This window comes from Talpa occidentalis, unplaced genomic scaffold, assembly GCF_014898055.3.
Source record: "Talpa occidentalis isolate TD23 unplaced genomic scaffold, MPIMG_talOcc4v2.1 talOcc4.5, whole genome shotgun sequence".
Taxonomy (NCBI): domain Eukaryota; kingdom Metazoa; phylum Chordata; class Mammalia; order Eulipotyphla; family Talpidae; genus Talpa; species Talpa occidentalis.
In genome coordinates this window covers 68,119,755-68,263,933 of record NW_023604861.1, presented here as the reverse complement: position 1 = coordinate 68,263,933, position 144,179 = coordinate 68,119,755, and the positions used below count along the sequence as shown (strand labels likewise).

Here is a 144,179-nt window from a genome sequence, read left to right as displayed (position 1 = left end):
AGTCAGGTTGAGTGATGTCTCCTGTTTCTCTTTGTACTGCTTTGGGTATTTGGGGTCTTTTGTGGCTTCATATAAATTTTAATATTGTTCTATTTCCTTAAAAAATTTCATTAGGATTTTGATGGGTATTGCATTGAACCTGTCAATTGCTTTAGGTAACAGGGCCATTTTATTCTTCCCATCAACAAACATTTCCATGAAAAATCCTTGGAATACCTTTCTACTTCTTTGTTTCTTATTATAGATTTCACTATATACATTCTTCTTCTTTGTTAAATTTATTCCAAGGTATTTCATCCTTTTTGGTGTGGCTATAAATGTGACTGTTTCCTTAATTTCTCTTTCTTCCAATTTATTGTTTGCATGTAGAAATGCAACTGATTTTTGTGTATTGATTTTGTATTCTGTGAGCTTATTGTGTTCATTTATTTTTTTTAGCAGTTTTTTTGGTAACATCTTTTGGATTTTCTATGCACATTATCCTGTAATCTATGATTAATCATAGTTTTACTTCTCCAGTTTGAATTATTTTATGTCTCTCTCTTGTTTAATTGCTTTGGCTAGAACTTCTAATACCATTTGGTGGACAAGCATCACCTATGTGGAGTATGATGATTCTGAATTGAATAGCACACTTTTTTCTAACGCCCCCTCAATTTGTCACATCTACTCATAAAAAAGCAAACTCTTCATAACATATAACTCACTGCCATCATATACCGTAATTAAGCATCTCTACCTGGAATTCTGTGATTAAATAACTCTCTGAACTAAAAATAGTGCACATATTTTAATATATTCCCTCAGGAATGGGCAGTGAGAGACTCTTGTATTCTTTCCTGTCATTTTTTTGAGGGGTGCCTCCTGTAATGCCTTAACACTTTGTACCAAGTAAACACAAGAAGAATAAAATTTTATGCTGATAACTGCATAGGTTGTCAGAATAGATGTTTACTCATGGTTCTGAGAATCCTAGAAATGTAATAACTTGTTTTTTAGAAAAAAATGGAGGAAAATTTAAAACAAAATAAAGAAGGCAAAACCAAGCTCACAGATATAAAGAACAGATTGGTGGCTGCCAGAGGCAGAGGAGTAGGGCCTATCTAAAATGGGTGAAAAGGACCAAACTTCCAGTTATAACATAAATAAGTCGTGGGGTTGTAATGGTTAGCGTTATTATAGTTATAGTTAGTGATAGCATATTGTTTATTTGAACATGTGAAGAGAGTAGATTTTTTTCATAGAATAGAAAGAGAAAAATAATTTTTTCCAAAGTATGGCAGAAATAAGGAATTCATCATGAAAACATACTTGGATGTAATTCTGTTGGCACAGATGTTACCTATGAACACACTCTCCTTAAACACTTTGCTGATTCCCATATTGTGAGCAGGCAGGAGTCATCTTCAAATCCATAGGCTCCCAGAAGAGAGTAAGGTATTTCTCAGAAGAACAGCACCTTCTTTCTCAGAAGGGTGCATGAACATTTATTAAACTGATAAGAACAGATACTACACTTGATCTTAGCCAAAAGACTGAGAAGCGATACATGAACATTTATGAAGTAGTTTAGGTTCAGGAGGCAAATAATTCATAAGAGTGTAAAAAAGGTGACTGGAAAAAATACTGCATTGTTATAAGATATTCAAATCTGGTATGAATGTTTGAGATAGCTGATGGTCAAAACAGGCAAGTCAAAGAAGTTGATCTAATTTAAGGTGATTTTGCAGCTAGAGGAATATTTTTTTCCATGACCTCAGTGATTAAGCAGTGGAGGGTGGGATTTTTTCCCTAAGATCAATGATGCTTCATATACTAGATGGTTTCATTTTACAACTATGGTCCTAAGAGACGATTGAGTTTGGCCAGAATTGCAATCAAGGAGATAGCAGCAAAATGAATAGGTCACCCATAGGAGGATGATACCCGAGTTGGGGCCCTTTGGAATGAGCCAGGGCACAAGAATTGGATGAAGTCCCAGAACATGATCATCATGATGAAAGGGACTGTGAGGCCATGGTTGCTACTGGATGCTAAAGGCATCACTAAAGCTTATATCCTGAAATGTTTTGCCTATGTTTAGTGCTATGTATTTTATGGTTTCAGGATTTATACCCAAGTCTGATCCATTTTGAGTTGACTTCAGCATATGGTGTGAGAACGTGGTCTAATTTCATTCTTTTGCATGCAGCTGTCCAGTTTTCTCAACACCATTTATTGAAGAGGTTATCCTTGCTCCAGTGCATGTTTCTGGCTCCTTTGTCATATATTAACTATCCATATGGTCGTGGGCTTATTTCTGATCTCTCAATTCTGTTCCATTGATCTATGTGTCTGTTTTTATTCCAGTTCCAGGCTGTTTTAATTATTATGGATTTATAATATAGCTTGAGGTCTGGAAGTGTGATACCTCCAATTTTTTTCTTCTTTGTCAAGATTGCTATTGCTATTGCTACTAGGGTCTTTTTGATTCCATATGTGTTTCAGTAGAATTTGCTCCAGTTCTTTGAAACATGATATTGATGTTTTCATTGGGATTGTGTTGAATCTCTTTATTTCTTTGAATATAATGGCCATTTTGAGAGCTTCTCTGTAGGTTTTAGCAGGGAACACAGCTACTCATATGCCGTTGAACCAAGAATGGTCTGTCTCTATTTGGGGAAGGCCATCATCTTTGAGCCCAAAGCTTAGGATGGGATGTACATCAAGTGGTGAAGGAAGAAGGGGATACCCACACAACCTGCCAGGCAGATCAGCTGAACAAACCCTGCAATCAATGGGGAGACAGATGTCACAGCCAGATTGCTTTCACATTCAGAATGGCCATTTTGATAATGTTGATTCTTCCAGTCCATGTTCAGTGTATATTTTTCCATTTCTTTGTGTATTTTGTTTCTTTCAGCAATTTGTTCGTATTGATCTTTTTCTTCTTTTGTTGGTTTACTTCTAGGTATTTAAATTTTTTGGATGTAATTATAAATGGGATTACTTAATTTCTTCCCATTCTATCTCATTGTTTGTATATAGAAAGGCAACTGACCAATGTGTGTTGATTTTATACCCTGCCACTTTGCTAAAGTGATTGTTTCAATTAATTTTTCCATGGAATATGAGCATTCCCTTTGTATATTATCATATCATCTGCAAATGATAGCTTTACTTCTTCCCCAGTTTGGATTCCTTTTATATCTTTGTCTTATCTAATTGCTTTAGCTAGCTAATAACTATTTTGAATATCAGTGGTGATAGTGGACATCCTTATTGTATACCAGATCTTGGAAATACTTTGTTTTTCACCATTGAGAATGATATTGACTATCGGTTTGTCATAAATGGCTTTCATTATGTTAAGGTATGTTCTGTTTATCTGAGGGTTTTCAACATAAATTGATGTTTTTACTTATCAAATGCTTTCTCTGCATCTGTTGATATGATCATATGATTTTTACTTTTCTTTTTGTTGATGTGAATTATGTTGATTGATTTTCAGATGTTGAACCATCTTTGTGTTCATGATATGATTTCCACTTGGTCATGGTGTATGATCTTTGGAGTCAGTTTGCTAGGATTTTATTAGGAGTTTTGTATCTGTGTTCATTTTGGAGGTTGGTTGTAATTTTCTTTTTGTGTGTGTGTGTTTTTTTTTTTTTTTTGGAGGGTTTTGGTGTTAGAGTAATGTTGTAATTATTCCTTTTTTTCATTTTTTGTAAGAGCTTGAATAGACACACATTAGTTCATCTTTGAAGGCTTAGTGGAATTCATTTGTGAACTCGTCTGGTCCTGTATTTTTGTTTTGGGGAGAGTTTTGATTACTGTTTCAATTTCCTTGCTTGTTACTGGTTTGTTCAGGGTTTCTATTTCTTCCTTAATCAGTCTTAGATGATTGTATAATTCTTGCTAATTGAATTTGTTAGCATATATAATAGATATTCATAATAGTCTCTAATTACCCTCTGAATTTTTGCAGCATCTGTTGTGACCTGCCTATTTCATTTTTTAATTCAATTTATTTGAGATTTCTCCATTATTTTCCTGGTGAGCCTTGCTAAATGTTTATCTATCTACTTATTTTTTTCAGAGAACCAGCTTTTGGTCTCATTGGTCTTTTGAACTGTCTTTTAAATTTCTAATTCATTTCTTTCTGCTTTGATTTTTATTATTTTGGTTCCTCTAATGACTTTTGGATTAGTTCATCTTTTCTAATTCCACAGGTTGAGAGAAAAGGTTGCTTACTTGAGCTCTTTCTTGTTTCTTGCCGTGGGTCTGTACTGCTATATATTTCCCTTCTAGTTGTGCTTTTGCTACATTCCATAAGTTTTGGATGTTGTGTGTTTGTTATCATAATTTTTTTAAAATTTATTCTTTGATTTCTTCATTAACCCAGTAGTCTTTCTGTATTGTGTTGTTCAGTCTCAATATATTAAAATATTTCCCTGATTTCTTTTGATAGTTAATTTCATGTTTGATGCCTTCATGGTCTGAGAAGATGCTGAGGTCTTAGAAGATGCTGGGTATGATTCCAATCTTTGTAAAATTATTGATCTTTGTTAAATGTCCTGGAATGTTGTCTATTTTGGAAACTGTCCTATGTGTGCTTGAGAAAAATGTGTATTCTTCCTTTTGGAGGTGCAAGGTCTTGTATACGTCTATGAAGTCCAAGAGGTCTAACTCTCTATTTAAGGCTATTGTATCCCGGTCTAGTTGATCTATCCATTGGGAGAGTGGGGTGTTGAATTCTCCTACTACAAACTTGTTTTTCCCAATGTTTGTTTTCAGAGTTCATAGAAGTTGCCTAATATATTTTGTTGTTCCCGCATTGGTACATGTATCTTGATGAGTATTTTATCATTTTGATGTATTAGTTCATTCCCTTTATTGTTATATAGTGTTCCTCTCTGTCTCTTATTAACTGTTTTTCCAAAGATTTATTTGTTTATGTGTACAAGAGCTGGGGTGTAGGCCAGAGGTGCGGGGGTGAGAAGAGTCACCAAAGACAGAGTGGGGAACAGAACAGGCAGACCTACTAAAATATACTGCTGAGGAGAGCAGCGGGCAAGACAGGAGAGGTCTGCTGTGCCATGGGTCACCTCCCTGGTCAGGGATCTAACTCGTGCTGCAGTAGCTGCAGATTGCTTCATAGTGCTGAAACTTAACACCTTGTGCCACCAGGGAGGCCCCTCTCATTAACTTTTTTAACTGGAAATCTATTTTGGTACATATATATGTATATATATATGTATACACACACAAACACACACACACACACACACACACACACACGACTGTCCTTGACTTCTTTAGAGTCCCATTTGCTTGTATTATTGTTTTCCAGCTCTATAGTTTGAGCCTATGTTTGTCTTTGTGATTTAGGTATGTCTCCTGGAGACAGCCGAAGGGAGGATTGTCTTTGTATCTAACTGGATACTATGTCTTTTAATTGGTAAGTCCATTTAAATTTAAAATGGATCATTGCTACCATTTTATTCTTAATTTTTGTGGGTCAGTCTATTTCCTTATTTAGTTCTTTGTGTATGTTCCTCTTTTCAGTTTCAATGTGTAAGTTCCTTTCAATACGTGTTGGAGTGGTGGCTTAGTGTTTGCAAATTCCTTGAGTTTCTCTATGTCTGAACATGCCTTTCTTCCTCCTTCATATCTTCAGGAAAGTTTGCAGGATAGAGTTGGTTGGTAGTTTTTCTCTTTAAGTATGGGAACATGGCATTCCATTTTCTTCTTACTCGTAGCATTTCTTCAGAGAAGTGGTAGTAGTGTGATTGGGTTGCCTTTATATGTTATCTGCTTTCTCTCCCCGGTCAACTTCAGTATTCTTTCTTTGTCCTGAATTTTTGGAAATTTCACTACTGTTGGTCTTGCTGTCAATCTCCTATTATCTAGGTGTGCTGGGGTTCTTTTAGCTTCCTTGATTTGTACATTTATTACATACATTATCAGTTCCATTCTCTCTCACTTCCCTCTCTGGTATTCCTGTTATTCTCATTGCCTTTTCTCATGGAGTTGGGTATTTCTCAGAGTGTTTCTTCATTTTTCAAATTTCATTTCTCTCTTTCCTTTTCTACTTGGTTTCTGTGTACATTTGCATCTCAATTTTACTGACACATTGTTCCACTTGATCTAGTCATCTTATACGACTTTCTCCTGAGTGTTTTCATCTCCTGTATTCCTCTTTTGAAATCCTGAAACTCCATTTTTATCTTATTTAGAGATTCATTTTCTGTCTTTAGTTCAGTGATTTTATTCTAAGTACATTAATTTGTTTTTGAATTTTCCTCATTTTCCTTGAATTTCTTTGTCACTGCCATTCTAAACTCTCTATTTGAATGGGAGAACAACTCCTATGTCTGTGACTTAGGGTTCTGGAGATTCGTTTTTTGTGTTGTACTCTGCTTGGGAACTTATGTTACCATTTGTTGGATTTTTCTTTCTGCCCACTAATAGCTTGGGAAACTTCCTGTTGTATGTGGGTCCTCTTCTGGGCATGAATCCTCCCCCCTCACTGGTCAGGGTTCTCACCTATCTGGGTATAGCACTGACAGTGTCTCACAGGAGATCGTGAGACCTCTAGTCACTCTAGCTCACTCCCTGATGCAGGTCCAGGATCTCACCAGTCTGTGCAGGCCCTGATGAGGATCTCATGGGAAGTCACAGGGTCTTTGCAAGGCCACCAGGTGCTGGTAATTTCCTGTATAAGGTCACAAGTCTTTTCATGGTCTGGGCTGGTGCTGGCTGAGTCTTGTGGGAACTCACAAGACCTCTGCTGCTGGGAGTGGGCTGTCGGGGTCTCTTGAAGCCTCTGACTGCTCTGGCATCCTTTGCAACATTGGTCCAGAGCCTCATCAGACTGAGTGGGTACTGGAGGGGTCTGGCAGAAAGTTGGGAAACCTCTGCTGGTCTGGGCCAGAGCTGGCAGGGTCCCATAGAAAGTCATGAAGTCTCTAGCTGCTCTCTCTTTTGATATTTTATAGGAACATCTACATAAGGTCCAACAGTGATTGAATATAAAAGATGTGCGCCTAAACTTATGTGCCCATGAATCTCTTAGGAATCTTGCAAAACTGAATATTCCAAGTCAGCAAGCCTGGTGTGGACTCTGGGAGTCCATCCAGCCAATTTGTGAAGTACCTTTGGTGTACCAAAGCTTCCAATTACAAATGCAAGAACAGATACTATAATTATTCATAGATTTCTGTGTTTAGTGGAGTCACAGTGTCTACTGAGTAGATAATCATTTACAATAAACTGTGAACATCATCCCATTTCGTCCACATAACAGATCTTGGGGTAGTTTATATTGCTATCTCCTTTTTTGAATTTAAGAAAATTTAAAAAACTAGCAACAACAAATGTTGGCGAGGATGTGGAGAAAAAGGAACTCTCCTGCACTGTTGGTGGGAGTGCAAACTGGTTCAACCACTATGGAGAGCTGTGTGGAGATTTCTGGACCTACTAAACATAGAGCTTCCATATGATCCAGCAATTCCATTCCTAGGTATTTACCCAAAGGACATAGAAACATCAATTCCAAAGAGCACCTGCACCCCTATGTTTATAGCAGCACTGTTTACAATAGCTAAACTTTGGAAACAACCCAAATGCCCAAAAATAGATGACTGGATCAAGAAGATGTGGTACATATACACCATGGAATATTACTCAGCATTCAAAAAAGATAAACACATGCAATTTGCAGCAACATGGATGGCGCTGGAAAGGATCATGCTCAGCAAAATAAGCCAGAAAGAAAAAGAAAAATACTGGATGATCTCACTCATAGCAGGAATCTAGAAAACTTAAATAAAGGACCAGGAAAATGAATAACTATAAGAAAGTGAAAATCAAAAAAAAAACAAAAAAAACTATGAACCAGAGACACTCTATGGTGGGTGGGGGGCAGGGAGGGGAGGGACTGGGGCCAAAATAAGGGGGTTGCAGTTGTATGGGGAATATAAAAATAAATTTTTTTTTAAGAATTTTTTTTTAATAGAGGCATGTTTTATTTATTTATTTGTTTGTTTGTTCAGACATGCACTGGGTACAGTCAGAAGCGCAGGAGGGTGAGAGAATTCACCAGAGCCAGAGCAGGGAGCAGAGCAGGCAGAAGGACCCAAGTACACTGCTGAGGGGAGCAGCCGGCGGCAGGAGAGGTCTGCGCGCCATGTGGGACCCTCCTCTGGTGGCCGGGGAGCAGTCGGGGATCGAACCGGTGCCGCAGAGGCCGTGGGCAGCCTCACAACCCAGGGAGGCCCAAAATAAAATTTATTTAAAAAAAATTTTAATACAGGTATTGAAAAGCAAAAAGAAAAAAAAATTAGTTAAGTCTTTAAGATGTTGATTGCCTTCCAATCATTATAATTGCCATTAGGCAGTAAAACCAGAACAAGAATTTAAGAATTTTGACTCTTAATTTATTAGTATTTTCATTATACTAGAGTTTTATAAACTGTTTTTATAAACTTTGCTGTTCTTCAAGTACTAATAAAAAAGCCAAAATATGCTAAATTCCCTTTCTTCCTTCTAAACAGAATTTAAAAATAGACATGTAAGGGAAAAATAGCTATTTATATTTTGCCATTATCTTTCTATAAGCAAAAGAGTACTATATTCCAGTGCACCAGGAAGGTATAAGTAAGCTGATGTGACACATACCTAAAGAAATCCCCTTTGCACTTTGATGTATGCACAGCTGTAACCAATAAATACAGCAATTTCTGTTTCCCATTTCAATCTGTGTATCCCCACTGGAGTCCATACATTATGACTTAAATGTTTTATGGACAAATGGGAATATATTAGATAGCACAGCTCCTTACCTTCTTCATGTCTTCATAGAAGAGGTAGAGAATGTTGTGTTGGTCTTTGGCTTTCCACCATCCCTTTACATGGTCATACCAAGAACCCCAGCACACTGCAAGATAGGATGAAAAACAAGGCAAAGAGTCATCACGGCTTCACCAAAAAAATATTCTACTGGAAGCAGAATTCCTAAAGAAAGGGAGATTGTCACATTGATGGTTATTTCTTATTAAAGAGGGCAGAACCCTTGCTTTTCTAAGGAAACTATCCTTTCTTTTTAGAGTTTTTGAGGATCTTGAGAAAGGAAGGAAACAAAGCTGAATTCTCTCACCTTTTCCAGTCAGAAAGCTCTCAAAATATTCCTCCCAGGTTCCTGGAGCAGGAAGTGCCTTATTCATTCTATGGAAGTGGTAGTAAGATACCATATTGTCCTTGGGATTTCTTGCTACATAGATTATCTATGGATGGTGGGATGAGGGGAAGAAATAAAATTAGAATTAGACCTATATGTATAGTTATTGCGCAGATAAGTAATGTTAGGGTGGATACATTACATTAACATGACTTTTTCTGATGTAACTTGTGATGTTGGCTTTTGTAGGAGATACAAATGACTCATCAACTTACACATTGACTATTGTAAAGAGATAGACTTTTTTTTTCCTTTAACAACAAAGAAGTGTTTCAGAGGAAATTGACAAAAGACAATTTCTTTCTAAGAACACTTTTAATTCCTTTTGTTCTTTACCTTACAATTTTTCTCTAGGAAGGATGGCGGCAGCAAGTGAAAGGGAAGATGTGTTTTCAGGGTCCGTGGTGAGGGCATGTCATTAGCTTGTTCCAAACCTGTAAAATTGATTTTTGATCACTTCCCACTTTTTTTTTTATTTATATCAAAATCTTGTTGCTTCCATTATTAATACTGAGGAACAATTCAAGACAGCTGTAAGAGCACTGTTACTTCCATAGATCTGATCTGAAGAATGTGTCTAGCTTATGAATGAAGGTTTTGGCTAAAATAGTTTTAATCTATAACAAAAACCAAACTAAATAAATTTAATTTACTTTTGCTTACATAGTAATTCCATTAGAAAATTTCTGGAGTAGAGCAATGCCACAGACAGTTAAGAAAAAAGATAAAGCTACAAAATTCATCAATAATTGTTTGAATGTCTAGAATTCTTTTTTGTTTTTGAAAGTTGTTATATTCTTGTGTACTTTTTCAGTTTGGATGCATAGAAACTTGAAAGGAAATTTGATAGTAAAAATTCTAAGTATGTGTTTAGGATGGTAGTTAAGTGTGATTATTTCATACTCACCAGATCCTATAGATGGCATTATCCATTCAATGAAAGGAAATCGTATATGAGTAGGTGCTCGTTGACTTTTGCCAATATCACCTTCATTTTGTATTAAGTCCACAATCTCCTGAGTCCATGTTGTTCCTTATTTCACATGTAAGGTAAAGGCACATAGACATTTAGTATCCCACATTCCTTGAAGTATGATCAAATACTTTTATAACATCTATGTGAAATTCACAGTTAGTATTCAGAAAAAAAATCATTATTTATAACTTATGTTATCATGTGAATTTTTATTACAAAGACTCCAATTTACAGTCAACACTGAATTGGTAAATAAATGTATTCAATTTTCTCCCTGTCACAACATTTAATTTGGATTACTATTTCATTGATTTAGCTACATTATTCTTTCAATGGAAAAATGAAAGATTATGATCTGGAAAATAATTACTATGTGGTTTTAAAACTGTTTCCCAAGGATGTAGCAGTAAGTTGCCATGTAGGAGCCACTTAATGCATGTTGGTGGAATGAACTAATGCCTGGGCTCCATAGCGATTTTTAGTACTTAGTATCCATTTTATGCTTTTCACTATTTTGCCTTTATCTCAGGGGCCAAGGCTGAAAAATGCATTCCCTAAACTCCTTTGTCACTAAGATTCTGAGTACTATTTTGATCCTGCTAATAAAATACATTAGCTTGTGATTTGGAAGGAGATAGTGGCAAATACTAGTGGCTCCAACAGTTAGAAATTTTGCAGAGGCCATTCCACATTCTGCTGTCTAGTATCTTAAACCCAAGAAATTGCATCTTCATGGCCATCACTGTCACTAGAAGCAGCACCTCAGTCTCCTGACTTCAGTGAACTTTTTCTCCTGTTTGCTTCTGACTGATATAGTGCCTACCAAATGAATTTTCATCCTATGAGGAAGATATGTTGTACAAAATATCTGACAAAATCCATGTTGGGATGATGCTGGATAATTTTAGGATGGCTTTCTGAATCCCGAATCTGGGCTGATTTTTCTTACATCCTCTAACATCAATTCTCATACTCTCAACGCAGAGCTTTTGGGTCTACAAGAAGGGCATAGGTTAGAAAACACTGAAGAAATTACATTTTACATCCTAAGTGAGCTGTTCTTTAATATTTTCTGGCACTAACTATTTCATTACAGGATAAAGAAACAAAATTTTTTTTTTTTTTTTTATTTATTTATTTTTTTTTAAATATTAAATTTTATTTTTATATTCCCCCATACAATTGCAAACGCCCCATTCTGACCCCAATCCTTCCCCTCCCGCCCCCCACCCCCCAAAAAGTGTCTCTGGTTCATAGTTTTTTGTTGATTTTGATTTTCACTTTCTTATATTCATTTTCCTGGTCCCTTATTTAAGTTTTCTAGATTCCTGCTATGAGTGAGACCATCCGGTATTTTTCTTTTTCTTTTTGGCTTATTTCGCTGAGCATGATCCCTTCCAGTGCCATCCATGTTGCTGCAAATTGCATGTGTTTATCTTTTTTGAATGCTGAGTAATATTCCATGGTATATATGTACCACATCTTCTTGATCCAGTCATCTATTTTTGGGCATTTGGGTTGTTTCCAAAGCTTAGCTATTGTAAACAGTGCTGCTATAAACATAGGAGTGCAGGTGCTCTTTGGAATTGATGTTTCTGTGTCCTTTGGGTAAATACCTAGGAGTGGAATTGCTGGATCATATGGAAGCTCTATGTTTAGTAGGTCCAGAAATCTCCACACAGCTCTCCATAGTGGTTGGACCAGTTTGCACTCCCACCAACAGTGCACAAGAGTTCCTTTTTCTCCACATCCTCGCCAACATTTGTTGTTGCTAGTTTTTTTAATATGTGCCATTCTCACTGGTGTGAGATGGTATCTCATGGTAGTTTTGATTTGCATTTCCCTGATTACAAGTGATGTTGAACATTTTTTCATATGTCTGTTGGCCATTTGCATTTCCTCTTCAGAGAAGTTTCTTTTTAGCTCTTCTGCCCATTTTTTGACTGGATTATATTCTTTGTTGTTGCTGAGTCTCATCAGCTCTTTGCAGATTTTTGTGATCAGTCCTTTATCATTAGTGTTGGGTGCAAAAATGTTCTCCCAGTTGGTGGGGTTTCTCTTTGTTTTTGTTATTGTCTCTTTTGCTGTGCAGAAGCTCTTTAATTTGATGTAGTCCCAGCTGTTGATCTTTCTCTTCACTATCACTGCTTTGGGTGATGTGTCTGTAAAGATGTCTTTGATGTGCAAATCCCGTAGTGTTTCGCCTATATTTCCTTCTATGTATTTTATGGTTTCAGGTCTTATGTCTAGTTCTTTAATCCATTTTGAGTTGATTTTTGTGTATGGTGTGAGGTAGTGGTCAAGCTTCATTCTTTTGCATGTAGCGACCCAGTTTTCCCAGCACCATTTATTGAACAAACTTTCTTTGCTCCAATGCATAGTCTTTGCTCCTTTGTCAAAGATTAGTTGACCATAAATCTGTGGGTTTATTTCTGGATTTTCTATTCGATTCCATTGGTCTGTATGTCTGTTCTTGTTCCAATACCATGCAGTTTTGATGATTATGGCTTTGTAGTATAGTTTGAAGTCTGGGAGTGTGATGCCTCCATTTCCTTCTTTTTTTTTCAGTAGAGCTTTGGCTATTCGGGGTTTTTGGTGATTCCATATGAATTTCATCAATAATTGTTCTATTTCTTTGAAGAATGCCATTGAGATTTTGATTGGAATAGCATTGAATCTGTATATTGCTTTTGGTAGGATGGCCATTTTAATAATGTTTATTCTTCCAATCCATGAGCAGGGGATGTCTTTCCATTTCTTTGTGTCTTCTTCTATTTCTTTTAACAGTGTTTTATAGTTTTCTTTGTATAGGTCCTTTACCTCTTTTGTTAGATTTATTCCCAAATATTTGATTTTTTTTGAAGAAACAAAATTTTTAACTATCTACTCAAAGAATGTTAGAGCTATTTGTACTAGTTTTATGTTTTTACTCTGAATTTATAGCTATCGGTTAACATTGGGTCACTAGAGGTTCAGTGATAATTAGAATGGCTTTTCAATTTAACCTCTAAAGTCAATCTTTTCATGATATGTTTTTTCTTGGGTCATTTATTATTTATCTATTCTTTTAAAATTTATTATTTTTTATTATTATTATAAGTACTAAATAAAAAGTTATTAATGATAATGATTTGTTATTCTTTTAAAAATCCAGGATAAAACAACTTTTATCTGTTTACTTCTTCCTTCTAATAAGTATAGCTATTATTAACATAAAGGTTATAGATATATTAATATTACATTAACTGGCAAGCATTTCATTTTTTTTGTATTATTTTATTTTATTTTATTTATTTTTTTTTTTCTATACTTTTTTTTTTTTTTTTTTTTTTAAAGATTTATTTATTTATTTATACCATTACTGGGTACAGTCAGAAGTGCAGGAGGGTGAGAGAATTCACCAGAGCCAGAGCAGGGAGCAGAGCAGGCAGAAGGACCGAAGTACACTGCTGAGGGGAGCAGCGGGCGGCAGGAGAGGTCTGCGCGCCATGCGGGACCCTCCTCTGGTGGCCGGGGAGCAGCCGGGGATCGAACCGGCACTGCAGAGGCTGCGGGCAGCTTCGCAACCCAGCGCTCAACCGCTGCGCCACTGGGGAGGCCTACATTTTTTTGTATTATTTTAATTATTCAAGTCCCACTAACTCTAAGCCATGAAAACCCTAAATGAACCAAATCTTAATGCTCACATTTGGCAGTTAGAGATAAAGATTTATTATTAAACATTATATTGAGATAATGATAATAAAGTAGAGTTGTAGATGAAATTAAGGAAGTGAAATTACTGCTACTGCTAGAAATTCACATTTAGAGAAATTTAGTCCTGAATAGACTCCTCATGAGTAAGATTGCAAAGTCAGTACCCATATGAAACTAATGTAGAAATAAGAATCTAAGGCCCCCATTGGCTACATATTCTTTTGCTAAGATCTTTGAGGCAGAGACACAAAAATACACAATCTCAGAAAATACTTCGGTTTAGATTTTTTGGAGGGGTATGCGTGTATGTCTGTGTAGCAGGAGTTAAGAACAGGGAGTTTGATTTTGCAGAATACATGTATATGCAATTTAGGTGTGAATTGAGTATTGTGTATTTTGTATATACAAATATCTGTAGAGAACTATTTCTTCCTGCCTTCACCCAAAATTTTAAGATGTAGTGTCTGCATTCAAGTTTATTTCTGAACACAATTTATTAAACCAATTTTTTGTTAAGCCAATTTGAGGCAAGGAATCAGTTTACAAGACACCACGAAGGAGGGGGACATGAACAGAGTAGTTCTCAAACACTGAACTGGGAGAATTTTGAGGGATTCTGAGGACCACTGAGGTAGAATCAGCATTTTGGAACCAAAGCTCCTCTTATTCTTCCCCAAATCAGTCTCAGGATCCCCTTCGAGCTCACACACACAAAGCAGTTTTTTGCAAGATCTACAATGAGGGCCTGTACTAGAAAGAAATAAATGAATCAGTCTAGCTTTTTTGTTCTTAATGAATTCACTGTCCCCTAAGGAAGTGAAAAAAAAATCACGCAAAGAACTAAACTCTTAAAATGTATAGGTCGTTCTAATATGTTTCATGTGGTTTTAGTCTCCACAAGCGATTTTTCTTAGCCCTACCACTTTGCCCTAGAAAGTTTTCCACTCAAACACAGATAACTTTACTTAATTATTAACATGTCTTTCCCGTTTACTTTCCTGTCTGCAATTTCTCCTCTCACTTTCCACATACCTGCTTTAGGATAGGTAGAAATAAGCAGATCATCAGTTTTGGCTTGGAAGTTCCAAATCTGATCCCAGCTGTCACATGTAGGTGTGGGTTGAAGAATTCCCTTCACGTAGCCAACAGTGACGCGCTCTGTGTCATCAGATGTTGAATCCTTCATTTTGTTTAAAGCCATTAGTGCCAGAAATCAGAGTACTGTTCGAGAAAGAATGTTATCACTCAGCACAAAGCTGTATTCTTGATATTGTACAGACAGTGCAAAACTCAGATTATAAGATTTAGCCCTTTCTGGCACACCTTGTTGAAGGCTTGCAATCAAGGAGAAAACTAGCTGCAGGCCTGCTGGCGCAAGTTCCAAGGAACTAGAAACTGTTTAGGACTTTGTACAAGGCGTTTTCCTGATGAATTGCAGGCTTCCTCCCCCCAGCCAGGCTGTTACATAAACATGCACTCACAAATTCGGATTGCTGTGTCATGTTCACATCCAGTCTGTAGTTTCAGAGCAGCATATTCTATGCTAGCTTAACAGCATTTAGCGTTCTTAACATTTCTCATCTTTATATTCACAAAATAAGTCACACTTTCAGCAATTTTTTCTTATTGGGAATTTTAAGCTAATTAAAAAGTTGCAAGGAATTTGTCCATGGAATTATAGATTGCATAGAATAACATTCCTGAAAGGCTGAAGGTACATGCTACGGTTAACAATGAAGTCCCAGCACAAATAACCAAAAGGGCAAGCTCTTTCTTGATCTCCTTCCTTCCTTCTTGCAGTCTTCTCTAGCTTTCTTTCCTGCCCAGCCCCAACCTTCCTTAGGCTGTGCAGGGAACCTGAAACCTCTCCTTTCCCTGGGAATTACCCTGCTACATTGTGAAAAGTATGTGTACTGTTTCTTAAATTTATTTCTATGATCTTCACAATCATGTGTGTCAATAGAGTAGAGGAGGTCTGTCAATATCTTAATGGTTTCGTTTAGTACGTTGTATACAGGAGATGGAGGACTGGGTGATGGGGGAAATGCTCACCATTTTTTTTTTTTTTCTTGTGATGAGAATTAATTTTTTATTTTTTAAATATTTTATTTTATATAATTCTTACATCATTTTTCATTTTTGCACAATGTATGCATTTTCATTTTGGTTATGTTCCCCATACAATTGCACCCCCCCTTATTTTGACCCTAGTCCTTTCTCTCTCTCCACGCCGACACCCCCCCCCCCCCATCGTAGTGTGTCTCTGGTTTATAGTTGCTTGTTGATTTTGATTTCTACTTAGGTTTTCTAAATTCCTGCTATGAGTGAGACCATCTGGTATTTTTCTTTTTCTTTCTAATTTATTTCGCTGAGCATGATCCCTTCTACCTCCTTCCATGTTGCTGCAAACTGCATGTGTTTATCTATTTTGATTGCTGAGTAATATTCCATGGTGTATATGTACCACATCTTCTTGATCAGTCATCTATTTCTGGGCATTTGGGTTGTTTTCATAGCTTAGCTATTGTAAACAGTGCTGCTATAAACATAGGGGTGCAGGTGTTCCTTGGAATTGATGTTTCTGTGTCCTTTGGGTAAATACCTAGGAGTGGAATTGCTGGATCCTATGGAAGCTCTATGTTTAGTAGGTCCAGAAATCTCCACACAGCTCTCCATAGTGGTTGGACCACTTTGCACTCCCACCAGCAATGCAGGCTGGTTGGGGTTGAATACAGACCCAGGGAAAGTTGCAAGTTTAAAATAGTTTGAAGAATTATCATGACGACATATTCTTTCTTTATTCCCATTTAGGATTTTTAGTCAATTCTTTCTTACAATAAAATGTTCTACTTGGTTATTATAAAAATAAAGTGATGCTAAATCTACACTTGAAAGCATTACTTTGGAATCCTAAATATCTGAGTTTGAAAATGCCCCTTAAGAGATGTTTTATCTTTCTAGTTATTTGATCTTTTCTGAGTTCTTTTTTACCTCACAGGGTTAATGTAAGAATGCATGTGGACAAGTTGTTCTGCAGACTTGGCACACATTGGACTTTAAAGATAATGTCCTGGCTCTCTCATCCTTCCCTGAACCTGTTTTCTGTCTTTTTAATCTCACTGTGCCCCCTTGCCCCCCAAGAAGAGGAAATTCCAACCCTCTGTGCCCTCTTTTTAAAAAAAAAATTTTTTTTTTTTTTGAGATAACAGTGGTTTACAACACTGTATGTGATTTAGAGCTAGTGGTTCTCAAGTGCACTCTGGATATCCCAGCTGAAATCTCTAGCAGCATGTTCAGGCTTCAAAATGATTCATTTGAAAAAATTATGACTGCAAATTCTAATCTGCTCTTATTAGGGAAAGTCAGAATGCTGGTTACTGTCCTTAATACAGGTTCTTATGCATTGTTACAAAAGCCATATATCTAAAATGTATTTTGTTTCAACAAACTTTTAAAGACAACCATTAGGGGGAAGAAAAGACAGTGATGATTAGAAAGTGAGCTAAGCTTATATTGAATAAAACAGAATTGAAATTGTCTTCATTCCTTGAATTAATATTTGGTTATGCTTATAAATACTCCACTATTATCTAATCCTTGAAACCAAATCACAAGAAAGAACAATAAAACCGTGATCAGTATAGCTGGAACCACATCCATATTTTTAAAGGATTGAATAAAATCTAAAGGTTTATCTATAACTTGTTCCATCATACCTTCTTATTTTCAGTTGACCATTATATTTGTAGAAATCTTTTCCAGAAGTTGAATAGGGAAAAAAGTGAATTTCAAATGAATTTTACTGATACTTACAATTATAATCAACCTCAGAGATTGCAGGTGAATTGTGTACTCTTAATGAAGTAAGGATGTAGGAAATCTTAATCTCAGCAATTCCTTAAAACATAAACCCAAGAAGGGCCTCCCCTGGTGGCGCAGTGGTTGAGCACTGGGCTGCGAAGCTGCCTGCAGCCTTTGCAGTGCCGGTTCAATCCCTGGCTCCTGGGCGAGGGTCCCACATGGCGTGCAGACCTCTCCTGCCATGCCCGCTGCTCCCCTCAGCAGTGTATTTCATCAGTCTGCCTGTTCTGTTCCCTGCTCTGGCTCTGGTGAATTCTCTCACCCTCTCGCGCTTCTGACTGTACCCAGTGCTTGTATAAATAAATAAATAAATCTTAAAAAAAACCCAAAAAGCATAAACCCAAGAATCCTTTACATTCTTGTGGGGGAAATCTAGGTCAAAATGCAGAACACACAGGTAAATTTGAATTTCTGACAAATAATGAATGAATTTTTAATATAAGCATATTCCATGAGATGTTTGGGACATGCATAAAAAACACATTTGTTGTTTATTTGAAAGGCAAATGTAATCGGGTGTTATGTATTCTATCTGGACACTTTCACGTTCACAAGAAGTTGCTAGCTAAGTCTAAGTTCAAGACAGAAAAGCTTTGGAAGCTTAAGAGTGGAACCTGAAACATAATTGAATCAGGAAGTCCTTCAGAATCTCACACGAGCTAACAGATCTCCAGTCTCTTTTCCTGTTGCTTGTTGGGATATGTGTACTGTTTGTACTTTGCAGTTATTACCATCTTTGCATGTTCTTCTTCTGAGCCTCGAGATGATAAAACCAGGTCATGTAAAGCAGGAAGAGTGTGTCAGAATCTAAGTCCTCTCCGGAATTCACTCTTCCTTTGGGTCCCCTAAGTTTGAAATTGTAGACTATTAGCAAGAAGTCTCTGGTTGGTAGTAATTGGTTCAAGTCTCAAACCACAGAGAGCTTTATTGAATGAAAATGATATATTGAGTGCAAAACGTATGGACAGCATTTACACCTGTGGACTGATCTAGGCAAACCTCTGTTCTCTTACAAGGAAAGGAATGTCAAAAATGTTGCTAATATGACTATTCTACCTCATGAAGATATTCTCATCCCCAAAATAGCAATTCCTCCCCTCTTACCAAACAAAGGAGAAGGATAAAGATCTGCTCTACTATTTTTCTTCTTCCCACCAGTTGCAAGTACTTGTTGTCATGACATAATTTCATCAATAAGCTTTAAATACAACCATTTTGAAATGCATGAATACTTACTCAAATGCCAAAGCAAGGACTTTCCTCTTCCTCTTTCCTCTTTTCTTCTTCTCTGTCGTCTTTCAACATTTATTATCTCCCTGAAATGGGTGAATTGCGAGATGTGCCCTCTTACTGAATTGACTATGTTGGGATGTTTACCAGTCTGAATGTCTCCTGTTGCTGGTCTCACAGCAACCAGGTGAGGTTAAAAATTAATAGGGTGTTTTGGGTGACTATTCAATTCCCAAACCTATCTCATCATTTCCTCAGTTATATCGTATGAATTGAGAGAATATGTAGGGATTTGAGGGAGCTATAAATGATGTCCAGATCAAGTGGTAATGTGGTAGAGACCTGGTAATAATGCCTAACAATTGCATATGCTTTGCATTACCCATATGTTTCTACAGAAGCACATTATCTACCAGTATGGGCCTTGATAACAGAGCACATGATTCTAAGAGGAATGGGCACCCAAACTCAGAGCAGTGTTCATGGCAGATGTTGTTGATGGTGGATCCAGGCCAAGGCAACTTCTTTTAATGTTTTATAAAGGTATATTTGATATATAACATTATATTAGTTTCATGTCAACATAATGATTCAATATTTGTAAGTATTACAACATTATTGAAACAGTGCTAAGAGGGTTATAGGACTACAGTGCTCAAAAACGCAGTGCCCAGGTAGAAGACAGGTCACTGTCTACGGGTTCTTACCCACACGCCCAATTGCAAGACCACTCAGGCTCAGGGAGCAACAATTGGGTTTACTTAATAAACAGGGGCGGCCTCCCCTGGTGGCACAGGCAGTTGAGTGCGGTGCTGTGAAGCTGTCTGCAGCCTCTGCAGTGCCGGTTCAATCCTGGCTGGCGGGTAAGGGTCCCACATGGCACCACAGACCTCTCCTGCCTCACCCGCTGCTGCCCTCAGCAGTGTATTTCATCAGTCTGCCTGTTCTGTTCCCCACTCTGTCTCTGGTGAATCCTCTTACCCTCCCATGCATCTGGCCTCTACCCTGGTTCTTGTATATATATAAATACATAAATCTTTTTAAAAAAATAAACAGGGGAAACAATGAGTTTCTAAGGCTACAAGTGGCCAGCTGTCTCACCTCAGAAAGTGTCCACAGTGTCCAGGCGTCCCAAACAAAAGGCCACTTGTTCAAGATGGTGCTTCTGTCAAGGAGGGCCTGTGGCTCATGGCACCCTGGCAAGCAGTGGGCCAGGCTCCAACTCATGGTGGCTCTCTGAGATGATATCACAGCAGCCCACAGTAACTGTCCGAAGTTTGGGCAGACAGCACTGGATACCAGACCAGACAGCAAGGGAGGCAACAGCAACAGCAGGCAGTGCTGGATGATCAGAAGTGGTGGACAGCTCTCAGTGGTGACCTGGATACAGACTGCTGATCGCCTGTCACCAGTGTTGACAGCACTGCCTGTTAGTGCTGGTCACCACAAATTATTAGGAGGCAAAGTCAGATATACAGAGTTAACAGCTCTTTTTGAGTTGCTGGCATATACCAACAACAAACAGTTTTTTAAGGCACCAGGCCTGGAGCCTTTGGTGCTCCTTTTGGGTGATGTCAGCGGCAAGGCCTGGTGCAAGTGTGGCAACTTGGTCTCTGCAAAACTCTTTGGCTTTTCTTCTTTCTTCAGAGGTCGGCTGCTGGATGCTTCTTCGCCTTTCTTCTGAGGTTGGCTGCTGATTCTTTTTCTTTCTTTCTTTTTGGAGGCCAGGAACAGTGACTAAACTGGATATTTATAGCCTGCCTTATATCCTTTTTCATGGTTGCCCACCCTACCTGATTGGACCCATTTCCACCCTAAGTGATCAATTGGACCATTTACTACCAGTCAGCCCATTCTTGATTTTCAATCTGAATAATTAACTAGTGAGATGATTAAAAAGGATTGGTTAATTTAGCTTGCACCCAATTGGTCCATTCTGTGATCCAGGTGTCAAATATAAAAAGGAAAACCTGGTGCTTGAACAGAGCCTGCCCTGAGGTCAGGTCTGGTGGGTTCTGAGGAGCCACAACTAGACTGGCCTCTTTGGGCACTATGCATCTGGTACCCCTTCAGTAGGGTGGGTATAACAATGTAAAGAGGGGGTAGGATTGTACAGCAGCACTGCAGGGTGGTCTATGCTGGGAGCTTGCCAAGTTGACCTTGGACTCCATGAACCTCTCCACAGCCTGCAGTTGGCCCAGTAGGGCCCCATGCTCCTCTCTACAGCCCTGAACCAGAGACTTCAGGACTAGCTGTTGCATCCTATGCTGGATATTTCTCAGGCATAGGGCAACCTTGACTCTGCAGTGCCAGTTGGGCTGCATGCCCTGGAGTGGCTTGGTAGGAGTATCATTCTACCCGCCATCACCGCTGGCCTCTGCCTGCAGCCTGAGCCCCAGTGGGGCTACCGGTGTTAAGTGGTAAAATGCCCACTATCTGCTGCTGCTTGCACTGTGTGCAAGTAGCTTCTGGGGTTGGGCACTGGAGCCTGAGGGGTGGGGTGCTCTAGTGTTCAAACCCAGCCAGTGCTGGCCAGCTATCAAGCCCATCCCACTGACCTGGGCTTCTGTGTAGACATTATGGAGGCTGCAGGATGGCCTGGGTGCTGCCCAGAGGCAGCAGTCTGGGTGGCCAGTGGGGAAACTCCCACTCTGTTGGAGAGCCTTAGGGCTCTACCCTCAAACCCTGAAGGCAGGCTGTTTGCAGGGCTGAAACTCCTGTAGTGGGCAGAAAACTGCCACCACTGCTCCAATGGCTCCTGCGGCTTAGGTGGAGCTAGTCTTACCCCAATGTTTGTGCTGCAGGGCTTGTTTCAATGATCACCACCATAAGTCTAGTTGACATCCATCACCACACATAGTTAAAAAATATTTTTTCTTGTGATCAGAACTTTTAACTTGCTACTTTTTTAGCAACTTTCAGTTATGCAGTACAGTATTATTAATTGTAGTCACCATGCTATACATTAATTCCATCCCCATTACTTATTTTATAACTGAAGTTTGTACTATTTGGTCACCTACACCCATTCCTCCCCCCAAGACTCCCTCTTCCTGGCCTCTGGCAACCATCAATTAGAAGGGAATCTTCTTGTTCCTCCTCATCACCATTTCCTACTGGTTATGATACAGGCAGCAAGGGGCACTAAACTGGCTAAGGGCACTGTCCAAATAGCTTCCCAGTCACTGTCTGAGTTCTTTACCTGAGTGCACAATTGTGAGGCTACTCAGGCACAGGGAAAAACAACAATGGGATTTATTTAACAAACCAGGGAAAAACAGAGTTATTATGGCCAAAAATAGCTGTTTACCTCACCTAAAGCAGTGTCCAGTTTTTAAGTCCTAAAGAAAAGCAGCTAAGATGGCATCTTCCTGCCACTGAGGATATAGGAGCTCCTCTCCTGAACAATAGGCCATGCCCAAGATGACGCCTTCCTCCCTCTGCTGACCTGGAGCATGCAACAGCCAGACTCTAGGTCAGGTTCCAGCTCATGAAGACAACAGGAGATGCCTCAGTGCAGGACCAGATAAGCAACACTCAAAATAGCAGCTACAGTGGCTGAATGACCAGACAAATAGCCCCACTCATGCAGTTCAGCAAGGTGCCCAGCTCCAGGTTTTTGCCTTCTCTGCTAGGCTGTAATCACTGCAAAACCAGAGAACAGTTTCAGTTGTTCAGCTAATTGCAAATCCTCTGAACTTTTCCTCTCTGAGGTTGGCTGCTGGAGGCCTGCACCTTCAGAGGCCCATAATAGCTTTCTGGAAGACTGGTGCAGTGGGGGCCAAAATATGCTGACCCCAAATACTGAAGATCCAAAAACCCTGGGAATCCCAAAGATCGACTGAATCTGTACCCCCTTCTACAGTCCCTTATATTTCTTTCTTTTTTTTTTTTTTAAAGATTTATTTATTTATACAAGCACTGGGTACACTCAGAAGCATGGGAGGGTGAGAGAATTCACCAGAGCCAGAGCGGGGAGCAGAGCAGGCAGAAGGACCAAAGTACACTGCTGAGGGGAGCAGCAGGTGGCAGGAGAGGTCTGTGCACCATGTGGGACCCTCCTCTGGTGGCCGGGGAGCAGCCGGGGATCGAACCGGCGCTGCAGAGGCTGCGGGCAGCTGTTGCTTCACCCCAAAAATGAGATACTTTTTAGCATTTTCCTTAGAGCCATCTATCCTTACCAGCAACCCCCTCCAGGGGCACCACCTGTAACAGTCTATTGCTTCAGCCACTGGTTATATTATCAACATCCTTGGAAGGAACAGAAATATTTCATTAAGCATTAAGCAACCCATCATCATGAGTCTGAGGAATTAGTGCAGTGATTTCTAATGCAGGGGTCACATGTCATTATTTTTGGTGCAGACCTGACTATCATTTTCTGACTACCAGCATTTTGGAAGGTCTCACAGCTCTTTATGACATCCTATCCCTCTGGGACCTCTGATTAGGTACATATGAGACTGTTACAGGGCAACCCTGCTCTAAAATGGACTGCCTGACTGTGGGTCCTCACCCACGTGCTTAAAAGGGACTTACACTGCAGGCACACACAAAAGGTTAACAAAGGTTTATTTACAAGGGAAAGGGAAATGAGGAAATGTACAACTCAGGGGGAAAAGAGGGATTTAAAGTCATAAATGTGTCCTACTGTTCCGCCAACCTGGAATCCCGAAAGACTCGCAGAGACCAAACCTGCCTGGCTGCGAGCATGAGCCACGTGAGCCCCGACCCCACTAAGATGGCTGGTTTTATTTATAAACAGAGAAAATGGCTGCTTAACTCTGCCCTTAAGTCCTCGCAATTTCCCTGTGGGGATCATGGGATTTGTAGTTCCCAGAGTCTTGATGGAGTGGGGGTGGCACCCACAAAGCCTGTATGGAATTAGCTCAGGACAACTTTCCCCCTAACAAGACTAGGACGATATTCTCTTTGGTCATTACCAACACTCCAGTTTTTCTTCATGGGTCTGGTGACCAGGGCTGTGGTTACTTGCACTCCTAATTAATGTCATAGCATAGCTTAAATGCCAAAGCATAGCTATCAGGATAATAAGCTTTTCCTAGAGGTAAGATGCCCTTAGAGCTGGTCTTAGGTAATTTCACCACAGACAGTTTAGCTGCAAGCATTTTTGTTTCATAACTAATTGAAGTAAGGCACTTACTTACAGAAAAGAAAAGAAATGATTGACAATTACTTTACTTACAGAAAGTAAGTACTTACAATTACTTTACTTACAGAAAAGAAATGATTGACAATTTGATTTCATTTGTCCATTGACAAATCAACCAACCACCTTCTTTTATTGTATTTAAGCTAGTTGTCAATTTGATTTCATTCTCCATTGATGAAATAAGAAACCAACTCTTTGCAAACTGACATGTCATAATTTTTTAAATTATGTCTGATCATTTTTTAGTAATTTTTTTTGTCAAATACAATCTGGCCCTCCACTCTGAGTTCATACTTGAAGTTTATGTTCGATCACAGAAAAATACCAAAAATATATAATACTATGAAATGAATGAAAAACTTGGAAGACAAGTGCATAGATATAATTCACAAAAGAAAAATCAGTTCTTTGTACAGTATTGCTACAAATCTATAGACATTTAAAACATATTTGAGTATTTTATATATTGTGTAATATATTCACTTGCAAATATTTTGTCTTTTAAAATTTTTCATGTTTGTAATGTCCTTTAGAATGTCCCCCATAGAGAAATTGCCTTAAAATCATTAGTTTTGCTGCAGAAATGTTGTCATTATGTTCTTTTGTGTGGGAGCTTGTATTGTTGTGCTCCTCAACTATTCTGTGTCTTTGCCTTGGTTATTCTTTTCTTTGACTATTCTGTGCCTCTCAGTGTACAGAAACAGGGAAAGTTGATAAGGCACCTCTAAGGGCCAAAGTTCTGGTATGAGGATCTATACATGCTGAAAACAGCACATGCAGAAATAGGGAAAGTTTGAGATAAGAACCCTCTCAGGGCAAAAGTCCTGGTATGAGGATCCATACACGCTGAAAACAGCATGTGCAGAAACAGGGAAAGTTTGAGATAAGAGCCCTCCCAGGGCAAAAGTCCTGGTATGAGAATCCATACATTCTGAAAACAGCACATGCAGAAACAGGGAAAGTTTAAGATAGGAAACCTATACATGCTGCAAACAGCATGTGCAGAAACAGCAATAGGTGTTATGGCTAGTGTAGCATAAACACTGAGACTTTCCTTGACTTTCTCCTTATTTTTCAAACTTGGCTGGGGGCAGCTGGTTACACATCCCCCATACACTTGTGCATTCCCCATTTGCCTGCCTGCTTCTTTGATCTTTTTATTTTCTGTCTGATTCTAAAGTGGAGCTGGGCTGCACTTTCTTGGTGTAGTCCCTCTAGGTTTCTCATTGTTCTGGACATGGACTCTGAGTAATCCATTTCATCCTGCTGCCACACATCATAACAAGAGAATTTTGAATATCTTTTTGAATGTCATTTCATTTTTTGCTATTTTCTCTCCTTACAAAATTGCTTTGTAGACAGTTATGCAACAAAATGTGTAAGTTGTCAGAGTTCAAGTTCTTTCTACCAGATCTCTGGCTTTATCTAAGGGAACTTGTTAAAAATCCACATATCTTTTGTAGTTCTCCCACAGAATTAAATCCTGATAACTTCTCTTCAGTGTTTTCTCTAGCAGAGTGATAGCAGTTTATTTTTTAAAATTTTCCTTACATCACTGTTAATTTTAATTTTTTTTTTTAAAGATTTTATTTATTTATTTATACAAGCACTCGGTACAGTCAGAAGTGCAAAAGGGTGTAGGAATTCACCAGAAATAGAGCAGGGAACAGAAAAGGCAGACTGACGAAATACACTGCTGAGGGGAGCAGTGGGCCCGGCAGGAGGGGTCTGTCGCGCCACGTGGGACCCTCGCCGGGCGGCCGGGGATTGAACTGGCGCTGCAGAGGCTGTGGGCAGCTTCACAGCCCAGCCCTCAAACTGCTGTGCACTGGGGAGGCCCTCAATACAATGCTGTTTTAATTATTATAACTTTGTAATATATTTTGAAGTCTGGTAGTGTAATACCGCTGTTCTTCTTTTTAATAGGAGAACTTTAGCTATTCAGGGTCTTTTGTGATTCCATTTGAATTTCAGCAATATTTTTCCATTTTTATGAAGAATTCCATTGATATTTTTATTGGAATTACATTAGCTGTAAATTACTTTGGGTAGGATTGCCATTTTGATAATGTTGATTCTTCTGATCCATGAGCAGGAAATGTGTTTCCACTACTTTGTGTCTTTTTCTATTGATCTTTTACCAATGTTTTATCATTTTCCTTGTATAGGTCTCTCACCTCTTTGCTAGGTTTATTCTTGGATATTTCTTATTTTTTTGGGTGCAATTGTAAATGGGGTGGTTTTCTTAATTTTTTCCTCTTAAGACTGTTTGCATATAAAAAAGCAACTGATTTTGTGTGTATTGATTTTGTAACCTCCCGCTTTACTGAACTGGTTTAAATTTTATTTTTCAATGGATTTTTTTAGGATTCTCTCTATATGTTATCATATCATTTGCGAATAATGATAGCTTTACTTCTTTCCCAGTTTGCCTCCCATTTATATCTTTCTCTTCCCTAATTGATCTAAAAACAACTTCTAGTATTATATTGAATATCATTGATGATAGTGGACATCCCCATCTTATACCAGATCCTAAAGAAGAGGCTTTCAGTTTTTCAACATTAAGAATCATAATAGCTGTAGTTTTGTCATATTTGGGTTTTATTGTGTTAGGGTGTGTTCCTTGTACCCTAACTTTTTCAAGGATCTTCATCATAAAAGGATGTTGGACTTCATCAAATGATTTTTCAGAGCCTATTGATATGATTTTATGGTTTCTCTTTTTGTTGATGTGGTGAATTATGTTAATTGATTTTCAGATGATGAACCACCCTTGTGTTCCTGGAATAAGCCCCACTTTGTCATGGTGTGTAATCCTTTTGATCTATTATTGGATTCAGTTTTTTAAGGTTTTATTAAGAGATTTAACATCTGTGGTCTTTAGGTAGACTGGTCTGTAGTTATCTTTCTCTGTGTTGTATTTGTTTGGTTTTGGTATTAGAGTGGTGTTGGCCTCATAAGATGTATTTGGAAGTATTCCTTCTTTCTCAGGTTTTTGAAAAAGTTTGAGCAGGATGGGTATTAGTTCATCTTTGAATGTTTGGTAGAGATCACTTGTGAAAACTTTTGGTCCATTTGTTTTTTGGAAGAGTTTTTGATTATGGTTTCAATTTCCTTGTTTGTAATTGGTTTGTTCAAGTTTTCTATTTCTTCTTTTTTCAGCCGTGGATGACTGTATGATACTAAGAACTTGTCCATGTCATGTAGATTGTTGAATTTGTTTGCATATAGATGTTCATAGTAACCTCTAATTATGCTCTGGATTTCTTCTGTGTCTGTTGTAATATTTCTGCTTTCATTTATGATCCTATTTATTTGAGTTTTTTCCTTTTTTTTTCTTTTTGAGTGTAGCTAAATGCTTAACTGTTTATTTTTTCAAAGAACCACTTTTTGGGTTCATTGATCTTTTTGACTGTCTTTTATATTTCAATTTCATTTGTTTGTGCTTTATTTTTTATTATTTCCATTCACCTGTTGAATTTTGGGGTTTTATTTTGTTGTTGTTCTTTTCCTATTTCCTTAAGATGGGAAATTAGGTTGTTCATTCTTGTTTCTCAATGGGGGCCTGTATTGATATGTGTTCCCCTCCTAACACTTCTTTTGCTGTATCTCATACATTCTGGAAGTGTTATCATTTTCTTAAGGGATTTTAAAAATTTCTTCTTTCTTTCCTCATTAACCCAGTGGTCTTTCAGTATCATGTTGTTCAGTATCCACATAATGGGGGATATCCTTGCTTTCTTTTTGTAGTTGATTTTTAGTTTGATATCTTTATGGTCAAAGAAGATACTTGGTATGATTTCAATCTTTATGTACTTGCTGATGTCTGTCTTATGACCCAGTAGGTGCTCAGTTCTGGAGAGTGAACCATGAGCACTAGAGAAAAATGTATATTTAGTTTTTGGGGTTTTAGTGTCCTTTAATATCTTTTAGGCCCATTGAGGTCTAGATTTTTGTTTAGGGCTACTGTATCCTTGTTTATTTTTTGCTGTTGATCTGGATTGGTGAGAGTGGGGTGCTGAAGTCTGTCCCGACCCGCGGGATTTGTAGGCATGAAAACAGAAGGGCTGAGGATGAAATGAGGGGCTTGAGACAACTTGATGCTAGCGCATGCTTCTTTATTTTTCCTTTACCTTCTCTTACTTCTCCATGTCTTTCTTTTCCCTGTCTTTCTTACTTCCCTGGCCTTCTCTCTGCTCCTCTCGCAGCACTCTCCTCTCTCGTGGTTCTCCTCTTAAATCTCTTTTCTTCTCCCTCTCTCTCCCGCGTTCTCCTCTTATATCCTGGTAGCTCTGTACCTCCCAGTCTCATGTGATTTACAGAAAAAACCTGTGGTTCTCCAAAAGCGAAATGGTAAAGCGAAACTTAACTCATGGCACGCATACGCAACACGGCGCATGCTCTGGACGGCTCCAGACAGAAGTCTTCTACCATAAATGTATTTTCTCTGATGTCTGTTTTCAGAGATGATAGTAATTGTCTAATATATTTTGGTGTGCCCTCATTTGGTGAGTATATATTGATGAGCATTAAGTTCTTCTGATGTATTTTCCCCCATTCATGGTATACTGTCCATCTGTGCCTCTTGTCACCTTTTTTTGATGTATGTATGGCTACCCTTCTTTCCTTTGGGTGCCATTTGCCTATAGAATTGTTTTCTAATCCTTTACTTTCACACCCGTGTTAACTTTGGAACTTTGGTGTGTTTCCAGAGGAAGCAGAAGGTTGGATTCTGTTTCCTAATCCAACATGATACTCTGTTTTTTTATTGGTAGTTTAGTCCATTAATGTTTAGGGTGATATGGTAAAGCTTGTTACCACCATTGTGTTCATCATTTTGTGGTTCTATTTAATTCCTTGTTCATGTCTTTGTGTTCATGTCTCCCAACAGAAGCCACATCTATAACAGAGGAAACCCAAAAGCAAACATTAGGGAGAAATGAAAATACATATGATCAAGTAAGCACCCAGGGGAACAATACATCAAGAAAGCAAATCAATTTTCAGAACCCAACAACACTGACACAGATTTTTTTCTTCCTGTCAGATGAAGAATTCAAAATTGCCATAATTAAGAAAATCAAAGAATTAGAACAGCATAAGGAAAACTCAGAAAGACAGATCAGAGATATATAAGACAATACAGAAAGGTAAAAGAATGCTTGATTCTTGATAATGAGTGAATAGAAGATCAAGATTGAAACTTTATATTTTTAAAAATAATTTTTTTAAAGAGTTATTTATGCATACAAGAACTGTGGTACAGGCCAGAGGTACAGAGGGCGAGAGGATTCACCAGAGACAGAGCAGGAAACAGAACAGGTGTACTGACCTAAACACACTGCTGAGGGGAGCAGCAGGTGAGACAGGAGAGGTCTGATGTGCCATGTGGGTATTTCCCTGGCCAGGGATCGAACTCATGCCACAGTGGCTGCGAACAGCTTTATAGGTTTCATCCCAACCCCTTGTGCCACCAGGGATGCCCAAGATTGAAACTTTAAATAAGAAAATAAAGGAACTGCAGGATGTAAAAAGATCAATGAAGGAGGTAAAAAATTCTGGAAAAATCCATGGAAACAGATGATATGGAAGAATGAATCAGTAATGTTGAAGATGTGATATGACAATAACCAAAATAGAAAAAGAAAGGGAGGTACAATGGAAAAAGAATGAAGAAACACTTCAAGAATTTCTAAAACCATGAGGAAAAGAAATAGAAGAGTCATAGGAATTCCAAAGGAGAAGAGAAAGACAAGGGAGCTGAAAAGGTATTTAACGAAATAATTGAAAAAAATTTCCAAACTTGAAGGAAGTGAAAATAGACATACAAGAATCTAAAAGGATGCCAAACTACCTTAATGAAAGGAAATCTACAAGCAAGACACATAGAAGTAAAGCTTCTGAGGGTAAAACAAAGAAAAAATAATGAAGCTAATGAGGAGGAGAAACAGGTAATCTATAAAGGAAAACCAATTAAGTTGACATTGGGTTTCTCTGAAGAAACATTACCAGCAAGAAAAGAATGGAGTAACATATTGAAAAATCCAAGGCAAAAAGTGACAGCCAAGAATACTTTATCCTGCAAAGCATCCCTTCCTATATGAGTGAAAAATAAGAACCTTATCAGACAAACATATTCTTTGGGAATTTGCTACTACTAAATCCCCACTCTGAAAAATATTAGGCCTACTCTATTTCCTTCATTTTAACTACAAAAAGCCCCATCTTTAAATATAGTCACATTCTGAGATACTGAGGGTTAGGACTCCAACTTGTGAAAGTGGGCACAATTCAGCCCATAACAAAGTCTTAGTTGGAAACTAACTTTAGGGGAAGTCCAGGCAAAGAAATAGTGCTTTGCTAAATATGGCAAAGGAAGCACTATTTTCTCTTGATTCTTAGTAGATGTGTCTGGGTGTATTTCTTTACTCTGGGTTGACTAGTTTCCCACTGCATATGCCAAGAGTGGTTGAGGGATAAATGCAAACACTTCTAAGCCATCCCAGAAGAGACTTGTGTTGATTTTCCTACTTGATTACAAGAAAAATCCCTAATTGCTCCTGAGCCCTAATTGTAGTGTCCCTGGGGAAAGCTTGTATGTTACTGCTGCAGAAAACTGGCTTGTCCCAGCAGGGGTAAAAAACAGGTTTTATTATATGCTAGCGAGCCCAGAAAGGAGTGCTCTCCTGGAAAGATCTGGGCCCTGAGCATACACAAAGGTTTTTGTTTATACTCAGTGTAGGGTAAGGTAAAAAGTATCAGGCTTTTCTACCCTCCCGCCATTAGGATTGATGATGGAACCCTATGGTCCCGAATGCATGCCTGATGGTGGGCACCTGGAGTAGGGTGTGGGCATGCGTAAGTGGGTACACCTGGGCTAAGACTGGGCTTATAAGGGCATCACGGGTACGCCAGTAGAACAAAGAAGCAGAGAGAACGAGAGTGAGAGAGAGCGAAAGAGAAGCAGAGAACGCTAGAGAGCCCAGAAAGAGTAAAGATTTGCTGGGGGCTGGGAGGCCTGCCAGCCTCCCGGCCCTCCGGCACCCCTGCCTGCTGTGTACCCAGTAAAATCCCAATAAAAGCCTGAAAATCCAATAAGGGCTCCAGGACTCTTCCTTTACTCCATCTGCTTGAGTCATAGAGATCCTGCTCTGTGTCCTTCAGCCATTACACTCAGTCATCTCAACATCTGTTATATAGTTATATTTGACAGATTTATACCTGTTTGTAGTGGGCAGACAAGATCATTCAGGGGAACATGAGCAAAAGGGGCATTAGGCAAGGGTCTGTGAAATATATATATATATGTATGTATGTTAATATATATGTTACATAATTCTTCATATTTGTACAACATATGATTTCCCCATGAAATTCCCACAACCATTTCACCTGTGCACCATCACCATAGTTCCTTGTGCTCTTCCTACCCCCTCCTGATCCTTCTCCCTCCTCTTCCCATATAGAATGTCTCTGACCTATAGTTGCCTGTTGATTTTTATTTTTTACTTTATTATAGTTACTTTTCTTTCTGATCCCTTATTTGGTTCCTATACATTCCTCATATAAGTGAAACCATCTGTAGAGAGCAGGAAGGGACACTGAGCAGGTTTTTTTAATATCCAGCAGACCGGATAAAGGAGGAGTCAGAGTCCTCAGTGGTTTTGCAGGTTTTTATTGGGATTACCAGGTACACGGCAGGCAGAGTACTGGGGGGTTGGGGGGCTGGGAGGCCTGCCAGCCCTCCCAAACCCCAGCAGGTCTTCACTCTATGGGCTCTCCAGCCTTCTCTTGGCTCCTGCTGCTTTTTTCTCGGCTTCTCTTTCGGTTTCTCCTTGCATCCCCGTGATGCTGCCCTTAAAAGCACCATCTCAGCCCAGGTGAATCCCATCTACCTCTGCCCACACCCTACTCCTGGCGCCCGCCATCAGGCATGCATTCAGGACCGCAAGGATCCATCATCTATCCTGATGACGGGAGGGCAGAAAAGCCTGACATTTTTCCTTACCCTACACCATCCTATACTTTATTTTTCTTTCTGGCTTATTTCACTGAGCATAATCCCTTCCAGCTGCATCTATGTTGCTGTGAACGGCATGAGTTTATCTTTTTTGATTGTGTACATATATATCACACCTTCTTGATTCACTCATTTTGGGCATTTGGGTTGTTTTAAAAGCTTACCTATTGTAAATAGTTCTATAATAAACATAAGTGTGCAGGTATCCTTTTGAATTAATGTTTTTGTGTCCTTTGGGTAGATACCTAGGAGTGGAATTCCTGGATCAGATGGACGCTCCATTTTTAGTAGCTTGAGGAACCTCCACACAGCTTTAAAATATAGGCAAAATACTACATGACATATGTAGAGGACAGGACAGGACCACAGTGCAGATTTTCTGATCCCATGCAGACCGGGTAAAGGAGGAATCAGAGTACTCAGTGGTTTTTTGCAGGTCTTTTATTGGGGTTCACCAGGCATATGGCAGGCAGGGGTGCTGGGGGGCTGGGAGGTGAGGCTTGGCAGGCCTCCCAGCCCCCAGAAATTCTTCACTCTATCTGGGCTCTCCGGCGTTCTCTGCTTCTTTCTCGGCTTCTCTTTTGGCTTCTGCTGGCGTCCCAGTGACACTGCCCTTAAAAGCCCAGTCTTAGCCCAGGTGAATCCCATCTACCTAGGCCCACACCCTATTCCAGGTGCCCACCATCAGGCATGCATTCAGGACAGCAAGGATCCATCATCTATCATGATGGCGGGTGGGCAGAAAAGCCTGACATTTTTCCTTACCCTACAACATACATCTCAGCAACATCTTTAAAGACACATGACCTAAAGCAAAGAAAGTGAAAGAAAAGATAAACTCTGGGACTACATCAAATTTAAGAGCTTCTGTATAGCAAAAGAAACATTAAAAAAATGAGACACCCCACCGATTGGGAGAAAATTTTTGCACACAATACTAATGATAAGGGACTGATCACAAACATCTACAGAGAGCTAACGAGATTCAGCAAAAACAAAGTAAACAACCCAGTCAAAAAATGGGCAGAGGAACTAAAAAGGCACTTTTCCAAAGAAATGCAAATGGCCAAAAGGCATATGAAAAAATGTTCAACATCACTCATAATCAGGAAAATGCAAATCAAAACCACAATGAGGTGCCACCTTACACCAGTGAGAATGGCACATATTAAACTAGCAACAAACAAATGTTGGCGAGGCTGTGGGCATGCAAACTGGTCAAATCATTTGACTCCTTTCTTTTGGAACGCGGCCCTCCTAACATAGAGACCAGTAATCGCGCCAGGTGGGAATGCTTGTGTGATGGTGCCCTTTTACCACATCCATTTATTTTTATTGCTTTTACCCTTCATCACCATCATGAGTTTCTATCCCACCAAGGTTAACACGGTTCTGTTTCAACTCTGGAGTCAGAGCCAGTTTATTTTATGAAACCCAGCTCCCCTAGTTTGACAACTATGAATCTCCCCTTGAAGGAATGTGAAGATTTTCTGTAATTCCAAATCCCTTTACAATCCTCAAGGAACTACCCCAATGAGCTCTTCTCCTACATTGTCCTATGACCTCCCTCTCCAAACTAGGGCAAATTACAGACATGGGAGAGTATAGGGTAAGGTAAAAGTATCAGGCTTTTCTGCCCTCCCGCCATTAGGATAGATGACAGAACCCTGTGGTCCCGAATGCATGCCTGATCGCGGGCACCTGGAATAGGGTGTGGGCATATGTAGATGGGATTCACCTGGGCTGAGACTGGGCTTTTAAGGGCGGCATCATGGGGACGCCAGCAGAAGCCAAGAGAAGAGAAGCAGAAGCAGAAGCACCACTTGAACAAGGCCACCAGAGAACGCCAGAGAGCCCAGGAAGAGTAAAGACTTGCTGGGGGCTGGGAGGCCTGCCAGTCTCCCGGCCCCCCAGCACCCCTTCCTGCCATGTACCCAGTAAATCCCAATTATAGAGTCAGGAATGACCTGACTTTCTGATCCCATTCAGACCGGGTAAAGGAGAAGTCAGAATCCTCAGTGGCTTTTTGCAGGTCTTTTTATTGGGATTTACCCGGTACGTGGCAGGCAGGGGTGCTGGGGGTCCGGAAGGTTGGCAGTCCTCCCAGCCCCCAGCAAGTCTTCACTCTGTCTGGGCTCTCCGGTGATCTCTCAGCTTCTACTTCTGCTTCTCTTGGCTTCCGCTGCTGCTTTCTCGACTTCTACTGGCGTCCCCGTGACGCCGCCCTTATAAGCCCAGTCTTAGCCCAGGTGAATCCCATCTACCTATGCCCACACCCTATTCCAGGTGCCCGCCATCAGGCATGCATTCAGGACCACAAGGATCCATCATCTATCCTGATGGCGGGAGGGCAGAAAAGTCTGACATTTTTCCTTACCCTACACCAATAAAAGCCTGCAAAACCCACTGAGGGCTCCAGGACTCTCTCCCTCCTTTACCCGGTCTGCTGGATCAGAAAACCTGCACTATGTCATTCCTGTCCCTACAGAGAGGCAGGTGGGACACAGCCCTAAATCTCAGGAACTTTAGTATTTATTAAAGAACTTATTAAGGAAATAAATGTTAGGGTAGAAAATTTCTTTGGAGTGGGACTCTGTCTCTTAGAAAAATTTACGTTTTCCCCCTAGAAAGTTTTTTGTTTTGTTTTATATTGTTTTCAAATACAGAGTTACTTAAATTATAGTCCTGCTGTTTTCCAAGAGGTGAATTCCACTCAATTGCATTTTTTCTCTTCATATGGCAAGGAAGGAGGAAGTTTGTGGGTGGTACAAGCCTATTTTCACATGTGGTCCACGTTCTCATGAGCAGGTAAACAATTATTTAATCCTGTCGTGTTTGTACCTAATTGAGCTATTTCTGTCAATGATGAAATTGTGTTAAGTCCCCAGGTAAATGAACAGTGAGGCTGGTTTTCCCTGAAAACATTTCTATTATGTTGAGAAAAAATTAATCCCTGCATGTGTGCAAATAGTAAACCAATACAGTTGCAGGGTAAGTAAAGTGTCAGGCTATTCTGCCCTCCCACCATTAGCATTAATGATGGATCCCGGTGGTCCTGAATGCATGCCTGATGGTGGGCACCTGGAGTGGGGTGTGGGCTAAGCCTGGGCTTATAAGGGTGGCATCATGGGGATGCCAGCAGAGCTGGCATCTTGAGAGCGAAAGGAACAGAGAAGCAAAGGCCATGAGAGAACTCCAGAGAGCCCAGAAAGAGTGAAGATTCACCGGGGGCTAGAAGACCTGCCAGCCTCCTGGCCCCCCTACACCCATGCCTGCCGTGAACCTGGAAAACTCAATAAAAGCCTGAAAAAGCCACCAAGGGCTCTGCTACACTGTCCAACAAGTGTATCCACTGAAAAGAGACCAACAGGTCTGTAATCTTAGCCAGAGTCCATGTTTGTCCCCATGACCATTACTGACATTTGCAATCCAGAACATACTCATAAAGTGCATAACCCCAAGGCTAAGTAAGATCTAGTGAGCAATTATTTGGCCACAGAAGAGTTTCTGAGCTGTTCTTTTTATTGACATACCTGTCCCTTATAAATGATTTTCCAAAAGCATCCAGCATGCTCTCTGGCCAGTGTAAATTAGATCTCTTTTTTTAAGCAGTGGATATAGGCTCTTTAAAAGGTTCTTCTTGATTAAGAATTGTAAGGGCAGGAATGGGCACAGTGCAGGTTTTCTGATCCAGCAGACTGGGTAAAGGAGGAGTCAGAGTTCTCAGTTGTTTTGCAGGTTTTTATTGGGATTACCAGGTACACGGCAGGCAGGGGTGCTGGGGAGCCGGGAGGCTGGCAGGCCTCCCAGCCCCCAGCAAGTCTTCACTCTATCTGGGCTCTCCGGCCTTCTCTCAGCTTCTGCTTCTCTCTTAGCTTCTCTTTCAGCTTCTGCTGCTGCTGCTGGCGTCCCCGTAATGCCGCCCTTAAAAGCCCAATCTTAGCCCAGGTGAATCCCATCTACCTATGCCCACACCCTATTCCAGGTGCCCGCCATCAGGCATGCATTCAGGACCTCAAGGATCCATCATCTATCCTGATGGCAGGAGGGCAGAAAAGCCTGACATTTTCTTTACCCTACAGGGGAGCAGTGGGCATTGCAGGAGAGGTCTGTGTACCATAAGGGACCCTTGCTGGCAGCCGGGGATCCAACAGGTTCTGCAGAGGCTGCGGGCAGCTTCACAGCCCAGTGCTCAACTGCTGCGCCATCGGGAGGCCCTCTCCTCATTTTCTTAAGAGCATAGAATCTGCTGCAATTTTATTATTCTTTCAAAATTTGTCTCCCTGCATAGATTGGAACCTCCACCTCACAATATCAACATTAAAACTGTGCTTTGCACAAGGAAGGTGCTCAGTATCTGTTGTATAATGAAGTGGACATACGGATGGATGAACAGATAATGACCATTTATCTACTTAGAGAATTCAGACCAAAAATCCTAAAAATATCTAGTTATTAATTACCCGAATAAGTGCCTATACTCTGTATTGCACTCTGCAGTACCCACAGATCGTATAATTTTCAATTGTAGTCCAGATGTAAACAGCAGTCCTGTCTTCCTTGGTCATTTTTCTTTTAGGATTCTGCTATCCTTCCCATTGACTAATCCATTTAGAAGTTCCAAGGCATTTTGTGTGTGTAGCACAAACAAAACAATTATTAAATATTTTATTTGTTATTCATAATTAAACACATATCATTCAGACAACCATGATGTATGTTCTGGTTGTGGTCCTCAAGAGTTGGTGAATACAATAGTGCCACTGAATGTTCAGAACTTAAAATTTCCAGAAATTGTCCTTCCTTGTAAATAGAAATACGCTGTTTTCCACCATTTGCATCTCTCCCTGCCCTCCACCCCCGAGTAAGCAGACCTTATAATTGAGATCAAACATATGGTGTTTTAGGATTTAAAGTTTCATAACTTTAGAAACTTAAAGCAAGTATCTTCATTTGTTTATTATTTTTTTAAGCAAATAGCATTAGAAGGCCATAGTTTAACAACATTTATAAAATGGAGAAATAGGCATATAAATTTCTTGGTAATGTTATAAGATGATCAGTTTAACATATAAGATGTTAGACAATTTATAAGTTTTCTGATCTAATTTTATACTCTAATTCATAATCTTACTTCATAATCTAATGTCATTTCTTTGAAGTCTGGAGAAACTAATGGAGCTAAAACTCTGATTCTGTGTATTCAAAGATAGCATGCTGGCATTGAACTGTACTAGTGACCTTTGCATTTGTATGGTGGCTAAGAGGCTTTGAGCCTCAACTGATTGTTCAAATCCCTTGCCAATAGTGTGATTCTGTAGGGTTATTTAAGCTCTCTAAAACTTAAACTCCATATCTGTAAAATGGAAAAATTGATAACATCTACCTGACAAGACTATCTCAAGGCTTTTAAAATTACAGTAATATAAATAAAGCACTTAGAAATTGGGTTCAATAAATGTTAGACTTTAATATATGTTAGCTGTTTATTGATTGACTTAATTTGTTTGGGATCCCATGGTAATTACCAAACTGGGCACAAATGTAAACCTCACAAATACAAAAAAAAAAAAAAAATGCAGAAAAGAATTGCAAATAAAAAAATGCAAAATCATTAAGATGAAGGTAGCTGTCATTTTGTGAGATAAATAAAAAGAAACAAATTTTAGCAAATATGAAAAATAACCATGCAGTTATGTCCACAAGTGCTTCTTATAATAGAAATCACCCAAGTAATTGAATAAAAAAAACCAAAATAAAAACGATAGCAATGATCAAGAAATGCAATCTTAAGCAACAACAACAAAAAGATTTCCATTGCATTTTTAACCCTAGGCTTTAATTCACTCAGAACATTATGAACCTCATATATCAGCAATGGCAAACAGGTTGGCATCTTTTAGCTAACTCATCAATTTTAAGTGACTCTCTGGAAAATGTTAAGAAGAATTCTGAGTACCCATCTGGGTTCACTGGGAAAGACTTCCCTGACCAATTATTGATGTATACACAGTGACAGGAGGGAACGTGGGGCATGTGCCACGTAATCACTACTGCTTGTGACTCCAAACTTGCAATTCCAAAATGGTCTGCCAGGGTAAGGGAATAGGCATCCTCAGGGCAGAGCAGGTTGGAACTGAGAGCCAGGCTAGCTGTCAAGATTATGAGCAGAAATTTCATTGGCTACTTCCTTCCCCTCCTCTCTTGATTGTTAGGCATGTGGGTGTAGCCAGTCCTCAAGCAGGTCCTATATCAAGGGAACAAAGGGATATGATTCTTGGAAGAGCTCATCTACGGGACCTCCTCGTAAGTGACACACGGCCAGGCCTTCAAAGCTCATGACTCCTCCAGGAGGAAGAGTCTAAAAAAGCAAAGTCACCCAGTGTCAGCAAAGATCAAGGTCTTGGAAAACCACTTGCCTGGGGAATCTTGTGAGTATTGCCTGCAAGCTCTGATGCAGAAGCAGCAGATTAGTTTCCTGAAAGGAGAACAGAGAGCAAGGTGGGGAAGAAGGGGAGTCCTTCACTTCCTCTAGCTGATCAGAGGAAAACATCTTTTTCAAAGGCAAGAAGGAGGAAAAAAAAAAATACTTTTCTGGTTTTAGTCCCAAATTTCCCAAGGGTTCTGTTGATTAGTTTCACAGTGGCCTTCCTGGATGAAGGGGAACTTCTTACCTCAGAGTTTACTTGGACCCTCTTCTTTGCAGCCAAAAAATTGTTGCCAGTTTTTGCTTTGCTGCCGGTGGAAGATGTGCCAGTCCACACCCATGAAGGAATATTCCCCAAAGTGTTTCTGTCAGATGGCTGAGATTGTCCTAAAACAGGGCCCAGGTCTCCCAGGAGAGTCCAGCCTTGGTTCTCTGCTGAGGGTGTTATTACTGAGCCCGGTCCTAGAAGTTTTGAAAAGAACTGAAGGGGAAATTAACAGCAGATCCAGGGGTCCAGGGTAGTGGACTGCAGAAGTGGGGGTTGAAGGGTCAGAACTACAAAGGTATTCTTTGTCTTTCTTTTGCCTACAGTAAGGGTTTCCTCTTCCTCAATTATTATCCTTAGAAAGGGCTTGGGCCAGACAACTACTCACACTCAGATCTGACATCTGGGTCCACAGATGGTCTAGCATATTCGGCATTAACAGAATGGGAGGGCAATGGGCAGCAGGTGGGTCCGAAGCCCCCTGGACTTCGGCCAAGGTGCAGGAGAGACAGGAGGGTGAGATGATTCAGCTCTATGATTAACCAGCATCAGAGGCTGCCTGAAACTTAACCTCTAAGCCCAGTAACAGATGGACCTCTCACTAAACCTGCTCAGATGCTATGGATACTGAGACATGAACATGGGTCGTGAGCCCAGCATGATCAAGTCAGTGAACTGTCCTGTGACCTTCCAGAACCCTCTAGACTCTACTGGAATAAAGAGCTTTAGAACTGAACCTCATCCTCAGCTAGGCACTAGTGTTGCTTGGCCAGGAGCCCCTGCATTGGTGTTGGCTCCTGGGCTCCTACCCTGCCTTGAGTCTGAACAAACCACACGAGGATGCAATTAAATACATTAGGAAGCAAGATACGTCCCTGGTGCAGTGGGCTACATTTCATATTCTGCCCGGACTTGCAGTGGGGGGTACGTGAGCAGGGGGCATTCACTTGCTAGTTTTTGGTCATGCCCTGCCTTACACACGCCTCCACCTGCGGGACCCCAGGAGCCTGAAACTCCCATGAGAGCCCAGGGTGAAAGTCCCACCCTCACCGGGCACAGGAGAGGCAGCCATGTGCAATTCTGTTTTTCCCCACAAGGAAATCTATAGGTCAGGGCTGGGTCTGCAAGCAACAGTAGCACTTATGTGTGTAATTTGGGACAAGGTTAGGCAGGAAGCAATATCATTCCCTTCCCTCCTGAGCAGTTAGGTGGGAATTGGGGTAATTTTTCTTTCCACACCTAGAAACTTTAGCTTTGTCTACATTGGTAAGAAGGAGGGGAGTCACCTGGTCTGTTTTTGGTCATTCTGGTACCAGAATCTAGATTCCTCTGGTTAGGTGGGAGGCCCTTAGGCCCAGGGACTCTCATCTGCAGAGGATGTTTGTACTCAGTGTTTAATGAACTCCATTAAATAGTCTTGTTGTGGTCCCTCTGGTAGCGCAAAGGGTTAAGCACAGCACTATGAAGCGCTCAGCAGCCACTGTAGCAGGAGATCAATCCCCGGCCAGGGAGCTACCCTTATGGCACAGCAGACCTCTCCTGACTCACCCACTGTTTCCCTCAGCAGTGTATTTCAGTAGATCCACCTGTTGTGTTCCACACGCATTCTGGTGAATCTCTCGCCCCATCCCACAGCTCTGACCTGTTTCCCAGTCCTTGTATTCATAAATAAATAAATCCTTAAAAAAAAAAGAGGCTAGTTGAGAACAGATGAATCTGCTCTGTATTTCCAGTCACTCACCATAATGACGGGGGTTGCTATTTCTTCTACAAAAGGATTTGAACGAGTCTGCTCTTGTCCTCAGACATCATTTTTTTTTTTTTTTAATTTTGGGAACTCTTCAAGTGTTCAGGGCTGACATTTCTGGTTCTTGTATAGAGGTGCTTTTTTTTTTTTTTTGTAGTCATTAACTTCTCTCCACAATACCTCATCTGTACCTTCTGGTTTATGTCTTTTCATGGAACAATAGCTCATTTCTCTTTTAGTGCTGAAGAATATTCTATTGTACTTTTTTTTTACTCTTTCAAGACAAAAGAAAGTTGACCAAAGATTTCTCTTTTGCTTCAGACTACTTTAAGGGTAGATCTCCAATTACCTCTCCTTCTCCATCACCTATGTCCTTCCTCACTTCTGATTTTTTGGGACATTATTTCCTGGAAAAGTTAAATATTTTAGCATGGACTGACTGCCACATTAGAATCAGAGAGCAGTGACCTAAAAAGGTGGTTGTCACACTTGTTTTGTTAATCCCAGAGCTCTTTCTTCAAAACAAAATATACACTGAAGCCCAAAACAGAAGACAGGTGAACGTGAACTTGCCTAGGTGACAAGCTGGAGGGAGGGGCGCAGAACTCACCACTGGGGGCCACATGTACCCAAACCTCCCTAGAAGTCACAAAGGCATCCCTTGGGATGCTCCAGCACCTACAGATGATTGAAAATGATAGATCTTTAAGAATGTAACACTTGAGCAGTAATTTTGGGTCAGGAGAAGGAGGGAGGAGGGACAGACTGACTAGTAGGACAGGCCTGTGTGTGGTGAGCAATAGGTGCACAAGGAACCCCAAGGTAGGGGAGGATAGGTGCTGGCAAAGTCCCAAAGTCAAGCTCTGTGAAGAACGTAATTGTGTGTACTGGATGATCACTTTAAATGTTAGGATTGAGGAAGGAGTAATGCATTAACTTCCTATAAATGTCACACAGTTATCTGACTTTTAGCTAAGGAAGACATTAAATCAGGCATGCTATTATTAATTCAGAGGAAACTTAAAGGTATAATCTGACCATCTCCAACCCCTATTCTGCAGGTAAGGGAAGCAAAGATCAGAAATAAGGCTAGAACCAGAGTCTTGTACCCCAAAAGAGGCTGCAGAGTGTTGGTGAAAATGGGTAAACGTTTTCCACTTACGAAGGCTTTTCAACCTAGTGAATAAAATGATTCTAAATATTTTAAATTGCTTTTAATCTGCTATGCTTCATTCTCTTTTTTTTAGTACTTCAGTTGCTTAACAATAACAAAACAAAAATTTCTAGTAATTTCACTAAATCTCACAAATTACTAATTAACCTTATGAACATGGTAAGTCTACATTCTCTTAAATATTTATGAAATAATTAAAATTGTCTACATTTTCAACCTAAAATCCCAAATCTAAATATTTAATTAATCTGTCAAATGTTAACTTTTACTTGCAAGGCTCATCTATTAGACATTCTAACATTGCAAGGATGCTTTTGTGTAACAAGTACTTACTAAAATGTGCCAACATTGTTCTTAAACTTAGAAATTATAATGCTATGGTTCAGTTTACTTTATTACATTTCTACAATAAATTTAAGATGTCAAGAAAATGAAAGTTTCTACTAAAGAAAATATCACTGCATCCAGTTGGAGTTACTACCCCAGGCGAGTTGACCTTACCTCCTCTGGCAGCAAGCGTTTCTCCTCAGCCAGAGATCTGGGGCAGGATGGGGATTCTGGAGCTGTGGGCCCAGGAGGCGGGTATGATCTAGATGGCAACAATGAAGCCTTTTGATGGTATTGTGTTGATCAGGAACCCACCTCCAGGGAGTGAAGCCTCACCTGCTTCTGGAACTTCTCTCAGCTCAATAGCTGTCCTGCTGAGTCAGCTTCATCAATGCGCTGCCCCAACCTGCTTCCACACCAGGTTGTATCCAGCTAACCTGAACACTGACTCTGATCTGGTCTTCTTTTGTCGCTCACACTTGATAGGGGTTAGTGAACTTCCTGCTTTGGTCCCCCTCATGGCCACCTCCTCTCGCTCACCTTAACCAGATCATTGCTGATGAGTGAGTCAAATCCATCATCTTCCACTTCTGTTTTTCTCTGCTGCATCTATCTTCTTTTGCTTTATCAAATTTATACTCTGAAACAAATCTATTTAAAATCCCTAGGCTCCCACAGTTTTGACTTCGCTCACTTAAGATAAAACATACTTCTTGCACTTAAATTAACATGAAACACATTTCTCCTGACTTTCTCTGAGAATGTATTTTTTTTTAAGATTTATTTATTTATTTATTTATTTATTTATTTATTTATTTATTTATTTATTTATTTATTTATTTATACAAGCACTGGGTACAGTCAGAAGCGCGGGAGGGTGAGAGGAATTCACCAGAGCCAGAGCGGGGAGCAGAGCAGGCAGAAAGACGGAAGTACACTGCTGAGGGGAGCAGCGGGCGGCAGGAGAGGTCTGTGAGCCATGTGGGACCCTCCTCCGGTGGCCGGGGAGCAGCCGGGGATCGAACTGGCACTGCAGAGGCTGCGGGCAGCTTCGCAACCCAGTGCTCAACCAGTGCGCCAGTGGGGAGGCCTTCTGAGAATGTATTTTTAATGAAATGACTGTTGTAAAGTATAGAAATGATATAGTACACGTTTCTTTGAAGTACCTTTGACAGGTCCAAATAGAAAGATGTCCTTGGAGGAAATGAAGGATCTCCACCTGAAGGGAAAATACCTACTACCAGAAACTCAAGAGGTGGACGGAGTCCTCATGACCAAGTTTATAAGTGATAACTGGGACAAAATCTGGAATTTCCAAGCAAAACCTGATGATCTCCTCATAGCGACCTATGCAAAATCAGGTAGGTTTGAGATTTGGTGGTGGGAAAGCCAGATTTGGAGGGACTGTAATACCTGATTTCAAAATGCAAGTTTTATGGTTTCAAGTCTTATGTTCAGATCTCTATCCATTTTGAGTTGATTTTTGTGCATGGTGTAAGGTAGTGGTCTAGTTTCATTCTTTTGTTTACGGTGGTCCAGTTTTCCCAGCACCATTTATTGAACAAACCAAAATTTTTTAAGTAGCTAGAGTTGAAAAAAATAAAGTGCAAGTTTTTACAAAGCTGGACTGTGGAAAAGTATAAACTATACTGAGCTCTAACCTTGAGGGACCAAAATCTTATTTTGGTTTAGGTCCCTGCTAGATAATGCGACATTCAGAATCCCAAATCATCAGAGGACTGAACAGATTATATGATTATTTTAAATTATAAAATCATTTACATAGCACAGAGATTCTCATTGTAAATCTTGCTAACCCAGTCTTATCTACTGAGATATATAAGATTGTTTATATCTTCTGAGAAGTCCTGAAAGTGAATGATTCCCTTACCTAGAAGAAGCTTCTTTTTTTTAATTTATTTAAATTTTATTTTTATATTCCCCATACAATTACAACCCCCTTATTTTGACCCCAACTCCTCCTTTCTCCAACCCCCACCCCCCAAAGAGTGTCTCTGGTTCATAGATGTTTGTTGATTTTGATATTTTCTTTCTTATAGTTATTCTTTTTCCTGGTCCCTTATTTAAGTTTTCTAGATTCCTGCTATGAGTGAGACCATCCAGTATTTTTCTTTTTCTTTCTGGCTTATTTTGCTGAGCATGATCCCTTCTAGCTCCATCCATGTTGCTGCAAATTGCATGTGTTTATCTTTTTTGAATGCTGAGTAATATTCCGTTGTGTATATGTACCACATCTTCTTGATCCAGTCATCTGTTTCTGGGCATTTGGGTTGTTTCCAAAGCTTAGCTATTGTAAACAGTGCTGCTATAAACATAGGGGTGCAGGTGTTCTTTGGAATTGATGTTTCTGTGTCCTTTGGGTAATACCTAGGAGTGCAATTGCTGGATCATATGGAAGCTCTATGTTTAGTAGGTCCAGAAATCTCCACACAGCTCTCCATAGTGGTTGGACCAGTTTGCACTCCCACCAACAGTACAGGAGAGTTCCTTTTTCTCCACATCCTCACCAACATTTGCTGTTGCTAGTTTTTTTAATATGTGCCACTCTCACTGGTGTAAGATGGTATCTCATGGTAGTTTTGATTTTCATTTCCCTGATTACAAGTGATGTTGAACATTTTTTCATATGCCTGTTGGCCATTTGCATTTCCTCTTCAGAAAAGTTTCTTTTTAGCTCTTCTGCCCATTTTTTGACTAGATTATTTTCTTTGTTTTTGTTGAGTCTCATCAGCTCTTTGTAGATTTTTGTGATCAGTCCTTTATCATTAGTGTTGTGTGCAAAAATGTTCTCCCAGTCGGCGGGGTTTCTCTTTGTTTTTGTAATTGTCTCTTTTGCTGTGCAGAAGCTCTAGAAGAAGCTTCTTTTAGAGGAAGAGACTGATGTAGAACTAAGCACTTTCATCCCTCTTTAAAAAGCACTAATGGTGTTGGGACCAAATTTATACAAGTGCACCAGGATCTGGGAGAGGGGAGGTGATATTTATCCATATTGTACAAAATGAAAAGGGGGTCCTGGGAGTAGTAAGGGTTGCAAAGGCGAAGAGCTTGGAAGGCTGGTGCAGGGGTGGAGGAGCAGAGAACGTCATAACTAGTGAAGATGGGGTCTAATGACTGATAAGCTACCTGAGTTATCTGTGTGTGTAATTTCATGCAGTGTGACTGAGTGAGTGAAGAGCTTTAAGCTATAACCTGTTTGGGAGACTCTTGGTGACCATTTGGCCCAACAGGAGAACTCTAGATATTCATAACCATAAATATTTCAGGATTACCATCTGCATCCACCACAGTTCTTTGACCATGCCCTGGCATGTACTTTGTCCTCCTGGGCCAGAGTTCCTCAGTTCGGGCTTAGTCAGTAAATCAGGGGAGGGATTTTCTGTCAGCAGATTTCATTTCTCGAGAATCTCCTCTTCTGTATGTTTGTACTGGACACTTCTTTTACCCGGATCTGAACTTAAATCTGTACCACAAAATTTGTTTTCCACTCTCCTTGGAAATTAAGCAATCAACTCTAAGGTCCTCCATAGGATGGTCCCAAACTCCCCAGATTTTTGTCCCAACCCCACCATAATTGAATCGCCTGTGAGCCCTGCTTACACTACCCAAGGTGGAAGTGGGCCTGCCTTTGTCCTGGCTCCTGAGGTTTCTCTTCCTGTGGTGGCTTCCTGTGCTTGTTGACATTTCAATACAACTTTAACTCTTCACTCCAGAGCTACCATCTCAGGGGCTTCCCTGGTGGCATAAGGATTTAAGTCGCAGCACTATGAAGCAATCTGCAGCCGCTGCAGCATGAATATGATTCCAGCCAGGGAGCTAACCCACACGGTGCAGTAGACCTCTCTTGTCTTGCCTGCTGCTCCCCTCAGCAGTGTATTTCAGTCAATCCGCCTGTTCTGTTCCCCACTCTGTCTCAGGTGAATCCTCTCACCCCCCACGCCCCCCACCTCTGGCTTATACCCCAGCTCTTATATGCATAATAAATAAATATTTTAAAAAAACAAGGCTACCGTTTCAGTTGAGCCTCACTCACCACTTCTGCATTAAGTTGCCCTCCTTTGTATACCTGTGGTCCATTGCACACCCTTTATGGCTCTTACTGTATAATGTTCATCTCTTAATTATATGTGTATATATCTCATGTGTCCATGAGCATCAAGTTTGCAAGCCAGAGAGACACCAAAATTAGTAAAGAGAAAAATGGGTATTTGGTGGATATTTTGCATAGTCTTGCTCTTTGCCTACCCACATTTCTATATATGCCTCTCTTCTGTGTCATTTAGGATTCAATTTGGCTATAAATATCAGACCTCTCCCCCATTTCCTGCCCAACACACACACACACACACGAAAAAACAGTCTGGAGGTTAATTATTAATTGTCCAGACCTGAAATGGTGACTGCATTGCTCATAAGAGACCCTGGCTCCTTTTAATTATCTGTGCCATCACCTTCAGGTTGTGGTATTTGTTTTTATAAACTAATATGACTGCTAAGGCTCCAGATGTCACACTCACACACCAAAGAGCAGCAAGGAGATAGGAAGGGAAGAAATAGGTCATATTCCTGCCTTTTTGAAAAAATTTCCCAAACTTTAGTGTAATATTCAATAGCTGCAAGAAAGACTGAAAAACCTCAACTTTGGGCCAGTTAGCTACATACCCAGCTGAAAATTGAGGATCTATTGAGAGAGAAGGGAACAATGGGCAAGAAGCAGTCTCTTTTATATTATCTTAAAAAAACATTACAAGCATTGGGGCAGGGAATGTGGCAGGGACTGTGGCTACTTTACCACTGTATCTCCCTATGTTAATTTGATTCAATTTTCATTCACTAAAGTTACATTAATAAGGTGCAAAGTCCTATGCCAGGTACTAGGGATAAAGAGAATAAAAGGACACATTCTTACCTCTGTTGACTCTGTCTTACAAGATGGCAGATATACAAATAGTCCTTGAAAATAAGAACCAGGGGCATCATTGCTCACAGGAGAGGACTTTCCATTTGGGGTGTCATAGAGTTGCTGTTCACTATGGGTGTTGCACAGAGGAATTTTCTACTGTGGGTGTCAAGGAGGGGAGTTGACAAGTGAGCTAATTCTGCTCAACACTTAGCAAATATGAATTTCATGGAATGTACAAATAATGAAGGAAATAGATTGTACAGCAAGTAGATAGAACTGAGAATAACTGATACTTCCAGGCACCACCTGGACACAGGAGATTGTGGACATGATCCAAAATGATGGAGACGTGCAGAAGTGTCAAAGGGCCAACACTTTCGACCGGCATCCTTTCATTGAGTGGACTCTGCCACCACCCCTCAACTCAGGTGAGTTTGTAACCACAGTCTTGTGTCAATCTTTCATCCATTTGAGTTGATTTTTTGTATATGATATGAGATACTGGTCTACTTTCATTCTTTTGCATATGAAAGTCCAGTTTTCTCAGCACCATTTATTGAAGAGACTTTCCTTGCTCCAATGTCTATTCTTTGCTCCGTTGTCATAGATTAGCTGTCCACACATATATGGTTTCATTTCTGGGCTCTCAATTGTATTCCATTGGTCTGTGTGTCTGTTTTTGTTCTAGTACCATATATGTTAGTTATTATGACTTTATAATGTAGTTTAAAGTCAAGAAGTCTGATACCTACATTTCCTCCATTTTTAGTCAGGAGAGCTTTGGCCATCAGGGTTTTTTTTTTGTGGTTCCATATGAATTTCAGTAATCTTTGTTCTATTTCTTTGAAGAAGGACATTGGGATTTTTATTGGGATTGAATTGAATCTGTAAATTGCTTTGAGTAGGATGGTCATTTTGCTGACACTTTCATTCAATGAACAGGTGATATCTTTCCATTTCTTTGTGTCTTCTGTTTTTTTTTTTTTAACAATGTTTTATAATTTTCTTTGTATAGGTCCTTCCCTTCCTTTGTTAACTTTCATGCCAGGTATTTAATTTTTTGTGTGTGAGATTGTAAATGGGATGGCTTTCTTATTTTCTTCTTCTTCTAGTTCATTATTTGTAAATAGGAAGGCAACTCATTTTTGTGTGTTGGTTTTGCATCTTCCACTTCTCTGAACTGGTTTATTGTTTTAATTAGTTTCTCCATGGTGCCTTTGGGGTTCTCTATGTATGTTATCATAGCATCTGTAAATATTGTTAACTTTACTTCTTCTCTCCCAATTTGGATGTGTTTTAAAGCTTTCTCTTGCCTGCTTGCTCTAACTGGACTTTTGATGCTATGTTGAACAGTAAAGTTGAGAATGGACATCCTTGTCATGTTCCATATCTTGGTGGAAAGGCTTTTTCATCATTGAGACTGATACTAGCAGTGCTTTTGTCTTATTTGGCTTTTATTGTTTTAAGATACATTCCATTTATCCCCAGTTTTTCAAGTGCTTTCATCATAGATGAATGTTGAATCTTACCTAATGCTTTATCAGCATCTACTGATATAATCATGTGGTTTTTTTCTCTTTTTTTTGATATGTATTACATTGATTTATTTTTAGATGTTGAAACATTTTTGTGTTCCTGGAATAAATCCCACATGGTCATGGTGTACAATCTTTTTAATGCATTGCTGGATTTGGTTCGCTAAGATTTTATTGCGGATTTTTTTTTTTATTGTTATATTCCCCATACAATTGCAGCCCCCCCATTCTGACCCCAATCCCTCCCCTCCTGCCCCCGCCCCCCTAAAAGTGTCTCTGGTTCATAGTTTTTTGTTGATTTTGATTTTCACTTTCTTATAGTTATTCATTTTCCTGGTCCCTTATTTAAGTTTTCTAGATTCCTGCTATGAGTGAGACCATCCGGTATTTTTCTTTTTCTTTCTGGCTTATTTCGCTGAGCATGATCCCTTCCAGCGCCATCCATGTTGCTGCAAATTGCATGTGTTTATCTTTTTTGAATGCTGAGTAATATTCCATGGTATATATGTGCCACATCTTCTTGATCCAGTCATCTATTTTTGGGCATTTGGGTTGTTTCCAAAGCTTAGCTATTGTAAACAGTGCTGCTATAAACATAGGGGTGCAGGTGTTCTTTGGAATTGATGTTTCTGTGTCCTTTGGGTAAATACCTAGGAGTGGAATTGCTGGATCATATGGAAGCTCTATGTTTAGTAGGTCCAGAAATCTCCACACAGCTTTCCACAGTGGTTGGACCAGTTTGCACTCCCACCAACAGTGCAGAAGAGTTCCTTTTTCTCCACACCCTTGCCAACATTTGTTGTTGCTAGTTTTTTTAATATGTGCCATTCTCACTGGTGTAAGATGGTATCTCATGGTAGTTTTGATTTGCATTTCCCTGATGACAAGTGATGTTGAACATTTTTTCATATGCCTGTTGGCCATTTTATTGCAGATTTTTGAATTTGTGTTCATTAGAGAATTTAGTCTGTGGCTTTATTTCTCTGTGACATCTTTGTTTGGTTTTGGTATTAGTGTGATATTGTCCTCACAAAATACATTTGGAAGAATGCCTTTTTTCATGACTTTTTGAAAGAGTCTGAGCAGGATAGGTATTAGTTCGTCTTTAAAGGTTTGGTAGAACTTGCTTGTCAAGCCATGTGGTCCTGGACTTTTGTTTGTTGGGAGAGTTTTGATTATTCTTTCAATTTCCTTATTTGTTATTGGTTTATTCATATTTTCTGTTTCTTCTCTATTCAATCTTGGATGATTGTATGATTCTATGAATCTGTCCATTTCACCTAGGTTGTGAATTTGTTTACATATACTTGTTCATAGTAATAACTTCTTATCCTCTGAATTTCTGCAGTGTCTGCTGGAAATTCTTTTTCATTTTGATCATATTTATCCGAGTTTTCCCCTATTTTTCTTCATGAGTGAAGCTAAAGATTTGACTATATTGTTTATTTTTTCCAAAGAACCAGCTTTGATTTCGTTGCTCTTTTGGACTGTTTGTTTGACTTCTATTTCACTTACGTGTGCTCTGATTTTTATTATTTCCTTCCTTTTGCTGGCTTTTGGATTTTTTAAATTCTTTTTTATGTAGTTTATTTGTGCTCTTTCTAGTTTCTAGATGTGGGCAGGTATTGTTATACACTTCCCTCGTAGTTCTGCTTTTGCCGTATCCCATACATTCTGAAAGGTTGTGTCCTTTTTGCCATTTGTCTCAAAGTAATTTTTGAGTTCTTTGATTTCTTTATTAAGCCAGTGATCACTCAGTAGTGTATTGTGCAGTCTCCATGTATTAGAGTATTCCCCTTTATTCTATTTGTACTTGATTTCTAGGTCATTACATTTATGGTCAGAGAGGACACCCAGTATGATGTCAATCTTCATGAAATTGTTGATTCTTGTGACACAGTAAATCCTGGAGAATGAATCGTGCACACTTAAGAAAAATTGTATAGTCCACTTTTTTGGTGTGTAGTACCCTATAAGTGTATTTTAAACCCATACAGTCTAATTATTTTTTCAGGGTCATTATGACTATATATTTTCTGTCTTGTTGATCTGTTTATTGATAAGAGTGGGGTATTAAAGTCTCCAACCACATAAGTATTTCTCCAGTGTCTGTTTTCAGATTTGATTTAGTTGCTGGATGTATTTAGGTTCTCCTCATTTGGTGGGTATATATTGATAAATGTTATGTCTTCCTGTTCGAGTGTTCCCTTGATCATTTTAAAGTGTCCATCCTTGTCTCCTTTTACCTTTATAACTTAGAAGTCTATTTTGCCTGATATAGGTATGGCTGGTTCTGCCTTCCTTTGAGTGTTGTTTGCTTGTGTAATTGTTTTCCATCCCTTTACTTTCATTCTATGTTTATCCTTGGAACTTAGGTGCATTCCTTGGAGCAAAGGAAGGTTGGGTTCTGTTTCCTAATCCAACTAGATATTCTGTGTCTTTTTATTGGTGAGTTTAATACTTTGACACAATGATTATTGATCTGTAAAATTCTGTTACTAATATTTTGTTCTAGTTTGTGGTTCTAGTTAATTTCTTGTTCATTCCTATCTTTGTTTTAAATCCTAAAGCTCCTTTTAATATTTTAATATTTTTTGGGGGGGTGTGGTTTCTTTGTCTATTGGTCCTTATTTCTTTCTCATACAGGAAGGTGAGCTTTGCAGGATAAAGCATTTGACTAGCATTTTTTATCTTAGAATATTTTGAATATGTCACTGCATTTTTTTCTTGCCTGGTAGTATTTCTTTAGAGAAATTTGATGTTATCCTAATTGATGTTCCTTTATAGGTTATCTGTTTTTTTTACCCTTATCAGCTTTATTATTTTTTATTTATATTGGCCTTTTGGAAGTTTTACCATTACGTGTCTTGCTGTAGGTCTCATTTTATTTAGATAGCTTGGAGTTGTTTTTGCTTCTTGTATTTACATGTATAGTACCTTCTTCAAGTTTTGCTAGTTTTCTTCCATTATCTCCTCAAATAGCTTTTTCAGTTCCCTCATCTTTCTCTTCTCCTTCTGGGATTCCTGTGATTTTTATATTTCCTTTCCTCTAGTTTCAGATAATTCTCCAAGTGTGTCTTCATCCTTTTTCATTTGTATATCTCTTACTTTTTCTATCTTGATTCTTTCCTTATTTGTGCCTTCAAGATTACTGCTTCATTCTTCCACTTGGTTTAATCTACTTTATGGCTTTCTCCAGAACTTTTTATCTCCTCAATTGAACAACAACAAAGAAAATAATCCTTTCAAAAAATGGGCAGAAGAGCTAAAAAGAAACTTCTCTGAAGAGGAAATGCAAATGGCCAACTGGCATATGAAAAAATGTTCAACATCACTTGTAATCAGGGAAATAAAAATCAAAACTACCATGAGATACCATCTTACACCAGTGAGAATGGCACATATTAAAAAAACTAGCAACAACAAGTGTTGGCGAGGGTGTGGAGAAAAAGGAACTCTCCTGCACTGTTGGTGGGAGTGCAAACTGGCCCAACCACTATGGAGAGCTGTGTGGAGATTTCTGGACCTACTAAACATAGAGCTTCCATATGATCCAGCAATTCCACTCCTAGGTATTTACCCAAAGGACACAGAAACATCAATTCCAAAGAACACCTGCACCCCTATGTTTATAGCAGCACTGTTTACAATAGCTAAGCTTTGGAAACAGCCCAAATGCCCAAAAATAGATGACTGGATTAAGAAGATGTGGTACATATATACCATGGAATATTACTCAGCATTCAAAAAAGATAAACACATGCAATTTGCAGCAACATGGATGGCACTGGAAGGGATCATGCTCAGCGAAATAAGCCAGAAAGAAAAAGAAAAATACCAGATGGTCTCACTCATAGCAGGAATCTAGAAAACTTAAATAAGGGACCAGAAAAATGAATAACTATAAGAAAGCGAAAATCAAAATCAACAAAAAACTATGAACCAGAGACACTTTTTGGGGGGTGAGGGGCGGGAGGGGAGGGAGTGGGGTCAGAATGGGGAGGTTGCAATTGTATGGGGAATATAAAAATAAAATTTATTATTAAAAAAAAAAGAAAAAAAAGAAAAGTAAAGTTTGAAAGAATGACGCTTCTTAGATAGAACCAGTCCAATAACCGCACTCCTTTAAGAGGTATGTCAGCTCTTCTCCAGTTGCCTTTATCTATTCCATATTGCAGTAATAGAAAACCCCAAAGGACAAAATAACAAGGGGCTGTTGGGATCACAGTTATCACCAACCTCAGACAACTCACAGCTTCTTACTCTGTCCACACACTCACCAGCACCCTCCAAATAAAGAGAATATTGTTGTCTTGGTGGTTTTCAATATCTTTTTAGTGGTTTCCTTTATCAGAATGAATGATAATGTGTTATTTGGAGGGCAACAATGGAATGTAAAGCCACAATTTTAGACAAAGAGTCAATGACTTGGTCAATTGTGATTTCAGATATTTAACCATTCGATAATGTTGAATCCATGGAACTGATGAGAAATGTTCAGCCAAATTATGTGACTTTTTTTCCCAGGTTTGGATTTGGCCAGCAAAATGCCTTCTCCTAGAACTCTGAAGACTCATCTGCCTGTTCAGATGTTACCACCCTCCTTCTGGAAAGAAAATTCGAAGGTAAGAAAAGTCAACACTTTAAATCAAGTTGTGATATGTATGTGTAGTGAACCTTCCTATATAAGTGATAAATGATCAAGGATATAAGAAAAGAAAGAACCAGTGCAGGATTGGGAAAATGGTGGCTTTACCCCAACATTCACACACACCTCATTCTGGATACACCTTTCCTTCAACGTATTATTTCTGGGTTTACACTAGGAAGTTTTCAGGTGAAGACATTCAGAGTAACTGCCTATTAAACTATATCCAAAGAGAGTGAGCAGTGAAACAAAGTACATATTTCCTGACGAATGCTTATCTTATTTTGAATCATTGAAGAAGAGCCAAGGTTGAGTAAGATAAGAAAGGGACTTACTTAGAGGAAACCTGAGAGGGGGAGAGTGGTGCAGGCAAAGGATATGATGAGCCATTGCACCATGATGTAGTGCCTAGAAATTGGCAGGGTCCCACCTACTATTATACCTCTATTTCCTCCATTTTAAAGTTTAGTTTATTTTGACACTTCCAAATTCAGATCTTATAAATGCAGTGTACATTATGTTTCTCATTGACATCTACTTCATTAGTGAATCTTGAAATCAATGAAATATGTAATATAAATGAAACATCAACTTAAAATTTGCAGTGAAAAGAGAATACCAGCCATAACTATATCATCCTCTTTGTTGGAAACCTGCTTTGGAAACCTCATCATGTGAAGGTTGCTAGGAGTGTGAGTTGATCTTAAAAAGCATCTCTTACCCAAGACAGCTGCAGATTCTTTTAATTTCTGGTCTCAAGCCTTATGAAAGGAACCAGATGGTCAAGTCTGTTTAACAAAAATATTCTCTTGTCAGTGCAGTGCTCAGATACATAATTTAAGTGACTGCTTTTGACTCTCCCTTTTTTTTTTCTGGGTTTCCATGACTCACCAATTCTTCACCCTGCCCATCTCTTATCTCCAAATAGGAACAATGCAATTATATAGGTTTTCACATGTCAAAATGTTTTCCCATTCCTGGTTTTCTTCACCTTTATACCCAGGTCACTCTGACATGTGCAATCTTGGTTTATTCCCACAAATAGATAACTTCACTCATTTGTAACTTTTGCAGCTCAAGAATCAATATTATTTCTAAACAATGTTGTAGGTTCGTTGCTTGAAGACACACTAATACTTGGTTAGTCACATACTAATTAATTCCTTTTTGCTAAATTAGGCCTTCTAAAAATGTAAAAATCTCTGTGTGAACCCCCCCGCCATTGCTTAGAATTGTTCGTTCTTTGAATAGGAATCTAAGCTTTTCATTATATGATGGAGTGATTGGTAAGTTAAATAATCATCTCCCAAAGATATCTATATTCCAATTTCTACCTTATGTGATAAAATGGACTTTGCTTATGTGATGAAGTTGAGGATTTTGAGATGGAAAGGTTATTCTGGCTTATCTGAGTGGATCCTAAATATCAGTATAATAAGAAGAGGCAACAAATACAATCAAAAAAGGAAGCAGGTGATGTGACAACTGCAACCGTTGATTGGAATGATTCAAGGACAGGGTCAAGAACCAAGGTATGTTGGTGGCCTGCAGAGAAATAGTAATGAAATGGATTCTCCCCTAGAGTCACTTGAAAGAACCAGCTCTGTTGACATCTTGACTTTAACCCAGTGAAATCTGGCCCTAAAGAAATGTAAGAGAGTAAACCTCTTATTTTAAGCCATACATTTGTGGTAATATGAACAGCAGCAATAGGAATCTTACACAAATGCATCAACAGACTCTCAGAAAATATAATATTTGAGATTATGTCATACTCAGCTATCTGACTCTATACCACAAATAAATTTGAATATATTCCCTGTCAGGTCCATAATACCTGTGTCTAGTTATTCCTGCTTTGATTACAAAAAGGCGATAACCAACAAAAGCATTAAGAGATATACTTACATACTAGGAATTTGGCAGTTGTATCATACTCTCTGTTTTCCTAAGTGCTTTCATGAACATTGGAGAGAAAATTAGCAGTAGGAAAAGGTATGGAATTAAATGAGAATCAGAGTCAGGCCAAGTCTATGTTCATCTGAAGGAGCCAGGGGGTATGCAGTGGGAAATGTAAGGACTGGAGTAATGGGCTAAGAGAAAAATATGATTGGGTGATTGGTTATGTTGTGCCAGAAATTCTTTTCATCCCATGAGACCCTGGGAAAAATGCTTGGGAAAACAATCATATGCTCCTTCTCCCAAACCTGCTGAGGATGCACATAGTAAAGGCTGAGATTAAATGCTGAGTAATGAGGGGGAAAAAGGGGAGGAAAAGGCAAGAAGTCAAGAGGACAGATCTCCTTGACCTTGTGAAAGTCAAGCCTTCTTCAGCACATCTCTGAACATTCTCATGATGCAGTGATAAGATGGCACCACAATCAGCTCCAAAATTAGAGGTAGCACTGCCCTCCAGGGTTTTGTCATATTAGCACTGAAAAATGCTACAGTAGTCTCCTTAACCTGCAACAATATCAATTAAGGTGATTATAGTAAATCAGGACACTTCATAATTAAACCTAGAACACAGATGGAAGTTGGAATTCTGCCTGAGAAAGATGGAAGATATGGTCCACCTTGACCATAGAAAGTGCATCAATTCCTTGCTGGGATAGTCCAAGATTCTTCTCAAAGTCTTTCCAAAAGCATGGTACTCTGCAGTAAGCAATAATATTTTCTATCTTGTTTTCTCTGTATCTCACTCTCCTTGCTGTATTATTTAAGATTATCTATGTGGCTAGAAATGCAAAGGACTGTCTGGTGTCCTACTATCATTTCTCAAGAATGACTAAATTGGTGCCTGAGCCTGGTACATGGGAGGAATTTGTTGAGACGTTCAAGGCTGGAAAAGGTAAGTGAAAGGAAATTGTGTTTTCATGTTTCCTTGTTTATTTGCCTACTGACAAGGAAGGGTTTCATTGAACAATTGTACTTATTGAAGGCACGTTCAAACTGAATCATTTAAGGAGAGTTTAGTGGACTGTTTAAAAAGCTACTGGCACAGTCCAAAGAAACCAATAGGTATAAAACACAATTCTAGGGAGAGCACCAATAGAGAGCTATTGCTTCCTGAGGGCATGAGAGGCCCCTTTACAGGATCTGAGACCTTTGTTATGGGAAATAATCAACAATAGTGAGCCAACAGGGAGGGTATCATAAAACATTGCTCACTTTCTTCTCAACTCCAAAAGCCTTCTAGAGCCTCTTGTTGCCAAGTCCCAGACAGAAATGAGGAAAAGTGAGCCTGTTGATATAATTCATAGAAATCTACCTCCCAGGATGGAGAAGGATGAAGAGTGGCTCTGGCAGAGTCCATGAGACACCAGTGCACCTCTCTGCCTGCCAGTTATCACTATAGAGAGTGATCAAAATATCTGGTAATTATAGATTTTTCAGAGTAAAAATCTTCTTTTCAAAACAAGCCTAGTAAGAAATAATATTTATTGTACAATGCTGATCTAGGCACCATGCCATGGTACAAGGGAAATGAAGATCATGAATCACTGGTCACAAGTCGGTGTCACTCTTGGTAATTTGTTCAAAAGTAGAAACAGAAGTCCAGGAATCCAGAATACTTTTTATCATCTCCCTCAATATTGAAAAAAAAAAAACAAACAAACCCAAACCTGTCTTTTGCAAATAAAAATCCTGCCTTATGTCTTGGTCATCTGACTGCACTTATTAAATGACCTCTTTTTGGGACATTTTATGCCTATTATATAAGTTTAAGTTGATTGGTGTCCCATCTGTCTCCTTTCTCTCAGTGCTGTGGGGCTCCTGGCATGACCATGTAAAGGGATGGTGGGAAGCCAAGGACCAGCACCACATCCTTTACCTCTTCTATGAAGACATGAAGGAGGTGAGGGCAGTGCTGTCTCTGTCAGACCCTCCCACGTTCTCCAGTCCATAAACTCCTGTTGAAATCTAGCATGTGAGCTTGTTCACAGAAGAGGCTGCAGTGCCAGTCCTCTTTCTCCATGACATTCTTTCCAACTCAATTTCTCCTCAAAAGTTCTATTTCTTTGGTTTTTTAAGTTTTCTTTCATCTAGTTCAGAATTTCCAGAAGACCCTTCCATGAAAGGAGATATCACATGCCTATATGGTTGAATCAATCCTGATATATCTGAGTCATACTTCTTCCCCTACAAAATTGGTAGCATCTCACTCATGGACAAAAGATTTTTATAAGGATTTATGAGATTTAGTGAAGTGCCTGGTTATATTCAATACAATTAGTTTCCTTCTCTCTTTTCCAAACCCACGTCACATTCAGAGGTTTAACCCATATAAACATTGGCAGGATTGGTTCCACATATGGGAACAGAGGACTGATTTCTCCATTTCGAGTCATTATGTATGAGTGGCATCACAAATTCATTCCCATTACCCCATGTCCTGCAATTACAAAACTATCTCCTATACCAGGGCACAAAGATTCACATTTCTGGGTGCTGAGATGCCTTTTATTCATCCTCTTGTGGAACTTCCATTAGACTCATAGACCATTTCCCATCTTATGGAGTAAATCCTAGAGTTAATTATACAGTACTTCATAGCCTCATTTCCCACAATATATACAGCATTCCCTGATCTAGGCCAGGAGCTATACTAGCACATTCCCATCACATTCCTTGTCATTCTCTCTATATGTGGGCAGAACGTGCTTCTGGGCCATGGACAGCTGTTGTGATTACTTTTCTTTCCTCTATTGCAAAGTAAACCTTTTGAGGTCAGTGGCAACACCTGGGACAGTACAGTGCCTTGGATATAGTCCTCACTTGAATAATATTTGTTGAATATAGTTGAACTAGTCCCTTAGTTCATCCCTTCCCCCAAACTACATGCCCAACAGAATGTCATCCCTAATGAAAACCCAGAATTGTTTGTTTTGTGTAACTGTTCTCCATCCAGGACCCAAAGAGGGAAATTCAGAAGATATTAAAGTTCCTGGAGAAAGAAGTATCAGAGGAAATTCTGAATAAAATAATCTATCACACCTCCTTTGATGTAATGAAGGAAAACCCAATGGCCAACTACACCACTTTCCCAACCAGCTTCATGGACCACTCCATCTCCCCTTTTATGAGGAAAGGTATATAAGACTTATATTCTAAGGTGTCAAACTGGACTCTGTCTGCTAGGATATACTCAGATTTTCAAGTAATGCTTCCTGTTCCACTGGTTACTGTTTTCAGTAACACTGCTCAATACTTACTGAGAGGCAAGCTTCCTTTCCACTCCTGTTCTGGTGCCAGCTCTAAAAGCACGTGTTCACTTTTTCTCTGTATGCCCGTAGCAGTCACTGAGGCTTTGCTTTGTTTCAGGGATGCCGGGTGACTGGAAGCATTATTTTACTGTGGCCCAGAATGAAGAATTTGATAAGGACTACGAGAAGAAAATGGCAGGCAGCACCCTCACCTTCCGCACAGAGATCTAAGGCAAACTGGGAGTCGGTCAGGATGACTTTGCTAGATTTTTGACATCTGAGCCCTATTGCTCAAAGGATACTTAAAACAATGACACCTGTTTTCCAATCCTGAGCTTCTGCACACTATCTGTAGGTCTTATGCCACTTGATATACTTCATCAAAATTTAATCAAATCCTGGGTCCTCCCTGGTGGCGAAAGGGGTTAAGACGCAACCTATCAAGCTGTCCGCAGACACAGCAGCATGAGTTCCATCCTCCAGCCAGCCAGGGAGGAACCCACATGGCGTAGCAGATCTCTCCTGACTTGCACGCTGCTCAGCAGTGTACTTCGGCCATTTTGCCTATTCTTTTCCCCACTCTGTCTCTGGTGAATCCTCTCACCCCCCACACCTCTGACCTGTACCCCAGTTCTTGTATGCATAAATAAATAAAAATCTTAAAAAAAATTAACAAATCCTGGCCAGAATTTTAAAATGAAATGACTTGATCTCTCATGTAGATGCCAATTACACGATGATGTATTTATGTATAGTTTGGAAAAATAAATGCATACTAGTTTATAATAGCCTGATCTTCTGGAGGCAAAATTCATGGAAAAAGAGAAACTAAGAAGAGAAGAACTTAAAATAAGAGAAAGTGAATGAGATGCAAAGAGGATGAAGAGTGTGAAAGCAGAGAGAGTATGAAAAGGGAACTGGTTTTGATTCCTGTCAAAAAATGAGATGGAGATTGCCCCAACTCATAGATATGAGGGGCTGTAGAGGGTTGGGTGAGAACTTGCAGAAGGTAAGACAGTGAACTTGGTCTGCTCAGGGGGTATCAAGTTGAAGACAGCCTCACAACCACAGAGAAAGACTTAGGCTGCAATGAGTGATGGGGAGTATAGGATAAGTAAGAAATAGCCCTCTTCAGTGGTCTGCGCAGAAGTCAGATGTACTTCAGAGAGAGAAAGAGAGAATCAAATTAGCCTAAGTAAAAATAAAACAAAATACCCAGAAATGCATGCATTTTAAGAAAAAATTGGATATCACATCTCAGGGGGAAAATCATATTTAACACTTCCGAAAAAGAGGGCTCCTAGAAAAATGGTCAGAATTGCCAAGTTGTTCAGCTCATTGTAACCATGTTCTTCTGCTTTTTATTAAAGTGTCTGATCATTTACACAAGAGAGTGTGTATCATCATTTAAACGGATGTGCAGGTCTGTACATTATTTTATTTATTTATTTTTAAAGATTTATTTATTTATTTATACAAGCAGTGGGTATAGTCAGAAGCGCGGGAGGGTGAGAGAATTCACCAGAGTCCGAGCGGGAGCAGACAAGAGGCAAATTGACGAAGTACACTGCTGGGGAGCAGCGGGCGGCAGGAGAAGTCTGTGCGCCATGTGGGACCCTCGCCCAGCAGCCGGGGATCGAACTGGCGCTGCAGAGGCTGCGGGCAGCCTCACAACCCAGCGCTCAATGGCTGCGCAACCAGGGAGGCCCTGTACAGTATTTTAGAAGAATGTCATAAGGTATATTTCGTGGGTAAGCTGCGCTCTCTTTTTTTAAGGTAACTTTTATTTATTTATTTTTTTAAGATTTATTTATTCATGCATACAGGGGTACAGACCAGATTTGTGGGAGGGTGAGAGGATTCACCAGAGACCAAATGGGGATCAGAACAGGCAGACTGATACACCTGTTACAGGCAGGTGATTGTGTTTTTGAAAACAAGAAAAACACAAGCAGCAGGTCCTGTGGTCATCAGGTGAGGAATGCCAGAATAATTGGCCTTCTTTGGACTAGAGCTCGCTGACAGTTTGAGCAAAAAACTCTTCTGGATTCTGTTACCATTCTCACTAATGTAGCTGTGGGAGCTGTCCTGTGCTAAGCTTTCATGTTATGAAATAAAAATCAAGGGATTTGGTTGGGTTGATTCCTTCCCCCTACATGTCCTCCCTCACTTTATTTACTTTTAAATTACTTCAACTTGTTTCACCAGGAAATAGGTAAATGGTTCGTCTTCAAGCTCCAATCACTTGTTCTTTTTCACCCCCTTGCTCTAAAACATGTGGTTCATGAGAGGCTGTTTTCAGGACCAATTTGATTGCATCTGAATTACAACACACACACACACACAATGTTGCAGCATAAAAATAAACCTTGTGTTGCGGGGGAAAATAAATAAAAATTTTCCATGTGAAATTCTCTGACTTATTGTAACTTGATTATAATACTAAGATGAACAGAGAGACTCCAGAAACTATTATTTAAAAAGGGCAAACAACTTGAATGGACATTCCTCAAAAAAAAAAAAATATACAGATGGCTAACAAACCCTTGAAAAGATTCTCAACATTATGAGCCATTAGGGGAACAAAAATCAAATCCATGAGATACCATATCATAGCTTCTAATATGCTTATGATGGAAACAACTGATAATAGTTGATGAGGATGGAGAGAAATCAGAATCTTTAAAAAGTTAAACACAGTTACCATTTGACTAAATAATTCCACTCCTCGGTATATATATCCAAAAGAAATGAAAATGATTGGTCAACACAAAAAATTCTCTATAAATGCTAATTCATAACAGCATTATTCACTACTATTCCAAATTGGAAGCAGCCCAAATGTATACCCACTGATGAGTAGATAAAGAAAATGTCACATATACATAAATGAAATGTTATTCAATGATAAAAAGGAATAAAGTTCCATACATACTACAACGTGGTTGGACCTTGAATATATAAAACTGAAATGGTAAGGTTCAGAATATTATGAGAGAAGTTAGTCATGAAAGGTCACATATATGATTCCATATGTATTAAATACACAGAATAAACAAATCTTCAGAGACATAAATTAGATTACAGTTTGCCCAAGGAGGGCGGTTGTGCAGAGGATGGTATCTAGATGACACAGGGTTTCTTATGGGGTTGATGAAGATTTTTTAAAAAATGTTTTGAAATTGTGGCACAAAAATGTGGATATGAAGGCCACTAAATTATACATTTTATTTGATTTTATTTTTTAATATTTTCTTTTATATAATTCTTATATCATTTTTCATCTTTGTACAATGTATGCATTTTCATTTTGGTTATATTCCCCATACAATTGCACCTCCCCTTATTTTGACTCTAGTTCTTCCTCTCCCCACCCCATTGTAACCTCCCCCACCCCATAGTGTGTCTGGTTTATAATTGCTTGTTGATTTTGATTATTACTTTGCATTGATTAGTCTTTTTCCTGGTCTCTTATTTAGGTTTTCTAAATTCCTGCTATGAGTGAGACCATCTGGTATTTTTCTTTCTGGCTTATTTCACTGAGCATGATCCCTTCTAGCTCCATCCACATTGCTGCAAAATGCATTTGTTTATCTTTTTTGATAGCTGAGTAATATTCCATTGTGTATATGTGCCACATCTTTTTGACCAGTCATTTATTTTTGGGCATTTGGGTTGTTTCCATATCTTAGCTATTGTAAATAGTGCTGCTATAAACATAGGCGTGCCGGTGCCCTTTGGAATTAATGTTTCTATGTCATTTGGGTAAATACCTAGGAGTGGAAATGCTGGATTATATGGAAGCTCTATGTTTAGTAGGTCCAGAAATCTCCACACAGCTCTCCATAGTGGTTGGACCAGTTTGCCTCCCACCAACATTGCAGGAGAGTTCCTTTTTCTCCACATCCTTGCCAACATTTGTAGTTGCTAGTTTTTTTAGTATGTGTCATTCTCACTGGTGTAAGATGATATCTCATTGTAGTTTTGATTTGCATTTCCCTGATTACAAGTGATGTTGAACATTTTTTCATATGCCTGTTGGCCATTTGCATTTCCTCTTCAGAGAAGTTTCTTTTTAGCTCTTCTGCCCATTTTTTGACTGGATTATTTTCTTTGTTGTTGTTGAGTCTCGTCAGCTCTTTGCAGATTTTTGTGATCAGTCCTTTTTCATTAGTGCTGTGTGCAAAAATGTTCTCCCAGTCGGTGGGATTTCTCTTTGTTTTTGTTATTGTCTCTTTTGCTGTGCAGAGCTCTTTAATTTGATGTAGTCCCAGCTGTTGCTCTTTGCCTTCACTATCACTGCCTTGGGTCATGCGTCTGTAAAGATGTCTTTGAGGTGCATGTCATGTAGTGTTTCGCCTATATTTCATTCTATCTATTTTATTGTTTCAGATCTTATGTCTAATTCTTTAATCCATTTTGATTTGGTTTTTGTGTGTAGTGTGAGGTAGTAGTCAAGCTTCATTCTTTTGCATGTAGTGACCCAGTTTTCCCAGCACCATTTATTGAACAAACTTTCTTTGCTCCAGTGCATAGTCTTTGCTCCTTTGTCAAAGATTAGTTGACCATAGATCTGTGGGTTTATTTCTGGGTTTTCTATTCAGTTCCATTGGTCCATATGTCTGTTCTGGTTCCAATTCCATGCAGTTTTGATTATTATGGCTTTGTAGTACAGTTTGACATGTGGGAGAGAGATGCCTCCATTCCCTTCTTTTTTATTCAGGAGGGTTTTGGCTATTCAGGGTTTTTGGTGGCTCCATATGAATTTCATCAATATTTTTTCTATTTCTTTGAAGAATGACTTTGAAATTTGAATTGGAATAGCATTGAATCTGTAGATTGCTTTTGGTAGGATGGCCATTTTGATAATATTAATTCTTCCAATCCATGAGCAGGGGATGTCTTTCCATTTCTTTGTGTCTACTTCTATTTCTTTTAACAGTGTTTTATAGTATTCTTTGTATACGTCTTTACTTCTTTTGTTAGGTTTATTCCCAAGTATTTTATTTTTTTTTTGTTTCAATAATAAAAGGGATGGCTTTCTTGATTTCTTCTTCTTCAGATTTATTGTTTGTGTATAGGAAGGCTACTGATTTTTGTTCGTTGATTTTGTATCCTGCCACTTTACTAAACTGATTGATTAATTTAATTAGTTTTTCTGTAGAGTTTTTGGGGTTCTCTATATATATTATCATATCATCCACAAATAGTGATAGTTTGACTTCTTTCTTGCCTATTTGGATTCCTTGTATGTCTTTCTCTTGTCTTATTGCTCTGGCTAGGACTTCCAGTATTATGTTGAAAAGCAGTGGTGAGAGTGGACATCCTTGTCTTGTTCCAGATCTTAATGGAATTGCTTTCAGCTTTTCACCATTGAGAATGATACTGGCTGTGGGCTTGTCATAGATGGCCTTTCTGATGTTGAGGTATGTTTCTTGTATCCCGAGAATTTCAAGGGCCTTTATCATAAATGGGTGTTGTACTTTGTCGAATGCTTTCTCAGCATCTATGGATATTTTCATATGGTTTTTATATTTCTTTCTGTTGATGTATTGGATTACATTGATTGATTTTTCGGATGTGGAACCATCCTTGTGTCCCTGGAATAAATCCTACTTGGTCATGGATGCATTGTTGGATTCTGTTGGCAAGGATTTTGTTGAGGATTTTTGCATCAGTGTTCATTAGGGAGATTGGCCTGTAATTTTCTTTTTTTGTGCTGTCTTTGTTGGGTTTTGGTATTAGTGTAATGTTGGCATTGTAGAACTTATTTGGTAGTTTTCCTTCTTTTTCAATTTTTTGAAAGAGTTTGTGTAGGATAAGCACTAATTCACTGCTGAACATTTGGTAGAATTCATTTGCGAAGCCACCTGGGCCTGGGCTTTTGTTTTTGGGGAGTGCTTTGATTACTGCTTCAATTTCGCTGCTTGTAATTGGTCTGTTTAGTTGTTCTGTTTCTTCTTTGTACAGCTTTGGATGATTATATAAATTCACTGATTTTAATAGAAGAAATACACTGATTTTAATAGACCAAGTAAATCAAAGACTTACTTCCTAAAATGGGTACCAGATCTATACATTTTCACAGACAGATTGTATCAGTTATTCAGATAAAAAATTTCAATAATTTAGCTTATTCTAGACCCTACATTGAGAAAATGGGCTTCCTGTTTCTCAAGGACCTGTCTTTGGTTTTGGAATCAATGCTGTAAACCTCTGCCTAGACTGAGGCATTATTCAGCAGGCCTGCTGCTTGCGCCACAGAAAATGGGCATTACACTTGCTTTCACAGCTTCCTTTGCAGCTAGATGGAAACATATAATCGGGGCTCTGCCAGACAGTTGTATCCATCTGGACCATGAATCAGCCAGCTACTCAAGAAGCAGCGAGCTAGTCAAAGAAAATCTTACATATATGGAAAAAAAGAAAAGAAATACCCATTTTTGACTTCTCATATAATGTTTCTTTTCCTTGTGTGTTCCAACGGAAAGCTCCATAACCATTTCTGGCAGTGGGAAATCACTTGGTAGATGGGAAGATGTTCAAGATAATTAAAACAGACGATTAGTAGTCCAGGAACCATTATCTTGCCTGTTAGAAGAGTAGCAGTGGAGACTAAAGGAAAGGCTCAGATACATTTTCACTGGAATTGTTAGGCAATTTGGGCTGGGACAGTGGTGCCTAAAGACTTTTTTTTTTTTTTTTTTTTTTTTTTGTGGGACCCTTGCGGGCGGCCAGGGAACGAACCAGCGCTGCAGAGGCTGCGGGCAGCCTCACAGCCTAGCGCTCAACCACTGCGCCACCAGGGGAGGCCCGCCTAAAGATTTTTAATGGCCAGCGATCTCCAGGACCCCTCAAATGCAAGTATCACAGTACCCTAAAAGACGCCCACTCTGACCTACAGGCAGGGCTGGTAAAGCCCAGGGAGAGCCCAAAATTACCCATCAGGGGAAAGGCAGTCCCTACCCCAGCTGCTGTCTGGGCTTTAAGGCAGCACCTGTGTGGTACCAGGGAGGACTGGCTTTCGGATCACCATGGCAACTGCCATGACAGGTCCACTAGCTATCAAATAAAACTAATAGGGCTAACACGCCCCATCTCATGGAACGGGCCCCTCACTGCTTGTGGCGGGGTCCCCAGTGACCCTGCCTGCTTGGTTCCCTTTCCCAAGCATGCTTTCACCCTGTCTCTAATAAACTGTTTTGACTTCTGCCATGACATGACCTTGTATTCCTTCCTGGTCAAAGAACCAAGGACCCCTAGCCAACTCGGTAACAGAAGAAACTGGGTTATTAGCATAAATGGTTTTTTTTGTTAAGAAATTCAACTTTTTTTTTAAGATTTATTTATTCATACAAGCACCAGGCACAGTCAGAAGCGTGGAAGGGTGAGAGGATTCACCAGATACAGAGTGGGGAACAGCACAGGCATATTGATGAAACACACTGCTGAGGGGAGCAGCGGGCGCGGCAGGAGAGGTCTGCGCGCCATGTGGTACCCTCGCAGGCGGCCGGGGATCAAACCAGTGTTGCAGAGGCTGCTGGCAGCTTCACAGCCCAGAGCTCAACAGCTGTGCCACCAGGGGAGGCCCATTAGCATAAAAATTTAAGAGAGGGCCTCCCTGGTGGCGCAGACAGTTGAGCGCAGCGCTGTGAAGCTGTCCTCAGCCTCTGCAATGCCGGTTCCATCCCTGCTGGCCTCGGAGCAACCCACATGGTGAGCAGACCTCTCCTGTCTCACCCGCTGCTCCCCTCAGCAGTGTATTTTGTCAGTCTGCCTGTTCTGTTCCCTGCTCTGGCTCTGGTGAATCCTTTCACCCTCCCATGCATCTGGCCTGTACCCCAGTTCTTGTATAAATAAAATAAATCTTTAAAAAAAAATTTAAGAGATCCTTACAATCATTAGTTGTTACTGTAGTGCTTAAAAATCATGTAAAGAATAGTAAGTTTGTTAACTCAGACAGGTGTGCTGCTGCTTACCCAATGAGGTAAGAATCTGAATGGGACAAGAACCCAAGTAACTTGTTGTGAACACATCAGTGTGAGGAGTTCTGCCCAGTGACTCTTCCTAAGCTAACCCTGGCCCATTCAGCTGTGAGCAAAGGCAAAGTAGCACCACTTCTCTAGAGGAAGAAAGTTCTGTTGGGGAGGTCCCTGGCCTTGAGATATGGGTGGAGAGGAAGCCTGGGTGGGCAGGCAGGATGAGACCCACTGAGGCCAGACAGGCTTCCTGTCATTCGCAGTGACTTCCTGGAAGCCTTGAGAGGTGAGAAAAATCTCTGCGGGGACAGTGCCCCCCTCAGCTCTGACCACAACTACTGCCGCCTGCCAAGCAGGCTGCTCTTATTAGCAAATGCCACTCCACCCAAGGCAGGATTTTCAAAGATTCCTTAGATGAATGGGAACTTCTGGTTGTTCCTTGTTGTTCTGAAATTTATTATGACAGGCATTTGATCTGTTCCTCCTTTGTAATTCAGGAAAAATTCCTCCAGGCCTAGGGGGTGACCTTTACCAGAAAGCAATGGACATTGTTATTCCTCTCCAAACAGTTCCAGTGTGTCTGGTGGGTAGTTAGAGTAGTTTCTCACGCATGTGTCAGTGTTTTAGGCTATTTTAGCAGGAGGAAAAAATTTCTTCTGAAAATTTCTTTATTTTATTTTGAGCCCCCCAAATAGGAAGATGGGGCAGGCTGAGGCTGAGAGAAGTGCTCACTCAGCCAGATCACTTATGGAGTGAGCAGGGTAGGCCTGCAAGTACCCCTCCCTGGAGCTGACGACCTTTCAGCTGGGTGGGGTCTCCATGGTGGTTTTTTAGGGGAAAGGCAGGCCTGTTCTTCCTTATTCAGCACTCCACACACCCAGCCAACTAGTCTCCTCCTTAGGGGCAGGAAAGGGGGCAGGAACATCTGGGCCTGGGTCCTAAGGGAGCTGCTTGTATCCATGTGTCCAGTCTGGTTCTGGTTGACTATGTGGAAACAGCTATATCATACCTCACCCCCATTCCAGGACAAATGCCACAATTTGGAGATTTCCAGCCGGGATACCAGGCCCACAGGAGTCACACCTGCTGTCACAGTTGTCTGCTTCTAGCTTGTAGTAAATTTCAGACATGCCGATGGTGGGCGAAGACAGAGGCAGCCACACGGCGTCTCCAAGGAGGACGACGTCAGCGCTAGAAACACAGAGGCTGTGCCAGGAAGCTAATCCTACAGCGTGGGTGGGCGCTGGAGAGGGCCAGGTGCACTCCTGCCTGGGGGGCTGCAGTGCTTTGGGAAGAGCAGAGTTCAGGGTGCAGGAAAGCAGAGTTCCCAGGTCTAGCTGTCACTTTCCAGCTGTGTGACCTTGAGAATGTTGCCTGACCTCTCGGGTTCAAAGTCCTCCCTGATGACAACGGTAACAGCTATGTCGGATGATCCTAGTGAGGAATCACTGAAATAATGCATGTGGGAATGTTTTATAAAAAATAATAGCTGCTAACAACAATAACTGAGGGTGCTGTATGTCTGTCACTATTTTATGAACTTCACATTTCTTAACTGGAATCCTCACCCATCCTTTGAAGTAGGTTCCAATGATTCTACTAATTAAAATGGGGTAATAAGGAAAATGGAGCACAAAAATATTAAGCAACTTACTTACGGTCAAAGTTTTAACAGGCAGTGAAGTTGATATTCAAACCCAGGGACCTTGATTCCAAACCTGTCGCTTGTCCTGCCAGTGCTATAATGTGGAAAATGTCAATGTGTGTTTTCATCTTTGAGGCTTCCTTCCTCCTTAACCTATTCAATCAGTTGCTGGGGCCTGTAGAGTCTATTGGCATCTAATACTTGCCTTCTTGTTTTTAGTCTCTCCATTCACTATGGAGGTATAATGGCCTGAAACCATTGAGGGAAGGAGTCTGTGTCCCCTCCCACACCACCTGGAGTGTGGACAGGTTTTGACTGCTTGGACCCACAGAGTAAGGCAGAAGTGACAACATCAGACCTCCATGGTTGAATAGCCATGAATAGCCATTGCACGCTGATACATGAGGCCTGCATGTAAACCTGCAGTGCAGGGAAAGCCACACGTAGGCACTACTGCCAGCAGTCCCAGCTGGGCCCAGCCTTCCAGTCTTGTCCACTAAAGTGCCAGATGATGTGTGGAAAAGCCATCTTGGCAGTGGCTTCCACAGCTGCAGCTTGTCCAACGCTAGCCATTTGAGTTGTCCTCAGTCTTTCTGGCAGAGGTCCCAGACTAGACAGCATAGACAGCCACAGCCACTACATGATAAAATGGTCATGGTTGTTTGCCTTTAAATTTATGGTTGTTTATTGTACTGCAGTAGAATCCTGGGGCATTCACTGTACCCCAGGCCATACTCATCCTGCCCCTATGTGGCCTCTTCTATATTCTGCTTTTCAGTCAATTGCTTCTAGGTCCTCCAAGGGGTCAGAAACATTCATGTTCCACCTCCAATTAGTCACTACTTTCTGTTTCTCCCATCTGTTTCCTCTTTCCTATTCCCATTGCCTCTGCCTTACTTTGTTCAGGGTCTTAACACTCTCCCTCCAGACCCCTCCAACCTCCCCACACTCACCCTCTTCTACTAACAATAGTCTCCTACCTGTCTGCCTGAAGCTACTTTACCCTATCCATACCCTGCTGCTGGAATTGGTTCACTTAAGTCTGATCAGTCTCGGTTTTGCTGACAACTGTCTAAAGACTCTCCTTGCTGACACAAGACCTTCTAGTCAGGCAGCCTCCCTCCAGCCCAACACCCCGTGCTCACGCCTACAGCTACTTGCTCCTCAGCCCATGCCAAGCACATCCATGCTCCTGGCCTCAGCCTGCACTGTCCTCTCACCTGGGCTGCCTGTGCCTTCACACCTACCAGTGTCTGCACCATTGTTTCTCAAGGCCTAGCTCAGATACCACCCTTCTTAAAACTACCTCTTCATCAACCCTAAGCCGAACACATTTTTCCTTTGTGTGCATCCCTTGTTTCCCAATTTGTGAGTCACTTCTGTAGCATTTTCTGGCTTTCATCAACTCTGTATGTGTAGGACCTTCTGCGTCTTCTGCCTGGCACACAAAATGCACTGCATCAATGCTGCAGGATTTCTACTGCTACTGCCCTTATTCAGAGGAAAAAATCTTCGTTTTAATATAAATTGTTTATATTTGTTCCCAATATATCACCTTCCCCTCACAAACTTCACATTATACTGTGCAGCCTGGCTCCTGCAATGCCAATTATGTCCACTGAATGAAGACATAACTCCTCAGCAGGCACACCATCCACAACCTACATCTATGACTTTGGGCTGGAGGAGGCTTCAGTCCAAACGCAAACAGCTGAAGTGGCCCAATAAGTTCAGTGGGGTGGTGGCTGCCCACCTCTGTGCTCTGGCCCTCTCCTCTCTTGTGTGTACCAGACATTTCCCAGCAAGGCAGTTCCCTCGGTTTTTTAAATTTCTATTCATATATTTATCTTCTTAATAGTCTATCTCGTGGGTGAAGTCTATTCTTCCATTTCCTTATTCTGTCATGGAGTCTCAGCATCAATCTCAGGCATGACCCTGAGGTCATATTTCCGGGTGTTAGATCACAAGTTCTCTTTCTTTCTTGTCCATTCCTTAGGGAGTGGGGTATAGATACCTGAGATCAAAACCTTGTTTCTTGCCTCCTTCCCAATTATCTTAACCTACATTATACTGTGCAGCCTGGCCCCTGCAATACTCCTTTCTCTCTGACTTGACACTCTCCATAGAAACTGGTTTTACAGTTTTCTCTAAGCATGTCCTGCTCTGCACTGTAATTCTTACAAATAGAATCCTAATATACTAAAATTAAAATCTTTTTTTCCTCCTTCCTTTTATCTCATTTTAATAAGAGATATTTCAAACAACTATATACCCATGACTGAGAGTCCTATTTTAATCAAAGTATTTGGAATACATAGATTTGAGTTGTCTGGTGGAGAAATGATATTTAATCATTGCTTGGCTATTGACAGTTCCCTTCGTCATTGATGGCATTTAAAGTGAAAAGAGAAAACTCTCTTGGGGATTTTAATATTTTAAGTAAAGGCAAAATAATGCTTAGAGAACCAATAAATATACTCTAGGTTTCTCTGGCAATAACAAATTCCTTCCAAAATAATCACATTTTTGGTCTCTAAAGAACTTAAACAGCAACCAGTTGTCCATGTTTTGGTACTTTTAGAGCAATCTTATACACATTATCCGAAATGTGTGCTAGGAGAGAAGGCTGGGAGTAACCTCAGCTGAAAGCAGTGGTCACATTTCAAATACAGAGTTTTTGACTCAGTTCAAATTCTTTCTTTTCTCTTTACTTGACAAATTAAGATAGAATAAGTGAGTGCTAGATGTTGGCTCCAGAGCGCACATGTCAAGATACCCTTTACATTTCCTGTCTGGCCCCCTCACTCAACTCCTATGCATGTTTCTGAAGCACAGAAGGTTCAATGTGGCTCTCTACACTGCATTTTCATCCTTGGTCTGTAAAAATCATCTTAATTTTCTTAGGAAATCTTTTCCTACTTTGATTCTATACATAGTAGGATATCTAGTAAAGTGCGTGATAAATGTTAACAACCTTGTTATGACATGAATCAGTAAAACTTTGAAGGCTTCTTGTTCTTCTTCAGGTTCTCCAGTTACCTTATCAACATTTAAAAATATTTGAACAACTTTGTGCCCCTCAGTTCCTTCATCTGGTTTGCTTAAGATTACCTTGATTCAACTAAAAAACCAGGCTTCAGGGGAACTGGATGAAAATGGTCAAAGAGGACAAGTATCTCATTATCAGATAAATAAGTTTGGGGATGTTGTGTACAACATGATGACTACATGGTATATTTGAAAGTTGTTAAGAGAGTTGCTCTTAAGTTTTCATCACCAGGGAAACAAATGTATAAATATGAAGAGAGAGTTCCCAAATTAATATATTATGAAACTCCTTTTTAGTATGTGCATATCAACATTATACTGTCCTCCTTGAACTTATTTACAGATCAATAAAACTGGAGAGGAGCAAAGTTTCTGTTATAAATGTTGTTTTCTGGACTGAGCTATCATGACTACCACCCTGGAACGAGGTTTCCTATTCCTGACGACCTGTCCACAGACGGGAAAGGAGCCCTGGTATTCACTGGACATCTAGTTCTTTGACTTATATTCTTGCTCCATCTCCCAAATCTTCTAGGATAATGTTTTCAATGTGTGGTTGGAGGAATCACAGTAGCTCACTGGTGGCCCTAAGTATGCAGCTTCCTGGGCCCCATTTGCAGCTTCTGGATTGGGTAACTGGGGGACAGAAAAAGCTCGTATCTCCCAGATGACTCTAAAGTTTGAGAATCTCATATTTAGAAGAGAGGGTGGGGGAGTAAGTGTGCTGCACGCCTCCCATCTGCATGGTACTTATAAACATAAGTACCTCCTTTGATTCTCGTACCACCATGAAAGGTAGGTTTTACCACTCTCTTTCAGTGATGAGTCTCAGACACTAATGTTCTCATGAGACAAATTGCCAAAGGCCCCACAGTGAGTTAATGCTAAGGCTAGGTCCATCTGACCCCATGTCCTCAGCTCTTTCCATGACATCACATTGCCTACCCGACTCCAACCCAGAGTGTTTTCCCATTCACATGCACTGGAGGTCCCAGTTTCCAGCTGATATTTTCTATATTGACCCAAAATGAACTCTGAGATGCTACTCCACAGCTCATTAACCATAGAGCTAAAAGCTCTGAAAGCTCCAGGGAATTCCATATCCGCCCACAGATGCTACAAGGGGCCCATGTGTTTCTATCCTCTCTCCCAAGTGCAACACCACATGAACAGAGTCCTTTACACCTGCCCCAACACACACACACACACACACACACACACATATAAACACACACACACACACACACACACTAACCTGTACCATATGGGAGAGAAACGCCCTTCAGACACAAGCTGGCATGGGAATGGGGGCAAAATACATGCCTGGTTCTCTTTCCTTTATAGATATTTTCAAAACAATGTTTCTTTAGTGATATCTTTTTTAGCCTTCTTGTTTCCCTGACTACAGGATCAGAATGATGAAAAGCCTCTGGGTGCTTTTTAGTAGGTCTTTCTCCACTGAGCTTGGTGGCTGAGTGGCTGTATTTCTAGATCTGATTCAGAGTCCACCATATTAATTATATCATTCATCTATTTGCAACTGAACGTCCAAATACGTTTGCATAAAACACTTCCTTGCCCATGAATTTGAGGTCATATCCTCCTCTTCACTGTGCCAAGCTCAAACTCCTGCTTTCAACGGCTGATGTTGCCCTACCTCTCTCTGCCTGCGCCCTCCTCTGCCACCTCTGCCTCAGACCCCAGTGATACCTCTGATATCTGTGCCTCTGTTCATGCTGGTTCAAATGTGACATTCTAATCCAGCCCCTAACTAACTGCCCACATGATTCTGAGTAAACTATTACAACTCTCTAGGCCTATTTCTTTATTTACGTAAAGAAGCTCCATTGGTCATTGGGGCTACAACTTATTGTCTTCATAATTTTACATGTTTTCTCAAACTGTCCTGACACCAATTAAAAGGGATATTAGGGCCTCCCTGGTGGCGCAAGGGGTTAAGTCACAGCACTATGAGGCTATCCATAGCCACTGCAGCACGAGTTCTATCTCTGGCCAGGGAGATACCCACATGACGCAGCAGACCACTCCTGACTCGCCCGCTGCTCCCCTCAGCAGTGTATTTCAGTCAGTCTGCCTGTTCTGTCTCTGGTGAATATTCTCACACCCTGCACCTCTGGCCTGTTACCACAGTTCTTGTATGCATAAATAAATAAATCTTTAAAAAAATTTTAAAAAGGCATATTATTGCTCCCATTACACAGATAAAGAAACAGGGACTCGAAAATTTTAAATAAATTACCCAAATGAACTGCCCACCATTAATGAGGAGCGAAGAAGGAATGGGGGTTCTGTGAAAGGAAACTCCCTATCTTTCTCTGCTACTGTACTCATTTCTATGACCAGACATGTGGGTTTTCCCCCAACACCAGTTAATTTTCTCCAACACCAGGTGGGCATCCTGCCAATTCAACTCAGTTTTCACACTATCTACTGGCAGTTAGCATCCCAATCCCACACAAGATGCACACCCACTCAGACATCAGGTGCATGTCCCAGGTTGCCACCCAGCCCGCTGAGCGACTATGATAAATCAGGATTCCAATGAACCCGCCTTGGGTTCTATAATTTGCTGGAATGGCTCACAGAATTCAGGAAAATACATTTGCAGTTTTTTATGTTACAAAGGATATGATAAAGGATAGGGATGAACAGCCAGATGAAGCGACACACAGGATGCAGTCCAGAGAGCATATGCTCAAGAGCTTTTGAGCCCATGGAGTCAGGGTGCACCATCCCCTGACACATGTATGTGTTCACCAACCAGTCTCCAAAACCCATTCTTTCAGGATATTCATGTGGGTATGATTGGTGATTAACTGAACATCCAGCCTTTCTCTCCTCACTGGAGTTAGGCTGAAAGCTCCAACCCTCTAATCACATGGTTGGTTCCCCTGGTAACCAATCCCTCCCCCATCCTTAGGAACTTTCCAAAGTTTATTTCTCATGCATGGTTGAAAGCTGCTTGTTATAAATAAATAACAAAAGACACTTCTTTCACTTTTATCTACTCTTATCACTTAGGAAATTTCAAGGGTTTCAGGAGCTCTGTACTCAACTATAGTAATCCAAAAATTCTTTGCTATACTTCCCCTCAAGAATTAGAGCTTAATTCCTCTCACCTTGAGAGGACTCCGTGATTCTTTTCTGATGAACAGATACAGAGGGAGAGGCAATGTGTGATTTCTGAGATGAGGTCATAAAAGACCTTAGAGCTTCTTCTTGGCTCTCCCTCTCTCAGATCACTGAACTGACTCTGGGGGAAGCCAATCATATAGAAAGGAGAGCCTAATGAAGGTCTATGTGGCAAGAAATGAAGGCCTCCTGCCAACAGTCTGCGAAGAACTGAGAGCTTCTGCCAATAGTATGTAAACATGCCATCTTGAAAGAAGATCCTCCGACCTCATTCAGGCCTTCGGATGATGCAGCTAATGAGAGAACTGAAGTCAGAACCACCCAGCTAAGCTGCTCTAAAAGCCTGACCCACGGAAATTATGAATTGTTTTAAGCGACTCGGTTTTAAGCTACTCAGATAATTTGTTATATAACAGTCAATAACTGGGCCTCCCCTGGTGGTGCAGGCAGTTGAGTGCAGCGCTGTGAAGCTGTCTGCAGCCCCTGCAGCGCCGGTTAGATCCTGGCCAGTTGGCGAGGGTCCCACATGGTGCGGCAGTCCTCTCCTGTCACGCCTGCTGCTCCCCTCGGCAGTGTATTTCGTCAGTCTGCCTGTTCTGTTCCCTGCTCTGTCTCTGGTGAATCCTCTCACCCTCCCCGCTTCTGACTGTACGCAGTGCTTGTATAAATAAATAAATAAATCTTTAAAAAAAAAAACAGTCAATAACTAATGTACAGATTTGGCTACAAAGCATCCCAAGCAATATTACACACATCCTTTCTTCTTTCCCATTCATGTACCTTGAAGTGATGACTCTGAAGTTCTAGAAGGGCATAAGACCCTGAGTCTCTCAGTGGAGAGAGACCCTAGAAAGCTGTCCTTATTGTGTGAGTCCAGAGGCTTGGTACTTGTTACAGTAACTAATGCTATTTACTCTGTTAATCTACTCTCCTTTATAATTTTTATAGCATTTATTGCTCTTTACCAGATAGGATACAATTATTTGCATAAATGTCTTTTCTATGCTAATCTACAAGTTGTTTTCTCTTTTATAAGAACATCAAATGAGTGTAAGATGTTTGGCAGTATGTGCTTTGCTAGCATATTCAAATTAATTCTCACAATATCCCTATAAAAAAGATCCTGTTACTATTCTGATTTGTCAGATGTGGAATCTGAGACAGAGAGTGGTTAAGTGACTTGCTCAAGATCACATATCCCTGAAGAGGCAAAGCTAAGAAGAGTTCTTATGCCAAGATTGAGCTCTCAGTCACTCTGCTCTGCTCCCTCCCAGGGACCTCTCCCTGTATCCCACACAGTGCCCAACAAAGTCTCTTGCATACAGTTGTTGTTTAATTAAGGTCTGTGACTGCGTGAGTAAGTGAATGAACAAATGGTAATATATCAAGAGGGAAAATGTCATGAAAGCTCACAAATAAGGAAAAATGCTATTGTTCTGAAATCTTTTTTCCTCATATAAATGGTCCTTTTTATTTGTATGCCTCTGAACTTAAGGGTGTTAGTGGCTAGAACACATAATAAGTTCTTTCACTGGATGAAAAGCATGCCAAGAGAATACTAAGAAATTCTTCATAATGTCTACATTTTTAGATAAAGAGCAGCAAGTGCTTCAGGACATCAAATCAGTTCAGAACTTTTCTGAAGAGTCAGCTCCTTCAGGAAACCTGCCGAAACTCATAGGCACCTTTTAAGGGAGCACAGTCCCTAGTAGCTACGGGTGTCCATTGCACTAGAAACCTGCATCCATTCATAGGCCTGGCTGGGGAACTTCGGCATCATGACAAAGATCGAATTGTTCTCCACAAACAACATGATAATGCAGTAGAAGAGTGGGTGCCCTGTGTACTGAGGGGAAAGGCAGCAAATGAGTCCCTGGCACCACCACAGTAGGTCAGCCGAACAAAGATGGGGACAGAACTCGCTGCCAAAATACCCGTCTCAGCAAGCTTGCTCCATAAGTGAAAACTATCAGATTTAAACTAAAAACAGCTAAATTTCCAAAATATGCAGGCAGTGCACTCTGGGGAAAAGACTATCCCTTTCCAGCGAGGGTAAGATAAGTAATGAATAGTCTCTTCTAATGAAAGCAGAACTCAGTTCTTCCTTTCTGATCTTTTCCAAATTGACTGTAACATCAAGTTACCACCTGTTTTCACCTCAAGTTCACACCTATGTCTCTTCTAATTTTCCCAAAGGAGAGCAGAAATCTTCTTTACTATAAACTATTTTTTTTCTGAAATGAAAAATATAGAAAGTGTTTAGCTTTGGAGAGAGAAAGAAGGACTGGAGCAGAAGAGAGGCAATATGGGGCCTCCCCTGGTGGGGCAGGCGGTGGAGCGCAGCACTGTGTGAAGCTGTATGCAGCCTCTGCAGCACCAGTTTGATCTCGGCCAGCGAGGGTCCCACAAGGTGAGCAGACCTCTCCTGTCTTGCCCGCAGCTCCCCTCAGCAGTGTATTTCAGTCAGTCTGCCTGTTCTGTTCCCCGCTCTGTCTCTGATGAATCCTCTCACCCCCCACACCTCTGGCCTATACCCCTGTTCTTCTATGCATAAATAAATAAATCTTAAAAAAAAAGAGGCAATATTAGTCTTCCATTTTTACCTTCTTGTAATAATTTTTTACCATGTGTACTTATTAATTTTACTATTTTTTGTTAGAGTTCATCAGGATAAGTATGAACTATGACCTCGTGGGTTTGAATTTTTCTGTTAGTTTCAAAAGAAATCAAATACAATTTTTGCAAGTTTTATAACTACAATTCTCTGCCCCGAAACAAAATTCACTATTCCCCAAAACAAAAGTCCATGCAGTGTGTTCCTTGAAGCAAAATATTATAGAACACCTTTAGTAAACAAAGAAAAATGGGTTATTGGGGTTTTCTATAATATTAGCATAGCATAACCATACATTATTCTTTTATATAGATCAGTGGTTTGTAACTCAGGGTGATTTGTTCCCTAGAAGACATTTGGTAATGTCTAGGAACATTTGATTGTCATAACTGGGTCGGGGTGGGGGTACGTCCTATTGACACAGAGGAGACCAGAGACATTGCCAAATATCCTGTAGTACATAGGACAGTCCCATAACAAAGAGCTAATAGAGACAAGCTTAAGAAATACCAATTTAGATGTGATAACTCCATTATATAACCCGTAGACATTCACTCTGAAGTTGTGCTCACAAAATAACTGATTTGATTGAGGGGAGAGGGAAAGCCATCTTTTAGCTGTTTGCAGGACACAACCAAGGAAGAGGTTGTGACTGAACAGATTGAGGGCAGTTATTTGTGTTCATTCTTCCTAAATGTTTTGAAATAAAACCAAAGCTATCCATTATTCTGTCTTCATTTACTTAAATTTTGCTGAATCTCTGCTATGCTATTAGGTAGACACAGCTTATAAAAGAAATGACTCTCCCAGTATAAGCGCATCTGTTTTTAATTAAAAAAGAATAGGGTCCAGGACATTTCTAGATATTGCAATCAGTATTTCATCCAGGATACTCTTGGAAAACTGAAATGAAATCACAAAGCTTAAATGTTTAGGTATTTCATATTAAACAATCATTTGGGAAAATCAGACCTTCAAAGGGCACCAAGGCAGGGGATCAGAGGGGGCTAAAGAAGCCAAGTAAGAATTTAGACCTGAGACACAGACAGAAAGAGTTTCTGGTACTTTCACTTTATATTTCTGACTGATCCCCACCCTAACCAGTTGGTTCAGGACAGGAGGTACTCCTGGACTTCCTTCTGCAGTTAGAATAGCCGGAAGGAAGGATGTGAGTGTGTGGTCCCAGCGGCTGGACTCAGCTCCTCACTCTGAATGAAATCATTAGGAAAGTTCCTGAACTATCCCTCCCTAAGCAATTGTGAATACAGACTTAATTCTCCCCCATCAAAATAAGTCTCATAAAAATGTTCTCCGTTAAACTTAGAGAAGAAAATCACTCAGAAGTTATAATAGTTGTAGAATTATTGATGCATGAACAATTAAAATCTCTGACTGGTGCCTAAGTACACAAGAGTAGCCCCTGCACTGTTTTACAAGTCTCTGTGGCATTTCACATTCCAATCAAAGCCAGTTGCAATTTTTTTTTAATTTAGCAAGAGCATGATTTCCAAGAACCAGTGCAATTGGTTCTTAATGCAATTTTTTCATGTGTTTATGATTCAGAATTTTTTCTAATAGCAAAAGAAAAAAAATACAGGTAAAAAATACTAAGAACAGAGGTATATGTGCAAAATTCTTTGGCAAGTGTGATTCTCTTCTATTTTCATCTGCTTCAAGGAAAAGTAAGATAGAAGAGCAGCATTGACACCAACTCAAATGGGCCAAAACCAAAGCTGCCCCAGGATTGGCAGAGACCAAGGAGCTAAGGTCAGAGCAGGTCCAGCCTGATCTCCCCTCTGGACAAGAATGTGAGTGGGACTCTGTCTGTCTCAGGCCATTCCAGCTATGGCTACTCCTGGTGGCTCTGTTTCCCACTCACATGGAATTTGGATTAGTGCTCAACTCCAGTGCCATACGTAATCAAAGCCGTGGTCAGGATCCAGAGTCTACTCTCAGACTCAAGGTTTGGGGTATCCTGGTCTGGCTTGAAAAAGGTCAGGGCATTTGGGGCCATAGCAGTGGATGCCAGGTCCAGGAATAGCTAAGGAGTCCAAGTTCAACCCCACAGTTACTCAAATCCAAGGACTTTGACTGAAACCAGAAAAATTATGGGAATGCAACAAACCATCTGTCAGGCTGCATTCAGCCCTAGGTCAGTCACAGTAGGTGTTCAGAGCCCCCCGGTCCTGTGTAATCAATCAAAAACAGACAACTTCCACTAAGAGCTAAAAACCTGGCCAGGCTGTCTGGCTTTAAATCATGCCTGTGTCACTTTGGAACTATGGAACGAGTTAAACCTCAGCATGCTCCTTGACTTTAACTCATTCCAGTTTCTCAGATGAGAACAAAGAAAACATCAGAAGTTATCCATCAGTACTCCTCACTGTGTTTTTATCCTTAACTGAGAAGTTTCATTTGATTGAAGATTTAACACAAATCTTTTGTTTTGTTAAATGACAGGACACATATTCCTTATAGATTTACATGTTACTACGTATGTTCTTGTTTATTTATATGTGCTGGGTTTAGCATGTTCTGGGAATTGTCTAAGTGCTTTAAAGCACTCGTATATTTATATATGCACTTTGTGTTAATGTGAACATACATGAAAAACTATAGATATTAAGGGGTTACATAAAATTCAGCAAAGAAAACACGTTTAGCTTTGATTTTAAATAAATATGTAAAATAATGTATATTTCTTTATAATAAAGTATTTTATTTCATATAGTAACTAAATCTAATTTTTATATATAAATTATAAAATTACTAAAGTGCTCATCTTGAGAAAGTAAAGATTAGAAAGTTTTACAAAGACAGAATGAATAATCTTCCCCTTCCAGATCCATCCTCCTCATGTAACACCAATGTGGGGTTAAACCTTTTGAAGATAATTCTAAAAAAAGTTTAAAAAATAAACCCAAGTCTCAAAGCAAACTGATTAGCATGATGCAAAGAATAACATTCTTTTAAGAAAGAAAAAAAATAAGCGATGAAGTGGAAAACAAGCTGAAAGACTCATGTTTCAGTGAAAAGGAACTTAACAGTGAAGTTGTACTTGAATTTTTAAATTACTGCTGTTGAGATGGGAATGATGTAGAGTGAACCCTATGTAGACCAGGGAGGTTGTGTAGAGGGAACAGTATGAAATTTCAGGCCTTCCATAAATGATGGGTGAGTTTCTAATCGTAAAGTATGACTATTGGCCATTTGTATTTCCTCTTTGGGGAAGTTTCTTTTTAGCTCTTCTGCCCATTTTTTGACTGGATTATTTTCTTTGTTTTTGTTGAGTCTCATCAGCTCTTCGTAGATTTTTGTGATCAGTCCTTTATCATTAGTGTTGGGTGCAAAAATGTTCTCCCAGTCGGTGGGGTTTCTCTTTGTTTTTGTTATTGTCTCTTTTGCTGTGCAGAGCTCTTTAATTTGATGTAGTCCCAGCTGTTGCTCTTTGCCTTCACTATCACTGCCTTGGGTCATGCGTCTGTAGAGATGTCTTTGAGGTGCACGTTATGTAGTGTTTCGCCTATATTTCCTTCTATGTATTTTATGGTTTCAGGTCTTACGTCTAGTTCTTTAATCCATTTTGAGTTAGTTTTTGTGCATGGTGTGAGGTAGTAGTCGAGCTTAATTCTTTTGCATGTAGCGACCCAGTTTTCCCAGCACCATTTATTGAACAAACTTTTTTTGCTCCAATGTATATTCTTTGCTATTTTGTCAAAGATTAGTTGACCATAAATCTGTAGGTTTATTTCTGGATTTTCTATTCGATTCCATTGGTCTGTGTGTCTGTTCTTGTTCCAATACCATGCAGTTTTGATGATTATGGCTTTGTAGTATAGTTTGAAGTCTGGGAGTGTGATGCCTCCATTCCCTTCTTTTTTTTTAAGGAGAGCTTTGGCTATTTGGGGTTTTTGGTGATTCCATATGAATTTCATCAATAATTGTTCTATTTCTTTGAAGAATGTCATTGAAATTTTTATTGGAATAGCATTGAATCTGTAAATTGCTTTTGGTAGGATGGCCATTTTAATAATGTTTATTCTTCCAATCCATGAGCAGGGGATATCTTTCCATTTCTTTGTGTCTTCTATTTCTTTTAACAGTGTTTTATAGTTTTCTTTGTATAGGTCCTTTACCTCTTTTGTTAGATTTATTCCCAAGTATTTGATTTTTTTTTTTTTGGTTTCGATAATAAAAGGGATTGTTTTTTTGAATTCTTCTTCTTCAGCTTTATTGTTTGTGTATAGGAAGGCTACTGATTTTTGCGTGTTGATTTTGTATCCTTCCACTTTACTAAACTGATTGATGAGTTGAATTAGTTTTTCTGTGGAGTTTTTGGGGTTCTCTATGTATATTATCATATCACCTGCAAATAGTTATAGTCTGACTTCTTTCTTTCCTATTTGGATTCCTTGTATGTCTTTCTCTTGTCTTATTGCTCTGGTTAGGACTTCTAGTATTATATTGAAAAGCAGTGGTGAGAGTGGACATCCTTGTCTTGTTCCAGATCTTAATGGAAATGCTTTCAGCTTTTCGCCATTAATACTGGCTGTTGGCTTGTCATATATGGCCTTTATTATGTTGAGGTATGTTCCTTGTATCCCAAGAATTTCAAGGGCTTTTATCATGAATGGGTGTTGCACTTTGTCAAAAGCTTTCTCAGCATCTACTGATATTATCATATGGTTTTTATATATTTTTTGTTGATGTGGTGGATAACGTTGATTGATTTTCGGATGGTGAACCATCCTTGTGTCCCTAGAATGAATCTTACTTCGTCGTGGTGAATTATCTTATGGATACATTGTTGGATCATGATAGCTAAAATTTTATTGAGGATTTTTGCATCAGCGTTCATTAGCGAGATTGGCCTGTAGTTTTCTTTTTTTGTGTTGTCCTTGTTCGGTTTTGGTATTAGTGTAATGTTGGCTTCATAGAACGTGTTTGATATTATCCCTTCCTTCTCAATTTTTTGAAAGAGCTTGTAAAGGATAGGCACTTATTCGTTTCTGAATGTTTGGTAGAATTCATTTGTAAATCCATCAGGTCCTGAGCTTTTGTTTTTTGGGAGGATTTTGATTACCATTTCAATTTTACTGCTTGTAATTGGTCTGTTTAGGTGTTCTATTTCTTCTTTATCTAGCTTTGGGTGATTGTAGAGTTGTGGGAATTTGTCCATCTCCTCTAGATTGTTGAACTTACTTCCATATAGCTGTTCATAGTAGTTTCTGACTATTCTTTTAATTTCTGCTGTGTCCGTTGTGATTTCTGCTCTTTCATTTGTGATCTATTTATTTGTGCTTTCTCTAATTTTTCCTTTGTGAGCCTGGCTAGGGGTTTGTCTATTTTATTTATTTTTTGAAGAACCAGCTTTTGGTTTCATTGATTTTTTGGATTGCTTTTTTAGTTTTGATTTCATTTATTTCTGCTTTAGTTTTTATTATTTCTTTTCTTCTGTTTTTTTTTTTGTTGTTCTTTTTCTAGTTCTTTGAGCTTTGAGATTAGGTTGTTTCTTTGAGTTCTTTCTTGTTTCTTGATGTGAGCCTCTATTGCTATATATTTTCCTCTTCTTACTGCTTTTGCTGCATCCCATACATTTAGGAAATTGGTTTCCTCCTTGTCATTCAATTCAAGAATGTTTTAATTTCTTCTTTGATCTCCTCATTAGTCCAGCGGTCTGCTAGTAGTGTGGGTTTCAATCTCCATGAGGTAGTAGAGTTTCTTGTCTTCTTTTTACGGTTTATTTCTAGTTTGAGGCCTTCATGGTCAGAAAAGATGGTTGTTATGATTTCAATCTTGGTGTATCTGTTGATGTTTGTCTTGTGTCCCAGTATGTGACCAATCCTGGAGAATGATCTGTGTGCACTTGAGAAAAATATGTACTCAGATTTTTTGGGTTTAGTGTTCTATAGATGTATGTTAAGCCCAAGTGCTCTAGATCCTTATTTAGAGCTTTAGTGTCTTTATTTTTTGTCTTGTTGATCTATCCATTGTTGATAGTGGCATGTTGAAGTGTCCTACTACATATGTGTTTTCTCTGATGTCTGTTTTCAAAGATGATAATTGTTGTTTGATATATTTTGGTGCTCCTTCATTTGGTGAGCATATGTTAATGAGTGTTATTTCTTCTTGAAGTATTGTCCCTTTGATCATAATGTAGTGACCGTTGGGTCTCTTTTTACCTTTTTGAGTTTGAAATCTGTTTTATCTGATATAAGTATAGCTGCTCCTGCTTTCCTTTTTGGTCCATTTGCTTGTAGGATTGTTTTCTATCCTTTAACATTGAGGCTATTTTTATCTTTTGTATCTAAATGTGTTTCCTGGAGACAGCAAAAGGTTGGGTTTTGTTTCTTAATCCAGCCTGCAACTCTGTGTCTTTTTATTGAAGAGTTTAGTCCATTTACATTTAGAGTTAATATTGATATTTTTAGCATCTGTATTTGCCATTGTGTTTGTCTTTCTTTTGATTTTATTTGTTTATTCTTTAAATAGCTTTTTTTTTTTTGGCCTTCTTCCGTTGTTATTTGGCCCTCTGAGGTTCTGGCTTTAGGACTCGTTGTAGTATTTTTTGGAGTGGGGGTTTAGTCGTAATGAAATTCCAGAGTTTCTGCTTGTTGGGAAGGTCCTTATTCTTTCTTCATAGAGGAAGGAGAGCTTTGCAGGATAGATTATTCTTGGTTGGCATTTGTTGTCTTGGAGTCTGTTGACTATGTCCCTCCACTCTCTCCTTGCCCATAGTGTTTCTTCGGAGAAGTCTGATGCCAGTCTGATTGGTTTTCCTTTGTATGTTATCTGTTTCTTCCCTCATGTCTGCTTCATTATTTTTTTCCATGTCTTAGGGTCTTGGGAGCTTTACTATTAATTGTCTTGCTGTTTTTTTCCTTTCATCATGGAAGTTTGGTATTCTTCTTGCTTCTTGTATGTCTATTTTAAGCTCCTTCTTCATGTTTGGGAAGTTCTCTTCAATAATTTCCTTGAATATTTTCTCTGTTTCCAGGTCTCTCTCCTCTTCTTCTGGGATTCCTATAACTTATATTTCCTTTCCTCATGGAGTCAGATAGTTCCCGAAGTCTTTCGTCAGTCTTTTTCATTCGTACTTCTCTTTCCTTTTCTGTTTTGGTTCTTTTTATTTCTGTGTCTTCGAGAGTGCTTATTCATTTTTCCATTTCCTCTATTCTGTTTTCACTGCTTTCCCCAGCATTCTTTAGCTCTTCTGTTAATGCTTTGATCTCCTGTATTTCCTTCACTTCCCTCTTTGGGACTCAATTTCATTCTTCTGAGCGTTGTTTTCCTTAATGACTTCTGTCAGTTTTTTCATCATGGCAATTTTAATTTCTTTTTCTGGAGGGCTCAGAAGTTCTTCCAAGTCACTGTTGTTGCAAGCTGGTGGGTAGTTTTCTTTTTATGGTGTGTCTTTTTCCTGAGGGGTTGCTACATTGCATGTAGTTTTTCTTTTCCCTGCTGCCTTTCTTCTAATTTGCTGTATTCGTTGGGACACTGTGCCGCTGGTACTGGCTGGCATCTTTTTGGTGTGCTCTTTCGGGGGTTTCAGAAACTGGCAGTCCAAAGGAGTCAAATTCTGTTATGCCAGAAGTCTAGTGAGGCAGTAGTACTTTGAGTATATTAATGGTCACTGTCACAGAATATCTCCTCCTTCTGTGTTTAATTACAAAGGTGTGTCTTAAAGTCCCACAGACTTCTCTGGTGGTGGGGCAGCTGGATTGCACTCCGGGTTCCAAATCGCTGGATCCCCCTTTGGGCTCTGACTTCCTGCCAGGCAGAACCAGGCTTGTGGGGACCTTGAGCTCTCCTCTGACTGCGCAGGGAACCTTCTCCCTCTGGCTCCACTGGGAGCCTACTGATATTTACAAGCAGTCTTTATTGAAGAAAGGTCCCTGTTCTAAAATGGCTATGCAGAGAGGCACTCTCCTTCGCACCCAGTCTGCCCTGGCTGTGGGTGCCCACTCCCTCTCTGGGCTCAGACTGTTGGCCAGAAGGGGCTGGGTTGGGTTGGGCAAACTTCCCAGCTTACCTCTGGCTCCACAGGGAGCCTTCTGCCGGTTTCAAGCAGTTTTTATAGAAGAAAGGTCCCTGTTCTAAATGGCGATGCAGAGATGCACTCGAACCCATTAGAATTTTAATAAAATGTAGTTAAATTGTTACAGGGCAGGGAGAGGGGCAGCCCAAACCCCGCAAACCTGCTTATTCTATATAGAGGTCTGCCATCCACCTCATTAACACAAAACATGAGACTTTAATGGGAAGGAACGTTAATACAACTAGGAAACAATATAGGAAAGGCAAAGAATCTAGTTTCTAAATGAAGCACCCAAAGTCACCCATCCCCTTGTGGGTAAAACTCCATCCAAATGGGATTGGCCCAGAGCAAGGCCCCAAAGCCTGCCACAAGTCTAAAGCATCTTCCAGTGGGGACCCACAGAAAAGGGTCAGAAACAACCAGACAAGCCCGGAAGGAAAAGAGCAAAATCAAAATCAAGATAAAAGCTGCCATTGTCACCTCCCCACGGGTCTCACCCACATCTGTGTCACCCAGTCCACGACCAAAAGACAAGCGCAGTTTCTTCACGTATCTCTAGGCTCCATGCGCCTCCTCCAGGTCTCCTTCTGGCTCCATCCTGCTTCCTCCCTCAGTCTCCTCTGCAGCTTCTTCTCTTTCTGCTCAGCTCCACCTTCCATTTGGGTGGGGCAGGAAAACTGGAACCTCCTCCTTTCCTGGGGACCACCCTGTTACAAAATAATTCATAATAAAAATTTTGCTAGTTTTTATTTTCCAGTAGTAAACCTGAATTTGGAACCAGGAAAAGAAATGTTTAAAAATTTATTAATAATAATAGCTTTATCCATGAAAAATATAGCATTTGTGTGACAAGTCCAGAGTCCACAGAAAATAATGTCAAAATCTTTCAATAGAGTACTTTATATTGATCAAAACTGGATATTTTCCTTCAGTATTGAAAATCTTGGTGTGATCCTCATTTGAAACTCATATTAACAATGTAGTTTAGTGATAGCAGGTAGCAGTGCTATTTAACTGAATTTTATGGAGCTAATGGAAAACAAATGGAAATTGTTTTTTGAAGTAGTTCCTAGTCCCAATTTATTGTCTCAGTTTAGTGCTTGTCTTTATTGAAAGTAGAACTTAACAAACAATATAATTTAGATGAAGGTTCTTATAAATATAGTTATTATTGTAGCATATTTTGAATGTTAGAGTCAATTATGAATTCAGACTTTTGATGCTGGACTTGGTCTCTTGTTTTCTCTGAAACCAGTACACAGAAGGTGAGGCAAAAAAGATAGGTGTGGTTGGCTGGGTGATGAACACCAGCAAAGGCACTGTGACAGGCCAAGTCCAAGGCTCCGAAGAGAAAGTCAATTCCATTTAAGTGTTAAGACTATGAACACCATTCATTCAATTTATACACTTATTTTAATGTTTAATTGATATGTAAGAATAGTGTTGATGGGCCAAATTCAGTTTGTAGATTATAACTAAATTAATATGATTTAGGTAGACCAACGAAGAAATCCTCAGAGTTAGGAGTAGAATTTCTATATTTAGGTATGGATTTTCCACCTGGAAAAGCCCTCGGAAAGAATAACAGTACCACCCTCCTTCTTTATGAGTTGGTTATTGAGTCTCCTCTCACGGGGAGGAGACATTCAGGGCTTGTGGACTCCTCATAGAAAGTGGTTGTGATGGATGCATAGTGCTTTAAGATGGTTCTTGAAGTTCTTAAAGTAGATGTCAAGGCAAAGAGAATGTCATCCTCTTTTTTTATTGTTTAAGTGTCATATTTGCCTAATTGTGATTTTATTTTTACTGTCTATGGAAGTGTTTAATGAGCTCTACAGTTACTGTGACCTGAGTTTTTATAGTCCAAAGTAGACCAGATTCAGCTGAATAGAAAAAAGTGCCCTACACACAATGTCATTCTCAAGGGTTTTTTTTTTTTTTTTTAAAGATTTATTTATTTATTTATACAAGCATGGCTACAGTCAGAAGCACAGGAGGGTGAGAGAATTCACCAGAGCCAGAGCAGGGAACAGAATAGGCAGACTTATGAAATACACTGCTGAGGGGAGCAGCGGGTGTGGCAGGAGAGGTCTGCGCAGCATGTAGGACCCTCGCCGGTGGCCAGGGATCGAACTGGCACTGCAGAGGCTGCAGGCAGCTTCGCAGCCCAGCGCTCAACCACTGTGCCACCAGGGGAGGCCCCATTCTCAAGGGTTTTATTTAATGTTTTCAGATTTCAAAAGCAATGCTTTTTCTGCTTAGAGTAATAAGTGAAGTAATAAAAATGCAGGAAACTCTAAAAGCAGACCTCATAATCTGCCCCTTCCCCCTACTTGTTTCCCCATTATGTAGCCTTTGACAATGACCTTGTGTGCACTTTTCTGAAGTTGTCTCTTTCACTTAAAATATAATCATATATTTATATTTAGTTTTATTTATTTTTACTGAAATAGGATACTTTATGCATATTTTTTATAACTAGTTTTTTTCATTTTATGGACACTTAACCATCATTACATACATAACTATTAGCTCCTTATTTTTTTCTAATTTCTTTGGTTGGTATGAATTGACATTTGTGCGTAAAACCACACCCCAGCTTGAAAAGTGAGTCCAAAATTCTGTTAGATTTGTCAGATTGTTCTTACTTTAGGTGTTTTGAATCCATGTTATTTGGTGCATGCAGTTTTTGGCCTATTGCAGTCTTCTGGTTATGTAAGCCTTTTGTTTACAAAGTATTCTTCTCTATCTTTAATTATACTTTTTTTTGCCTTAAAGTTAATTTGTTTAATATAGAGTTATATAAGTATTTCCACATGTACAATATCCTTTTCTATCTTTTTATTCTCAGTGTTTCTTTCTCATTGTGTTTTATATGTTTCCCTTATAAATATTTTATAATTGGGTGTTGTTTCTTTATGGAGTCAATAACTTTTATTTTTAGGTTAGAGTACAGGTTTCTTCTGCTAGCTAAAAGTAGGATGTTTCTACTTGGTATGCTTTGGCAGTCTGAGAAAGCTCAAATATTTTTCCATATAAAGAAATAGTAATTCTAGGGGTGTCTTGGTGGTGGGTGTGGTGTGAAGAGGTATAAACCTGTAACTCTAAATCATATACAGTGTTGTAAATCAATATTACCTCAAAATTTTTTTAAAGTACAATTAAGTTACAGAGATAGCATTCCCTGCCAAATCATATTAAATAGGAATTTCTACATTGGTTAGCAGGGAAAACCTATGTTTAGTCCATTTACGTTTAATAGAAAGTACTGATATATTTGGAATAAGTTTATATCCTACTGTGTTCTTTCTGCTTGTTTTTATTAGTTTTTGTTCACCTCTTTTGTTTTTCTTCTGATTGACTTTCATTATTCTTCTTATTTCCTCTATTAGTTAAGCAGTTATATATTGTTTTGTTTCTTTTACTAGTGTTTTCCCTAGAGATACTACACACAATTGTGACTGAGCCTATTAGACATTAATTTATTTTACTGTATTTTCTAACAAAGCAAGATATATAAGTATCCTTTAATTATTTATCTCCCTATTTATTTAGCTGGTACTGAATTTTTTTTAAACATCGACAATTTTAACCATTTTATTATTTTATTTTTTTAATTTTATATATTTTTTGCATCATTTTTCATTTTTGTACAATGTTTGCATTTTCATCTTGTTTATAGTCCCTGTAAAATTCCCACCACCCTTGTTTTGATCCTACTCTCTTCTCCACCCCCATAGTGTGTCTCTGGTTTATAGTTGCCTGTTAATTTGGTTTTGATTTTATTATAGTTAGTCTTTTTCCTGATCCCTTATTTGGGTTTTCTCAATTCCTACTGTGAGTGAGACCATCTGGTATTTTTCTTTTTCTTTCTGGCTTATTCCACTGAGCATGATCCCTTCCAGCTCCATTCATGTTGCTGCAAATGGCATGAGTTTATCTTTTTTTTTTTTAAAGATTTATTTATTTATACAAGAACTGGGGTATAGGCCAAATGAGTGGGAGGGTGAGAAGATTCACCAGAGACAGAGCAGGTAACAGAACAGGCAGACAGATGAAATACACTGTTGTGGGGAGCAGCGGGCACGACAGGAGAGGTCTGCCGTGCCCTGTGTGACCCTCACAGGCTGGCTGGGATCTAATCGATGCTGCAGAGGCTACAGGCAGCTTCACAGTGGTGTGCTCAACAGCCTGAGCCACCAGGGTAGGCCCAAGTTTGTCTTTTTTGATTGCTGAGTAATATACCATTGTGTATATGCACCACATCTTCTTGATCCAGTCATTTATTTTGGGGCATTTAGGTTGTTTCCATAGCTTAGCTATTGTAAATAGTGCTGCAATAAACATAGCGGTGAAGCTGTCCTTTTGAGTTAATATTTTTGTGTCCTTTGGGGAGATACCTGGGAGTGGATTCCTAGCATTAGGATATGGAAGCTCCATTTTTAGGAACCTCCACACAGCTTTCCATAAAAGTTGGACCAGTTTGCACTCCCACAGCAGTGTAGGACAGTTACTTTACTTCACATCCTCACCAACATTTGTTGTTGATAGTTTTTTTAATTTGTGCCATTCTTACTGGTGTAAGATGGTATCTCGTTGTAGTTTTGATTGCATTTTCCTGATTACAAGTGATACTGAACATTTTTTCATATGCTTGTTGGCCATTTACATTTCCTTATTGAAAAAGTTTCTGTTTAGCTATTCTGCCCATTTTTTGACTGGGTTATTTACTTTGTTTTTGTTGAGTCTCGTCAGCTCTTTGTAGATTTTTGTGATTAGTCCCTTAGTGTTGTGTGCAAAAATTTTCTCCCAGTTGGTGGGGTGTCTCTTTATTTTAGTTAATGTCTCTTTTGCTGTATAGAAGCTCCTTAATTTGATGTAGTCCCAGCTGTTTATCCTTGCCTTCACTATCACTGCTTTGAGTGATGTGTCTTTAAAGATGTTACTGATGTTACTTTAAAGATGTAGTGTTTCCCCTATATTTCCTTCTATATATTTTTTTGATTTCAGGTCTTATGTCTAGTTCTTCAGTCCATTTTGAGTTGGTTTTTGTGCATGGTGTAAGGTAGTAGTCAAGCTTCATTCTGTTGCATGCCGTGGCCCAGTGTTCCCAGCACCATTTATTGAACAAACTTCCTTTGCTCCAGTGCATATTCTTTGTTCCTTTGTCAAAGGTTAGTTGACTGTAAATCTGTGGTTTTATTTCTGGGTTTTCTATTTGGTTCCATTGGTATGTGTGTCTGTTCTTGTTCCAGTACTATGCAGTTTTGATTATTATGGCTTTGTAGTATAGTTTGAAGTCTGGGAATGTGATACCTCCATTCCCTTCTTTTTTTTTTTTTTCGGAGAGTTTTGGCTATTCAGGGCTTTGGTGGCTCCATATGAATTTCATCAATAATTGTTCTATTTCTTTGAAGAATGACATTGAAATTTTTATTGGAATAGCATTGAATCTGTAAATTGCTTTTGATAGGATGGCCATTTTGCTAATGTTAGTTCTTCCAATCCATGAGCAGGGTATGTCTTTCCATTTCTTTGTGTCTTCTTTTATTTCTTTTAGCAGTGTTTTATAGTTTTCTTTGTATAGGTCCTACACCTCTTTTGTTAGGTTTATTCCCAAGTATTTTATTTTTTTGTTGCAATAATGAAAGGGATGGTTTTCTTGATTTCTTCTTCTTCAGATTTATTATTTGTATATAGGAAAGCTACTAATTTTTGTGTGGTGATTTTATATCCTGCTACTCTGATAAACCGATTGATTAGTTTGATTAATTTTTCTGTGGAGCTTTTGGGGTTCTCTATGTATATTATTGTATCATCTGTGAATAGTGATAGTTTTACTTCTTCCTTCCCTATTTGGATTCCTTGTATGTCTTTCTCTTGTCTTATTGCTCTGGCTAGGACTTCCAGTATTATATTGAAAAGCAGTGGTGAGAATGGACATCCTTGTCTTGTTCCAGATTTTAAGCTTTCAACTTTTCACCATTGAGAATAATATTGGCCATAGGTTTGTCATAGATGGCCTTTATGATATTGAGATATATTCCTTGTATCATGAGAATTTCAAGGGCCCTTATCATAAATGGGTGTTGTACTTTGTCAAGACCTTTCTCAGCATCTATTGATATGATCATATGGTTTTTATATTTCTTTTTTTAAAAAGATTTATTTTTTATTCAGACAATAGCTGGGGTACAGGCTAGAGGTGCGGGAGGGTGAGAGGGTTAACCAGACACAGAGTGGGGAGCAGAACAGGCAGACAAACCGAAAGCACTGCTGAGGAGAGCAGTGAGTGAGACAGGAGAGGTCTGCCTCACCATGTGGGAATCTCCCTGGCCGGCTGGGAATCAACCCATGCTCCAGAGGCTACAGACAGCTTCACAGAGCTGCACTCAACCTGCTGAGCCACCGGGGAGGTCCTGGTTTTTATATTTCTTTTTGTTGATGTGTTGGATTACATTGATTTTCATATGTTGAACCATCCTTCTGTCCCTGGCATGAATCCTACTTGGTCGTGGTGAATTATCTTATGGATACATTGTTGGATTCTGATAGCTAAAATTTTATTGAGGATTTTTGCAGCAGTGTTCACTAGAGAGATTGGCCTGTAGTTTTCTTTCTTTGTGTTGTCCTTGTTCGGTTTTGGTATTAGTGTAATGTTGGCTTCATAGAAGGTGTTTGGTATTATCCCTTCCTTCTCAATTTTTTGAAAGAGTTTGTATAGGATAGGCACTATTTTGTTTCTGAATGATTGGTAGAATTCATCTGTAAATCCATCTGGTCCTGGGCTTTTGTTTTTGGGGATTGTTTTGATTACAATTTCAATTTCACTGCTTGTAATTGGTCTGTTTAGGTGTTCTATTTCTTCTTTTTCTAGCTTTGGGTGATTGTAAACTTGTAGGAATTTGTCCATCTCTTATAGATTGTTGAACTTGTTTGCATATAACTGTTCATAGTAATTTCTGATTTTCTTTTGATTTCTCCTGTGTCTGTTGTGATTTCTCCTCTTTTATTTGTGAATCTATTTATTTGTGCTTTCTCCTGCTTTTTCTTTGTGAGCCTAGCTAGGGGTTTGTCTATTTTATTTATTTTTTTGAAGAACCGGCTTTTGGTTTCATTGATCTTTTGGATTTTTTTTTAGTTTCTATATCATTTATTTCTGCTTTGATTTTTATTATTTCCTTTCTTTTACTAGTTTTAGGGGTTTTTTTGTTGTTCTTTTTCTAGTTCTTTGAGATGTGAATTCTTTCTTGTTTCTTGATGTGTGCCTGTATTGCTATGTAGATTTATCTTATTTTGCTTTTGCTGCATCCCATACATTCTGGAAAGTGGTGTCCTCCTTATCGTTCAACTCAAAGTATTTTTTAATTTCTTCTTTGATCTTATTGTTAGTCCAGTGGTCTTCCAGTAGTTTGGGTTCAATTTCCATGAGGTAGGAGGTTTCCTTGCCTTCTTTTCATGGTTTATTTCTAGTTTGATGCCTTCATGGTCAGAGAAGATGGTTGGTATGATTTCAATCTTAGTGTATCTGTTGATGTTTGTTTTGTGTCCCAGTATGTAATTGATCCTGGAGAATGATCTGTGTTGCTTGAGAAAAATGTGTATGAAAATTTTTGGGGTGCAGTGTTCTATAGATGTCTGTTAAGCCCATGAGGTCTAGATCATTATTTATAGCTTGAGTGTCCTTATTTATTTTTTGCCTTGTTGATCTATCCATTGTTGATAGTGATGTGCTGATGTCTCCTACTACATAGTGTTTTCTCTGATGTCTGTTTTCAGAAATGATAATAGTTGTCTGATATATTTTGGTGCCCTTTCATTTGGTGAGTATATGTTAATGAGTGTTATGTATTCTTGATATATTGTCCCCTTGATCATAATGTAGTGACCATATGGGTCTCTTTTTACCTTTTTGAGTTTGAAATCTGTTTTATCTGATATAAGTATAGCTGTTCCTTCTTTCTTTTTTGCTCCATTTGCTTGTAGGATTGTTTTCCATCCGTTAACTTTGAGACTATTTTTATCTTTTGTAGTTAAATGTGTTTCCTGGAGACAGGAAAAGGTTGGGTTTGTTTCTTATTCCAACCTGTAACTGTGTCTTTTTATGAAGAGTTTAGTTCATTTACATTTAGAGTTAATATTGATAAATTAGCATCTGTATTTGCCATTTTGTCTCTCTCTTTTTTTTTTTTGTCGTTTCGTTCTTATTCATCCCTCTGTTGTTTCTGGCTTTGGACCCCTTGTAGTATTTTTTGGAGTAGGGTTTAGTTGTAATGAAGTTCTGGAGTTTCTATTTGTCTGAGAAGGTCCTTATTTTTTCTTCATAGAAGAAGGAAATCTTTGCGGGATAAAGTATTCTTGGCTGGCATTTGTTGTCTTGGAGTTTATTGACTATGTCCCTCCACTCTCTCCTTGTCCATAGTGTTTCTTTGGAGAAGTCTGATTGGTTTTCCTTTGTATGTTATGTGTTTCTGCCCTCTTGTAAGCTTCATTGTTTTTTCCTTTATGTGTCTTGCTGTATTTTTCCTGGAAGTGTGGTGTTCTTGGTTTCATGGATGTTTGGTGTTCTTCTTGCTTCTTGTATATCTATTTTCAGCTCCTTTTTCATGTTTGGGAAGTTCTCTTCGATTATTCTTGAATATTTTCTCTGTTCCTATATCTCCGTCCTCTCCTTCTGGGATTCTTATACTCCTATATTTCCTTTCCTCATGGAGTAAGATATTTCCCGAAGTCTTTCTTCATTCTTTTTCCTTCATACTTCTCTTTCCCTGTCTGTTTTGGTTCTTTTTATTTCTGTGTCTTTGAGAGTACATATTTGTTCTTCCATTTCATCTATTCTACTTTCATTGCTTTCCCAGAGTTCTTTAGCTCCTCCATTAATCCTTTGATCTCTTGCATTTCTTTCACTTCCCTTTTTAAGGACTCAATTTCATTCTTCTGATTGTTGATTATTTTTCCCATATCATTCTTTTCCTTTTCAACTTCCTTCAGTTTTTAATCATGGCAATTTTAAATTCTCTATTGGGAAAGTTCAGAAGTTCTTCCAAGTCACTGCTGTTGCAATCTGGTGGTTGATTTTCTTTTTGTGGTGTGTCTTTTCCCTGAGGAATTGCTTGGTTGCTTGTAATTTTTCTTCTCCCTGCTGCTTGTTTTCTAATTTGTCCTTTGCATTGGAACACTTTGTCACTGGAACTGGCTGGCATCCATTTGGTGTTCTCCTTCTGGGATGTCAGAATCTGGTGGCCCAGTTGAGTCCTATACTTTTATGCCAGAATTCCAGGAGGGCAGTGGTACTATGGGTATGTTGATGGGTGCTGTCCCTGAAAATCCCCTCCCTCTGTATTTACTTCATTTCAGAGGGGGTTCTTGAGGTCCCACAGTCTGCCCTGGTGGTGGTGGATCACCCCCTGAGCACCTAATCGCTAGATCCCCTTCTGGGCCCCAACTCACAGCCAGACGCAGGGCCTGGCTTGTGTGTGATTTTCAGCTCACCACTGACTGTGGGTTAGCCCTTTCTCATTTCCACACGGTTTTGATGAGGTCCTGATGCAAAGCTCCTATCTTGAATATGGCATCTGGAAAGCATTTCCCGGTGCCCTCAGTCTTCCTTGGCGGTGGCTGGATCACCCACTGGGCTCCAAATCTCTGGATCCTCTTCTGGGCTCCAACCCGTGGACAGACGCGGGTCCTGGCTTTTGTGTACTTTTCATCTCACTTCTGACTGTGGGGATAGACTTTCTCAGTTCCACACAGTTTTGGTGAGGTCCTGATGCAAAGCTCCCTGTCTTGAATATGGCGTCTTCTTTCTGACTTACTTCACTGAGCCTAATCCCTGCAGCTGCATCCATGTTGCTGTGAATGACATGAGTTTATTCTTTTTAATTGCTAAGTAATATTCATTGTGTATAAATATCACATCTTCTTGATTTACTCATCTGTTTTTGGGCATTTGGGTTATTTCCAAAGTTTACCTATTGTAAATGGTGCTGCAATAAACATAAGGTTGAAGGTGTTCTTTTGAATTGATGTTTTTGTGTCCTTTGGGTAGATCCCTAGGAGTGGAATTGCTGGATCATATGGAAGCTCTATTTTTAGTAGTCTGAGGAACCTCCACACAGCTTTAAAAATATAGGCAAAATACTACATGACATACATCTCATACTACATACTACATGACAACTTTAAAGACACATCACTTAAAGCAAAGAAAGTAAAAGAAAAGATAAAGAGCTGAGACTACAAAATTAAAGAGCTTCTATATAGCAAAAGAAACTTTAACCAAAATAAGGAGACACCCCACTGATTGGGAGAAAATTTTTTCACACAATACTAATGACAAGGGACTGATCACAAAGATCTACAAAGAGCTAATGAGACTCAACAAAAAAAGTAAACAACCTAGTCAAAAAATGGGCAGAGGGACTATAAAGACAGTTTTCCAAAGAAGAAATGCAAATGGCCAACAGGCATATGAAAAAATGTTCAACATCATGTAAGGTACATCCTTACATCAGTGAGAATGGCACACCAACAAATGTTGGTGAGGATGTGGAGAAAAATGCACTCTCCTACACTGCTTATGGGAACACAAACTGGTCCAATGATTTAATTCCTTTCTTTTGGAATGCAGCCCTGCTTAGATAGAGACCAGTCATTGGGCCAGGTGGGAATGCTTGTGTGATGGTGCCCTTTTACCACATACATTTGTTTTTATTGCTTTTTTCCCTTGTAGGGGGCAGAAAGGGGCACAGGGCAGGATTTCTAATCTAGCAGACCGGGTAAGGAGAAGAGAGTCCTGGAGTCCTTAGCAGCTTTTCAGGCTTTTATTGGGATTTACTAGGTACATGACGATCAGGGGTGCTGGGGGGTCAGGAGGCTGACAGGTCTCCAAGCCCCCAGCAAGTCTTCACCTTGCCTGGGTTTTCCGGCTTTCTCTGGTGGTCTCTGCTGCTCTGCTCTCGCATGGTTCTGCTTCTGCTGGTGTCCTTGTGATGCCGCCCTTAAAGCCCAGTCTCAGCCCAGGTGAGGGCAGAAAAGCCTGATACTTTTTACCTTACCCTATACCCCTTCATCACCATTATGAGTTTCTAACCCCCCAAAGGTTAATACAGTTCTGTTTCAACTCTGGAGTCAGAGCAGTTTACTTTTACGAAACCCAGCTCCCCTAGTTTGACAACTATAGGTCTCCCCTTGAAGAAATGTGAAGATTTTCTATTATTCCAAATCCCTTTACAATCCTCCAGTATCTACCCCACTGAGATCTTCTCCTACATTGTCCTATGACCTCCCTCTCCAAACTAGGCAAATTATAGACACTGGGGAGAGGCAGGTGGGACATAGCCCCAAATCTTAGGAACTTTAGTATTTATTAAAGAACTTATTTATTTATTTATTTATTTATTTTGGTGGGATCCTCGCCGGTGGCCGGGGATTGAACTGGTGCTGCAGAGGCTGCAGGCAGACTCACAACCCAGGGCTCAACTGCTGCACCACCAGGGGAGGCCTTATTAAAGAACTTATTAAGGAAATAAATGTTAGGGTAGCATATTTCTTAGCAGTGGGACACTGTCTTAGAAAAATTTACATTTTTTCCCCTACAAAGTTTTTTGTTTTGTTTTGCATTGTTTTCAAATACAGAGTTACTTAAATTATAGTCCTGTTGTTTTCTAAGAGGTAAATTTCTCTCAAGTGCATTTTTGCTCTTCACGTGGCAAGGAAGGAGGAAGTTTGTGGGTGGTACGACAAGCCTATTTTCACATGTTGTCCACATCCTCATGAGCAGGTAAACAATTATTTAATCCTGTTGTGTTTGTACCTAATTGAGCTTATTTCTGTCAATGATGAAATTGTGTTAAGTCCCCAGGTAAATGAACAGTGAGGCTGGTTTTCCCTGAAAGCATTTCTATTATGTCGAGAAAAAAATTAATCTCTGCAGGTGTCCAAATAGTAAACCAATACAGTCCAACAGGTGTATCCACTGAAAAGGGACCAACAGGTATTACAGCTGGGATCTGTGACTGGCTCTTTCTTCAGGGACAACACGGATGTGTAATCTTAGCCAGAGTCCATGTTTGTCCCCATGATCATTGCTGACATTTGTAATCCAGAACATATTCATAAAATGCATAACCCTAAAGCTAAGTAAGTTCTAGCGAACAATTATTTGGCTGCAGAAGAGTTTCTGAGCTTTCTTGTTATTGACATACCTGTCCCCTATATATGATTTTCCAAAAGCAACCAGCATTCTCTCTGGCTAGTGTAAATTAGATCTCTGATTCTACGCAAAGAATATAGGCTCTTTAAAAGGTTCCTCTTGATTAAGAATAAAACCCAAATTCATGTCTAGTCCCAAAGCCTGCTTGACTTGATTCTCATCCCTCTTTTGATCTTGCCTCTACCATTTGTCCCTCATGGTTATACTCAGAGTATTTAGCTTCCTATTGGTTCAGAAGCAGGTCAAGTCCTGGGTCGAAGGACCTGAAGTTCCCACTGCCTGGCATTCTTTTGCCATGGCTCTTCACCAGCCTGGCTCCTTCAAGTCAAAAGTCTACTATCTTAGACAGTATTTTCATAACTCTTGACCATTACCCTCCCATTAAGAGCATAAAACCTGCTGCAATCTAGTTTATTATTCTTTCATTATCTGTCTCCCTACATAGATTCGAAGCTCCACTCCACAATATCAACATTAAAGCCGTGCCTTGCACAAGGAAGGTGCTCAGTATCTGTGGCATAATGAAGTGGACATACGGATGGATGGATGAACAGATAATGACCATTTATCTACTTAGAGAATTCAGACCAAAAATCCTAAAAATATCTAGTTATTAATTACCCGAATAAGTGCCTATACTCTGTATTGCACTCTGCAGTACCCACAGATCGTATAATTTTCAATTGTAGTCCAGATGTAAACAGCAGTCCTGTCTTCCTTGGTCATTTTTCTTTTAGGATTCTGCTATCCTTCCCATTGACTAATCCATTTAGAAGTTCCAAGGCATTTTGTGTGTGTAGCAGAAACAAAACAATTATTAAATATTTTACTTGTTATTCATAATTAAACACATATCATTCAGACAACCATGATGTATGTTCTGGTTGTGGTCCTCAAGAGTTGGTGAATACAATAGTGTTACTGAATATTCAGAACATAAGATTTCCAGAAATTGTCCTTCCTTGTAAATAGAAATATGCTGTTTTCCATCATTTGCATCTCTCCCTGCCCTCCACCCCCGAGTAAGCAGATCTTATAATAGAGATCAAACGTAGGGTGTTTTAGGATTTAAAGTTTCATAACTTAGAAATGTAAAGCAAGTATCTTCATTTGTTTATTATTTTTTAAGCAAATAACATTAGATGGACGTAGTTTAACAACATTTATAAAATGTAGAAATAGGCATATAAATTTCTTGGTAATGTTATAAGATGATCAGTTTAACATGTTAAGATGTTAAACAATTGTAGGGGCAGGATGGCACAGTGCAAGATCTCTATGATCCAAACAGACGGGTAAAGGAGGGTTCTGGAGCCCTTGGTGGCTTTTTCAGGCTTTACTGAGTTTACGTGGTAGACAGCAGGCAGGGATGCTGGAGTGGCGTCGGGCGGGGCGGGCAGAAATCTGGCAGGCCTCACAGCCCCCACCAAACCTTCACTCTTTCTGGGTTCTCTGGCGTTCTCTCGTGGTCTCTGCATCTCTGCTGGTTCTGCTCTTGTTCTGTTGCTCTCCTCTTCTCCTCTTCTTCTCTTCTTTCTCTTGTTCTGCTGGCGTTCTCGTGACACCACCTTATAAGCCCTGTCTCTGCCCAGGTGTGCCCACCTATGCATGCCCACACACTACTCTAGGTGTCCACCATCAGGTGATCATGCAGGTTCACAGGGATCCACCTTCAACGCTAATGGAGGGAGGGTGGAAAAGCCTGATGGTTTTTCACTTACCCTACAACAATTTATAAGTTTTCTGATCTAATCTTATAATCTAATTCATAAGCTAATCTTATTTTTAGAATCTAATGTCATTGCTTTGAAGTCTGGAGAAACTAATAGAGCTAAAACTCTGATTCTGTGTATTTAAAGTTAGCATGCTGGCATTGAACTGCACTAGTTGTCTGGTGACTAGTAAATCATTGTACAAGTCTAATAAATGTTAGTATAAGTAATAGTTGTATTACTTATTATTATACTAATTGTATTACACTAATTGTTTTATTATACTAATTGTACTAATTGTATTATCATACTAATTGTATACTAATTGTATAAATATTAGTATAAGTAATAGATGTATTACTTATTATACTAATTGTATTATACTAATTGTATATGAGTTGTATAAGTCTAATAAATATTAGACTTTAATACATGTTAGCTGTTTATTGTTTGACTTAATTTATTTGGGAGTCCATGCTAATTACCAAAGTGGGCACAAATGTAAATTCATAAATATAATAAAAATGCAGAAAAGAATTGCAAATAAAAAACATACAACAAAAAGATTTCCATTGCATTTTTAACCCTTGACTATAATTCAGTCAGAACATTATGAACCTCATATATCAGCAATGGCAAACAGTTGGCATCTTTTAGCTAACTCATCAATTTTAAGTGACTCTCTGAAAACTGTTAAGAAGAATTCTGAGAACCCAACTGGGTTCACTGGGAAAGACTTCCCTGACCAATTATTGATGTACACACAGCGACAGGAGGGAACATGAGGCACGTGTCATGTGATCGCTACTGCTTGTGACTCCAAACTTGCAATTCCAAAATGGTCTGCCAGGGTAAGGGAATAGGCATCTGCAGGGCAGAGCAGGTTGGAACTGAGAGCCAGGCTAGCTGTCAAGATTATGAGTAGAAATTTCATTGGCTACTTCCTTTCCCTCCTCTCTCGATTGTTAAGCATGTGGGTGTAGCCAGTCCCTGACCTGCCTCAAGCAGGTCCTATATCAAGGGAACAAAGGGATATGATTCTTAAGAGCTCAACAGCCGGGCCTTCAGAGCTCATAACTCCTCCAGGGGGAAGAGTCTAAAAAAGCACAGTCTCCCAGTGTCAGCAAAGATCAAGGTCTTGGAAAACCACTTGCCTGGGGAATCTTGTGAGTATTGCCTGCAAGCTCTCATGCGGAGGCAGCAGATTAGTTTCCTGAAAGGAGAGCAGAGAGCAAGGTGGGGAAGAAGGGGAGTCCTTCACTTCCTCTAGCTGATCAGAGGAAAACATCTTTTTCAAAGGCAAGAAGGAGGAAAAAAAAATACTTTTCTGGTTTTAGTCCCAAATTTCCCATGGGTTCTGTTGATTAGTTTCAGAGTGGCCTTCCTGGATGAAGGGGAACTTCTTACCTCAGAGTTTACTTAGACCCCCTTCTTTGCAGCCAAAAAATTGTTGCCAGTTTTTGCTTTGCTGCCGGTGGAAGATGTGCCAGTCCACACCCATGAAGGAATATTCCCCAAAGTGTTTGTCAGATGGCTGAGATTGTCCTAAAACAGGGCCCAGGTCTCCCAGGAGAGTCCAGCTTTGGTTCTCTGCTGAGGGTGTGTAAAGGCAGGACTGGGCACAGTGCAGGTTTTCTGATCCCATGCAGATCGGGTAAAGGAGGAGTCAGAGTCCTCAGTAGTTTTGCAGGTTTTTATTGGGGTTCTCCAGGCATATGGCAGGCAGGGGTGCTGGCTTATCTGACTTATCTGTAGTTCGTTCTGCTGCTTCTCGGCTTCTCTTTCGGCTTCTGCTTCGGCTTCTACTGCTGCTGCTGCTACTGGCCGCCCCCGTGACGCCGCCCTTAAAAAGCCCAGTCTTAGCCCAGGTGAATCCCATCTACCTATGCCCACACCCTACTCCAGGTGCCCGCCATCAGGCATGCATTCAGGACAAGGATCCATCATCTATCCTGATGGCAGAAGGGCAGAAAAGCCTGACATTTTCTTTACCCTACAGGGTGTTATTACTGAGCCATATTCCCCCACCTAGTCCTAGAAGTTTTGAAAAGAACTGAAGGGGAAATTAACAGCAGATTCAGGGGTCCAGGGTAGTGGACTGCAGAAGGGGGGTTGAAGGGTCAGAACTACAAAGGTATTCTTTGTCTTTCTTTTGCCTACAGTAAGGGTTTCCTCTTCCTCAATTATTATCCTTAGAAAGGGCTTGGGCCAGACAACTACTCACACTCAGTTCTGACATCTGGGTCCACAGATGGTCTAGCATATTCTGCATTAACAGAATGGGAGGGCAATGGGCAGCAGGTGGGTCCGAAGCTCCCTGGACTTTGGCCAAGGTAAAGGAGAGACAGGAGGGTGAGATGATTCAGCTCAATGATTAACCAGCATCAGAGGCTGCCTGAAACTTAACCCCTAAGCCCAATGTCAGATGGACCTCTCACTAAACCTGCTCAGATGCTATAGATACTGAGACATGAACATGGGTCATGAGCCCAGCATGATCAAGTCAGTGAACTGTCCTGTGACCTTACAGAACTCTCTAGATTCCACTGGAATAAAGAGCTTTAGAACTGAACCTCATCCTCAGCTGGGCACTGGTGTTGCTTGGCCAGGGGCCCCTGCAGTAGTGTTGGCTCCTACCCTGCCTTGAGTCCAAGCAAACCACACAAGGATGCAATTAAATACATAGGAAGCAAGATATGTCCCTGGTGCAGTGGGCTACATTTCATATTCTGCCCGGACTTGCAGTGGGGGGTACGTGAGCAGGGGGCATTCACTTGCTAGTTTTGGTCATGCCCTGCCTTACACACACCTCCACCTGCTTAGCTGTGGTAAAGGCGGGACCCCAGGAGCCTGAAACTCCCATGAGAGCCCAGGGTGAAAGTCCCACCCTCACCAGGCACAGGAGAGGCGGCCATGTGCAATTCTGTTTTTCCCCACAAGGAAATCTATAGGTCAGGGCTGGGTCTGCAAGCAACAGTAGCACTTATGTGTGTAATTTGGGACAAGGTTAGGCAGGAAGCAATATCATTCTCTTCCTTCCTGAGCAGTTAGGTGGGAATTGGGGTAATTTTTCTTTCCACACCTAGAAACTTTAGCTTTGTCCACACTGGTAAGAAGGAGGGGAGTCACCTGGTCTGCTTTTGGTCATTCTGGTACCAGAATTTAGATTCCTCTAGTTAGGTGGGAGGCCCTTAGGCACTGGGACTCTCATCTGCAGAGGATGTTTGTACTCAGTGTTTAATGAACTCCATTAAAGAGGCTTGTTGAGGTCCCTCTGTTGGGCAAAGGGATTAAGCACAGCACTATGAAGCTATCTGCAGCTTCTGCAGCAGGAGTATGATCCTGCCAGGGACCTGACCCACATGGTGCAGCAGACCTCTCCTGTGTCTCCCACAGCTCCCTTCTGCTCCCCTCAGCAGTGTATTTCAGTCAATCCTCCTGTTCTGCTCTCCACTCTATCTCTGGTGAATCCTCTAGCCCCCTGCACCTCTGGCCTCTACCCCAGTTCTTGTATGTATAAAAATATAAATTTTTTAAAAAATAATGAGGCTTATTGAAAACAGATGAATCTGCTCTTAACTTCCAGTCACTCACTATAAGGATGGGGGTTGCTATTTTGTCTACAAAATGGTTTGACCTTGTCCCACCTGAATGGGTCTGCCCCTGTCCTCAGACATCACTTTTTTTTTTATCCTGGGAACTCTTCATGTGCTCAGGGCAGACATCTCTAGGTATAGTTCTTGTCTTTCTTATAGAAGTGTTTTTTTATAATTGTTTTGTGTGGTGTGTGTGTGTGCGTGTGTGTGTGTGTATGCAGTCATTAACTACACTCCACAATACCTTATCTGTACCTTCTGTTTCCATGTCTTTTCATGGATAGATAGCTCATTTCTTTTTTAGTGCTGAAGAATGTTCTAGTGTATTTTATTTTTTTACTCTTTCAAGACAAAAAAAGTACACCAAAAATTTCTCTTTTTCTTCAGGCTACTTTAGTGTAGCTCTCCAGTTGCCTCTCCTCCATCTTCAATGTGCTTCCTCACTTTTGATTTTTGGTCATTATTTCCTGGAAAAGTTAAACATGTTAGCATGGACTGATTGTCACATTAGAATCAGAGAACAGTGACCTAAAATGGTGGTTGTCACATTTGTTTTGTTAAATCCCAGAGCTCTTTCTTCAAAACAATATGTATATTGAAGCCCAAAATGGAAGACAGGTGAACGTGAACTTGCCTAGGTGACAAGCTGGAGGGAGGGGCGCAGAACTCACCACTCGGGGCCACATGTACCCAAACCTCCCCAGAAATCACAGAGGCATCCCTGGGGTGCTCCAGCACCTATAGCTGATTGAAAATGATAGACCTTTAAGAATGTAACACTTGAGCAGTAATCTTGGGTCAGGAGAAGAAGGGAGGAGGAACAGACTAGTAGGACAGGCCTGCATGTGGTGAGCAATACATGCACAAGGATCCCCAAGGTAGGGGAGGATAGGTGCTGGCAAGTCCCAAAGTCAAGCTCTGTGAAGAACATAATTGCGTGTACTGGATGATCACTTTATTTTTTTTATTTTTATTTTATTTTTATATTCCCCATACAATTGCAATCCCCTTATTTTGACCCCAATCCCTCCCCTCCCCCACCCCCCATAGAGTGTCTCTGGTTCATAGTTTTTTGTTGATTTTGATTTTCACTTTCTTATAGTTATTCATTTTCCTGGTCCCTTATTTAAGTTTTCTAGATTCCTGCTATGAGTGAGACCATCTGGTATTTTTCTTTTTCTTTCTGGATGATCACTTTAAACGTTAGGATTGAGGAAAGAGTAAAGCAAAAACTTCCTGTAAATGTCACACATTTATCTGACTTTTAGGTAAGGAAAACATTAAATCAGGATGCTATTATTAATTCAGAGGAAACTTAGAGGTATTTTCTGACCATCCCTGTAGGGGCAGGAATAGACACAGGGCAGGTTTTCTAGGATCCCATGCAGAACTGGTAAAGGAGGAGTCAGAGTCCTCAGTGGTTTTGCAGGTTTTTATTGGGATTTACCCAGCATATGGCAGGAAGGGATACTGGGGGCCTGGGAAGCTGGCAGTCCTCCCAGCCCCCAGCAAGTCTTTACTCTGGGCTTTCCGATCTTCTCTCACATTCTCTCTGCTCTTCTCATGGCTCTGCTTCTCTCTTGGCTTCTCTTTCTCTCAGCTTCTGCTGGCGTCCCTGTGACGCTGCCCTTAAAAACCCAGTCTTAGACCAGGTGAATCCCATCTACAGAAGCCCACACCCTATTCCAGGTGCCCACCATCAGGCATGCATTCAGGACCACAGGGTTCCATCATCTATCCTAATGGTGGGAGGGCAGAAAAGCCTGACACTTTTTCCTTACCCTACAATCCCCAACCTCTATTCTGCAGATGAGGAAAGCAAAGCTCAGAATTAAGGCTAGAACCAGAGTTTTGCACCCCAGAAGAAGCTGCAGAGTGTTGGTGAATATGGGTAAATGTTTTCCACTGACAAAGGCTTTTCAACCTAGTAAATAAAATTATTCAAAATATTTTAAGTTGCATTTAATCTGCTATGCTTCATTTTCTTTTTCAAGCACTTCAGTTGCTTAACAATAACAAAACAAAAAATTTCTAATTATTTCAATAAATCACAAATCTACTAATTAAGCTTATGAACATAGTGAGTCTACATTCTCTTAAATATTTATGAACTAAGTAAAATTGTCTATATTTTCAAACTAAAATCCCAAATCTAAATATTATTCAGTAACATATTAACTTCTCTACTTGCAAGACTCATCTGTTAGACATGCTAACATTGCAAGGATGCTGTAGTGCCAGGAAGGCAGAGAGCTGGTTCTCTGTGATCCCAGCAGGTAGGGTAAAGGAGAGTTGTGGAGCCCTCAGTGGCTTTCTCAGGCTTTTATTGAGTTTTTAAAACCAGGTACATGGCGAGCAGGGGTGTGGGGAGGGGGGAGAAATGCAGGAGTCTGGCAGGCCTCTCAGCCCCCAGTGAACCTTCACTCTTTACTGGCCTCTCTGACCTTGTCTCTTGCTCTCTCCTGCCTCTGCTTCTCTTGGTGAATATATCAATACTACAGCCATGGCCCACGGAAGTAAACAACCAAACTTGTAACAATGTAACAAATGCAGGTGCCTGCCATCACAGAATGCAGTCTAATGGTGGGAAAGCAGAAAAGCCTGAAAATCATTTACACTACAGATGCTTTTATTTAACAAGTACTTACTAAAATGTGCAAACATTATTCTTAAACTTAGAAAGAATAATGCTATGGCTCAATTTACTTTATTATATTTCTATAATAAATTTAAGAATCAAGAAAAATGTCTACAATAAAGATGTCTACAATAAATTTAATTTCCACTAAAGAAAATATCACTGCATCCAGTTGGGGTTACTCCCCCAGGAGAGTTGAACTTACCTCCTTCGCCAGGGAGTGTTGCTATTCAGCCAGAGATCCAGGGCAGGATGGGGATTCTGGAGCTGTGGAGCCAGGAGACTGGTGTGATCTAGATGGCGACAGTGAAGACTTTTGATGGTATTGTGCTGATTGGGAACCCACCTCCAGGGAGTGAAGCCTCACCTGCTTCTGGAGCTTCTCTCAGCTCACTAGCTGTCCTGCTGAGTCAGCTTCATCAATGCGCTGCCCCAACCTGCTTCCACACCAGGTTGTATCCAGCTAACCTGAACACTGACTCTGATCTGGTCTTCTTTTGTCGCTCACACTTGATAGGGGTTAGTGAACTTCCTGCTTTGGTCCCCCTCATGGCCACCTCCTCTCGCTCACCTTAACCAGATCATTGCTGATGAGTGAGTCAAATCCATCATCTTCCACTTCTGTTTTTCTCTGCTGCATCTATCTTCTTTTGCTTTATCAAATTTATACTCTGAAACAAATCTATTTAAAATGCCATAGGCTCCCACAGTTTTGACTTCACTCACTTAAGATAAAACATATTTCTTGCACTTAAATTGACATAAAACACATTTCTCCTGATTTTCTCAGAGTATAGTATATATTTTTAAAGAAATGACTATTGTAAGGTATGAAATGACATAGTACACATTTCTTTGAAGCACCTTTGGCAGGTCCAAATAGAAAGATGTCCTTGGAGAAAATGAAGGATCTCCACCTGGAGGGAAAAGACATACAACCAGAAACCCAAGAGGTGGACGGAGTCCTCATGACCAAGCTGATAAGTGATAACTGGGACAATATCTGGAATTTCCAAGCAAAACCTGATGATCTCCTCATAGCAACCTATGCAAAGGCAGGTAGGTTTGAGACTTGGTAGTGGGAAAGCCAGCTTTGAGGGGCTATAATACCTGATTTTATTTTTAAATTTTTTAAATAATATTTTTAAATTTCTAAAATTTTTTTTGCATCATTGTTCATTTTTAAACAATATTTTCTTCCCCCCACCCCCTCAGGTTGAGTTCCCATAGAATTTCCTTCCCCAATGCACCTGTGCACTATCACCTCAGTCCCCTGTGCTCCTCCCTCCCTCCCTCTGATCTCTCTCCCTCCTCCCCTGCAGTATGTCTCTGATTGATAATTGTCTGTTTTTGCTTTGTGGTGTTTTGTACTGTTGTTACTTTTTTACACTGATGTCTTATTTGGTTCCCCTATATTCCTGCTATAAGTGAAACCATCCAATATTTTTCTTTTTCCTTCTGGCTTATTTCACTGAGCATAATTCTTTCTAGCTCCATTCACGCTGCTGCAAATGGCATGAGTTTATCTTTTTTGGTTGCTTTTTTTGGTTTATCTCTCTAGTATTCCATTGTGTATATATACCACATCTTCTTGATCCAGTCATCTATTTTTGGGCATTTGAGTTGTTTCCAGGTATTGCCTATTGTAAATAGTGCTGCAGTAAACTTAGGGGTGCAGTTGTTCTTTTGAATCAATGTTTTTGTGTCCTTTGGGTAGATCCTTGGGAGTGGAATTTCCGGGTGATATGGTAGCTCCATTTTCAGTAGACTGAGGAACCTCTAGACAGCTCTCCATAGTGGTTGGACCAGTTTGCACTCCCACCAGCAGGGCAGGAGAGTTCCTTTTTCTCCACATCCTCACCAACTTTTGTTGTTGCTAGTTTTTTTTTTAAATATGTGCCATTCTTACTGGTGTAAAGTGGTATCTCAGTGTGGTTTTGATTTGCATTTCCCTGATGATAAGGGATATTGAACATTTTTTTATATGCCTGTTGGCAATTTGCTTTTCCTCTTTGGAGAAATGTCTTTTAAGTTCTTCTGCCCATTTCTTGACTGGATTGTTTACTTTGTTTTTGTTGAGTCCTGTGAGTTCTTTGTATATCTTTGTGATCAGTCCCTTATCAGTTTTATGGAGTGCAAAAATTTTCTCCCAATCAGTGGGGGTGTCTCTTTCTTTTGGTTAGTGTCTCTTTTTCTGTACAGAGACTCTTTAATTTGATGTGGTCCCCACTGTTTATCCTTTCCTTCACTGTCACTGCTTTGAGTGATGAGTCTTTAGGGATGTTACTGAGGTGTATGTCATGTAGTGTATTACCTATATTTTCTTATATATGTTTTATGGATTCACATCCTATACCCACTTCTTTTACCCATTTTTAGTTGATTTTTGTGTATGGTGAAAGGTAGTGGTCAAGTTTCATTTTTTGCATGTGGTGGTCCAGTTTTCCCAGCACCATTTATTGAATTCCCATTGCATATTCTTTGCTCCTTTGTCAAAGATTAGTTGTCCATATAAATGTGGCTTTATTTCTGGGCTCTCTATTTGGATCCATTGGTCTGTGTGTCTGTTTTTGTTCCAATACCAAACTGTTTTAATTATTATGGCTTTGTAGTTTTGCTTGAAGTTTGGAGGTGTGATACCTCCTTTCTCCATTGTTTTCATCAGTAGGGCTTTGGGTATTCATGGTTTTTTGTGGTTCCATATGAATTTCATCAGTATTTGTTCTATTTCTTTGAAGAATGTCATTGAGATTTTTATTGGAATAGCATTGAATCTGTACATTGCTTTTGGGAGGATGGCCATTTTAATAATGTTAATTCTTCCAATCCATGAGCAGGGGATGTCTTTCCATTTCTTTTGTCTTCTTCAGTTTCTTTTAACAGTGTTTTATAATTTTCTTTGTATAGGTCTTTCATCTCTTTTGTTAGGTTTATTCCCAAGTGTTTGATTTTTTTGTTTCAATAAAAAAAGGGATGGTTTTCTTGATTTCTTCTTCTTCAGATTGATTGTGTATAGGAAGGCTACTGATTTTTGTGTGTTGATTTTGTATCCTGCTACTTTACTAAGCTGGTTGATTAGTTTGATTAGTTTTTCTGTTGAGCTTTTAGGGTTCTCTATGTATATTATCATATCGTCTGCAAATAGTGATAGTTTTACTACTTCTTTCCCTATTTGGATTCCTTGTATGTCTTTCTTTTGTCATATTGCTCTGGCGAGGACCTCCAGTAGTATATTGAAGAGCAGTGGTGAGAGGACATCCTTGTCTTGCTCCTCATCTTAAATGAAAGGCCTTCAGCATTTCGCCATTGAGAATAATATTGGCCGTGGGTTTGTCATATATGGCTTTTATCATGTTAAGGTATGTTACTTCTATCCCCTAAATTCCAAGGGCCTTCATCATACATGGATGTTAGACTTTGTTGAATGCTTTCTCAGCATCAATTGATATGATCATATGGTTTTTATATTTCTTTTTGTTGATGTGTTGAATTACACTGATGGATTTTCATATGTTGAGCCATCTTTGTGCTCCTGGGATGAATCCCATTTGATCATGGTGTATTATCCCTTTGATGCATTGTTGGAGTCTGTTGGCAAGGATTTGTTGAGGATTTTTGCATCAGTGTTCATTAGGGAGATTGGCCTGTAGTTTTCTTTTTTTCTGCTGTCTCTCTTTGGTTTGGGTATTAATGTAATGTTGGCTTCGTAGAATGTATTTGGTAGTAGTCCTTCTTTTTCAATTTTTTGAAAGAGTTTGTGTAGGATAGGCACTAATTCACTGCTGAAAGTTTGGTGGATTCATTTGTGAAGCCATCTGGGCCTGGGCTTTTGTTTTGGTTACTGGCCAGTGCTTTGATTACTGTTTCAATTTTGCTGCTTGTAATCAGTCTGTTTAGGGGTTCTATTTGGTTGATTATGGCATCTAGGAATTTGTCCATCTTTCTAGATTGTTGAATTTGTTTGCATATAAGTGTTCATAGTAATCTCTCATTATCCTTTTGATTTCTACTGAGTCTGTTGTGATTTCTCCTCTTTCATTTATAATCCTGTTTATATGTGTTTTCTCCCATTTTTTCTTTGTGAGCCTGGCTAGAGGTTTGTCTATTTTGTTTATTTTTTTCAAAGAACCAACTTTTGGTTTCATTGATCTTTTGGATTGTTTTTTAAATTTGTATTTCATTTATTCTTGCTTTGATTTTTATTATTTCCTTTCTTCTACTCATTCGAGGGTTTTTGGTTGTTCTTTTTGTAGTTCTTTGAGATGTGCGATTAGGTAGTTTCTTTGAGTTCTTTCTTATTTTTTGATGTGAACCTGTATTGCTATGTATTATCCTCTTATTACTGCTTTTGCTGCATCCCATAAATTCTGGAAAGTGTTGTCCTCCTTGTCGTTAAACTCAATGTATATTTAATTTCTTCTTTGATCTCCTCATTCATCCAGTGGCTTTTCAGTAGTATGGATTTCAATCTCCATGATGTGGGAGGGTTCCTTTTTTCTTCTCATGATTTATTTCTATTTTGATGACTTTATGATCAGAGAAGATAGTTAGAATGATTTTGATCTTCATGTATCTGTTGATGTTTATCTGTGGCCTAGTATGTGATTGATTCTGGAGAATGATCCATGTGTGCTTGAGAAGTATGTGTGTTTGGATTATTTTGGGTGCAGTGTCCTATAGATGTCTGTTAAGTCCATGCATTTTATGTCTTTATTTAGGGCTCTAATGTCTTTATTTATTTTTTGTCTCGTTAATCTCTCCATTGGTGAGAGTTGAGTGTTGAAGTCTCCCACTATATATGTATTTTCTTTAATGTCTGTTTTCAGAGCTGATAATAATTGTCTAATATATTTTGATGCGCCTTCATTTGGTGAGTGTGTGTTGATGAGTGTTATATCTTCCTGATGTATTCTCTGATTGATCATGATGTAGTGTTTGTCTATGTCTTTTTTTACCTTTTTCAATTTGAAGTCTATTTCATCTGATATAAGTATGGCTGTTCCTTCCTTCTTGTATAGTCCATTTGCTTTTAGGATTGTTTTCCAAACTTTTCCTTCAGTCTATGTTTATCTTTTGTGGTTAAATGTTTTTCCTGGAGACAGCTGAAGGCTGGATTTTGTTTTTTAAATCAGCCTGCTATTCCATGTCTTTTTATTGATGAGTTTAAACCATTTACATTTAGAGTAATATTGATATGTTGGCACATGTATTTGCCATTTTGTCTTTTTTTGTGATTTTATTCCTTGCTTTATTCTGTTCTTCTTGATCATTCCTCTGTTGGTTTTGGCTTTAGGACTTCTTGTAGAATTTTTTGGAGTGGGGGTTTAATTGTAATTAATTTCTGGAGTTTCTGTTTGTCTGAGAAGGTCCATATTTTTTCTTCATAGAGGAAGGAGAGCTTTGCAGGGTAAAGTTTTCTTGGTTGGCATTTGCTGTCTTGAAGTTTGTTGAATATGTTACTCCATTCTCTTCTTACCATAGTGTTTCTTCAGAGAAGTTTGAGTTTAACCTGATTGATTTTCCCTTATAAGTTATCTGTTTCTTCCCCCTTGCCAGTTGCATTATTTTTTCCTGTCTTGGACTCTTGCAAGCTTTACTATTATGTGTCTTGCTCTAGTTTTCTTTTCATAGTGGTAATTGGATGTTCTTGCTTCTTGTATGTCTATATTCATCTCCTTTTTATACCTGGCAAGTTTTCTTCAGTTATCTCCTTGAATAATTTCTCCGATCCTTTGTCTCTCTCCTCACCTTCTGGAATGCCTATAAATTGTAGTTCCTCTCTTCATGGAGTCTGATAATTATCTGAGGGTATCCCCATTCTTCTTCCTTTGCACTTCTCTCTCTCTTGTCTCTTTTGGTTCTTTTTATTTCTGTTCTCTTCAAGAGTACTGATCCTTTCTTCCATTTCCTCAATTCTGTTTTTAATGCTTTTCCAAGAGCTCTTTGTCACCTCCTTTTCTTTTATTTCCTTTCTTAAGATCTCATTTGCATTCTTCAGTTCATTGATTATTTGTCTCATATCATTATACTTTTTAATCATGATGATTCTAAATTCTCTGTCTGACAGGCAGAGAGTTCTTCCATGTCATTGTTGTTGAGTTCTGGTGAGTGATTATCTTTTTGTGGTGTGTCTTTCTTCTGCGGGCTTGCTTGGTTATTTGTATTTTTCTTTCTCTCTTGCTTTCTAATTAGTTCTATTCATTTGTTTGTTGTGCCACTGGTGTTGGTAGGCATCTCTTTGGATTGCTCCTTTAGGGGTGTTGGAAACTGTTTACCAAACTAAGTCCAGCACTGTTAGGCCAAAACTCCAGCATTGTGTTGATGCTGTGGCTGTGCTGCTGTACACTGTCCCTTACAATTCCATCCCTCTGTATTTACTCAGTTCCAGCAGGGAATCTGCTTGTTGGTTATTTTGATCTGGTCTGTAGGAGATGTCAGCGACTTATAGTTGTGGACTTGTGCTTTTCCCCTGTAGTTCTCTGAGAAACAGAGAGGGGGAGGGTAGCACTATGAGAAACAGAGAGGGGGAGGGGACCACACAGGAACTATTGCTCATGCTGGGTGCTGTGCCTGCCCTATGTTCACCCAGTGCTGTGCCTGCAGCTGTGTAGATCCCACACTCTAATTTCTGTGCTTTAGTTCTCAGTCCCAGGGCACTGAGATCCAAAATGCCAGCTGTCAGCCTGTGCAGTGCCCACTGTTATGGTGCGTCCCATATGGTGTGCCCGGGATCCTGTGCCTGGCTCTCAGTTCTAGAATGGGGTCTTACTCCACACCTTGTTTCCCTTCTTACCCCCGTTTCTGTGGCTCACCCTCTCTTAGAGCCTGAGGGTGGTTTTGGGATCCCTGGCTTCCAACTATCAGGAAGTTGGTTGCTTTGTTGTGATCACTAGGTGGCACTAGAGATCTTTTGTAGTATCCTTCCAAAGCTGTGCTTCCCTCCCCCCCCGCCCCCCCGCCCTCCCCCTTTCGTGGGTCTCCAGGGAACAGAGAGGGGATGCCATGGAGTGCCTCAATGGCAAGGGGGTGCTGTGTCTACCCTGTGCTCCACGCATGGGGAATTCCACACCCCAAATTTCATGCCCCGATTCTTAGCTCTGAGGCCCTCAGATCCAGGACATGGGTGGTAGCCCAGTTAAGTGTCCACAGAAATGGCACCTTTTGCACCCCACTCCCATGTTGGATGCCTGGTTTTTGATTAATCAGTGAGGGTCATTCACTTCAGTGATGGCTCCTGCGCATTTCCTCACGAATCTAGGTCACAGGTGCAGGGTCCTAGGCAGCTGTGATCCGCATATGCTTTTTGAGCATGTGCTTTTCCACACAAGTTTTTTGGCTGGCCTTGGGCTATTTGCAGGTCTCTCCGTGGAGTCCTTATCTTCCTCCAATGGTGCCTGGAGGTATTCGCTCACCTCTGTGGTGATTCCTGCACAGTTCTCCACACTTCCCATTCGCAGGGTACCGTACTTGCAGTTCTTTGCCTACCCACATTTCTATATATGCCTCTCTTCTTTACACTCACAGTCCCTCTTGATCTCTAGTTTGCTCTTGTTTTTTTTTTTTCTTTTTCTTTTTTCTACTTTCTGTTGGGTGGAGTGTGCTGGCTTTGTGGGTAGAGGAGAGTGGCAGGGTTCTGAACTTTACTCTCTTTCATGCTCTTTTATTGCAATTTTCCTCTTAGGGCAGTTTGCCAGAGTCACCCATTTATCTTCTGGGTCCTGGTTCTTGCCAGGACCTGCTGCTTTTCCTCCCTATTAATCGTTTTTATGGGAGAACTTACTTGTAGTGTTTCTCTGTCACCATGTTGATCCAATATCTATAATACCTGATTTTAAAAAGCAAGATTTTATCAAAACTGGACTGTGGAAAAGTGAAAACCATTCTTACTTTGATTTAGGTCCCTGCTAGATAAAGTGACATCCAGAATCCCAAATCATCAAAGAACTGAATAAGTTATATGATTATTTTAAATTATAAAAGTATTTACATAGCTCAGAGGTTCTCATAGTAAATCTTGCCCCAACCCAGTCTTATCTACTGAGATTGTTCATGTCTTCTGAGAAGTCCTGGAAGTGAATGATGCCCTTGCCTAGAAGCTCATTTTTTAAATTAATATTTTATTTTATATAATTCTTACATCATTTTCCATTTTTGCACAATGTACGCATTATCATTTTGGTTATATTCCCCAGGAAGAAGAAGCTTCTCTTAGAGGAAGAGACTGATGCAGAACTAAGCACTTTCATCCTACTTTAAAAAGCACTAATGGCATTGGGACCAAATTTATACAAGTGCACCAGGATCTGGGAGAGGGGAGGTGATATTTATGTGTATTGTACAAAATGAAAAGGGGGTCCTGGGAGTAGTAAGGGTTGCAAAGGCAAAGAGCTTAGAAGGCTGGTGCCAGGGTGGAGGAGGAGAGAACATCATAACCAGAGAAGATGGAGTCTAATGACTGATAAGCTTACTGAGTTATCTGTAGGTATAATTTCAAGCAATGTGACTGAGTGAAGAGCTTTAAGCTATAACCTGTTTGGGAGACTCTTGGTGACCATTTGGCCCAACAAGAGAACTCTAGATATTCATAACCATAAATATTTCAGGATTACCATCTGCATCCACCACAGTTTTTTTGACCATGCCCTGGCATGTACTCTGTCCTTCTGGCCCAGAGTTCCCTCAGTTCTCCTCAGTCTCATTTTCCACTCAGGTGGTTTAGTCAGTAAATCAGGGGAGGGGCTTTCTGCCAGCAGGTTTCTCTTCTCAAGAATCTCTTTTTCTGTGTGTTTGTTCTGGACACTTCTGTTGCCCAGATCTGAATTTAAATCTGTACCACAGAATTTGTTTTCCACTCTCCTTGGAAATTAAGCAATCAACTCTAAGTTCCTCTATAGGATGGTCCCAAACTCCCCAGATTTTTGTCCCAACCTCACTGCAATTGAACTGCCTGTGAGCCCTACTTACACACCCCAAGGGAGAAGTGGGCCTGCCTTTGTTCAGCCTTCTGAGATTTCCCTGCCTGTGGTGGCTTCCTGTGCTTGTGAACATTTCAGTACAACTATAACTCTTCACTCCAGAGCTACCATCTCAGGGGCCTCCTTGGTGGCGTAAGGGTTTAAGTCTCAGCACTATGAAGCTATCTGCAGCCACAGCAGCACAGCAGGAGTTTGATCCTGACTGGCCAGGGAGCTAACCCACATCGCGCAGCAGACCTCTCTTGTCTAGCCCGTTGCCCGCCTCAGCAGTGTATTTCAGACAGTCCACCTGTTCTGATCCCCACTCTAACTCTGGTGAATCCTCTCACCATCCCCACCCCCCACACCTTGGGCCCATACCCCAACTCTTGTATGCATAAATAAATAAATCATTAAAAAAACCAGCAGGGCCTCCCCAGTGGCGCAGCGGGTTGAGCATAGTGCTGTGAAGCTGTCCACAGCCTCTGCAGCACGGGTTCAATTCCTGGCCGGCCAGGGAGATTCCCACATGGTGCGGTAGACCTCTCCTGTCATGCCCACTGCTCCACTCAGCAGTGCTTTTGGTATCTCTGCCTGTTTTGCTCCCCACTCTGTCTCTGGTGAATCCTCTCACCCTCCCATGCCTCTGGCCTGTACCCCAGCTATTATATAAATAAAAAATAAATCTTCAAAAAAAAAGCTATCCTCTCAGTTGAGCCTTACTCACCCCTTCTGCATTAAGTTGCCCTCCTTTGTATACCTGTGGTCCATTGTACACCCTTTATGGCTCTTACTGTATACTGTTCATCTCTTAATTATCTGTGTATATATCATGTGTCCACTAGAATCAAGTTTGTGAACCAGAGACACGCCAAAAGTAGTAAAGAGAAAAATGAGTATTTGGTGGATAATTAGCACAGCCTTGCTCTTTGCCTACCCACACTTCTGTATATACCTCTCTTCTGTGTCATTTAGGATTCAATTTGGCTATAAATGTCAGACCTCTCCCCCATTTCCTGACACACACACACACACACACACACACACACACACACATAAACCAGTCTGGTGGTTAATTGTCCAGACCTAAAATAGGGGCAGCATTAAGCATAAGAGACTTGGGATCCTTTTAATTATTTGTGCCATCATCTTCAGGTTGTGCTTTTTGTTTTTATATTAGTATGACTGCTAGGGCTCCAGACATCACACTCACACACTGAAAAGCAGCAAGGAGATAGGAAGGGAAGAAATAGGTCATATTCTTGCCCTTTCAAGACAATTTCCCAAACTTTAGTGTCATATTCACATCTAGCTGCAAGAAATATTGAAAATGTCACCTTTGAGCCAGTTAGCTACATACCCAGCTAAAAATTGAGGAGCTATTGAGAGAGAAGAGAAAAATGGGCAAGAAGCAATCTCTTTATATATTATCTCGGCATAGTGCCAGGAAGGCTCAGAGCAGGTTCTTTATGATTCTGTGCAGATGGATAAAAGAGAGTCCTGGAGCCCTTGGAGGGTTTCTCAGGTCTTTATTGAGCTTTTACATGTAGTGCAGCAACCTGGTACATGGCAGGGGTGCTGGGGGGCCAGGAGGCTGGCAGGCCTCCCAGCACCCAGTGAATCTTCACTCTTTACTGGGCTCTCTGGTGCTATCTCTCCTTTTCTCTCTCCTGTTCTCTCTCCTGACTCTGCTTCTCTTGGTGAATATATCAGTACTGCAGCCATGGCCCACAAGAGTAACAGCATAACTGAAAATAACAATGTAACAAAATGCAGGTGCCCCATCAGGCATGCAATCCTAATGGTGGGAAGGCAGAAATGCCTCAAAATCATTTACCCTACATTGCGGGGTGGGGGGGGGATTACAAGCATTGGGGCAGAGACTGTGGCTAATTCACCATTATATCTCTCTACATTAATTTGATTCAATTTTCATTCACTAAAGCTACATTAATAAGGTGCAAAGTCCTATGCTAGGTATTAGGGATAAAGAGAATAAAAGGACACATTCTTACCTCTGTTGACTCTGTCTTACAAGATGGCAGATATACATATAGTCCTTGAAAATAAGAACCAGGGGCATCAGTGCTCACAGGAGAGGACTTTCCATTTGGGGTGTCATAGAGTTGCTGTTACTATGGGTATCACACAGAAGAATTTTATACTGTGGGTGTCAAGGAGGGGAGTTGACAAGTGAGCTAATTCTGCTCAATACTTAGGAAATATGAATTTCATGGAATGTACAAATAATGAAGGAAATAGATTGTGCATCAAGTAGCTAGAACTGAAAATAGCTGATGTTTCCAGGCACCACCTGGACACAGGAGATTGTGGACATGATCCAAAATGATGGAGACGTGCAGAAGTGTCAAAGGGCCAACACTTTCGACCGGCATCCTTTCATTGAGTGGACTCTGCCACCACCCCTCAACTCAGGTGAGTTTGTAACCACAGTCTTGGGTCAGTCCTTTATCCATTTGAGTTGATTTTTGTATATGGTATGAGATACTGGTCTATTTCCTTGCTCCAATGTCTATTCTTTGCTCTTTTGTCATAGATTAGCTGTCCACACATATGTGGTTTTGTTTCTGGGTCCTAAATTGTATTCCATTGGTCTGTGTGTCTGTTTTTGTTCCAGTACCATGCTATGTTAGTTATGATGACTTTATAATGTAGTTTGAAGTCAGGAAGTCTGATACCTCCATTTCCCCCATTTTTAGTCAGGAGAGCTTTGGCTATTAGGGTTTTTTTGTGGTTCCATATGAATTTCAGTAATCTTTGTTCTATTTCTTTGAAGAAGGACATTGGGATTTTTTTTTTTTTCTTGTGGGATTTTGCAGGCAGCCCGGATTGAATTGGCGCTGCAGAGGCTGCGGGCAGCCTCACAACCAGTGCTCAACCGCTGCGCCACCAGGGGAGGCCCAGGACATTGGGATTTTTTTTTTTTTAAAGATTTATTTATTTATTTATTTATACAAGCATTGGGTACAGTCAGAAGTGTGGGAGGGTGAGAGAATTCACCAGAGCCAGAGCGGGGAGCAGAGCAGGCAGAAGGACTGAAGTACACTGCTGAGGGGAACAGCGGGCGGTAGGAGAGGTCTGCGTGCCATGTGGCACCCTTGCTGGTGGCCGGGGATCAAACCGGCGCTGCAGAGGCTTCAGGAAGCTTCGCAGCCCAGCACTCAACCGCTGCACCATCATGGGAGGCCTGACATTGGGATTTTTATTGGGATTGGATTGAATCTGTAAATTGCTTTGAGTAGGATGGTCATTTTGTTGACACTTCCATTCCATGAGCAGATGAGCAGGGAATATCTTTCCATTTCTTTGTGTCTTCTGGTTTTGTTTTTTTTTTTTTTAACAATGTTGTATAGTTTTCTTTGTATATGTCCGTCCCTTCCTTTATTAATTTTCATCTCAGATATTTTTTGTGTGTGTGATATTGAAAATGGGATGGCTTTCTTATTTTCTTCTTCTAGTTCATTATTTGTATACAGGAAGGCAACTGGTTTTTGCGTGTTGGTTTTGCATCTTCCACTTCTCTGAACTGGTTTATTGTTTTAATTAGTTTTTCAATGGTGCCTTTGGGGTTCTCTATGTATGTTATCATAGCATCTGTAAATATTGTTAACTTTACTTCTTCTCCCCCAATTTGGATGTGTTTTAAAGCTTTCTCTTGCCTGCTTGCTCTAACTGGACTTATGATGCTATGTTGAATAGTAGAGAATGGACATCCTTGTCTTGTACCATATCTTGGTGGAAAGGCCTTTCATCATTGAGACTGATAAGAGCAGTGGTTTTGTCATATATGGCTTTTATTGTTTTAAGATACATTCCATCTATCCCCAATTTTTCAAGTGCTTTCATCATAGATGAATGTTGAATCTTACCAAAAGTTTTATTAGCATCTACTGATATAATCATGTGGTTTTATCCTTTCTTTTTTGTTGATATGAATTACGTTGATTGATTTTCAGATGTTGAAACATTTTTGTGTTCCTGGTATAAATCCAACATGGTCATGGTGTACAATCTTTTTAATGCATTGCTGGATTTGGTTTGCTATGATTTTATTGAGTATTTTTGAGTCTGTGTTCATTAGGGAATTTAGTCTGTGGTTTTATTTCTTTGTGATGTCTTTGCTTGGTTTTGGTATTAGTGTGATATTGTCCTCACAAAATACATTTGGAAGAATGCCTTCTTTCCTGACTTTTTGAAAGAGTCTGAGCAGGATAGGTATTAGTTCGTCTTTAAAGGTTTGGTAGAAAAATAAAAAATAAAGGTTTGGTAGAACTTGCTTGTCAAGACATGTGGTCCTGGACTTTTGTTTATTGGAAGAGTTTTGATTACTATTTCAATTTCCTTGTTTGTGATTGGTTTGTTCAGATTTTCTATTTCTTCCCTATTCAATCTAGGATGATTGTATAATTCTATGAATCTGTCCATTTCATTTAGATTGCAATTTTGTTTGCTTATACTTGTTCGTAGTAATAACTTTTTATCCTCTGAATTTCTGCAGTGTCTGTTGGAAATTCTTTTTCATTTTGATCATTTTTATCTGAGTTTTCCCCTGTTTTTCTTCATGAGTGAAGCTAAAGATTTGACTATAATGTTTATTTTTTTCAAAGAACCAGCTTTGATTTCATTGATCTTTTGGACTGTTTGTTTGACTTCTATTTCATTTATGTGTGCTCTGATTTTTATTATTTCCTTCTTTGTGCTGGCTTTTAGATTTTTAAAATTCTTTTTTGTGTAGTTTATTTGTGCTCTTTCTAGTTTCTTGATGTGGGCCTGTATTGTTATACATTTCCCTCTTAGTGCTGCTTTTGCTGTGTCCCATTTATTCTGAAAGGTTGTGTCCTTATTGCCATTTGTCTCAAGGTATTTTTTGACTTTTTTGATTTCTTCATTAAGCCAGTGGTCACTCAGTAATGTATTGTGCACTCTCCATGTATTAGCGTATTTCCTTTTTTTCTATTTGTAGTTGATTTCTAGTTCAGTACCTTTATGGTCAGAGAGGATACTTGGTATGATGTCAATCTTCATGAAATTGTTGATTCTTGTCATGTGACACAGTGTGTGGTCAATCCTAGAGAATGAATCATACACACTTAAGAAAAATATGTATTCCACTTTTTTGTTGTGTAGTGCCCTATAAGTGTATTTTAAACCCATGCAGTTTAGTTCTTTTTTTAGGATCATTATGACTTCTTAATATTTTCAATTTTGTTGATCTGTCAATTGATGAGAGTGGGGTATTGAAGTCTCCAACCACATAAGTATTTCTCCAGTGTCTGTTTTCAGATTTGATTTAGTTGTTTGATGTATTTAGTTTCTCCTCATTTGGTGGGTATATATTGATAAATGTTATGTCTTCCTGTTCAAGTGTTCCCTTGATCATTTTATAGTATCCATTTTTGTCTTTTTTTACATTTATAACTTAGAAGTCTGTTTTGCCTGATATAGGTATGGCTGTTCCTGCCTTCCTTTAGGTGGTGTTTGCTTGTGGAATTATTTCCCATCCCTTTACTTTCATTCTATGTTTATCCTTAGGAATTAGGTACGTTCCTTGAGACAGAAGAAGGTTGGGTTCTGTTTCCTAATCCAACTAGGTGTTCTGTGTCTTTTATTGGTGAGTTTAGTACATTGACAGAATGATTATTGAGCTGTAAATTCTGTTACTGCAATTTTGATCTTAGTTTGTGGTTCTAGTTAATTTCTTGCTCATTCCTCTTTTAGGTTTAAATCCTAAAGCTCTTTTTAATTTTTTTTTTTTTTTTTTTTTGCAAGAGCAGTGGTTGGTGAATGCAGACTCCTTAAGATTTTCTTTGTCTGAGCTAGTCGTTATTTCTTTCTCATACAGGAAGGAGAGCTTTGAAGGATAAAATACTCTTGACCAGCATTTTTGTCTTGGAGTATTTTGACTATGTCACTGCAATTTTTTCTTGCCTGCTATTGTTTCTTTAGAGAAATCTGATGTTATCCTAATGGGTGTTCCTTTATATGTTATCTGTTTTTCATCCTCATCAGTGTCATTACTTTTTGTTTGTATTGGACTTTTGGAAGTTTTACTACTAAGTGTCTTGCTGTAGATCTCCTTTTATTTAGGTAACTTGGAGTTGTTTTTGCTTCTTGTATTTACATGTACAGTTCCTTCTTTAAGTTTGGCTAGTTTTCTTCCATTATTTCCTTGAATAGTTTTTTTCAGTTCCCTTATCTATCTCTTCTTGATTCCTATGATTTTTATATTTCCTTCCCTCTAGTTTCAGGTAATTCTCCAAGTGTTTCTTCATTCTTTTTCATCTGTAGCTCTCTTTCTTTTTCTATCTTGATTCTTTCCTTATTTGTGCCTTCAAGATTACTGCTTCATTTTTTAACTTGGTTAAATCTACTTTACGGCTTTCTCCAGAGCTTTTTACCTTCTCCATTGATCTTTTTACATCTTGCAATTCTGTTATTGTTTTAAAATTTAAAGTTTCATCTTCTGTTTGCTGACTGTGTTCCTCATAGCATTCATTTCCTTTTCTGAGTTATTTTGGTATATCTCTGATCTGGTTTTCAAAGATTTTTTTTTACTTTCCATTTCTTTAATTTTTTAAATCATGCCAATTTTAAATTATATGTCTCATAGGAAGGAAAAATTACATGTTTTATGGTTTGTTTCTGGGACTTTATTTTATTTTATCTCTGTGGTGTATTCTTCCGCTGAGACCTCCTGGGCTGTTGTATTTTTTTTTTCTCCATTACTTGTTGTTTTTTTTTTTTTTTAAAGATTTATTTATTTATTTATACAAGCACTGGGTACAGTCAGAAGTGCGGGAGGGTGAGAGAATTCACCAGAGCCAGAGCGGGGAGCAGAACATGCAGACGGACGAAGTACACTGCTGAGGGGAGCAGCGGGCACAGCAAGAGAGGTCTGCGCACCATTCCATTGCTTGTTTTGAGTTTGTCATATTGTAATTGGGGCTGTGTGTGTGTGAGAGAGTGAACGAGTGCGCATCCTTTTCTCCCACTCTTCTGGGCATTCACACGACAGTGGCTACAACTGCTAGGGCCTTGTGAAATCTAAGATGATGCTATGGCTTCCCCTTGAGCACCTCTGGGCCTGTTTCCTTTGACCAGTAGAGCTAGGAGGCACTAAGAGGAGGGCCTGAGTCACTGGTACCTCACACCTCAACTCTGCTGCATAGTGACCCTGGGCCAGTTTCTGTGGCCTTGAGGCTGGGAGTATGCTGGACAGAGGAGCTAAGTCTGTGGGGCTTCATCTTATCTTGGAATAATGTCTCTGGGTCTGGTTCTGGAGGTTAGGAGAACTTGAAGTGCTCTGGTTTGAGGGTCTGAGTTGTTGGAACCTCTCCTTTCCCAGGAGTGGTGGTTTTGGGCCTGATTCAGGTGGCTTGGAGTGCTGGGAGGCCGCTGGGTACAGGGACTGAATTGCTAGGACTTTTCCCCACCTGAAAGTGGTGCCTCTGGACCTGGTTTCAGTCACTGGAGGGCATATTCTTCTTGATAGAAAAACTTTCGTGATGGGGTTCTAATGAGATGATAGGGTGCACTGAGTGGGGCCCTTGGATTACCTTTGAGAAAAATTTTAACAGCGTTCCCTTTTCAGAGGCACACACCAAGTTTACTAAGGAAAAAATGTTTGTATAGACTCAAACAGGCAAAGACTGATATTTCAAAGGATAAGTTTAATAGGAAAGGAAAAAGGGAAAAAGAGGTAAAGACTCTGCATAGACCCAGGTGGGAAGAAAGCTGCTGCTGATTTTGAAAGGAAAAGGTTTGTTAAAAGAGATCCCTACACAGACACGGGTGGACATCCAAGATTTTTTTTTTTTTGATCTGAAAACATGTTCCAGCACAGAATACAGTGCTAGCCTATGACTGGTGACTAGCCTATGACTGGTGACTCCCAGCCTTGAGGCTGGGAGTATGCTGGACAGAGGAGCTAAGTCTGTGGGGCTTCATCTTATCTTGGAATAATGTCTCTGGGTCTGGTTCTGGAGGTTAGGAGAACTTGAAGTGCTCTGGTTTGAGGGTCTGAGTTGTTGGAACCTCTCCTTTCCCAGGAGTGGTGGTTTTGGGCCTGATTCAGGTGGCTTGGAGTGCTGGGAGGCCGCTGGGTACAGGGACTGAATTGCTAGGACTTTTCCCCACCTGAAAGTGGTGCCTCTGGACCTGGTTTCAGTCACTGGAGGGCATATTCTTCTTGATAGAAAAACTTTCGTGATGGGGTTCTAATGAGATGATAGGGTGCACTGAGTGGGGCCCTTGGATTACCTTTGAGAAAAATTTTAACAGCGTTCCCTTTTCAGAGGCACACACCAAGTTTACTAAGGAAAAAATGTTTGTATAGACTCAAACAGGCAAAGACTGATATTTCAAAGGATAAGTTTAATAGGAAAGGAAAAAGGGAAAAAGAGGTATAGACTCTGCATAGACCCAGGTGGGAAGAAAGCTGCTGCTGATTTTGAAAGGAAAAGGTTTGTTAAAAGAGATCCCTACACAGACACGGGTGGACATCCAAGATTTTTTTTTTTTGATCTGAAAACATGTTCCAGCACAGAATACAGTGCTAGCCTATGACTGGTGACTTTTGTGTTTCTTGGTCTTGAAAAGTAAAGTTTGAAAGACTGACAGTTCTTAGATAGAACCAGTTCAATAACTGCCCTCCTTTTAGAGGTATGACAGCTCTTCTCCAGTTGCCTTTATCTATTCCATATAGCAGTATAGAAAACCCCAAGGACAAAATAGCAAGGGACTGTTGGGATCACAGCCATCACCAACCTCAGACTTCCCACATCATCTTAATCTGTCCACACAAGCACTCACCAAATAAAGAGAATATTGTTGTCTTGGTGGTTTTCAATATCTCTTAAGTGTTTTTTTTTCTGTCAGAATGAATGATAATATTGTTATTAGGAGGGAAACAATGAAATGTAAAACCATAATTTTAGACAAAGAGCCAATGACTTGGTCAATGTGATTTCAGATAATGTTGAATACATGGAACTGATGAGAAATGTTCAGCCAAATTGTGTTACTTTATTTCCCAGGTTTGGATTTGGCCAGCAAAATGCCTTCTCCTAGAACTCTGAAGACTCATCTGCCTGTTCAGATGTTACCACCTTCCTTCTGGAAAGAAAATTCAAAGGTAAGAAGAGTCAACTCTTTAAATCAAGTTGTGATATGTATGTGTAGTGAACCTTCCTATGTAAGTGATAAGTGATCAAAGATATAGAAAAAGAAATAACCAGTGGAGGATAGGGAAGATGGTGGCATTACCCCAACATTCACTCACACCTCATTCTGGATACACCTTTCTTCAACGTATTATTTCTGGGTTTACACTAGGAAGTTTTCAGGTGAAGACATTCAGAGTAACTACCTATTAAACTATATCCAAAGAGAGTGAGCAGTGAAACAAAGTACATATTTCCTGAGGAATGCTTATCTTATTTTGAATCATTGAAGAAGAGCCAAGGTTGAGTTAGATATGAAAGGGACTTACTTAGAGGAAATTTGAGAGGGGGAGAGTGGTGCAGACAAAGGATATGATGAGCCATTGCACCATGATGCAGTGCCTAGAAATTGGCAAGCTCCCACCTACTATTATACCCCTGTGTCCTCCATTTTTAAAAGTTTTAGTTTTTTATTTTTAAAAAGTTTAGTTTATTTAAAAGTTTAGTTTATTTTTAGTTTAGCTTATTTCATATTCAGGTCTTATAAATGCAGTGTACATTATGTTTTTCATTGATATCTACTTCATTAGTGAGTCTTGAAATCAATTAAATATGTAATATAAACGAAACATCAACTTGCAACAAAAAAGAGTTACCATCCAGAAGAATCAAATACTATATCATCCTCTTTGTTGGAAACCTGCTTTAGAAACCCAGTGATATAAAAGGTTGCTAGGAATGTGAGTTGATCTGAAAAAGAATCTCTTAGCTAAGACAGCTGCAGACTCTTTTAATTTCTGGTCTCAAGCCTTACCAAAGGAACCAGATGGTCAAGTCTGTTCAGCAAAATATTCTCTCTTCAGTGCAGTGCTCAGATACATAATTTAAGTGACTGCTTTTGACTCTCCTTTTTTTTTCTGGGATTCTATGATTCACTAATTCTTCACCCTGCCCATCTCTTATCTTCAATCAGGGTACAATGCAATTATATAAGTTTCCACATATAAAAAGTCTTTCCCATTCCTGGTTTGCTTCACCGTTATACCCGGATCACCCTGACTTGTGCAACTTTTATAACTTCTGCAGCTCAAGAATCAATATTATTTCTTTTTTTTAATATTTATTTATTTATTTATTTATTTATTTATTTATTTATTTATTTATATTTATACAAGCACTGGGCACAGTCAGAAGCGCAGGAGGGTGAGAGAATTCACCAGAGCCAGAGTGGACAGCAGAGCAGGCAGAAGGACCGAAGTACACTGCTGAGGGGAGTAGCGGGCGGCAGGAGAGCTCTGCGCGCCATGCGCGACCCTCCTCCAGTGGCCAGGGAGCAGCCAGGGATCGAACCAGCACTGCAGAGGCTGCAGGCAGCTTTGCAATCCAGCGCTCAACTGCTGCGCCACCGGGGAGGTCCATCAATATTATTTCTAAACAATGTTGTAGGTTCATTGCTTGAAGACACACAAATGCTTTGTTAGTCATTATACTAATTAATTCCTTTTTTGTTAAATCAGGCCTTCTAAAAATGTAAAAATCTCAATGACAGCACTCCCTCCCCCCCTTATTGCTTAGAATTGTTGGTTCTTTGAATAGGAATCCAAGCTTTTCATTTTTTGATGGAATGATTGGTAAGTTAAATAATCATCTCCCAAAGATTTCTACATCATAATCACCAGAGCATGTGAATGCTACCTTATATGATAAAATGGACTTTGCTTATGTGATGAAGTTGAGGATTTTGAGAAGGTCATTATGGGAAGGTTATTCTGGCTTATCTGAGTGGATCCTAAATATCAGTATAATGAGAAGAGGCAAGAAATATGATCAAAAGAGGAAGTTGGTGATGTGCCAACTGCAACAGTTGATTGTAATGATTCAAGAACAGGGTCAAGAACCAAGGTATGTTGGTGGCCTGCAGAGAAATAGTAAGGAAATGGATTCTCCCATAGAGTCATTTGATGGAACCAGTCCTGTTGACAGCTTGACCTTAATCTAGTGAAATCTGGCCCTACAGAACTGTAAGAGAGGGCCTCCCCTGATGGCACAGGCGGTTGAGTGCAGTTCTGTGAAGCTGTCGGCAGTCTCTGCAGTGCAGGTTCAATCCCGGCTGGCCAGTGAGGGTCCCACATGGTGTAGCAGACGTCTCCTGTTGCGCCCGCTGCTCCCCTCAGCAGTGTATTTCATCCGTCTGCCTGTTCTGTTCCCTGCTCTGTCTCTGGTGAATTCTCTCACCCTCCCGCACATCTGACCTTAGACCTTACCCCAGCTCTTTATAAATGAATAAATAAATCTTTGAAAAAAACTGTAAGAGAATAAACCTCTTATTTTAAACCATACATTTGTGGTAATATGTACAGCAGCAATAGGAAAGTCACACAAATGATTCAACAGACTCTCAGAAAATTTAATATTTGAGATTATGTCACACCCATCTATTTGATTCCATACCACAAATAAATTTGAATATATTCCCTGTCAGGTCCATAATACCTGTGTCTAGTTATTCCTACTTTGATTGCAAAAAGGCGATAACCCACATAAGCATTAAGAGATATACTTACATACTAAGAATTTGGCAGTTGTATCATACTCTCTGTTTTCCTAAGTGCTTTCATGAATGTTAGATACAGAATTAAATGAGAATCAGAATCATGCCAGGTCTATGTTCATCTGAAGGAGCCAGGGGGTGTGCAGTTGGAAATGTAAGGCCTAGAGTAACTGGCTAAGAGAAAAATATGATTGGGTGATTGGTTATGTTGTGCCAGAAATTCTTTCCATCCCATGAGTCCCTGGGAAAAATGCTTGGGAAAACAATCATATGCTCCTTCTCTCAAACCTGCTGAGGATGCACATAGTGAAGGCTGAGGTTAAAGGCTGAGTAATGAGGGGGAGGAAGGGGAGGAAGGCAAGAAGTCAAGAGGTCAGATCTTAACCTTGTGAAAATCAAGTCTCCTTCAGCACATCTCTGAACAGTCTCATGATGCTGTGATATGATGGCACCACAATCAGCTCCAAAATTAGAGGTAGCACTGCCCTCTGGGGTCCTGTCATATTAGCACTGAAAAATCCCACAGTAGTCTCCTTAACCTGCAGGAATATCAATTAAGGTGATGATGGTAAATCAGGACACTTCATAATTATACCTAGAACACAGATGGAAGTTGGAATTCTGCCTGAGAAAGATGGAAGATATGGTCCACCTTGACCATAGAAATGCATTAATTCTTGCTGGGATAGTCCAAGATTCTTCTTAAAGTCTTTCTAATAACATGATATGTAATAGCATGCAATAATATTTTCAATAATAGTATGCAATAATATTTTCTATCTTGTTTTCTTTGTATCTCACTCTCCTTGCTACATTATTTAAGATAATCTATGTGGCTAGAAATGCAAAGGACTGTCTGGTGTCCTACTATCATTTCTCAAGAATGAATAAAATGGTCCCTGACCCTGGTACATGGGAGGAATATGTCGAGACATTCAAAGCTGGAAAGGGTAAGTGAAAGGAAATTGTGTATTCATGTTTCTTTGTTTATTTACCTACTGACAATGAAGGGTTTCATTGATTAGTTGTAGTTATTGAGGCACATTCAAACGAAATCATTTAAGGACAGTTTAGTGGACTGCTTAGAAAGCTACTGGCACAGTCCAAAGAAACCAATAGATGATAAAAGACTATTCTAGGGAGAACACCATGGGGATCTCTTGATCCCTGGAGAAAGGAGAGACCCTTTTTATAGGATCTGCGACCTATGTTAGAGGAAATAATCAACTATAGTGAGCCAACAGAGAGGGTATCATAAAAACTGCTCACTTTCTTCTCAACTCCAAAAGCCTTCTAATGCCTCTTGTTGGCAAGTCCCTGGTAGAAACTTGAGGAAAAGTTAGCCTGTTGATATAATTCATAGAAATCTACCTCCTAGGATGGATAAGGATGAAGAGTGGCTCTGGCAGGGTCCACAAAAGACACCAGTGCACCTCTCTGCCTGCCAGTCATCATTATAGAGAGCAATCAAAATATCTGGTAATTATAGATTTTTCAGAGTAAAAATCTTCTTTTCAAACAAACCTCGTAAGAAATAATATTTATTGCACAATCCTTGTCTAGGCACCATGCCATGATACAAGGGAAATGAAGATCATGAATCATTGGTCACAAGACAGTGTCACACTTGGTAATTTGTTCAAAAGTAGAAACAGAAGTCCAGGAATCCAGAATACTTTCTATCAGCATTCAAAAAAGATAAACACATGAAATTTGCAGCAACATGGATGGAGCTGGAAGGGATCATGCTCAGCAAAATAAGCAAGAAAGAAAAAGAAAAATACCAGATGGTCTCACTCATAGCAGGAACCTAGAAAATTTAAATAAGGGACCAGGAAAAAAATAACTATAAGAAAGAAAATATCAACATCAACAAACAACTATGAACCAGAGACACACTATGAGGGATGGGGGGGCAGGGAAAGAAGGGATTGGGGTCAAAATAAGAGGGTTGTAATTGTATGGGGAACATAAAAATAAAATTTAAATTAAAAAAATAAAAAATAAAAAAAAACCAACCCTGTCTTTTGCAAATAAGAATCCTGCCTTATGTCTTGGTCATCTGACTGAACTTATTAAATGACTTCTTATTGAGACATTTCATGCCTATTTTATAAGTTTAGGTTGATTGATGTCCCATCTGTCTCCTTTCCCTCAGTGCTGTGGGGCTCCTGGCATGACCATGTAAAGGGATGGTGGGAAGCCAAGGACCAGCACCGCATCCTTTACCTCTTCTATGAAGACATGAAGGAGGTGAGGGCAGTGCTGTCTCTGTCAGACCCTCCCACGTTCTCCAGTCCACAAACTCCTGTTGAAATCTAGCATGTGAGCTTGTTCACAGAAGAGGCTGCAGTGCCAGTCCTCTTTCTCCATGACATTCTTTCCAACTCAATTTCTCCTCAAAAGTTCTATTTCTTTGGTTTTTTAAGTTTTCTTTCATCTAGTTCAAAATTTCCAGAAGACCCTTCCATGAAAGGAGATATCACATGCCTATATGGTTGAATCAATCCTGATATATCTGAGTCATACTTCTTCCCCTACAAAATTGGTAACATCTCACTCATGGACAAAAGATTTTTATAAGGATTTATGAGATTTAGTGAAGTGCCTGGTTATATTCAACACAATTAGTTTCCTTCTCTCTTTTCCAAACCCACGTCACATTCAGAGGTTTAACCCATATAAACATTGGCAGGATTGGTTCCACATATGGGAACAGAGGACTGATTTCTCCATTTCGAGTCATTATGTATGAGTGGCATCACAAATTCATTCCCATTACCCCATGTCCTGCAATTACAAAACTGTCTCCTATAACAAGGCACAAAGATTCACATTTCTGGGTGCTGAGATCCCTTTTATTCATCCTCTTGTGGAACTTCTATTAGACTCATAGACCATTTCCCATCTCTTATGGGGTAAATCCTAGAGTTAATTATACAGTACTTCATAGCCCCATTTCCCACAATATATACAGCATTCCCTGATCTAGGCCAGGAGCTATACTAGCGCATTCCCATCACATTCCTTGGCACTCTCTATATGTGGGCAGAATGTGCTTCTAGGCCATGGACAGCTGTTGTGATTACTTTTCTTTCCTCTATTGCAAAGTAAACCTTTTGAGGTCAGTGGCAACACCTGGGACAGTACAGTGCCTTGGATATAGTCCTCACTTGAATAATATTTGTTGAATATAGTTGAACTAGTCCCTTAGTTCATCCCTTCCCCCAAACTACATGCCCAACAGAATGTCATCCCTAATGGAAAACCCAGAACTGTTTGTTTTGTATAAATGTTCTCCATCCAGGACCCAAAGAGGGAAATTCAGAAGATATTAAAGTTCCTGGAGAAAGAAGTATCAGAGGAAATTCTGAATAAAATAATCTATCACACCTCCTTTGATGTAATGAAGGAAAACCCAATGGCCAACTACACCACTTTGCCAACCAGTATCATGGACCACTCCATCTCCCCTTTTATGAGGAAAGGTATATGAGACTTATATTCTAAGGTGTCAAACTGAAATTGTCCGCTAGGATATGCTCAGATTTTCAAGTAATGCTTCCTGTTCCACTGGTTACTTTTTTCAGTAACACTATACTTACTGAGAGGCAAGCTTCCTTTCCACTCCTGTTTTTGTGCCAGTTCTAAAAGCACGTGTTCACTTTTTCTCTGTATGCCCATAGCAGTCACTGAGGCTTTGCTTTGTTTCAGGGATGCCTGGGGACTGGAAGAACCATTTTACTGTGGCCCAAAATGAAGAATTTGATAAGGACTATGAGAAGAAAATGGCAGGCAGCACCCTCACCTTCCGCACAGAAATTTAAGGCAACCAGGGAGTCGGTCAGGATGACTTTGCTAGATTTTTGACATCTGAGCCCTGTTGCTCAAAGGATACTTAAAACAGTGACACCTGATTTTTTTCCCCCAATCCTAAGCTTTTGCACAATATCTGTAGGTCTTATGCCACTATTCTATACTTCATCAAAATTTATCAAATCCTGGCCAGAAGATTAAAATGAAATTATATGATTGCTCATGTAGATATTGATTACATTATGATCTATTTATGTATAGTTTGGAAAAATAAATGCATACTAGTTTATAATAGCCCAATCTTCTGGAGTCAAAACTCATGGAAAACGAGAAACTAAGAAGAATAGAACTTCAAAATAAGAGAAAGTGATTGAGATGTAAAGAGGATGAAGCGTAGTAGGGAAAGCATGGAAAGGGAACTGATATTGATTACTGTCAAAAATGAGAGATGGAGATTGCGCCAACTCTTAGAGATATGAGGGCTTGCAGAGGGGCAGGTGATAAATAGCAGAAGGTAAGCCAGTGAACTTGGTCTGCTCAGGTGGTATCAAGTTGAAGATGGTCTCACAACCAGAAAGAAAGACTCAAACTGCAATGAGTAGTGGGAAGCACAGGATACGTAAGAAGCAGCCCTTTTCAGTGGTCTGCACTGAAGTCAGATGTACTTCAGAGAGAGGAAGAGAGAATCGAATTAGCCCAAGAAAAAATAAAACAAAATACCCAGAAATGCATGCACTTTAAGAAAAAATTGAATATCACATCTCTGGGGGAAAATCATGTTTTACACTTCTGAAAAAGAGGGCTCCTAGAAAAATGGTCAGAATTACGAAATTGTTCAGCCCAATGTAACCATATTCTTCTGCTTTTTATTAAACTGTCTGATCATTTATGTGTATTATCATTTGCACAAGATGTGCAGGACTGTACATTATTTTATTTTATTTACAGATTTATTAATTTATGCATACAAGAGCTGGGGTACAGGCCAGAGATGTAAGGGGTGAGAGGATTTACCAGAGACAGAGTGGGGAACAGAACAGGCAGACTGACAAAATACTCTGCTGGGGGGAGTAGTGGGCAAGACAGGAGAGGTCTGCTGCGCCATGCGGATTGCTCCCTGGCCAGCCAGGGATCAAACTCATGCTGCAGAGGCTGCAGATTGCTTCATAGTGCAATGCTTAACCCCTTGTGCCACCAGGGAGGCCCCTGTACATTATTTTAGAAGAATATCAGAAGGTACATTTTGTGGGTGAGCTGCTCTCTTGTGGCACTAAATCATATGATGCAGAAAATTATCTATTCCCCCCAGTAAAAAAGCCAGCCCTGCTTTCATTCTTTCACGTTCTACTTTCTACAGTAAGCATGCAAATCATTACACATGAAAAACAAGCTGATATAATATGTCTGCAGTGCTGAGCTGTGCTGAAGAAAGATATGGTGAGCTGGGTCAGTATGAATAAATAGCAAATTAATTTTTATTGGTGAACAGCCACACCAAATGTGTTTTTGTGTCTTCTAGGAGTGATCTAAAAGTTTAGGTAGCAATCACATAACAATTCCCTTTTGTTGTGTAAGGATGATCAAGAGGTGACCTGAGGACAGCAAGGAAAAGGGCTGACAGAAATGCTGAACAGACTCATGTGTGCCAGGATGGCAAACTGCCTGGGAGGGATGCCCTGTACTTGTGCCTTCCTTGGAAGTCTCCTCGGTCGTAACTTAGTGCAGCAGATGTTCATGAGGACAGGCACGACTGGATAAGGCCAAAGGCTCACATACACGGCATGCTTGGGCTCACGTACATGGCGTGCGAGGCAAGGTGGTTTTGTTTTCTCTGACTTATGATAAAACGCAGGTGTCCTTGTTCACATTTCCTATATAACAATGCTGAGAAAAATAAAGAATTACTGCTTGTTGCTGACAGCAGTCTCCCATCTGGTGTGTCCTTTGCGATTGCGTCCCAGGTCACAGAGCCCCCTTGAGGCTCACAAGTGGCGCCTGAACAGGGACCTGAAGGAGAAATCTCCCACCAACGTGACAAGGTGATGGCAGCAGTCGCAACTCTATAGATGGACGTGAGTAGAGGTGGGGAATTCCAGATGGGGCAATCTTCTTCAAGGCTTTCTCCTTTTGCTTAGTTTTTGTAGCATCTGCTTTCTGACGGAGGGGCAAAAATATCCCTTAGCCAGATTCTAGAATATTTAAGAGTAGTAGAAAAATATAACCCATGGTTCCCAGAGGACGAGTTGTTGGATATAGAAACTTGGGAACGAGTAAGAGATAATGTAACACAGTCTTATAAATGGAGGGAGAAAATCTTCAAGCTTTTCCTATTAATTATTTGGGGAGAAGGCTAGTGTTCCTGACACTGGAGTTTTGCCATTTGTTCTTTTTAAGAAAAATAAAAAAGGTATTTTAAAAAAAATAGTATTCAAAGTTTATTCACAACTGTTAAAGTCATATGAAATGGTTATAATATGACTATATGAGATTAAAAGGTTTTTATTAAAATAGTATCAACCCACTGCAGAGGGCAGGTGGGGGCTGCCCCTGGTCTCAGCAAGCAGCTGCCTAGACTTTTTCTCCAGTGTTGGGATCACTGAAAGGTCTCTACTGCCTTCCTGCTGTGGGGGACTGGACTCTCCTTTTGTCCACCTTGAAATACTATTCTGGCCTGTTCTATAGGGAAAAAATTCTATTTCCCTGTGTCTCCTACAAAATGCTTATTGGTGGAGTAAAAGCTTTTAAATGTACTTATTGGGCCTATAAAAGGTTGAGTTTCTTGTTAAAACTAATTAACCTGGTAAAAATATAAAGTGAAAATACAAACTTTTTGAGCTAAATTCTAACCCTGAGGTTTTGATAAAAGCCTAAAAACGGGCAGACTATAAAAATCTACCTCTTCTCCTGTCCTCAGATAACAGTGTTCTTTTTTGTCTTAAAAATATCTTGTTCTCAGTGAGATAAAACACTAACAAATTAAAGGAAGGATCATTTCTTAAAAATATAAACTCAAAAATATTTTCTTATCTAAAAAAGTCAGTAAAAACTGCCTTAACCATTGTGGTCTCAAGTCCTAGGTCTTTAGTAATAATTAAGATTAGACACTTATTCTATGCAAAGATTTTAGCCTCTATCTCACTAAAAAACTTCTTAATATACAAGTGTGTTGGGAAAACTTGGTAAATGAGAATATCAAACTTAAATGAAAATCTAAGGCATCTCAAAAACTAGGTTGTTTGAGATGTTTTATGAAGGCTCTTTTACAATTTTAAAAGAATTTTTTTTTCTGGTCTTAAAAAACTAATGTAAATTCTTTGTGCACAGCTTCTTTTTTTTTTTTTTTAAAGATTTATTTTATTTATGCAAGAACTAGGGTACAGGCCAGATGCACGGGAGGGTGAGAGGATTCACCAGACATAGCGGGGAACAGAACAGGCAGACTGACGAAATACACTGCTGAGGGGAGCAGTGGGCGAGACAGGAGAGGTCTGCTCACCATGTGGGTTGCTCTGAGGTTGGTGGGGATCGAACCAGCATTGCAGAGGCTGTGGACAGCTTCACAGCGCTGTGCTCAACTGCCTGTGCCACCAGGGAGGCTCCTGTGCACAGCTTCTTTAAAGCCAGAGTTACTCTTAAAAATACAAATTTAAAATATGGTTGATCTAAAAGAGTTGTTATAGAACTGAAATTAAATCAATAACAGGTTTCTCAGTGTCTTCACAAATATTGATAAAATAACTATCTCTTAAAATTTACATAAATGGCCAAAGTTTTAAATGAATATCAAGAACTCTCTGTGTCTGTTGGTGTCTGTTTATAACTGTCTTTTTTTATTATTATTACCTCCGGAGGACTAATTATAAACAGCACATATATAAATTCTCATAGAAACAAATCTGGAGATTGTGATCCAAGATTTTTGATAAACAATAATTAGTTCAAATCTTATGATATAATTCAAAGCATATATGCCTTAAATTTTTAATGTTAAATATTAATAATTTACTCTTTTTAAATGTGTTTACTTCAAAAGAAACTTCTGGTATAAAAGGTATTTTTTTCTTTCCTACTGAGTCACATGTATATGAAAAATGTACATAGTATCTATATGTTGCTCTGATTTTTTTGTTTTTATTAATCTGCCTAATGCTTGTTGATTATTAGCCAGCCTAGAAAAACCTTGGTATGTGCCATTGTTTCATTAACAGCCCTGAAAAATGGAATTCCAGTCCTAACAGAAACTAAAGCTATAACTAAACTTTCAGGTTTACTTTTTGCGCCTATTGTGAAAAAGCTAAAAATTCTAATGTCATGTTACCTTGTGTGTTTACATTTAAGTCATCTAGTCCAAAGAGATGATAGTATAAGAGTATTATAATGTCTTACTGCAAACAAAAGATGTGACAATCCTAAATCGATGTCAAGTGAGATGTGTGCTTGCAAAGAAAACGTGTATTAAGAGGGATCAGAGAGAGGAAGGGAGGAGAACAGGAGACTGTGGTGATGGTGCCTGGGTACCTTGGGGAAGGAAATTCTATGGGGACTCAACCTGAGGGGGTGAGGGGAAGAAAAAAACAAAAATTAAAAATTAAAAAAAGAAAAACATGTATTAAAAATAGATATTTTAATGGTCTTAAAAGTAAAGTAAAAATTGTTAAAGCAAATGTTGAAGATCTAAAAAAGAAATTTTAAGAAAGCAAAAGAAAGAGTTAAAAGTAACAAAGCTAAGGAAAGTGTTGAAGATCTGAGATAGGAATTTTAGAAAAAGAAATTTTGTATACTCAAATGATTTGTTACAAAAATTTTTTAGTTACCTTAGTGTTTTGTGAACACATCAGCTGAAATAATTTTTGGTTAATGGTAACTGAGTTGTGGTCTGGTGCATTGTTTCAAAACATGTACTTATAAACTAGCATTGGGTATAATCCTGGCTCTTGTCTGGGTTAATGATGTTGGGTGCATAATGTCTTTTAAGTGTCTGAAGAATTACTAAAGTTTTTGAGATGAAAATTAAAGGTTATGATTTGACTGTCAATATTATACTTAGGGCTGGAACTTTCATAGAGATTAAATATGGTTGTTGTTGCTGTTTTCTCATATTAATGACAAACCTTCCCCAAAATCTAAATTGAAGTAAAATTTGGTAGACTGTCATTTGGTCAATGGAAGGAAATTTTGTGGAACCTCAGTAGAGCTCCAGAAACACTCCACAAAGTTTCTTCCTTTCCTCCTGGGAAAGGCATTAGATAAATTTGTCTTATTTGGTATACCTAGAAAAGTTACACTAGAAGGGAAGCATTGTCACTTGGAAAAATGGTAAAACTTTGGCATGTACAGAAATGTTAAAAATGGTTTCTAAAACAAAATCTTTCAGTACCTGATATGTATGTAAATTGTCAATGGTGATTGTTGCCTTGCAATATTGTGTACTTCAATGGTTTGATGTCTGCAGAAATTGTTTCTGCAAAAAATAAGGAGAAAAGGCCTCAATTGATTCAAATTGATACAACTTTTGACAGTAAAAATTTTCTACAAAGGACTGCATAGACTGTTGGAAATATACCTGATTTTTACTAAGTCTTATTTGACATAATACTGGAAATGTTTTTCCATTTTGCTCTGATTCAACAAAGTCTTCTTGTTTTGACTGACCAGGATCTGCAGTAATGTTGTATTATTTTTCCCGGCAGAGCTAACTCGTATTTGTATTTTCTCTCACCTTGATACCAATGTACCATAAAAATAGAGGTAGTAGTTTTTTACTAATGTCAGTGTCTATTTTTGCATAACTTCCATAGGGATTTTTGTCTGCTTATACTAGTAAATTGGGAATGAGTTTCATTGTGTGGCTTTGAGTGGAATTCTTCCAGGGAGCTGGCATAGAGCTGAACCAAGAAGAGGAGAAACTGCTGCTTTGTTCATAGCATTCCAGAGACCTCCAAGGAAGATGAGGAAACTGCCTCCATGGGCAAGACTGGACAACTGGAAAAGAAAAAGTCCTGGTACCCTCGAGAAGAGGAAAGCCCAGGTGGAGTTTGGCAAGACCAATTATATTCCTGAAGCCTGCATGGACCGGATTTCAAGAGTTCACTCTGATACCATATGGAAATTCCAACAAAGCCAGCAAAAGATCTTGTGATCTTATGCAAAAATAGGTTAATTGGTCTGAAAGTAAATTTAGCAAATATTTTGTTGTACTGTTATATAAAATTGGGATCGAGGTAGAGAAAACTTGTTTTTAAATAAATTAAACTAGTTTAAGATTTTTCTTTTTGCTTCTTTTTCCCTGTAATTTGATATATTTACTGTTTTGTTTTGGCTAATGCCTCCTGATGCTTTTTTTGGCATGGCCTAACTAATTTCCAGTAATAAAGGACTGTCATACTGGACCTTCATGGAGAATACTGGTGACAGACTGTTATTCTCTAGCATACACTGAAGCCCTGGAAAAAAAACTGTTTCCTAAGACTACATCCTTGGATCTGCCCTTAAAAAACAAAAATGGGGGAAATATTCCCCTGCTACACTGAGTGCTCAAGCACTTATTACTCTAAAATTTTTCAATTTGGAAAAATGGTGCAGCTGAAAGCACTTGCATTCAGAAACGGCTGTAGTAAGCTGGCCCATTTGGTGGAAAGATGAGATGATAAATCAGTGGGAAAAGGGAGAGGTGCTCACAAGGGAAAGAGGGTTTGCTTGTGTGTTTCTCCAGGTCTGAAAGCCAGAGAGTGGTGATTACCTTCAAAAATGATTAAGTCTCGTTGTGGCCAAGAGGGGGAGATTTGACTTCAAGCCTCCAACTCAAGAGATGAACAGCTTCAGCCTGAAAGCAGTGACCAACCCCACTTTAAATACCAAGAAGGCAGATGCTCTGACATGGGGACAGCTGAAAAACCTGGTGCAGCAAGCTGAGAGTCTGGTGGCCCGTATGGAGAAACCTCGAAATTCTGTGATTTTGTTTGCCATAATGGCCATCGTGGAGGTAATTGATGCAGAATCTTTCTTTTTTTTTAAAGATTTATTTATTTATTTATACAAGAACCTGGGTACAGGCCAGATGTGCTGGAGGGTGAGAGGATTCACCAGAGCCAAAGGGGAGAGCAGAACAGGCAGACTGACAAAATACACTGCTGAGGGGAGCAGCGGGTGCAGCAGGAGAGGTCTGCTGTGCCATGTGGGACTCTCACTGGCTGGCCGGGATGGAACTGGTGCTTCAGAGGCTGCGGACAGCTTCACAGCGCAGTGCTCAACTGCCTGTGCCACCAGGGGAGGCCTGATGCAGAATCTTTTTATTGGACCTATGTTCCTAATACTCCATTGCTACAGATTATGAGCTGGACAGGCCTTACACTAAGTGGTCCAAACCCAGAAATATGTAACACAATGGTGCAGGGATGCCAAGCAGCTTTGGCAGCAGCAGGTTCATCTGCATGAGGACCTGGAGGATCGCTTGGGAGAGTTACAACAAGCTGTCCAATGACTTGGTTTGTAGCAGTTTATAGCACTTCAACATCAGATTTTGCTACATTGTGACTGGAATGTCTCCATGCTGTGTGACTCCAGTGCAGTGCAACAGTGTGAACCACTCCTGGCATACAATCCGATACCACCTGGACTGAATCTCTGGCAATATGTCCTTGGACGTTCATGCTCTTCAACAACAGATTTGGCTTACTTTTTGCATGACCTACCCAAGGAGACATATGAGGGACTAGATCAAGGAATAGCCAAGGCACTTCAGGAAATGGACCCATGGCCATTCATGCAGAGCATGACCATAGTGTTAGCAGTGCTGTGATTGTTTTACTAATATGTGTGATTATTTTTTGTGTAGGATACTCCTGCCTCCGCTGAACCATGTGTAAACAATATTCCACTGCAAAGGTTTTAGCCCTCTTCTTAAAGAAAAAGAAAGGGGGAGGTGTTGCATAAAGATGATAGAGAGGTGACCTGAGGAGGGCAGAAAAAAGGGTTGACAGAAACGCTGAGCAGATGCATGTTTGCCAGGATGGCAAACCACCTAGGAGGGATGCCCTGTGCTTGTGCGGTCCTTGGAAGTCTTCTCAGTCATAACTTAGTGCAGCAGATGTTCACGAGGACAGGCATGTCTGGATAAGCCCAAGGGTTCACGTACACGGTGTGCTTGGGCTCATATATGGCGTGCGAGGCAAGGTTATTTTGTTTTCTCTGACTTAAGATAAAACACAGATGTCCTTGTTCACAATTCTTATATAACCATGCTGAGAAAAAAAAGAATTACTGGTTGTTGCTGACAGCAGTCCCCCATCTGGTGTGTCTTTCATGATTCCATCCCAGGTCTCAGAGCCCCCTTGAGGCTCACACCTTTCTGTATGCAATATGGCCTAGACTTATTTAAGGCAGTGTGTCTAGACATTACAATGAGGCAAAACCTAACATTGTCTTTTCATAAATTCTAAAAATCCTTTTTTTTGCTTTAATTTTACTTAGTTGTAAATTTAGTTCTTTTCTTATATTATCTATAAATTTCAGTCATAGAAAGTACTTAGGGTTCTATTGGAGATTTCATGTCTTTTTGAAAATACTTGAAGTATTATGAAAAAGATTCATGGTTTAATTCAATTTGAAAATATCTTTTAGACCCAGCCCTACAAAATAACAATGTTAAAGATGTCTATCCGTGTAGTCAGACCGTTCAACATTCTCAATGGTTATGGGTATGTTTTAAAGAACTTTGCCTCCAATCGCACATTAAATACTTTACATTTCTCTATACAGTACAGTTATGTAAGATTAAGGTGTAAATGTTCATGGTAAACTTACTTTGAAAGCATGTAATTAAACCGAGAAAAGAAAGCATCAATGGGAAACGGAACTATGAACTTGGAATCATATAAAATTTTAGAATGAAAATTAGAAGAATCTGATCACACAGTTCAATAATCTTTCCTTGAATACTGGAGAGGGCAGCCCTATAGACAGATCCTAACAAAAGTGAGTGGATTCAGGCCCCATTCTTTGTCCAGTCCCCCTTTCCCTCACATTGCTCAGACGTAAACACCACTATGGCTTCCTCCTTGCATTGTATATTGCCCACTTGGCTTAGGCCAGTGGTCTCACAACCTGAGTATTCCAGAGATCCACTCTGATTATTTAACAAATCTCAATAGTCCCATTTTAGTAAAAGACAGACTTCAGAAGAGCTTGGATACACCTGTTACAGGCAGGCGATTGTGTTTTTGAAAACAAACAAAAAAGACAAGCAGCAGGTCCTGTGGTCATCAGGTGAGGAATGCCAGAATAATTGTCCTCCTTTGGACTAGAGCTTGCTGCCAGTTTGAGCAAAAAAGCTCTTCTGGATCCTGTTATCATTCTTACTAATGTAGCTGTGGGGGCTGTCCTGTGCTAAGCTTTCATGTTATGAAATAAAAAGCAAGGGATTTGCTTGGGCTGATTCCTTCCCCCCTACATGTCCTCTCTCACTTTATTTACTTTTAAATTACTTCAACTTGTTTCACCAGGAAACAAGTAAACTGTTTGTCTTCAAGCTCCAATCACTTGTTCTTTTTCTCCCCCTTGCTCTAAAACGTTTGGCTCATGAGAGGCTGTTTTCAGGACCAATTTGATTGTATCTGAATTAAACACACACACATACACAAACACACATTGTTGCAGCATAAAAATAAAACTTGTGTTGCAGGGAAAAATAAACAAAAATTTTCCATGTGAAATTCTCTGACTTACACATATATGTAACTTGTATGTGATGCTAAGAAGAACAGTCTGACTTCATAAACTATTTTTTAAAATGGGCAAAGAATTGAATAGACATTTCTCCAAAGAAAAATATACAGATGTCTAACAAACCCTTGAAAGATTCTCAACATTATGAGCCATTAGGGAAACAAAAATCAAATCCATGAGATACTATTTCATATTTTCTAAGATGGTTATGATGGAACAACTGATAATAGCAAGAGTTGATGAGGATGGAGAGAAATCAGAACCCTTAAAAAGTTAAACACAGTTACCATTTGACTAAACAATTCCACTCCTCTGTATATACCTGAAGAAATGAAAATGATTCATCAACACAAAATCTTCTCCGTCTATGCTCATACATAACAGCATTATTCACTACTGTTCCAAACTGGAAGCAGCCCAAATGTATACCTACTGATGAGTGGATAAAGAAAATGTCACATATCAACACACAAAAAGAAAACTACAGGCCAAACTCTCTAATGAACACTGATGCAAAAATCCTCAGTAAAAGTTTAGCTGACAGAATCCAACAATGTATCCATAAGATAATTCACCACAACCAAGTAGGATTTATTCCAGGGACACAAGGACAGTTCAATATCCAAAAATCAATCAATGTAAACCAACACATCAACAAAAGGAAATATGAAAACCATATGATAATATAAATAGATGCTGAGAAAGCTTTCGACAAAGTACAACACCCATTTATGATTAAGGCCCTTGAAATTATCAGGATACAAAAAACATATCTTAACATTATGAAGGCCATATATGACAAGCCCGAAACCAATATCATTCTCAATGGTGAAATTTAAAACATTTCCATTAAGATCTGGAACAAGACAAGGATGTCCACTCTCACCACTGCTTTTCAATGTAATACTGGAAGTCCTAGCCAGAGCAATAAGACAAGAGAAAGACATACAAGGAATCCAAATAGGGAAGGAAGAAGTAAAACTATAACTATTTGCAGATGATATGATAATATACATAGAATACCCCAAAAACTCCACAGAAAAACTAATCAAACTAATCAATCAGTTTAGTAAAGTAGCAGGATACGAAATCAACACACAAAAATCAGTAGACTTCCTATACACAAACAATCAATCTGAAGAAGAAGAAGAAATAAGGAAAACCATCCCTTTTATTATTGAAACAAAAAAATCAAATACTGGATTGGAGGGTTGGGACTTTAAACCAGGTGCTATCAACCTGCGATCTGGGGAGAAGAAAGGCACTAGCCAAAGATTCAATCAAATACGTCTACATAAAAGAACCCTAATAAAAACTGTGGACACTGACCGCTGGGGCAGACCGGGTGTGCAGGGGAGCGCGTCCCCTGCACCGGCATTTTGCAGCAGGGACCTTTCTTGCTGGAGACTGTGTGAACCCAGCAGAAGGCTCACCGAGGAGCCAGAGGTAAGCTGGGAGGCTTGCCCATGCCGGACGCCTTCTAGCCTGCAGTTCCAGCCAAGAGGGGAGCAGCACCCACCGCTGGGGCAGACCGGGTGTGCAGGGGAGTGCGTCCCCTGCACCTGCATTTTGCAGCAGGGACCTTTCTTGCTGGAGACTGTGTGAACCCAGCAGAAGGCTCACCGAGAAGACAGAGGTAAGCTGGGAGGCTTGCCCATGCCGGGCGCCTTCTAGCCTGCAGTTCCAGCCCAGAGGGGAGCAGCACCCACCACTGGGGCAGACCGGGCGTGCAGGGGAGCACGTTCCCACATCGCCATTTTGCAGCAGGGACCTTTCTTGCTGGAGACTGTGTGAACCCAGCAGAAGGCTCACCAAGGAGCCAGAGGTAAGCTGGGAGGCTTGCCCATGCCGGACGCCTAGTAGCCTGCAGTTCCAGCCAAGAGGGGAGCAGCACTCACCGCTGGGGCAGACCGGGCGTGCAGGGGAGTGCGTCCCCTGCACCTGCATTTTGCAGCAGGGACCTTTCGTGCTGGAGACTGTGTGAACCCAGCAGAAGGCTCACCGAGAAGACAGAGGTAAGCTGGGAGGCTTGCCCATGCCGGGCGCCTTCTAGCCTGCAGTTCCAGCTCAGAGGGGAGCAGCACCCACCACTGGGGCAGACCGGGCGTGCAGGGGAGCACGTTCTCACATCGCCATTTTGCAGCAGGGACCTTTCTTTGCTGGAGACTTGTAAACCCAGCAGAAGTTCCCCAGAGGAGCCAGTGGTGAGCTGGGAAGGTCGCCCAAGATGCTGGCCAGTACCAGCAACACAGTGTCACAAGGAATATGGCAAATTAGAAAACAGGCAGTAGGGAGTAGAAAAACCACATGCAACCCAGCAACTCCTCAGCAAAAAAGCACACTGCAAAAAGAAAACCATCTACCAGATTGCAAAGACAGTAACTTGGAAGAACTTCTGAGCCTTCCAGATAGAGAATTTAAAATTGCTGTGATTAAAAAACTGACCGAAGTCATAAAGGAAAACAATGATAAGGGGAAAATAATTAATGACCAGAAGAATGAAATTGAGTCCCTAAAGAGGGAAGTAAAAGAAATGCAGGAGATCAAAGAATTAATGGAGACGCTAAAGAACTCTGGAAAAAGCAATGAAAGCAGAATAGATGAAATGGAAGAACGAATAAGTACTCTTGAAGACACAGAAATAAAAAGAACTAAAACAGAAAAGGAAGGAGAAGTATGAAGGAAAAAGACCGAAGAAAGACTTTGGGAACTATCTGACTCCATGAGGAAAGGAAATATAAGAGTTATAGGAATCCCGGAAGGAGAGGAGAGAGATGTAGGAACAGAGAAAATATTCATGGATATAATTGAAGAGAACTTCCCAAACGCGAAGAGGGATCTGAAAATTGATATACAAGAAGCAAGAAGAACACCAAACTTCCATGATGAAAGGAAAAATACAGCAAGACACATAATAGTAAAGCTCCCAAGAATCCAAGACAAGGAAAAAATAATGAAACTAACAAGAGGGAAGAAACAGATAGCATTCAAAGGGAAACCAATCAGACTGACATCAGACTTCTCTGAAGAAACACTACGGGCAAGGAGAGAGTGGAGGGACATAGTCAACAGACTCCAAGAAAACAGATGCCAACCAAGAATACTCTATCCCGCAAAGCTCTCCCTCCTCTTTGAGGGACGAATAACAACAAAAGAAGGCCAAAGAAAGTTATTAAAAGAATAAATAAATAAAATCAAAGGAAAGACAAACACAATGGCAAATACAGATGCTAACATATCAATACTAACTCTAAATGTAAATGGACTAAACTCTTCAATAAAAAGACACAGAGTTGCAGACTGGATTAAGAAACAAAACCCAACCTTTTGCTGTCTCCAGGAAACACATTTAGCTGCAAAAGATAAAAATAGACTCAAAGTTAAAGGATGGAAAACAATTCTACAAGCAAATGGACCAAAAAAGAAGGCAGGAACAGCTATACTCATATCAGATAAAACAGATTTCAAACTTAAAAAGATAAAAAGAGACCCCAGTGGTCATTACATTATGATCAAGGGGACAATACTTCAAGAAGAAATAACACTCATTAACATATATTCACCAAACGAAGGAGCACCAAAATATATCAGACAACTATTGGCATCTCTGAAAACAGACATCAGAGAAAACACATACGTAGTGGGAGACTTCAACACGCCACTATCAACAATGGATAGATCAACAAGACAAAAAATAAGTAAAGACACTAAAGCTCTAAATAAGGATCTAGAGTGCTTGGGCTTAACAGACATATATAGAACACTAAACCCAAAAAAATCTGAGTATACATTTTTCTCAAGCGCACACAGATCATTCTCCAGGATCGATCACATACTGGGGCACAAGACAAACATCAACAGATACATCAAGATTGAAATCATACCAACCATCTTCTCTGACCATGAAGGCATCAAACTAGAAATAAACCATAAAAAGAAGGCAAGGTACTCTCCTAACTCGAGGAGATTGAAACCTACACTACTGGAAGTCCACTGGACTAACGAGGAGATAAAAGAAGAAATTAAAAAATTCTTTGAATTGAATGACAAGGAGGACACCAATTTCCTAAATGTATGGGATGCAGCAAAAGCAGTAATAAGAGAAAAATATATAGCAATAAATGCTCACATCAAGAAACAAGAAAGAACTCAAAGAAACAACCTACTCTCGAAGCTCAAAGATCTAGAAAAAGAACAACAAAAAAACCCCAGAACCAGTAGAAGAAAAGAAATAATAAAAACCAAAGCAGAAATAAATGAAATCAAAACTAAAAAAAAATCCAAAAGATCAATGAAACCAAGAGCTGGTTCTTCGAAAAAATAAATAAAATAGACAAACCCCTAGCCAGGCTCACAAGGGCAAAAAGGGAGAAAGCACAAATAAATAGGATCATCAATGAAAGAGGAGAAATCACAACGGACACAGCAGAAATCAAAAGAATAATTAATAACTACTATGAACAGTTATATGGAAACAAGTTCAACAATCTAGAGGAGATGGACAAATTCCTACAACTCTACAATCACCCAAAGCTAGATAAAGAAGAAATAGAACACCTAAACAGACCAATTACAATTAGCGAAATTGAAATGGTAATCAAAAACCTCCCCAAAAACAAAAGCCCAGGACCTGATGGATTTACAAATGAATTCTACCAAACATTCAGAGACGAATTGGTGCCTATCCTTCACAAACTCTTCCAAAAAATTGAGAAGGAAGGTATAATACCTAACACATTCTATGAAGCCAACATTACACTAATAACAAAACCGAACAAGGACAACACAAAAAAAGAAAACTATAGGCCAATCTCCCTAATGAACACTGATGCAAAATCCTCAATAAAATTTTAGCTATCAGAATCCAACAATGTATCCATAAGGTA

The 144,179-nt window shown here is 39.7% G+C and overlaps 3 protein-coding genes and 1 pseudogene across 4 annotated transcripts; 2 read left to right on the top strand and 2 right to left on the bottom strand.

Moving 5' to 3' along the window:
* Positions 1 to 1,427: 1,427 nt before the first annotated feature.
* On the bottom strand, positions 1,428 to 1,547 carry LOC119260062 (U2 spliceosomal RNA; annotated as a pseudogene).
* A 7,257-nt stretch (positions 1,548 to 8,804) lies between these two features.
* On the bottom strand, positions 8,805 to 15,358 carry LOC119258552 (sulfotransferase 1C4-like). The gene is made up of 5 exons (XM_037526824.1): positions 14,925 to 15,358; positions 10,128 to 10,253; positions 9,557 to 9,654; positions 9,140 to 9,266; positions 8,805 to 8,920 (listed from the first exon to the last, which is right to left on the bottom strand). Exons 1-5 carry the CDS (start codon positions 15,091 to 15,093, stop codon positions 8,805 to 8,807), a joined length of 636 nt encoding a protein of 211 aa, XP_037382721.1. The 5' UTR covers positions 15,094 to 15,358.
* A 27,950-nt stretch (positions 15,359 to 43,308) lies between these two features.
* LOC119259816 (sulfotransferase 1C1-like) lies at positions 43,309 to 58,661 on the top strand. The gene is made up of 7 exons (XM_037528803.1): positions 43,309 to 43,480; positions 47,340 to 47,468; positions 53,103 to 53,200; positions 55,948 to 56,074; positions 56,988 to 57,082; positions 58,136 to 58,316; positions 58,549 to 58,661. The coding sequence occupies exons 1-7, from the start codon at positions 43,309 to 43,311 to the stop codon at positions 58,659 to 58,661; spliced, it is 915 nt and encodes a 304-aa protein (XP_037384700.1).
* A 41,215-nt stretch (positions 58,662 to 99,876) lies between these two features.
* On the top strand, positions 99,877 to 130,958 carry LOC119258952 (sulfotransferase 1C1). Of its 2 annotated transcripts, none has more exons than XM_037527408.2 (8): positions 99,877 to 99,999; positions 105,929 to 106,126; positions 116,329 to 116,457; positions 123,078 to 123,175; positions 126,578 to 126,704; positions 127,913 to 128,007; positions 129,062 to 129,242; positions 129,469 to 130,958. In XM_037527408.2, the coding sequence occupies exons 2-8, from the start codon at positions 105,955 to 105,957 to the stop codon at positions 129,579 to 129,581; spliced, it is 915 nt and encodes a 304-aa protein (XP_037383305.1). In that variant the 5' UTR covers positions 99,877 to 99,999; positions 105,929 to 105,954; the 3' UTR covers positions 129,582 to 130,958. The 2 variants fall into 2 exon arrangements, with proteins under 2 accessions (XP_037383305.1, XP_037383306.1); XM_037527409.2 differs by lacking the exon at positions 99,877 to 99,999 and adding an exon at positions 105,556 to 105,586.
* Positions 130,959 to 144,179: the final 13,221 nt, after the last annotated feature.

Excerpts from the sequence above, each read along its gene's own strand:
- LOC119258552 (XM_037526824.1), bottom strand. The coding sequence starts at position 15,093 with ATGGCTTTAAACAAAATGAAGGATTCAACATCTGATGACACAGAGCGC. Across the intron at positions 10,254-14,924 it reads TTCTACCTATCCTAAAGCAG|GAACAACATGGACTCAGGAG; the intron begins GTATGTGGAAAG and ends ATGTGAAATAAG. Across the intron at positions 8,921-9,139 it reads GAGCTTTCTGACTGGAAAAG|TGTGCTGGGGTTCTTGGTAT; the intron begins GTGAGAGAATTC and ends CCTATCTTGCAG.
- LOC119259816 (XM_037528803.1), top strand. The coding sequence starts at position 43,309 with ATGTCCTTGGAGGAAATGAAGGATCTCCACCTGAAGGGAAAATACCTA. Across the intron at positions 47,469-53,102 it reads GCCACCACCCCTCAACTCAG|GTTTGGATTTGGCCAGCAAA; the intron begins GTGAGTTTGTAA and ends TTTTTTTCCCAG. Across the intron at positions 53,201-55,947 it reads TCTGGAAAGAAAATTCGAAG|ATTATCTATGTGGCTAGAAA; the intron begins GTAAGAAAAGTC and ends GTATTATTTAAG.
- LOC119258952 (XM_037527408.2), top strand. The coding sequence starts at position 105,955 with ATGTCCTTGGAGAAAATGAAGGATCTCCACCTGGAGGGAAAAGACATA. Across the intron at positions 126,705-127,912 it reads GACATTCAAAGCTGGAAAGG|TGCTGTGGGGCTCCTGGCAT; the intron begins GTAAGTGAAAGG and ends CCTTTCCCTCAG. Across the intron at positions 128,008-129,061 it reads TCTATGAAGACATGAAGGAG|GACCCAAAGAGGGAAATTCA; the intron begins GTGAGGGCAGTG and ends TTCTCCATCCAG.